Below are 144,179 nucleotides of genomic sequence, written 5' to 3' on the forward strand. Positions count from 1 at the left end.
AATGAACTATTGGATCCAAGAATTTCTAATGTTGGGTTACCGCAAGGAAGCATCCTTAGTCCTTTACTATATCTCATTTATACCTCAGACTTACACAAAAAAATGAATACAAGAGAAAATGTTCTACAGTTTGCTGATGATGTGTGTATATATGTACCTAAAGTTGAAATCGATCAAGGTATCAATATAATGAGTAAAATGTTTTCGACGATAGAAGAGTATTATTTTAATATAGGACTCAGTATCTCTACAAAGAAAACCCAAGCATGTATATTCTCCAAAAAACATAGATTACCACAATCTATAGTATTCAATAACGTTAATTTTGAGGTTCAATCATCCATTAACTATTTGGGTATGGTAATAGATAGAAAGTTATTATGGAACGAACACATAGACCGCTCAACAAACAAAAACAGAAAAAGGATTAAATGCAATAAGATCAGTGTGTCATACAAGTTGGGGAGCTGATCCAAATGTTACGCTTACCTTTTATAAAGCTTATATTCGTTCAATAATAGATTATGGGTCAATTTTTTATAGTCAAGCAGCGAAGACTCACCTGAAGAAATTAGATAGGCTAGTAAATAAAGTCTTAAGAATAAGTATAGGTGCACTTAAGAGTACACCCATTTCAAATTTAAATGTAGAATGCAATGAACCTCCACTAAACTTCAGAAGAGATTACTTAACGGAGAAGTTTTTATTAAAAATGTATGCAAAGAAAAGTCCGGTAGTCCAAAAATGCTTTGAGCTCAGTATTTACGATCTAGTCAAGGAATATTGGCAAAAAAAGCCTACAATTCCTATTATTGAATCGTACAAATACGTAAGGACATTTCGACTTCAAGAGAATTACCATGTTTTAAAATAGAATTAGAAGACTTGGACAGCATAAAAGTAGGATATCTTAGAGACTACTCAGAATTTCCACAATATATCCGGAATAGCATGTTCCAAGCTGACATAAAGTCTATGTTCCCTAATTATTCATATATTTTTTTTCGGATGCATCTAAATCAGATTTAAAGGTTACATCTGCCTTTTACGATCCAGATCGAAAATTTAGTACAGTAGTAGATCTAAATATTAAAACCTCGATATATACCGCTGAATTAATAGCAATATTAGAAGCACTTAAATATATTAGTAATTTCTCAAGAACAAAATATAATTACGTTATATTCTCTGATAGTAAAAGTTCAATACAAAAAATTGAAAATATTTCTAAATATAACAATATTGGATTTAACTATGTGTTATCTGAAATTATAAACCTGGTGGGTACAATAAAATTAAGAGGATCTAATGTAATATTTTGTTGGATAAAAGCTCATTGTGGAATATTAAATAATGAAATAGTAGATAAAATTGCTAAATGTAATGAACCATCTAAAGAATTAGAATATAAATGTGTAATTGAAGATCTAAATTCTCATCTAAGGAAAAAAATGTTAAATTCATGGCAAACAATGTACAATTTGTCCAACAAAGGATTATATTATAAAGATATAAAACCAAAAATACAGTCCTCAACGTGGTTCAAAAACTCAAATTTTAATAAAGATATGATTAGAATACTATGTAGAATAAGATTTAACCATGCTCTATCTCCGTTACATAAATTTAGAATTAATTTAGCCGAAACTCCATTTTGCGAATGTGGTGAAGAAGGCTCAATTGAGCATTTAGTTTTAAATTGTTCATTAAATACACGATGCATAAACCAATTTTTAATAAAAATATACGAGTATATCAATAAGGAAAAAATTAGTATTAAAAGACCTTTTAATTTATCAGATTTAATAAAAACCAATAACTTGAGTAGATATACAAAGTCTTTATCACTACAGAGATAGGGAAATCAATGTGTTAGAGAGAGAAGGATCTTTTAGTGAGTAAGAGTGAGAAAGATATATGACGAAGGAATCTCCTCTACCGTAATTCAACTATTGTCCGCTAGGTGGCGCTATTTTTAAATTAAAATATTAAATAAATTATTATAAAAATAAAATAACTAAAACAAATAAAGATTGTAGATATGTAGTGCCTAAGAACGCTCTTCTTCTTTTTGTCAACTGTCTATTCTTCCTCTCATTCTTTCCGCAACTGCCAATTCTTCTTCTTTTTCCGTAGAGTCATGGACAATAAAGATTGTAGGTATGCAGTGCCTAAAACGGCTTAACGTAGAGAGATATGGGAGGTATCATGTGACAAGTCGGCATCAGTAATTCGCCATTTTTACTTCAAATTAAATTTATAAAATATTTTTGTAGTTTAACTATTATTCAAATTAATTTAATTATAAATTTTCGGTCATAATGTATGAGGGATCGTTGGAAAGGAGCAAAGCCAAGAGGTACAATCATGTATAAGAATTAAACAAAGCGATGAACCATAAAGACCTTAGATAGGTAGTGCCTAAACAACGTACCTGGATGTGCAAGGTATCATGTGATAGGGCTAAATAAATAGATTTAGATACTATAGAAAAATTAAACATAACATCATGTCATAAAGGCTTTAGATATGTATCTATACGCTTATTGGTCCGATCGCAATGTATGAGGGGTCGTTCGAAAGGAGAGAAAGAGAGAGGTATAATCGTATAACATAATTAAACATAGCAATGAACCATAAGATATGTAGTACCTATACGACTCAAAATAGAGGGATGTGCGACGTGTCATGTGATAGGGTCTAACGAATAGAATTGATTGATATAGAAAAATCTACCATAATATTATGCGATAAAGGCATTGAATACGTATATACCGAATATATCTAGATAGAAAAATAGATTAACTACATGACAAATCTTGAATTATTTACTTAAATTTGGAATCTGGCTCAGTACCAAATAAACAACTGATCGAATCCTAACACGCAACATAGCAAATGAATGGGGAGGATGTAACAGGATAAATAACAAATAAGGCGACTATCAAAATGACACTACATCCGTGTTTCAACTACCATTCCAAAGGTCACAAGCTAACGTACGTACACAAGCGTTAATATTGTAAATCGAAATTCATATTTAGGAAAGGAGTGAAAAAACCAAAGATTCTGGTTTAAAGAATATATTTTTAATTACTATTTAAATGGGAATAAGCCACAATTAAAGGTTAAAATACGTTTATTGACGTTTCAATTTCCACTTCGGAAATCGTTCTCAAAATACAAACATTAGTAAATTAATTACATTTTGTATTTTATATTTTTAATATAAATAAGTACATACTTAAACATAAATCATTATTTTTTAATATGAATGCCACAGTTCTAAATATAACATACAGCTCGTTTCTTATTTGTACTCGGCGTTTTGCTGAGTTTGTCTAGTTTTATCTTATTATATATATATATATATATAATATATATATATATATATATATATATATATATATATATATATATCTTCTTGCCTATTGGCCCAGTCGTAACGTATGAGGGGTAATTGGAAAGAAAAGAAGGCGATAGGTACAATTAGAAAAAATTAAACAGAACATGTCATAAAAATCATTAGATATATTTTTTTGATTGTACACATACATATGTCTTTATCTATTTTCTATCGTTGAAGGAATTCTTGGTGTAGGGAATGGCAGCTGTCTCCGGATATTATGAACTTCTGGACCATCCAAAAGGTAATTCCCAGTAATATGCTGCTCAATGAATTCCGTTTCATCGCCGGCTAGGGTTTCATATAAAGGCAATGGATATCTCCGAGCGAAAGATACATATTCCAGCCCCGCAAAGTACCGGCATGCTGAAATAAGCTGTTCTTTGGTATGTACTAGCACAGGATTGATGATTCCCATTCTGAAATTTTTTTAGAACAAGTCTGTAAATAAAGTAAATTCAAAATCACATCATATTTGTACTTTTATTTGCAGTCACATATTTATTAATTTATATTATCTACAAAACAGTAATTTTTCCTAAGATTGAAAATAATCACAAGAAAACTAAAATTTAACAATCCATGCTAAGAGACTCATAATAAAATAAAAACAAAAATTTTAAATCAAAATTCTTTTAGTTTAGAGTAATTCGACTGAAAAAATTACATAATATGCAAGTTACAAATATAATAAAAAACGAGATATTAGAAAAGAACTAATATGTATGAATAAAACTAAAACAAAATGTGTCTCTAGTGCGGGACTCTAACCTGATGCAATGAGATTTGGGGTAAAACAGAAACAAAAAATGTGTATAAAACAGAAGGTCTGTAAGAGAGACAAGATCGTAAAATTTCAAAGCAAAAATATAGTTTAGAATAATTCGACAGAAAAAATTACATATAAACGTATAAACAAGTTACAAATATAAGCGAAAATAGACTGAGATATTAGAAAAGAACTAGTATGTATGAACTAAACTAAAAATGTGTCTCTGTTGCGAGACTCTAACCTAATGCAACGGATGAAACAGAAACAAAAAATATCTAAAAAGGTCTGCACGAAAAAAACAATCACAAAATTTCAAAGCAATAGTCTTTTAATGTAGAGTAAATCGACAGGGAAAATTTATACAAGTTACGAATATACATAAGCAACAATATAACAATATAATAGAAAAGAACTAATATGTATGAATAAAACGACAACAAATCTACTAAAACTAAAAAATGTGTCTCTGGTGCGGGGCTTGAACCTAATGCAACGAGATTCGGAATAATACAGAAACAGAAAAATGTGTCTAAAAAGAAGGTCTATAAAAACAAGAAAATGACATATATACGTATATACAAGTTACGAATGTAATCAAAAATACAACGAGATATTAGAAAAGATGTATAAATAAACCAAAAAAAATGTGTCTCTGGTGCGGGATTCTAATCTGTTGCAACGAGAAGCGAGATAAAACAGAGACAGAAAAATGTACATAAAAAGAAGGTCTGAAAGAGAAGAAATAACGCAAAATTTCACAGCAAAAGTCTTTTAGTTTGGAGTAATTCGACAGAGAAAATGTATACAAATTACAAATATAATCGAAGAAAGAGCGAGATGTTATAAAAGAACTACTATGTATGAATAAAACTAAAAAAAATGTGTCTCTTGTGCGAGACTCTAACCTGATGCAACGCTATGATACTGTGGAACGAAAAAATCGAGACATACAGTCGAAAATACATCAAGAGCCAACTTAGAACTTTAATTTGTAACGTAAGTTTAAACATAAAAATAAAAAATAATTTATAAAGGAATCATTTACCTATATGTTAACTGTAATAAATGTAACAGACTAGGAACTGGTTTTCTTGCTTTGAAACTAGAATACTAATATTTAAGTAATTCCCGAATTTCAAAATTTATATCAATGTCTAGTAGTAATAGTTTCTTAACATTCTACTAATATATCGTTAAATATTAATTTTCTTGTGATTATTCACAATATTGACAGGTAAAAACATTTAAAACGTATGCAGATAAACATTATTTGATTAATTCATATTTCAATAAAACAGTTACAGACTTAAATAATAAAGAATTTGTGTCAGCTTAGTTGCTTCCATCCTCATTTTTGACACGTCTTTTTTATACGTGAATACACCTATTACGAGCTTTTAGGTATATATTATGAGTAATTACAACCTGTTTATTTCTATGAAAAATCATGGAATACAATAAGTTATTTAGAACTAATTATATTTGAAGAAAAAATTATCATTTCTCGAAATCACTTACAGAAAAATGGTTCAAAAAATATTTCACGTACACATCCATCTATTTATAAAACTAACTTAAAACTTATAATTTAAATAATACTAGATAGCTTGAAAGAAAGCTAAGTCTTCGCTCATTGGATATAATAGATTCCAAAAGGGGACTACTAAATATTATAAGCTCCGCTTTCAAAACATTATTCAGAACACTGGATAATAATAATGCTAAATTTTATGACAAAGCAATCATAAAGGTAAATAATGAAGAAAAACATTTGATTGATCCTTTTTAAATAATAAATTCAAGTTGTTCAGTCAATAATCACTAATTTCAATAAAACAGTTACAGACTTAAATATTAACAGGGCAATATTTGACGAAAACTTTTCCAAATTGCAATAATATGTGGAACAATTCAAAATTAATCATTTTAAACTAGAATAAATAAACCATCGACGAACAATTTTCCGTTTTAATTTTAATACTAACTGAACTTGAAAATGAATATTCCAATATCATCGATTTAATTTTATTCTCTAAATCAAATTCGATTTCAATCAACATCGAATTTAAAGTCGATCAAATAATACAAATTTTAATGCCTATATTTGTCTTAATTTTAAAAATTCTTAAAAAATGTATAGAAAACTGTTGACTTTTAATTAAAACTCCTTATTTTTATTAACTTTTATAGTACATATAGATCAGACTTTATCTCCAATTTTTTCAAAAATGTAGCAAAACTCTTTTTAATATTCTAATATAATCGATTTAATAAATCGAATTAGATTCCAATCACCATTGATATTAAAGTCGATTAAATAACACATCACAGATGTTATTCTAATCAACATCTATCTGCGACGTATGTAGGAAGATATATTAAATAAATATATTGGTAAAGGCATCTGTATACATGCAAATATCTCTGTTACTAGGACGATTTTAACACTCTTAAACTTTTTTTTCATCTCTTTTTATGGCTTTTCTCTGCCTCGATATGTATATTATGAAATTTAATGCAAAAGATCCATCTTCTAAACTTTTTCGATGTACAAAATCTTACAAAAATCATTTGGGACAATTTTTAACACTTTTTAACGTTTTTCATTGCCTTTCATGGCTTTTCTCTCGAAGATCAATTTTCCGTTTTAACTTTAATGCTAAGTGGATTCGAAAATTAATATTCTAATATTATCGATTCAATCTTATTCTCTAAATCAAATTAGATTTCAATCAACATTAATTTTGTTAATAATACATCCCAGATGTTACTCTAATCAACATCCATCTACGACGTTTGTAGAAAGATATAATAAATAGGTTTATTGTTAAAGTCATATGCACGCAAATATCTCTGATACTAGGATGATTTTTAAAACTCTGAAACGTTTTTCATCGCTTTTCATGGCTTTTTTTTCTGCATATGATATTTAATGCAAAAGATCCATCTTCCAGACTCTTTCGATGGACAAAATCCTACAAGAAAATCATTCTAATCCTATTTCAGATCATTAAGAATATATAATCATACAAATAAGAGAATTAAAGAATACAAAAAATAAAGAATACTAATTAGTTGAGGAGATATGTTGTGAAATGAAATTTTTAGATTCCCCATGTCTCTAATAACATCTTTATCAACGTCTGTTTTGCCTTGCAATTCTTAGAATGCACAGATTAAAGCAAAGTTCTGAATTTGGTTTCGAAAATTAGTGTACGGATTTTAAAAAATACTAAATTGTAACTTATGTCCAAAGTATAAACCAGTACGAAACAAATAATAATAAACATCCGATGGAAATTATCACTACACGTTCATTCCCTTTTGAAAAAATATTTCTAAACATTTTAGGTCCCTTAGTCATTTTTGAAAAAGGTAATCTTTCATCCTAACTCTTCAAGACGATCTTACAAAATTTTCTTGTGCATTCCCTTTTCTGAACCACGAATCTGAGACTATAAGCCGAGGGTTCATAGAAAAATTCATTTGTACATTTAGTATTCCAGAATCTATCGTATCAGATCAAGAATCAGATGTTATGTCCAATCTTTTTAAAAATGTAGCAAAACTCTTTAAGATAACGAAACTTAACTGTAGCGTTTATCACCCACAGTCTAATGATGTACTGGAATGTTCTCATGCTACCTTAGTAGACTATCTAAAGCACTATACCAAAGACAGTCAGACCAGTTGGGACGATTGGATTAATTGCACAACGTTTTATTTTAATACGACAATATATTTGTCAACCAAATTCTCTCCATTTGAACTTCTCTTCGGTAACAAAGCTAATCTTTCAAGCTCTATGACCCAAAATCCTAAATTTCTCTACACCTATGACGATTATATCAATGCAGTTAATTCGAAATCACAAAAGTCACACCAATTAGAAGGAGGAAATTTAATCAACCTTAAAGATATATGAAACAAAGAATACTACGGTAGAAAAGTTAAAGAAACAGAATACAATGCTGGTGATAATGTTAATAAACAAACAACAGATAGGAAAATCTAGGAAAATTAAGTTTGCATCCCAAAGAACCGTATAAACTAATAGATAAAATAGGAAAAAAAGCCGCAAAGTAGTTCATTTTAATCTCTTAAAATCAGAATTTGTGTCAGCTTAGTTGCTTCCATCCTCATTTTGGACACGTCTTTTTTATACGTGAATACACCTATTACGAAACTTTTAGGTATACATTATGAGTAATTACAACCTGTTTATTTCTATGAAAAATCATGGGATACAATAAGTTATTTAGACCTAATTATATTTGAAGAAAAAATTATCATTTCTCGAAATCACTTACAGAAAAATGGTTCAAAAAATCTTTCACGTACACATCCATCTATTTATAAAACTAACTTAAAACTTATAATTTAAATAATACTAGATAGCTTGAAAGAAAGCTAAGTCTTCGCTCATTGGATATAATAGATTCCAAAAGAGGACTACTGAATATTATAAGCTCCGCTTTCAAAACATTGTTCGGAACACTGGATAATAATGATGCTAAATTTTATGACAAAGCAATCATAAAGGTAAATAATGAAGAAAAACATTTGATTGATCCTTTTTAAATTATAAATTCAAGTTGTTCAGTCAATAATCACTAATTTCAATAAAACAGTTACAGACTTAAATAATAATAGGGCAATATTTGACGAAAACTTTTCCAAATTGCAAAAATATGTGGAACAATTCAAAATTAACCATTTTAAACTAGAACAAACAAACCATCGACGAACAATTTTCCGTTTTAATTTTAATACTAACTGAACTTGAAAATGAATATTCCAATATCATCGATTTAATTTTATTCTCTAAATCAAATTAGATTTCAATCAACATCGAATTTAAAGTCGATCAAATAATACAAATTTTAATGTCCATATTTGTCTTAATTTTAAAAATTCTTAAAAAAATGTATAGAAAACTGTTGACTTTTAATTAAAACTCCTTATTTTCATTAACTTTTATAGTACATATAGATTACTTCCTTTAATTTCCAACAGAGTTTCATGTAGGTATCGCAAAAAATGCATCAAATCATTTAATAATAGTGACATTGTAGAATTTATCATAAATCAATCTTACGAAACCTTTAGGTATATATTATGAGTATTTACAACCTGTTTATTTCTATGAAAAATCATGGGATACAATAAATTATTTAGACCTAATTATATTTGAAGAAAAAATTATCATTTCTCGAAATCACTTACAGAAAAATGTTTCAAAAAATCTTTCACGTACACATCCATCTATTTATAAAACTTACTTAAAACTTATAATTTAAATGATACTAGATAGCTTGAAAGAAAGCTAAGTCTTCGCTCATTGGATATAATAGATTCCAAAACAGGACTACTTAATTTTATTCTCTAAATCAAATTCGATTTCAATCAACATCGAAATTAAAGTCGATCAAATAATACAAATTTTAATGCCTATATTTGTCTTAATTTTAAAAATTCTTAAAAAAATGTATAGAAAACTGTTGACTTTTAATTAAAACTCCTTATTTTCATTAACTTTTATAGTACATATAGATTTAAATTTCCTATTTACATTTTTTTAAGAATTTTTAAAATTAAGACAAATATAGGCATTAAAATTTGTATTATTTGATCGACTTTAAATTCGATGTTGATTGAAATCGAATTTGATTTAGAGAATAAAATTAAGTAGTCCTGTTTTGGAATCTATTATATCCAATGAGCGAAGACTTAGCTTTCTTTCAAGCTATCTAGTATTATTTAAATTATAAGTTTTAAGTTAGTTTTATAAATAGATGGATGTGTACGTGAAAGATTTTTTGAACCATTTTTCTGTAAGTGATTTCGAGAAATGATAATTTTTTCTTCAAATATAATTAGGTCTAAATAACTTATTGTATCCCATGATTTTTCATAGAAATAAACAGGTTGTAATTACTCATAATATATACCTAAAAGTTTCGCAATAGGTGTATTCACGTATAAAAAAGACGTGTCCAAAATGAGGATGGAAGCAACTAAGCTGACACAAATTCTGATTTTAAGAGATTAAAATGAACTACTTTGCGGCTTTTTTTCCTATTTTATCTATTAGTTTATACGGTTCTTTTGGATGCAAACTTAATTTTCCTAGATTTTCCTATCTGTTGTTTGTTTATTAACATTATCACCAGCATTGTATTCTGTTTCTTTAACTTTTCTACCGTAGTATTCTTTGTTTCATATATCTTTAAGGTTGATTAAATTTCCTCCTTCTAATTGGTGTGACTTTTGTGATTTCGAATTAACTGCATTGATATAATCGTCATAGGTGTAGAGAAATTTAGGATTTTGGGTCATAGAGCTTGAAAGATTAGCTTTGTTACCGAAGAGAAGTTCAAATGGAGAGAATTTGGTTGACAAATATATTGTCGTATTAAAATAAAACGTTGTGCAATTAATCCAATCGTCCCAACTGGTCTGACTGTCTTTGGTATAGTGCTTTAGATAGTCTACTAAGGTAGCATGAGAACATTCCAGTACATCATTAGACTGTGGGTGATAAACGCTACAGTTAAGTTTCGTTATCTTAAAGAGTTTTGCTACATTTTTAAAAAGATTGGACATAACATCTGATTCTTGATCTGATACGATAGATTCTGGAATACTAAATGTACAAATGAATTTTTCTATGAACCCTCGGCTTATAGTCTCAGATTCGTGGTTCAGAAAAGGGAATGCACAAGAAAATTTTGTAAGATCGTCTTGAAGAGTTAGGATGAAAGATTACCTTTTTCAAAAATGACTAAGGGACCTAAAATGTTTAGAAATATTTTTTCAAAAGGGAATGAACGTGTAGTGATAATTTCCATCGGATGTTTATTATTATTTGTTTCGTACTGGTTTATACTTTGGACATAAGTTACAATTTAGTATTTTTTAAAATCCGTACACTAATTTTCGAAACCAAATTCAGAACTTTGCTTTAATCTGTGCATTCTAAGAATTGCAAGGCAAAACAGACGTTGATAAAGATGTTATTAGAGACATGGGGAATCTAAAAATTTCATTTCACAACATAATCTCCTCAACTAATTAGTATTCTTTATTTCTTGTATTCTTTAATTCTCTTATTTGTATGATTATATATTCTTAATGATCTGAAATAGGATTAGAATGATTTTCTTGTAGGATTTTGTCCATCGAAAGAGTCTGGAAGATGGATCTTTTGCATTAAATATCATATGCAGAAAAAAAAGCCATGAAAAGCGATGAAAAACGTTTCAGAGTTTTAAAAATCATCCTAGTATCAGAGATATTTGCGTGCATATGACTTTAACAATAAACCTATTTATTATATCTTTCTACAAACGTCGTAGATGGATGTTGATTAGAGTAACATCTGGGATGTATTATTAACAAAATTAATGTTGATTGAAATCTAATTTGATTTAGAGAATAAGATTGAATCGATAATATTAGAATATTAATTTTCGAATCCACTTAGCATTAAAGTTAAAACGGAAAATTGATCTTCGAGAGAAAAGCCATGAAAGGCAATGAAAAACGTTAAAAAGTGTTAAAAATTGTCCCAAATGATTTTTGTAAGATTTTGTACATCGAAAAAGTTTAGAAGATGGATCTTTTGCATTAAATTTCATAATATACATATCGAGGCAGAGAAAAGCCATAAAAAGAGATGAAAAAAAAGTTTAAGAGTGTTAAAATCGTCCTAGTAACAGAGATATTTGCATGTATACAGATGCCTTTACCAATATATTTATTTAATATATCTTCCTACATACGTCGCAGATAGATGTTAATTAGAATAACATCTGTGATGTGTTATTTAATCGACTTTAATATCAATGGTGATTGGAATCTAATTCGATTTATTAAATCGATTATATTAGAATATTAAAAAGAGTTTTGCTACATTTTTGAAAAAATTGGAGATAAAGTCTGATCCTGAAATACTAAATGTACAAATGAATTTTTCCGTGAACCCTAGGCTTATAGTCTCATATGGTTCAAAATAAAAACTGCACAAGAAAGTTTTGTAAGATCGTCTTGAAGAGTTAGGATAAAACATTACCTTTTTCGGAAATGACTAAGGGACCTACAACGTTTAGAAATATTTTTTCGAAAGGAAATATGTACTCGTAGTGATAATTTCTATCGGATGTTTAATATTATTTTTTTTTCAGTACTAGTTTATTCTTTTGGCATTAGTTGTAATTTTGTATCTTTTTTTTAATTCTTTTATATGTACGATTAAATCATCAATCACCTGAAATAGGATTAGAATGATTTTCTTGTAGCATTTTATCCATCGAAAGAGTCAGGAAGATGAATCTTTTGCATTAAATATCATAATGCATATAGCGGCAGAGAAAAGCCATGAAAAGCGATGAAAAACCGTTTAAAAGTGTTAAAAATCGTCCTAGTATCAGAGATATTCACGTGTATACGGATGTCTTTAACAATAATCCTATTTAATATATCTTCCTATATACTTCGCAGATGGATTTTAATTAGAATAACATCTGTGATGTATTATTTGATCCACTTTTTACGATCGATGGTGATTGAAATCTAATTTGATATAGACAATAAGATTCAATCGGTGGTATTAAAAATTAATTTTCGAATTCATTTAGTATTAAAGTTATAACGGAAAATCGTTCGTCGATGGTTTGTTTAAGTTATAGAGTGAAATGATATTTTTTTTATTGCATTTGGAAAAGTTTTCGTCGAATATTAGCTTGTTATTATTTAAGTCTGTAACTGTTTTATTAAAATATGAATTAATCAAATAATGTTTATCTGCATACGTTTTAAATGTTTTTACCTGTCAATTATCGCGATATAAATTAATGTAAATACGAAAATAATGTTAGTGTTACGTAAAAATGTTATATTAAGACATGCAATTTGGTAAAATAAGTATACACAAATAAAATACAAATTAATTCATATTATCTACAAGCTTTCCCTCAATATTGTGAATAATCACAAGAAAATTAATATTTAACGATCTATTAGTAGAATGTTAAGAAACTATTACTACTAGACATTGATATAAATTTTGAAAATTCGGGAATTACCCGAACTGGAAAACCAGTTCCTAGTCTGTTACATTTATTACAGTTAACATATAGCTAAATGATTCCTTTATAAATTATTTTTTATTTTTATGTTTAAACTTACGTTACAAATTAAAGTTCTAAGTTGGCTCTTGATGTATTTTCGTCTGTATGTCTCGATTTTTTCGTTCCACAGTATCATAGCGTTGCATCAGGTTAGAGTCTCGCACAAGAGACACCTTTTTTTTTTTATTATTCATACATAGTAGTTCTTTTATAATATCTCGCTCTTTCTTCGATTATATTTGTAATTTGTATACATTTTCTCTGTCGAATTACTCCAAACTAAAAGACTTTTGCTGTGAAATTTTGCGTTATTTCTTCTCTTTCAGACCTTCTTTTTATGTACATTTTTCGGTCTCTGTTTTATCTCGCTTCTCGTTGCAACAGATTAGAATCCCGCACCAGAGACACATTTTTTAGGTTTATTTATACATCTTTTCTAATATCTCGTTGTATTTTTGATTACATTCTTAACTTGTATATACGTATATATGTCATTTTCTTGTTTTTATAGACCTTCTTTTCAGACACATTTTTCTGTTTCTGTATTATTCCGAATCTCGTTGCATTAGGTTCGAGCCCCGCACCAGAGACACATTTTTTAGTTTTAGTAGATTTGTTGTCGTTTTATTCATACATATTAGTTCTTTTCTATTATCTTGTTATATTGTTGCTTATGTATATTCGTAACTTGTATAAATTTTCTCTGTCGATAAAATTAAAAGACTATTGCTTTGAAATTTTGTGATTGTTTTTTTCGTGCAGACCTTTTTAGAAATTTTTTGTTTCTGTTTCATCCGTTGAATTAGGTTAGAGTCTCGCAACAGAGACCCATTTTTTAGTTTAGTTCATACATACTAGTTCTTTTCTAATATCTCAGTCTATTTTCGCTTATATTTGTAACTTGTTTATACGTTTATATGTAATTTTCTCTGTCGAATTATTCTAAACTATATTATTGCTTTGAAATTTTACGATCTTGTCTCTCTTACAGACCTTCTGTTTTAGACACATTTTTTGTTTCTGTTTTACCCCAAATCTCATTGCATCAGGTTAGAGTCCCGCACTAGAGACACATTTTGTTTTAGTTTTATTCATACATATTAGTTCTTTTCTAATATCTCGTTTTTTATTATATTTGTAACTTGCATATTATGTAATTTTTTCAGTCGAATTACTCTAAACTAAAAGAATTTTGATTTAAAATTTTTGTTTTTGTTTTATTATGAGTCTCTTAGCATGGATTGTTAAATTTTAGTTTTCTTGTGATTATTTTCAATCTTAGGAAAAATTACTGTTTTGTAGATAAGATAAATTAATAAATATGTGACTGCAAATATAAAGTACAAATATGATGTGTTTGAATTTACTTTATTTACAGACTTGTTCTAAAAAATTTTCAGAATGGGAATCATCAATCCTGTGCTAGTACATACCAAAGAACAGCTTATTTCAGCATGCCGGTACTTTGCTGGGCTGGAATATGTATCTTTCGCTCGGAGATATCCATTGCCTTTATATGAAACCCTAGCCGGCGATGAAACGGAATTCATTGAGCAGCATATTACTGGGAATTACCTTTTGGATGGTCAAGAAGTTCATAATATCCGGAGACAGCTGCCATTCCCTACACCAAGAATTCCTTCAACGATAGAAAATAGATAAAGATATATGTATGTGTACAAAAAAATATATTTAATGAGTTTTATGACATGTTCTGTTTAATTTTTTCTAATTGTACCTATCGCCTTCTTTCCTTTCCAATTACCCCTCATAAGTTACGACTGGGCCAATAGGCAAGAAGATATATATATATATATATATATATATATATATATATATATATATATATATAATAAGATAAAACTAGACAAACTCAGCACAACGCCGAGTACAAATAAGAAACGAGCTGTATTTTATATTTAGAACTGTAGCATTCATATTAAAAAATAATGATTTATATTTAAGTATGTACTTATTTATATTAAAAATATAAAAACAAAATTTGTTTAATTTACTAATGTTTGTATTTTGAGAACGATTTCCGAAGTGGAAATTGAAACGTCAATAAACGTATTTTAACCTTTAATTGTGGCTTATTCCTATTTAAATAGTAATTAAAAATATATTCTTTAAACCAGAATCTTTGATTTTTTCACTCCTTTCCTAAATATGAATTTCGATTTACAATATTAACGCTTGTGTACGTACGTTAGCTTGTGACCTTTGGAATGGTAGTTGAAACACGGATGTAGTGTCATTTTGATAGTCGCCTTATTTGTTATTTATCCTGTTAAATCCTCCCCATTCAATTGCTATGTTGCGTGTTAGGATTCGATCAGTTGTTTATTTGGTACTGAGCCAGATTCCAAATTTAAGTAAATAATTCAAGATTTGTCATATAGTTAATCTATTTTTCTATCTAGATATATTCGGTATATACGTATTCAATGCCTTTATCGCATAATATTATGGTAGATTTTTCTATATCAATCAATTCTATTCGTTAGACCCTATCACATGATACGTCGCACATCCCTCTATTTTGAGTCGTATAGGTACTACATACCTAAGGTCTTTATGGTTCATTACTATGTTTAATTGTTTTATACGATTATGCCTCTCTCTTTCTCTCCTTTCGAACGACCCATCATACATTACGATCGGACCAATAAGCGTGTAGGTACATATCTAAAGCCTTTATGGCATGATGTTATGTTTAATTTTTCTATAGTATCTAAATCTATTTATTTAGCTCTATCACATGATACCTTGCACATCCAGGTACGTTGTTTAGGCACTACCTATCTAAGGTCTTTATGGTTTATCGCTTTGTTTAATTCTTATACATGATTGTACCTCTTGGCTTTGCTCCTTTCCAACGATCCCTCAAACATTATGACCGAAAATTTATAATTAAATTAATTTGAATAATAGTTAAACTACAAAAATATTTTATAAATTTAATTTGAAGTAAAAATGGCGAATTACAGTAGCCGACTTGTCACATGATACCTCCCATATCTCTCTACGTTAAGCCGTTTAGGCACTACATACCTACAATCTTTATTGTCCATAACTCTACGGAAAAAGAAGAAGAATTGTCAGTTGCGGAAATAATGAGAAGAAGAATAGACAGTTGACAAAAAGAAGAAGAGCGTTCTTAGGCACTACATATCTACAATCTTTATTTGTTTTAGTTATTTTATTTTTATAATAATTTATTTAATATTTTAATTTAAAAATAGCGCCACCTAGCGGACAATAGTTGAATTACGGTAGAGGAGATTCCTTCGACGTCATATATCTTTCTCACTCTTACTCACTAAAAGATCCTTCTCTCTCTAACACATTGATTTCCCTATCTCTGTATTGATAAAGACTTTGTATATCTACTAACTTGCATATATATGAAATAATTTTTCGCCACATACGTGAAATGAAATTGAATTTCTAAATGTATTATGGTAACAGTGTATATATTTCAAACATAAAAAGTTAGTTATATAAGTCCTTTGTTTTAACCCAGTTGTTAACCTTTCTATCCGTGGTCTAATTTTGTGTTGTGCAAATCGCCTTGATAGACCCCTAGGCGTATGTAATAAATCAGCAAAACCATATGTTTTGCTTTCCCTTCCAGTAAAAAAAAAATAATAACAAAAAAAATAAAATAAAAAAAAAAATAAAAAAAAAATAAAAAAAAAAAATAAAAATAAAAAAAAGAAATAAAAAAAAATATAATGATAATAACAAAAAAAAAATTTAACGTAGGTACGTACTTATATGTAAGTTAATAGAAGATAAGATTTTATTGTTGTTACGGGTTCTCTCTATAACAATTGTTTAAAAAAAATTAATTAATAACTCAAAACATAATAGGCTAATAGATTATGTCTCTAGTCATAAAATGAAACTACACACACACACACAAGTTATATATAAATTGTAAGAAATTCAATACTTGTAATTTGTGTGTGTACCCACTGCTAATAACTCTTAGTAGTTGATGCAAGGTCATTTTTGTTTAAATAAAAAAAAAATATATATATATTTACGCTTTAAAAATATTGTTATGGTTTAGGTAGTGTACAGATTTGTAACAAGGAAAACAGCAATTTAAAAATTATTATTTGTTTCTGTCGTATTTGAACGGTTTTCTACGGGAACAACAAAATAAACTCGATCAAATATGCGAATTTTGAATGAAGGTGCCATAGAATATAACTCAAAGTTTCAATTTCTATCCATGCAATTTTTCCTGCCAAAGGACATAAACTAGCCGAACAATAGGTAAAGCGGGTAAAAACAAAAAAAAAATAGAATTATACCTTAAAGGTACTGTTATGGTTCGGTGATTGAACAGATTTGTGACAGTAATAAACACATCTATTAAATTTTAGGAACAACTTAAAAACTAACCTTAAAACTGCAATTATTATGTTTGAGCCTGACTGTAAAATCCTTCTACTAAACCAACAATATAAACTCAGTAAACACATTTATATTACCACTTCCAGCGCGAAATTGTTATTTCTATACATGAAATTTTCTTAGTCAAAGGAGCATTGGCCTTTTCTTACGTGTAAATAGTGCCCAAGGAAACGAATAAATTCTGAAAACTGACTCTGCAAGTTAACTGCTAAAAAATGTAGAAAGCTCTAGCTGGCCGACAAGTAGCTGAAATAGCTAATATTAAAAAAAAATTTAAATATTGTTATGGTTCAGTTATTGAGCAGATTTGTAACAACAATATAAAAAACAGAAGAGAAGAGTCAGAAGAGAACATATAGCAAAATAAAAAAACAGAAATTTAAAAATTATTATTTATTTCTGCCGAATTTATAACTGGCAATACCAAATACAAGAATAAAAATAACTTATCTAATATAAAAATATCTAGAACCTAACATTTATTTGTACCATTACAACAAGTCATTGACTTTGCGGTGTGTGAACTCTTTTCTACTGACCAAATACAAAACAAATAGATCAGTTAGATATTAAAGTTATATTCAATCATTATATTTGCCTTATTTAAACTGGTTACTATAAAACCAAATGAGCTCGACCAGATATGTGAGTTAGAAAATGGTTGGATCTCGAGAATTAAGTAGTTGAAAAAATTACCGTAAACCATAATCCAACTTGTTAAAAATGATACATAAATTTAGTTTAAAAGTACGTTTTGGGAGCGGTTACGGAATATGTTGCCGACTACTGAAAATAGCTTAAAATATAATACTTACAATTAAACGGCGGCTTCTATGATTAGAGTTAATTATTGAATCTTCGTACTGTGAACTGCTTTCTGCGTGATCCATAAAATATACTCGATCAAATATATGAGTATAAATCATGGATCATGTCGAACACAGTTCGGCATTGCTACGCTTCTACCCATAAGTCCATTGTCCTAGTGAAAGAGGAAAGTTCAATAATTTATCTCGCTCTCTCAAATATTTAAATACCTGCATAGAACAGCGTCATATCTAATTAACACCTTACAACTTCCCATTTCCATAGAACACAGCTCGAAATTGTCTCAATTAATATTCAGATAATTTTAATAAAAAACGAAAAAATCCAATAGCATTTTCTCTCTAGCAAATAATGCGTAAAGACACAATAAATGCTGCAAATTTATTTTGCAAATTAACTCATAAAAAGATGAAGCTGGCCGAAGAGTAACTAAAATTGGTATAAAAATGTGTAGTGTTTATGTTTATATCTTATAAATAATGTAATGGATCAGTTCTTGAACAGCTCAAAAACTTAGATATAAAAATTACAATCATCATTGCTGCAATATGAACTCGATTAGATATATGAGTTAGACACTGGTTCGATTTTGAGAATTAAGTGATAGAAAAACGGCAACTCACATTGGTAAAAAAAAATCATAAATTTGCTTTAAAAGTACAGTTTTGGATCTGTTGAATACATTTGTAAGAGATTGAAATACCCTCTTGAATAAAAATTATATTTACACTTTAACATATTTGGTAGGAATACTATTAATCATTGACTCCACGTTTTGTGAACTGCTTTCTGCAAATCAGACATGTTAAACTCGACCAAATAGACGAATTTAACTGGTGTGACCTTCATAAAACAGCCCGAAAATTATATCAATGCCACAATTGTCTTCGTCAGAGAAAAATACAAGAGCTTTCTCTTTTCTGTAGATGGAGTCTATAGGACTCAACAAGTGCTTAGAAATGCGTCGAAGAAATCGTGGCTAAGATAATATGTAAAAATAATGACTTTTTTTTAAATTATTGTTATGGATCGGTTATGATATAGGTAGTATATGTCATATACATATATATGCAGGAAAGTATACGAGGAGCTGATTTAATGGAGAGTGGGCATAATGCAGGTTTAATCACTGACTGTGGAAAGCCTGGAGAGGATAAAGAAGCGATGGAAGAAAGCAAAATTGGTCGCCAAGATGTCAACAGGATGCCATACTGGTGGAATGCGGACATCGAGACACTAAGAAATAAATGTATAGCAATGAGAAGAAGGTTAACAAGAGCAAGAAGCAGAGCAGGAATCAGCTCTGAGGTTATCGAGGAAATCGAAGAGGAGTACCGCGCAAGGAAGAGGGAACTATACAGGAAAATCCGTACAGAAAAAAGAAGGCACTAGAAAGAGCTGTGTGAAAAGCTGGATAAGGACATCTGGGGTCAGGGATACAAGATTGCTATGAAGAAGTTCCATTCGTATTCTTCTTACGAAATGCCTATGGATAAGAAGCTTAAGGTAACACGAGAGCTCTTTCCGAACAGCAGATGGCATGGTGTATGGAGGGATGATGGAGCTGAGCGGGCTGTACCCTTTACCATGGATGAACCTGTCGAGGCATTGAGTTTACTCAAGACGCTTAGGTCCCCCGGACTAGATCAGATACCACCTGAGGCGGTGAAGGGTCTAGAACGGGCGGACCCTGCGTGGCTTCTGGAACACATGAATGCACTGCTGGAAGCACAAACCTTTCCTGAGCCTTGGAGGACATCGAGGTTAATACTGCTCCCCAACGCTAGGGAAAAGTATCTCCCCATCTGTCTTGTTCCATGCACCAGTAATCTGTATGATAGGATATTGCGAGTACATGATTGAGAGGTCAGGTGGTTTATCTCGGAGACAATTTGGTTTTTGTAAAGGGAAAAGCACGATTGATGCAATCATGAGTGTACTCGAAGCATTGCGCAACAGAGAGGATGAACATCGCTAGGCGGCCCTGCTGTTGTTTGATGTTAAGAATGCATCCAACACGCTGCAATGGAACGAGGTAATAAAGGCAATGGAGGAGAAAGAATGTCCTGGTGGTATCAGTCCGAGAGAAAGATTATGTTGGAAAAGGGCACGATCGTGGACGTGATCACCGGGGTACCCCAGGAATCTGTCTTAGGTGCGACGCTGTGGAACCTGGCATATGACGGGGTTATGCACTGTGAATACGGAGAGGGTACAACCCCCTTCGCATTTGCGGATGACCTAGCTGTACTAGTAGTGGCCCGGGATGAGCCAGATCTCAAATATCGGGTTCGAACCGCAGGCCACATCGTATAGAAATGGATGACGCAGCACGGACTGAAACTTGCGGCAGAGAAAACCGAAGCCATCATTCCGAAGGGGACAAAGAACAGGCAAAGTGTTGAATTGTAATGTGCGGGAGCACATCTAACACCCAAGAAACAAGTAAAGTAACTAGGAGTGACATTGCACCAGAATGGAAAATGGGGGGAGCACGTGCGGAAGGTGATCCGGAAGGCTGCAAATAGTGCGGCTGCGTTGGGGAGGGTGATACCCAACATTGAGGGACCCAAATTCGAAAGGAGTAGGGTCTTACACGGTGTTGTACAGTCGATCGTCCTCTACGCGGCACCAGTCTGGAGCGAGGCGTTAAAGATAACGGCCTATAGGAGACTCATGACACAAATAGACAGAAGAAGTCTGTTGTGAGTGGCATGAGCCTACAGGACTGTGTCTGCGGCAGCCTTGTGGACTATTACTGGATGTATTCCGTTGCATGTTTTGGCGGTGGAAAGAAAAGAGCTCTATAAGAGAAGAGCCCAAACCTTACTGTGGCCGAGAGAAGACAGGAAAGGGAAAGGTTAATTTAAAAATGGCAAGAAGAATGGAACAACATGGAGGATATGACACAGTAGACGAAAATGCTGATCCAAAACATAAGAGGTTGGGTGGACTGTGACAACAGGCAACCGGATTATTTTCCTGATGCAGGTGCTCACAGGACACGGATGTTTTAGGGCCTACCTCTCTGAGTTCGGAAAGGCTGACACAGATGAATGCCTATACTGTGGATACTCGGACACTGTAGCCACTGCAGATGGATAGTGGAAGGGAACAGAATGGAGAGAGAGAGAGAGAGAGAGACAGGTGTGGATTTGTTACAGTGAGAGAAATGATTGAGAGAATGAATGAAAATAAATCAGGTTTGAATATCATACACAGCTATATCCTTTCAGTGATCAAGAAAAAGAAAAAGAAAGAAAGACAGCCGGACCAACGGCAAGGGTAAGAGTAAAAGATGCTGAAAGTCGAAGCTAGAGAAGTGGGTCACACTGTATGAGTTAGATAGACGTGAGTTAGACTGTGGAGAAGGAGGAAATGCTCGTCTGGGAATGATGCCGTACTAGGAGCGATAAGGATCTTTTACGCGCTATCTGGAACGAGACAAGGCCTCCTTGCTGATGAATGGAGTGTGGATGTGTATGAATGGGGAATGACTGAATAAAGGTAGTGCTCCGGAAGTGATGTCGGCCTTACAGCGGCCATTCCGCTTCCGAATCGCTGGATGACAGAGGAGGGTCTGGTTTAGCAGGAGTTTGGCGTAGACTCGGCAATGAGAGGGCAGTTTAAAGTTGAAACCTACGTCAAGCGGAAAAAACAATTTAAGTTGGTCTGTGTCGTTTTAACTGACAAGAACCACGTGTTAAAAACGAGCAGGGAGACATGTATCTCCTCAAGTATGAAATTTTATCCAAAGTCATCGACCTAGAGTCACCATATAATTTAATTTTGGAATGATGTAAACCCATATATGGATGTCATAGCCACAAATTCATTGTTAGCTTCATCTATATAAGGCACTGAGGATGATATGATTAGATCAAAAACGTTATGCTATATGTATAAATTTTGACGACACTTTTAAAAGTTTTAACTATATGTTTTTATATACCTAAATACAATTGTGAAGTGTTTTAACTTCTGAACTAACTTATATTTTACACTGAACTAACAGAACGACCAAGAAGCGAAATATTTATATGCTAAACAGCTATGCCTAATTATGATTCATATTCCAATAAGAGTATTTACATTTAGATATTATAATCACTAAATTCTTCTACGACTTGGTCACAAGTGTTTGAATTGTTTCATGTTGACAGTTTTTCAAAGCTTACTCAACGATTCTATCGTGGGTAGCAAAAATCAGTACAGTGATATCAAATATTAACCGAAGGTAACATAAAATAAAAGCTATGTAAAAGAGTGTTATGTAAAAATATTTATCTTAAGGCAAATAATATTCATTCTATATACAATTAATATAAAGCTATAAAATTCCCATATAATGTACTTCTTGTTCTATTATCAATATTTTGCCCTATCGGCTACATTCCTTCCCCACTGCTGGATGTTCCAGGCTTTATATACATGTTTTAGAGAAACTTCCTTTTGTTCTTTTTTCTTGGGATTTTCTTTTTTTAACTTTTACAGCTCAATTGTATTCACGAATCCCGCTTTTTGCTACAATCTTTAGCTCGTGATTTAATTTACTTCGCGACCTACCATAGCATCGGTACAACGAGTTGGTTTAAATACTTTTTTTAGTATATTGCGTTCAAATATTTTTAGTTAATTTTCATCAGTGCTTAAAAGAGTCCATATCTAGACTCAGTAATTTGCCTTTCAATTAATATTCGTACGTATTAAATCACTTATTGCTTCTAAGAATATCTGCTTCTGTTTTTTGACTAAAGTTGTTACTCTTATTTATTATTAAGGAGAGGTAGGAAAACCTACAGGCATATTTGTATGTATAATTATATACGTGTAGGTTCCCACGTCAACAAAATTGTGTGCACTTCATATAGTTTATTTTCCGTTCGTTTCGTCTCGTTTAGGTCCACATTTTTTCACTCCCTGTTTTTAATGGGGTTTATTATGGAATATCATTTGCCAATGCACATATTTAAGAATATCTCATTTTTATACAGCCGGTGATATCTAATTTTCAGTTTGGCTCTATAAAAGCCAATCGAACGAAACCAAGGGAGATATGGGATGGTGAGGGATGGTGAGATGACGTAAAATCAATATAAATATAACAATAAAACTTTGAAAAGATAAATACAAAATTAGGAAGGAACGAAGATAGATAACGAAATCATACCGGACACAAATAAACCATAACCAAAACAGAGAGCAAAAGCATCAATTCATCTCAGAATATGGTAGGTAATACTTTAAAGTGTAAGCTATATACGTGATTAAACGGTAACAGTTGTGATAAGGTAACCAAGTCAATAATTATATAGGGTACATATAAAGAAAAATAAAATGTCAACTTCTTCTAAGAATTTTGTTTTTTTTTTAAAAATTTATCAGAAATAAACCTAATACTAGGTACTATTGAAAATATGCTTAGCAAATCCACTAACCTTCGTTTTTTGTGCCAAGCAACTTGTTCCTTTATTACACTATTAAAGTAATATGTGGTCATTGATCCACAATTTCGACAATCATTCTTCGAGTTGTATAAATGCCATTCTTAGAGAAAAGCAATTAAGCTTCTCCTAATTCCTCCTCCTTGTTTTATTTGCAGTACAAATGTAACATTTGTATCTATGGCATCAGTGTTGGTTTTCTAAAGGCGAATCCATCTGTAATAAAGTCAGTTGTTGATCTAGCCTTTAATAGAAAATTATGAATAGTATTTACATCCGTTTTCTTGGTATTCCTGCTTCCGGTTTAATTAAAATTTAAAAATTAAAAAAAAATTAATTCTTAATTTAACCTAAAGAATTAATTCTAACAAAATTAATAATAATAAAAAAAAAACTAAATGTCCATTGATATATAAACTAATATTACAAGTCTTCTAAAAATTGTCTTTTAGTACAAAAATTAATCAGAAAAATCCTAGAACTATTTACATTCAAAATATGCTTAACAAATCCACTAACCTTAGTTTTTTAACTTGCCAAGCAGCGTCTGCCTCCGTTACTATGCCGATAAAGCCATTGTATAATCATTCGGACAATCTTTCTAGAGTTGTATAAATTATATTATTTTACGCCCTTTTTAAATAACAATAATTAGGCTCCTCCTAGTTTCTCCTTGTCTCATTTCCAATAGAAATTTACAATTTGGCTATTGCCCCATTATTGGTTTACTAAAGGCGAATCGATCTGTAAAAAAATCAGTTTTTAACATTTCGCTTATAACCGAAAATTATTACAAATTCTTACCTTATTCGCAACATCGATTTTCATCTTTTAGGATGATATCTTCTACTGATATGACTGTTGAATAAATGTTATTGACTACATTAACTCATCTAATCCTATTTATAGCAGCTCTAAATGAATCAGCTGACGTTAGACCAGTCCATTTTCTAAGACAGAGAATCTTCCCAAGATCGTTAAAAGAGCTTCTGCAATATAATATCTGTCATCCATTCTTTTTGATTTAGGATTTTCACGTAAAAGTATGGTAATAGATGTCTTTATTTCGTTTCATTATTCTATGCTGCTACTAGTGTTTTCAACTATTTTCGCAAAATCCTTATTAAGCTTTGTTTTTACTTTTTCCAGAAAGTTGTCTTCTTTCAGTAGATTTTGAGCCTCATTTTCTTGTGAATTATTTTGAATCGTATGATATTTACAACTAATAAACTATGATACGAGAAGACATCTTTTGTTTCTGTTGATAAAATCAACATTATTTCCTTCTAGAGTATCACTGTGTGCTTTTCGTGTATAAAGCCTTCCTGGATGTAATTATAAAAATAGATTCGTTACAACCATATCCGTGTATTGGCAGAATTGGATCACTCTTTCTCCTCTTCCGTTACCTGTGATAAGATCATATATCTGCACAACATTCTCGACTGCCTTGTCCTATTTTGGCGTTTAAATCGCCCAAGTTAATGGTTAGTTTTTTTCAGTTTTAGGGAACCTTCTGGAGTCAGAAAGAAAGTTTCTATTTCTTCCTCAGTAGATTGGATGTTAGTGCGTAAACTTGAATGATGTTTATATTAGAAAGGACTTATTTAATTTTTCATAACACATCTCTGTCTTATAAGGACGCCATTTCTATTTCTTGTTAAGGCATCTCCCGAATAAATGACATGGTCTTCATGTATAATTATTACTCCAGAATCTAGCCATCTAACTTGTATGCATTACAGAAAATGATTTGCTATCTTGTCTGCTTGGTACATGTTTCAAATGTTCCACTTTTCGATCCTTTTCACTTTAGGGACATTTATTGGGTGATCGAATGTCTCGAGGGAGTCTTATCGTCCTCTTCTAATTAAGGAGTACCCAGTACTTATCGCCATTTCTTTTGGATTTTTTTACTGGATCGCCAGGATTGTGGTGTCCTGGAGATATCTTTACGAATCTTTTATGTGGTAGTCATCTCGTGGCTTTTAATAACTCAATGCGGTTATAAAATGTAGCTCTTCTGTCTTTGGATCTAATTTTTCAGCTTAAGAGTAATAAAGTGCCCTTCCACTATCCGTTCTTCCACCCGTAGTTGTTTACGAACAAGTGGGTTTGAACTGCTGGGGAACAAGTTTAAACTGCTTAGGCTGATAATACAGGGAAAGATAAGAGGAGGAAGGAATATAGGAAAAAAGAGAGTCTTATGGTTGAAGAATTTAAGGGACTGGTATAAATGCAGTTCTATAGAACTCTTCAGAGCAGCAGTAGATAGAGTAAAGATAGTGATGATGATATCCAACTTCCGATCGGGAGACGGCACATAAAGAAGAAGAAGGAAGAATACTTATAACAATAATAGTTTGGTTACTAGAGGTTGTAGTAGAAGAAAATATAGTAACCCTTCTGCCCTCGGAATCCTAATAGCCATTCGGGGCCAGAAGAAACAAGAGTTATCCAAGAGAGATTGATAGGAAAGATTAAAGACATTTTACTCAAGACAAGTCGAAAAAGAGTAAAATGTAAAGGCACTTATGATCTGCAAGATGCGTTTTATAAGCGTATGAATATTGATACACTTTGTGTTCCCGCTTATACCTGGACCTGGATCATAGCATGGACGGTGCACGACATTTTACTATGTAGATACCCAAACTTTATAGCCTGGCCTGATATAATTACCCCTGATACCAATAACAAGGTCAGCAATGCCATTACAGCATGGTACTCCTATTTTTTGTAACGGCTTGGTGGTTGAATGATAATTATTATAAATTTGATTACTGGCTTATAACTGGTTCTACCGATAATACAGTAAGTAATAAAAAATAAGTAATATAAACACTAGCTATCGAATACATAGATCACAATCGAGGTTGGAGATTATATATATATATATATATATATATATATATATATATATATATATATATATATATATATATATATATATATATATATATATATTGTTATGTTTCTTCTTTCCCAACCAAAGAAAAATAAATAAAAATATCCATCGAAATAAAATTTCATGAAGTCATTATAAACAAAAATGTATATATTAATTTAAGATAAGATTTAGTGTAGATAAGAATAGAAATTTGTTTGGCAAACGACCTGTTTCCGTTGCAAACAAAATTATCAAAAAAACCTTTGTTTAGAATTAGAAGACATTTTACCTGTAAGTTAATCTCTTCATTGTTTGTAGAGTCGAGTATTAAATGACCATATTCTAATCTTTTGAAATATGTATAAATGATGTATTGAAAAAAACCAATTTTAAAGTAAGCTATTTAGTTTTCTCTGAAACCGAAATTAGGCTTTTCCAATATGATAGTAAACACAATTTAAGCTTTTTCATTGGACGGTCGTTTTTAAATGGGAATTTGGGAGTCGATGATGAGACAGGAGAAGTTAGTCATATTTTGGTCATCGAAAGGAAACAGTCGTGTGTCTCAAGATAGGGTGTGGTTCGTGAGTTTGGATACCGGCGTAACTAAAAGAAGTGAATAGTTTGAAGAAGGAGATAACAAGTAGATTAAAAGAGGTCCTTGTATCTACCGTGGGCATTTTTATAAAGTATATGTGAAAGTATTCTTACGGCATCAAGTTGACAAAAGGAGGTCCTGGTGTCATAAATAAGTAGCGGAGTTTGGAGAAGTGAATCAGGTGTTTTTTGTGTAGTCTGCAGGAGGTTTGCAGAGACGTAAAGAAGGAGCCGAGGTGCCAAAAAAGGGAGATCACATCTTTGAGGAGACTGGACTTTTCTGGGTATGTTCCAACATACAACTCAAGAAGAAAATAAACTGTAAGTGTTTGTACAATTGAATTTTATATCTGTGAAGGATCGTTTCGACATCATGGTCATTAGCATTCAAATTTAAGAATTGAGGTTTTGTTAGGCTAATCAAAAGTTTAAAGTTTTGTGGTTTCTTTTTTTTTTTCAAGTAAAGAAAATTTTAAGTTAAATTGGTTTTTCACGTAATATAAATGTATGTAGCTTTATAATCTTATTATCATAATAATTTGATTTATTTTCTTGTATGCTGATTGATAAGATAACAACAGAATTTAATAATTGTTTTATTCGTTCATATAAAATAAAGAAACGTAAATCTTTGTAATATAATATATTTGTATTATTATCCTTTTTTCTCTATCCCGATAAAAGACAACTAGAAAATCTTTTGAATCCATCGAACACAGGTAATATAAGGATTATTTTACTTTTGATAACAGATAAGTTATAATTTTTTTATTGGCTCAATAAACTAAGTTTGAACTCAAAATAAACAATCATAACAAATGGCCCCCAACGTGTAAGGCGTAGAAAGTATTTCTAGTTAAAATTTAAACGGATAGAGAAAGAAAGCAGATTGATTGAAAATTTATTTGCCGATGGTTAAAGTTTATAATATTTGCTTTTATGACATTACATTTCAAATTTCACTAGGTACAAATTTTTACATGATATAATTTATGATATTTGATTGGTTTTTACAACTGATAAAATTTTAAAATTTTATTGCATTTATTTGAATTTATTGCATTTGGGATAAGAGGAAAAGTTGTCGTCTTTGCAACATTACTCGAATTTCATATTTGGCGGGGATATTATTGCACAAATTTCAAAGCTCAATATTTGGCGGGGATAAATAATCTAACGAACATGTCGACCACAAGGAGTCAAAGCAAAATGCAGGAAAGGAAGGAGGATAACAGAGAAGATGAAACAATTTTGGAAGAAGGATCGGATAATGAAGGAAATGTTACAATAGTCAAGGAGAGAAAAGAACCATCAGGAATAGAGAAAATATTACAACTAATGCAACTCCAGTCACAAAAAATGGATATAAATCAACAAGAAACAAAACAAACAATGAGCAATATAGAGCAGCGTTTGGAAAACTATGAACAGGAAATTAAAGGATGTGTTGAGGGGATAAAGAAAGAACTGATACAACAAATAGAAGAGATTAATGAAATTAAAAATAAAATGGGAGAACAAGAAAAGAAAGTAGAAAATAAGATGAAGGAAATCAAGATTGGCCAGAAAAAGGAATTAGATCAGTTAGAAGAAAAATTTGAAATGGCGCTACAAGAAGACAGGAAAGAAGTAGAAAGGAGATTAAAGCAAAATGAAAAACATATTGCAGAAATTGAACTAAGAGGAACAGAGAGAAAAGAAGTTATCGTCCATGGAACAAGCGAGGTAAAAATACAGTTTGGCGGGGACGTAAAAAAATTACACCCAGTAATTTTCATCAACAATTTAAAAAAGAAAGTACGACATATCGGTAATTTCGAAACAGCAGAGGAAACGATAAGGAACCATCTTAAAGATGAGGCAAGTTTATGGTTTGATAGCAAAGAAGAAGAATTGCAAAATTGGCAAACATTTGAACAAAAATTTCTGAATTATTTCTGGGGGAAAATACAACAGATAGAGATAAACAAGGAATTACAAAATGGGAGATACCAGGATAGTATAGGTATATCAGAAAAAACATATGCCTTACAACTATACAACAATGTAAGACACTTACATTACAACTATTCGTCCGAACAGCTAGTGGAACTAATAGCCAGACATTTTGAAGATACCTTAGAAGATCACATAACTCTACAAAACTACAAAGATATTGACAGTTTATGTAAATTATAGACAACGAGAAAATCAAGACTATAGAGATAGAGAACAAAACTTTAGGAGAGAGTACACAAGAAGAGAATTTGTCCCGAGGAGGGAAAACGAAAGTAGAGACAACGGAAGAGTAAATTATGAACAAAGAAATCGGCAATGGAACGAAAACAGATATCGAGAGAACCAGAATAGAAACAACACTCGCACATATCAGGAAAACCGAAATAATAATAGAACGAATGAACCGGAAAATCGCGGAAACCGATACGGATCCGAGAGACCAAGAGAAAATAGAAGAGCGGTCAACAACACACACATAGAGGAATATGAGGATGAGAGACAAAGCGACAGAAATAGAAGCGAACAAGAACAGCAAGCGTCTTTTTCACGAAGGCGCTCACTAAAGACAAAGAAACAAACAGGAATTTTTTGTCACCCGAAGGAATTTATTAAATTGGCAGAAAATAAGGACAAAATAAGTGGAGCAAATCTGAAATTTGTAGATGGTTTTATCAACGAGACACCGATTAAAATTATGATTGATACTGGATCGGAAATGACACTGATCAATAGAAAACTAATAGAGGAAGTTAAGTTAACGAATTTGATCTACAAAATACCACGGGTAAATTTGGTGGGTGCAAATAAACGGACATTGGCAACGATAAATGAGGGAATACAAGTGAAAGTACGATTGGATAAGAAATTTTATGCACTACAATGTGTTGTGATGCCAAACATGTCGCATGATATGATCGTAGGAGTGGATGAATTGGCAGAAGAACACTGTCTAATCAGTACTAATCGAGTAACGACGAGAAGTAGATCCACCAGGCTTGAGAATGGCAAGTGAGACCTTGCCGAAACGTCGCCAAAACAATGGTTTCCAAGAAAACCAGCATTTTACAACGCGGAGTCAAACCCGGAAAAATAGTGACAGCACATATAGCTCCCGCGGAATCCTCAAAACAAACATATATATATATATATATATATATATATATATATATATATATATATTATATGTTATATAAGAAAATATTAACCTTGAACTAGCTTAAGTTCGCCGACTTCAGATTTCATCATCCCATTCCCATAGAAACCGCTGAGCACGCAGTAGAACTTTGTACGAACCGTTGGCCAATATTCATGGGAACACCGATTCAGCACTTCATATCACACCTATAAATTACCATTTTCAGATGCCAAAACCACTCTTAGCTGCAACTTCGACCAGTCCAGTTAATGTAGTCATTTTAAATTAATTTAATTTTGTACTATTTAATGTGTAATAAATAAAGTTTTTTTTTTAAAAGTCAAATACGTGATTAGTGATCTATCAATTGGCGCAAAGTCAGTAGGATCCGGTTAACGTTGCTAGAACACGTGTATACTCGCTGGCAGCGGCTGATTCTCAAATCTTAACGGAACAAAGAATCTACGGAAGTCCTCACTCCTGTGATCTACGGAAGGAACACCTAGTGAAGCCCCTGGTAGCTGAGCAGAGAGAACAAGGCGTCTCGATGTTCTTCTTTATGTAAGTGGATTTTAAATCATCTCGTTAATAATTTTGTTATAATAATTTATGAAATTGACTATACTGCAAGTCAATTAATCAAGATACATAAAAAAATACAAGTTGTTTATCTAATATTTTAAATTATTGATATTGACATATTTCTTTCATATCATTTTATACTGATATTTTATTGAGATATTTTTTTTACTTGCTATATTTTTGGTATATTTTTTTTTGATCTATTTTTATTTGATATATTTGATACATTTTTATTGATATAATATTTGATATTTTAAATTGATATATTTTTGCCCTTTATACACCACCACATTTTTTTCTGCCTTATATACTGATATATTTTATATTTATTCATACTTCTATTTTTCATTTTCGTTTAAAAATATCTCGACAAATGCCCGAGACACGTTCCCAAACTCAACAAATAATCGAACCATTTAAGCTTTCGGAAATATTTTCCCTTATCCCAGAATTTGAAGGCGATCCGATTTCTCTTTCTACATTTTTAGATGCGTGCGACTGTGTTTTTAAGATGGCCATAGGCGACCAGCGCGTTCTATTAACGATTCACGTAAAACATAAACTCAAAAGTAAAGCTGCACAGCTTATTAATTCTAGAAAACCACATTCTTATATAGAAATAAAACAATTACTTAATCTACATTTCGGAGACAGTAGAGACCTGACCTCCTTAATACAAGACTTACAAAGACTAAGACAACTATCCAACGAATCTACTCTAACTTTCTTTAACCACTTACAAGTTCTGAATGCAAAAATGCACGCATCGATCCAAATAGCAAATTTATCCCCAGATCAAAAAACCACTCAATGTGACTTAATCGATACCATGGCCCTAAACACACTTTTAACCGGCTTAGAACCTCGTCTAGGACAAATTATTAGGGCTAGTAATCCAAAAGATCTCATTGAAGCAAGCAATCGTATTCGACGCGAACTTCAATTTTCATATTTTGAAGAACAAAAATCTAATTCTAGATCAATTATTCCTAAACCCTCTCAACCAATGACAAGACCCTCATCTTAGTTTACAAAATGTACAAATTGGGGCCCGCTTGGTGATCTAAATACTGAATGCCGCTCTTCACCTTTCGTACAGCCAAACCAAACTTTTTCTAGGCCACAGGGTTACCAAAACCAATATAATAATGGACCTAACAACTATCCAATCAATCAGAACCCTAATAGGAATCAATATTCCTCCAACAATCTAAATTTCAACCAACAGAGACCTTCCTTTTGATATCAAAATCAAAATCGTCCATCTGTTATTCAAAGAAACCCAAACTTCCAACGGGCACATGTTTTAAACGAGTACCCTAATGAAATGACGACTAACTATTATACAGACGATTACTATACAGATAATTATTACAATACCGATAATTATGAAAACTATGAGACAGATTATTATACAGAAAATAATCCACAAACTGATAACTTTTATGCAACCAATAACACACAAAATTATCAGGATTTTCGTTCACTTCAGAATCAAAATCATCCTCCCAATTATACGAACCACTCAACGAATATTACGAATATCCAAGAACAAATTCAAGCACTTAACTTGGACAACTTTCATCCGAATCTCAATTTTGACGAACAGACATTCATGTAACCCCATTTCATACAATGAGTTCCAAAAATTTATATTACATTAACGATGCTACCAACACTTTTAAACTTTTAATCGACAAAGGTGCTGGACTCACTGTTTTCAAAGAAAACACAGCACGAAATTATCATAATAGATTTCCTGAAAACGTTACTATTCAAGGTATAACCGATCAAAAATTGTTAATAACAGAATCTGTCCTGATTCCCTTCACTAACAATAATCCTCACAAAGTCTTTATTTTCAATTTAAACATTGATTTCGATGGCATAATAGGCATAGACTTTCTAGATCATTATGAATGCGTAACAGATCTTAAATCCCGACAGTTGCATACAAATTTTAAAACTATTACCCTTCACAAAGTAGGACACGAGACAAACACACCTCCTAAAGACAAATCACCGACACACCCTACAGAAACAAGACAAAACGAACCTAAAATAAAAATTAAATCAGATTCTAAACAGCAACCAAATTTAAAATACCAAAACCCTAGAAATGAAAAATACACTATCGTAAAAAACCGAGATCAAGACAAAAATCTTGAAAGACCGGAGAGAAAACGAATAAAAGGAAAAAAACAGAATTACCATTGACAGCCGGACCGGACAAATATGCAGACTAAAATGCAACTTATCGAATACAGATGCCATATTATCAGCTCAAGAAATAGAAAAAGTAAGATTACCTCATGCATTAGTGCATGTAGATGAAAATGGAGAATTATTAACTTCCGTCCTAAATGCTAATGCTATGCCGAAGACAATCGAAATTTCAGACATTTCAATCGCACCTTTCAAAAATTCGGAGACAATCCTATCCTACAACGGAAATGATTTTGAAGAACCCGCAGTAGATACAACACGAATAATTAAAGAACAACTAAGAATTGATCATCTAAATTGCGAAGAACAAGAACTAATTCTAGATATATATGTACTGAATATGCAGATATATTTTATGTCGAAGGCGACAAACTGACCTTCACAAACGAAATCAAGCACAAAATCGAAACAAACAACGCTAAACCTATCTTCACCAAATCCTATAGATATCCTCAAATACACAAGGAAGAGGTAAAGACGCAAATTATTAAAATGTTAGAAGAAGGAATAATCCAGAAAAGCGTCTCGCCCTGGTCGAGTCCAGTCTGGGTCGTACTGCAGAAATTAGATGCATCACGAAAAACAAAAATGGCGAGTTGTTATTGATTATCGAAAACTCAACGACCTCACAGTATAAGACCGTTATACTCTACCACAAATATCAGAACTATTGGACTAACTAGGAAGATGCCAATACTTCACAACACTAGATTTAGCTTCTGGATTTCACCAGATTGAAATCGAGCCACACGACATCCAGAAAACGGCCTTTTCCGTCGAAAATGGACATAACGAAGTTGTGCGCATGCCATTCGGAATAATGAATGCTCCATCTACTTTCCAAAGAGTAATGGACAACATCCTCTTAGGAATACAAAACGAAAGATACTTAGTGAATATGGATGACATACTTATCTACTCATTCACTATTTATGATCACATGTCACGACTAACAGAAGTTTTTAAAAGGTTACGACAAACAAATTTAAAAATGCAGCCAGACAAGTGCGAATTTTTATGAAAAGAAGTAGCATATTTGGGCCAACTTGTAACAGAAAATGGTCTAAAACAAATCCAGCTAAAATATCTTGCATTAAAAACTTCCCGAAAACAAACAACACCAAAGAAATAAAGTCATTCTTAGGCTTAGCCGGTTACTACAGAAGATTTATTCCAAATTTTGCCAAAATTTCTAAACCACTTACGAAACTACTTCAGAAAGACGTTCCTTTTATTTTTAATTCTGATCGCAAAGAAGCCTTTAACGAACTCAAAAATATTTTAACATCAGATCCAATACTTATATATCCGAATTTTGAGGAACCATTTTTACTAACAACTGACGCTAGTGCATTCGCGATTGGAGCCGTTCTATCGCAAGGCCCTATTGGAAAAGATTTACCCATAGCTTATGCCTCCAGAACATTATGCGGTGCCGAAACAAAATATTCGACTATAGAGAGGGAACTATTAGCTATCGTATTGGCAGTCAAACATTTTAGACTATATCTTTTTGGCCGAAAATTCACCTTTATTACCGATCATTGACCCCTTACATGGCTTTTCTCGATAAAAGATCCCAGAAGCCGATTAAAGCGTTGGCGCCTAAAACTCGAAGAATGCAATTATAAAATAGAACATCGTGCAGGAAAAATAAACAGAAATGCAGATGCCCTCTCAAGGATAAAGATTAACCATGTCAAGGATTGTGCAAACTTTCAATCAAAAATCTCATTACATGCATCGAATGAAGATGACACGGAAACTCAAGAAAACGAAGACGACGATGAAGAAAATATAGAAAAAATGTCCGAAAAACTTGACAAGTTTATCGAACTGTATAGAACTAAGTCAATAATTGATTATTCTAAAATTTAAACATCGAATACGGACTTATCAGACAAATCCAACAAAAATATTGTTACATTTTTTTGGCAAAATAAACTTGAAGATCTCCACGAGAAAATAATGAATGGCATATTCGAAAAAAACATGGAATATAGTAACGAAGAATTAATATTGTACACAGCAAAACTGTAAAAGATCGAAACGAGAACGAGTAATATCACATTTGTTTCTTGTATTTTTTGCAAAGAAAGATCAATTCGATGAAACAAAAATATATTGTGTCGAAAATAATCTCGAACTACCTATCCTAGAAATATTTTCTTATATTTTTGCTGACAAAGAATTAAAATTAAGAATCTATCAAAATATAATTAAAACAGCCAGCGAAGACGAAATCCCTCAAATTTTAGATCATTACCATTGTGATAAAAATAATTTACATCGAGGAATAAACGAAACTGTCAGAAGAATATAGCAGAAATACAATTGAAAGAATTTAACAAAAGATGTAGATAAATTTGTAAAAACATGTGAAATTTGCCAAAAAGTTAAAATTTGCAGGAAAAACTCCAAATCACTATTCGAAAGAATAAATGTGGATATATTCGAATACCCTACTAGGAACTATGCTCTAACTATTCGTGATGAATTGGCAAAATTCACGCAAGCCTATCATTTGGAAGACAAAAAGGCAGTAACAGTAGTCAAGACACTCCTACTCTTCTTTTAACACTATGGAACACCACTAAGAATTCATTGTGACTGCGGTCGAGAATTCGAGAATGCTATAATCAAAGATCTATGCGAATTATACGACATCAAACTAACATTTTCTAGTGTTAACCATGCACAATCTAATGGATCTGTAGAAAGATTTCATGCCACACTCTCAGAAATGATTAGAGCAAATCAAGCCGAGAACCCAAACAATCATCCTTTCACTATACTTCCTTATACAATAAATGCTATAACAACACGAAAAATAAGACCCACGGTTTTACACCATATGAACTTATATTTGGGCACACTGCAGGCCGACCACCAGAAACTCTATATAATCAAAAAACACTAATGAACTCGATACCTGAATAATCGCATGGAATATTTTTACAAAGTAGCAGAGCAAAAACAGAAAGACAGGAAGAAAAGGCGAAAGTAAGATTCGACGAGAATATTTCAGAACGAAGACCTGATTTTAAAATTGGTGACAAAGTTTACGTAAAAGAATCCCAAATTAAATCAAAATCGGATAATCTTATTAATGGACCTTTCGAAATTCAAGAAGTTTTTACAAATTCCGCAATTATCCTTAACCAAAAAAATAAACCAAAACTCTAAAGTAAATTTTGACAGACTGAAACCTTATATTGAATAACTTTCCTTTACGATTCTATGGACTCCTTTCTATCGTCCAATCCCAAATTCTCCTCACTCCGATAAATAACACAATTGGAATATTTTTTCATGAAAAAGGAACTATACGAATATCTAACGACAAATGGACCTTACTTGTTTACAAAGAATGATTCCCTATCAAAACTACAATATCCAAGAATTTTGGAAAACCTATTAGAAAAATTTATTAACGTGGATACACCGAGAAAACTTGCCTTTCAAGCCGAAGTACAGACACATGTTAGTCTGCTAAAACAAATCTCAAACTCGATTAACTTAAAATATAAAGAAATAAACTCTGACACAGTATCTTATAATAAACGCCTAAAACGTGGTTTAGTAAATGGTATTGGAACAATCTGGAAATCTATTACTGGAAATTTAGACGCCTCTGACGGCGACTATTTTAATAAATGTATAAATAAGATAAGGTGGCTTGGTCACCTAGAAAGAATGCCAGATAATCGAGCTGCAAAAGTAGTCCAGAGATGGAAGCCCCAAGGAAACAGAACAAGAGGAAGGCCCCGTAAAAGATGGATAGACGACGTAGAGAGGGATCTTAAAACCATGAACATCAGGCAGTGGCGAAGGAAAGTATCCGACAGGGCAGAATGGAAGAACATTGTTAAGCAGGCCAAGACTCACAAAGGGTTGTAGCGCCATTAGAAGAAGAAGAAGAAGATAAATAAGATAAATTCTGATGAAACTCAAATTGAAAATCTCCTAAAAAATCAAATATGTGTTACCACTTCAGTTATAAGAACTTTTAACACTACAATTCAAAAATTGCAAATAGACGAAGAAACTTTTAACAAAGACTTAAAAACTATCAAGACTACACTTCTGGACATTAATAATTACATCTTCTTTTACCAAGCACAATTACAAATACTAGATTTATGTGAGTCCTTAAAGGAAAGCTACGTATTTTTAGAAAATTATTTAAATGATATTATACTAAATTCTATCACATTCTCTCGCCTGCAAATTCTACATAATTATATTATTTCACCCATAGACTTAATGGACGCATTAAAAGAAATCTCACAGTCATTACAAAATAACGTATTGCCTCTACCCACTTATATGTCAAATATAGCTCAGTATATTGACATAATAAAACTACAAGCTTATCAGCTTGATTCAAAAATTGTTTTCGTTCTTGAAAGTCCGTTAGTTGATCCCGAAATATTCACCTTGTATCAATTATATTAATACCAATATTAGATAATCAAACTGGTTTTCATCATATACTTTCAACTGTTCATAAGTACATAGCGCGAGATGATGATTCAATTTCATATGTCTTACCTATGGACACCGAAAATGCAAACAAATCAGTCAAAAGCAAAGAATGTTTACAGACATTCTTCCGTATCCCATAGACACAGATACTATATGTGAAGCCCAGCGAAACCTCTCAGCAACTTACCAAAAACTTCCCAGATGTCCATGCTCTTGGCACAAGGTTACAATGTACAAGAAATTGACCGAAATTTATGGTTACTAACCACTTCCGATCCATTACCAGTAACAATCACATGTGCAAGAAAAGACGTCACTACACAAATAATCAAAACAAATTCATCGGCAGTACCAGAATTCATGCTAGAGACCAAATTGAAAAATATACAAATATCATGTATAGAAATCACCCAGTTAACATAGCCTACAGATGCTGTGACCATTTTGAGACAAAGAGTCACCTATTAAAATTGAAACCACTAAAACTCAGAAAGATCAACGTAGATGACTTAAATATTGCACAACACAAATTGGACCAATATTCAGAAGAACTGGACCATATTATGATCCAATCATTCATTGAGGAACATCTACCCTTATTCACTATATTAACCTTATCCCTGATTATTATCGTAGTTATTTTATACCTTTTCTGCAATACCAAACCAAAATATTCCCAAAAATTGCAATATTCTTGTCCCAGAAATTCCATTAGACAGAAACTTCAAAGCTTAACCTCCTTCAGAAGAAGACCCAATGTCCAACAACAAAGCGAAGCAGAAACACCAATTACTCTGTAAAGGTCAAAGCAATGGCATTGACTTTTCACTAATAAGGGGAGCTGTTATATGAGAAAATATTAACCTTGAACTAGTTTAAGTTCGCCGACGTTAGATTGCATCATCCCATTCCCTTAGAAACCGCTGAGCACGCAGTAGAACTTTGTACAAACCGTTGGCCAATATTCATGGGAACAGCGATTCAGCACTTCATACCAAACCTATAAATTGCCATTTTCAGATGCCGGAACCACTCTTAGCTGCAACTTCGACGAGTCCAGTTATTGTAGTCATTTTAAATTAATTTAATTTTGTACTATTTAATGTATAGCAAATAAAGTTCTTTTTTTAAAAAGTTAAATACGTGATTAGTGATCTAACATATATTATATAAGTATAATTGGTAAAAACAAAATTAGAAATATACCTTAAAGTTACTGTTATGGTTCTGTTATTGAACAAATTTGGTACAGTAATAAACACATCTATTACATGTTGGTACAACGGTACAACCTAGACAGTTTAAACCATGAGTGTAAAGCTACTATATAAAAAACGATTAGACCAAAAATTAAAAATAGGTAGTTTTGAAAATTCCGAAGAACACTACGAACACATCAAAATGTCGATTCATTTAGCAGCAGAAGAAGCACAGGAGAAATGTGAGGAAAATCATAAAGGAATAAATCAGTACTGGTGAGATGAAGAAATAGAGAAGTAAATTAGAGATAAACGTCGGAAATACCAAACATTATTAACAAAAAAAACAGAAAACGATAAAACAATTTACAAAGAAGCACAAGCCAAAGTAAGAAAAAAGATAACTCAAAAAAAAAGCGAATCATGGAAACAGAACTGCCAAAAGATCAACACCTGCATAAAGGGTAGAAGCATGGAGAGTTGGAGGTTAATTAAAAGTATAAAAAATAATAAGAAGAAAGACGTTATACACCAATAACAACAGAAAAATGGGAAGAATACTTCAAAAAATTACTAACAGAACAAAGACCAGAATTTACTAACATAGAATACAACACGACAGATATTCATAAGGACATAAATTCATCATCCTTACAAAGAGTATATCAGAGATGGAAGAAATAACCAAATCCCTGAAAAATGAGAAATCCCCTGGTCCTGGTGACATCCCTGCAGAATTAGTGAAAACCGGCAGAGACAAACTCCAGGAACAGTTAAGAATACTCATTCAAGACTGCTTGAATGGGACCGAGTTACCAAAAAAATGGAAATTATCTATCATGTCAACTATCCACAAAAAGGGCAGCAAGGATCAGTCTGAAAATTACAGAGGAATTGCGGTAAATAGCACTATAAGTAGGATGAATGGGAAACTTATTAAGAACAAAATAGTAAATGACTATAGAGATTACGAAGCAGAGGAGCAAGCTGGTTTTAAAGCTGGGCGATCCACAGTAGACCACTTGTACTCTATTACACAAGATATTGAGAAAAAAACAGCCGTCAATAAAGAAGTTCACCTGGTGTACGTAGACTTACAAAAAGCATATGACAGTGTACCCCTCAGTGAACTATGGTCAACCCTACAGCAAACCAACATTAAGCATGGTTTTATCAAAGCAGTATAATGGAACGACTGCAAAAATTAAAACTGGATCAAAGATATCTGAGGCATTTAAGGTCACGAAAGGACTAAAGCAGGGTTGCTTTATTTTGCCTACCCTTTTCAAAATTTATCTGGAACAAGCACTCAAGTTGTGGAATAGAAAATGTAATGGCATGGGTATCCCTCTCAATGACGAGACTACACTGTACACCTTATGTTTCGCTAATCACCAAATACTGATTTCTTAGGATCATGACGACTTGAGTTACATGACTCGGAAGCTAATAGAAGAATATAACAAATGGGGTCTCGAAGTCAACATTAAGAAAACTGAAACCATGTGTATTGGAGGGGCAAAGCAGTCCCTCCGATGGAGTAGAAATTAGAAATGTGATGAATACAAGTACCTGGGTATGAAGATAACTCAAGATGGAACACTCGATGCTGCTATAAAAGACAGAAACATACAGGGTAGAAACGCCATATTCATGATGAACGGCATTCTGCGGGACCAAACAATATCTAAAGCAAACAAGCAACTCATATACAACACCATACTTAAAAGTGTAAGCACATATGGCAGTGAAATTTGGCCAATAAAACAAAGAACAGAAAATCCGTTACTAGCAACAGAAATGGACTTCTGGAGAAGAGCATCAGGCAAATCAAGAAGAGATCGGATACCAAATGAGAGAATACGAGAAATGATGGGAGTCAAGCATACAATAGTTGATGACATAAAAACAAAACAGTTAATATGGTACGGCCATGTACACAGAATGCCAGATGACAGGTTTCCGAAACAGATTTTGACGTGGACACCACAAGGAAGAAGAAAAAGAGGAAGGCCGAGAAGAAGCTGGAGAGAGGGAATTGAAAAAGAACTAGAGGATAGAGAAATCCCTCCAGGCCTATGGTTAAATAGAGGAGAATGGCGGTTGGGAGTCGGAAGGCGTCGGAGAATGCTGTAAATCGATAGTAGTAGTAGTAGTAGTAGTATTACATGTTGAAAACAAAGTAAAAACCTTAAAATTACGATTATTATTTTTGAGCCTCATTTGAGCTGCTTTCTACCAAAGCCACCACATGACCTCGATGATACAAGTTTATATTATTAGTTCCATACAACACAGCAGTAAATTGCTAATTTTTATCCATGAAATTTTCCTAGCTAAAAGAGCAAAATGCATTGGCTTTTTGCTACCTACAAATAGTGCCTAAGGAAACCAATAAATTCTGCAAAGACTCTGCAAATTAACTGGTAAAAAAGTACAGCTGACCGACAAGTAGCTGAAATTGCTAAAACCAAAAAAATATTTACCTACGCTTTAAAAATAATTTTACGATTCAGTTAGAGAACAGATTTATACAAGCAAAATAAAAACAGACAAAAAGAACAGCAAAATAAAAAAAAAAACAGAAATTTGAAACTATTAATTGTTTTTGCCGTATTGCACTGTTTTCTACGGTTCAAGCAAAATAAACTCGACCAAATATACAAGTTTAAATTACCAGAATCATACAACACAGCACGAAATTGCTAATTTTTATCCATAAAATATTTCTAGCCAAAGAAGCGAAATACACTGGCTTTCTCTTAAGTGCAAATAGTGCCAAGGAAATCATAATATTCTCCAAATCAACTCTGCAAATTAACTGCTAACAAATGTAGAAAACTCTAGCTGGCCGACAAATAGCTGAAATAGTTAAAAACAATTTTTTTTTAATATTGTTATGGTTCATTTATTTAACATATTTGTAACAACAATATAAAACACATAAGAGAAGAGTCAGAATGGAACAGATAGCAAAATAAAAAAAACAGAAATTTAAAAATTATTATTTATTCTTGCCGAATTTTGAACTGACAATACCAAATACAAGAATAAAAATAACTTATCTACTATAAGTTATATCTAGAACCTAACATTTGTTTGTACCCTTAAAATAAGTCATTGATTTTGCGGTGTGTGAACTCTTTTCTACTGACCAAATTTAAAACAAATAGATCAAATACATGAGTTTAAATATGGTAACTAATAGAAAACAGTTCGATTAAAAGTTGATTCGACGTCTGTTCTCCTAGTTAATATAGAAAAATTTAATGGTTTAACTCACCATTCTCATAAAACACAGCTCGAAATTATTTCGATTAATATCCAGAAAATTTTTCTAACCAAACGAAAAGAATCCAATGGCATTTCCTGTCTTGCAGATAACGCGTAAAGAAACCAACAAATACTGCAATTAGATTTCGCAAATTACCTGATAAAAAGATGTAGAAAGATGTAATTGACCAAAGAGTAGTTAAATAAAATTTGTAGAAAAATGGTATCTTAAAACCACCGTAATGGTATTTTTGATTCGACTTATCCTATATCATGTAAATGATATTACAGGATGAATAAATTATAATTAATATCCAGATTTAGCCATACGGCTCACACTCTCTCTAAGGGGAAAATTTACTTATCCCAGATACCTACGGCATCAAAAGGATTGGCCTCTGGTGGGACTCTTTCCATGTTATCGAGTCCTAGGTGACTTGGTACATCGGTGTATCTCTCAAAAATTTTCGCACGCATCTGGACGTCGAAAGTAACACAGCTTTCAGCATGATCTTATATAGATGTTCATTTAGACCAAGTTTTCTAGGAGGTTCTTCGGGACGACTCCAGTGGTCCAGAAAACTGGTCCAGCTCCACAAAAAATAATAGGTATCGTCTGGGTACTTTCCATTCTCCATTGTCTCCTTATTTGTATTTCCAGATCTCTGTACTTGGAGATCTTTTTGTTGTACTTAACATGCAGATTATTGTTGTTACTTATCGCAATCGATTAGTGTTGTTTGTCTTGTTAGGTTATTAACTAGCACGATATCTGGTCTATTATGTGTTACAGTTTGATCTAAGAGTACAGTGAGATCTCAGTATAGCTTGTAGGTGTCATTCTCAAGCTTACACTCAACAACGTATTGATAACATGGGCGATGAATTGTTTATCCCAGTCCCAGTTTAAATGCTATCTCTCGATGGAGGATCTTCCCTACTGAGTCACGCCATTCCTTATATTCAGTTGCAGGGAATGCCTGATAGCCCCCGATAAGATGTTGGATAGTTTCTTGGGCTTGACATTCATATCGGCATTTGTCGTTTTGGACCTGGGGGTCTTTGACGATATATTTCAGGTAATTTTTGGTTGGTATAACCTAATCCTGAATGCCGAGTAATGAACCTTCTGTTTCAGGGAACATGTTTCCTGATGTCAGCCAATAGTTACACGCTATATTGTCGACATACTCTTGACTGACTTCATTCGGATGTAGCCCGTGCAGAGGTTTACCCATCCAGATGCGCATTTTTTCGTTGTTAGTAAGATGGTTCGTGCGCATTTCTTGTTCCCTCAGTTTGATCGGTGTTGTGTCATCTACTGCACAAATCGCGCGATGAAGAGTAGATATCTCCGCCTGCACCTGAAGATAAGTTTGTAAATTAGTAATCTGTTTTTCTAATTGTTCGCTTATACCAATAAGTCCTCGTACTCCTAAATACCGCGGTAATGTCGTTCTTTTTACTGCACTTCGAGGATGGTGTTTTTGTGCCTATGTAAGGTGTGTTCGTACTTTCCGCTGAAGAGTTTCTATATCCGTAATAATCCCAAATGGGTAGCTAAGCCCCTTAATCAAATTTTTACTATCAAAATGTGAGCGAAGTAGCTGTTTTACTCTTCGTACGAACTCTGATGTTAATTCGATTTTAATTTGTTTATGGTCAATTTTCCGCGCTTGCTTTACTCCTAGATATTTTTATACATGCCAATTTCGCCTGGAATCCTTTGGGCTGAACCTTTTCCTTGACCATATTTAGTACACGACATTTGTCTAACCCAAAGTGCATACTGATATCATTTGAAAAAGTTTCTACAGCTTTTAGCATTTGATCTAAGTGATTTCGAGTGGAAGCCATTAATTTCAACTCATCCATATACAACAGATGATTAAGCTTCGCCACTACAGTATTGTTGTTTTTAATGCCAAAACCTGAGTCAGCGGAGTTCAGTAGCTGGGATAGTGGGTTCATCGCTAGACAGAACCACAATGGACTCAGTGAGTCAACTTGGAATGGGCCGCGGTTAATTGCTATATATTCCGTTTCGATATTGCTTTCACCAGGTATTTGGAGGTGGATTTTAGTCTTAGAATCTCTCATTATATGTCTTATATGTCTCTTATATGTCTTAAAAATGGCACCATATATTTATATTATCATCGACTATATATTTTTAAGATATTTGCCAGCCATTCATTCGGCACTGAGTCAAAGACTTTCTTATAGTCAATAAAGGCAGTGAAAAGGTTCCTTTTTTTGGTGTATGCCTGGTGCCTGTATTTTTAATATATCTACCAGCCATTCATGCGGCACTGAGTCAAAGACTTTCTGATAGTCAATAAAGGCAGTGAAGAGGTTCCTTTCTTTGGTGTATGCCTGGTTAGAAATGACTGAGTAGATACTAGGTTGTTCTTTGCGACCCGTGGAACCCTTAGCGCATCCTTTCTGTTGAGATTCTATGATATTGTTTAGAGCGTAGTGTTGGTAGATACGTTGGGCTAGACAGGATGTGACCAATTTACACAGAGTTGGAAGACACGTAAATGGCCGATACTTGGCTCTTTACTGATCATTTGGTATTAAATAAGTTGTTCCCTGAGTTAAAACTGATGGTATTTCCTGCGAATTAGAAATAACATGATTAATTAGTGTTGACAAGCACTAATGAGCACTCCAGAACTTCTTAAGCTAAAAGTTTTGAACTCCGTCTGGTCCATGAAATTAAGTTTAGGGTTAGGGGAAATTAGTTAAGGGTTCGTAGACAGTTGTACAGTAGTGTTGACAGCTGTGCATCGTATCTTCTATCCATCCAGCATTGGTTTTAAGAGCAGCTGGTGTGGAAAGTTGATTTCCCCAAAACTCCTGAATTTCTTCTTCGCTTGTTTATGATTTATTGGCACTTTCGACAGTGGAATTGAGTTTCATATAGATCGCCTTCTCGACATGCGCAAAAAGCGCATTCTTACATTTCCGGCTGTTACTAACTTTGTACCTCCTTAGTCGTCCTGAATAAAAGGAGAGTTTTTGTTTTTATATATCCAGGCACTGTTGGGCTGTGTTGTTTTCTGGATCATATTGCGAGTGTCTTGCAGTGCTAGCATTATTTGATCAGTTTTTTTTAATAACTTTTCTACTTGTTGTTCCTCGTGTATATTCTATCATTTGGCCAATGTCCCTACGCAATAATTCAATCTTGTTTAGAAGCTGTTTTAGCTATTTGTGTGGCAAGCTCAGGAATTTGCTCATGTATTTATTTCATTAGGAACTTGATTCATATTTACCTCTTGGTGATTAATCTCCCATTTGACTTCGCTTCTGATGGTATTGATCAGCAACTCGTTGTTTAGTTACTTTAATTTCTGGGTACTCCCTGCAAAATTCGGCATAAAGGTTTTGTCGATACCCGATCGTTTCTTGACCGAGGTTTGTCACCTGGTAATAGAAGTGCAAAATATTTTCATTTATGGACGCAGTTCATTTCATGCGCTACCTGGGTCGTCCCGCTTGGGTGAGCGTCGGCTGATGTTCCATCGAAGCACCTTCAGCGAGTCGAGGTCTTGGTGTTATTTGGCTCGCTTGTGGTTGTTCTCGTTGTTGTTGGGCTGTAGCTAATTGCATGACAGTGCAATTGTCGCATGCTGTCACGTCTTAACACAAACTATTTAACCCCATTTTTATGAGTGTGCATTTTATACCTACTGCCAGGTGTCAGTTTTTGTTCCACGACAGGTATCCCTGCTACCCGCTGGGTATCGGTTCGAAGAATACCCAGAGAGCATACCTTATTCGGACCGCGTCTGATAAAAGAACTGACAAAAAACTCCCACAGATTATTATTATTATTATTATCCCAGATTTAGCCATACGGCTCACACTCCCTCTAAGGGAAAAATTCACTCATCCCAGATACTTACGGTATTAAAAGGATTGAGCTCTGTTGGGACTCTTTTCGTGTTATCGAGACCTAGGTGACTTTATTTGCTGGAGTATCTCCCAAAAAACGTCCATTTGGACACGACGGTGGTCGCTGGTAGACGCGACGTCCATCTGGACGTCGCGAAGAGTACAGCTTTCTGCATGGCCATATAAAGATGTTCATTTAGACCCAGCTGTTTTATGTTAGCTAGGAGGCTTTTGGGAATACCACCAGTAGTAGATAGAATAATAGGTACTGTCTAGGTACTTTCCATTCTCCATTGTCTCCTGATTTGTATTTCTAGATCTCTATACTTGGCGATCTTTTTGTTGTTTTTAACACGCAAATTATTTGTGTTAGGTATCGCCACATCGATAAGTGTTGTTTGCCTGGTAAGTTTATTCACTATTATGAGATCCGGTCTATTATGTGCCACTGGTTGGTCTGTGAGCACAGTTCAATCATAGTATAGCTTGTAGTTGTCATTTTCAAGCATTCTGTCAAGGATATATTGATAATAAGGAAGATGGTCGGTTTGGAGAAGTCCCAGTTTTTCAGCTAGTTCTTGGTGGATAATTTTTCCTACTGAGTCATGGCGTTCTTTATAATTAGTTCCGATAAATGCCTGGCAGGCCCCGGTAAGATGTTGGATGGTTTCTTGGGCTTGGCATCGATATCGGCATTTGTCATTTTGGACATGATGATCTTTAACAATATACACTCATGGACAAAAATATCGAATATTTTGGAATTTTCAAATTTTTGTTTTTTCAAAATAAATTCTGGTCAAGCAAGTCGTTTATTGTAAAATAGAGTTTATTTTAACAATGTTAAATGAACAATTTTAAGTTTTTATGCTGAGAAAATTGTGAAAAAAATAAATGTTTAATATTAGGTAAATAAGGGTATGTTACTCTAAACTTAAATGATAATTTAAATTGCTTAAACAACTGGTTTAAACTGAAAGAAGTACATGATCAGTAACGAGTATTCCCCCCTCTAGCTCTTATTAATGCTTGCATCTTTCTCAGCATGCTTGCAAGTAAATTTTGGACATATTCTTAGGAAATTGCATTCCATTCATCCTGTGCAGCAAACCGAAGCTGCTCTATCGTATTTGGAACGGGATTTCTTTGTCTTATGCTGTATTTTAGGTGATCCCACATGTGCTCTATTGGATTTGAATAAAATGAATTGGACCGAAAAAACGGTCATCAATTGCAGTTGTGCACCTTGGGCGTACTTGACCAGGCCTTCGTACAAAATTTCCTGTTTCGCGGTACTTTTTTAGAGTATTTAAAACTATAGATTCAGTTCTGGTGAGACGTCGTGCGATACCTTTTTGTGCATATCCTTCCTCGTACAAAATTACAATATGTGGTACTTGGACTTCATCGCAGTGCCGAATTGGTGGGATACTTGTTTTAAACTTAGTTAAATCAAAACAATATTTAATAAAACTTAATAAATTAAACTAAAAATAACCGAATTAGTATGATTTTTCCTTTGCGTGAAGAAGGATTTTTACGATAAAATGTACGAATGACACTAACCACTGAATAAACGTCAAAATAAACATCAAAATATTTCAAACCAGTTGAGTACATCAGTCTACTATATGAGTATTATCAGTAATCTAAAATTATTTTGAAATAATAGTGACTACAAAAAAAAATTCCAAAATATTCGATATTTTTGTCCATGAGTGTATTTCAGGTAATTGTTAGTTGAATTAACCTGATCCTGAATGACAAGTAGAAAGCCCTCAGTCTCGAGAAACACCTTTTCTGATGTCAACCAATAGTTCGACGCTATATTGTTGACATATTCTTGGCTGATCTCATTGAGCTTTGGCATTGGCTCTTATTGGCTCTCATTGGCGCTTTTTTTCGTGCTTAGTCAGATGGTTTATGCGCATTTCTTGTTCCCTCAGTTTTAGTGGAGTTGTATCATCTACTGCGCAAATTGCTCGATGTAAGGTAGATGTCTCAGCCTGCACCTGAAAATAAGTTTTTAAATTAATAATTTGTTTATCCAATGGCTCACCTATATCCATAAGTCCTCTTCTGCCTTGATACCGGTAATGTTGTTCTCTCTACTGCACTGCGTGCATGATGTTTTTGTGCCTTTGTGAGAAGTGTTCTTACTTTTCGCTGAAGACCCTTTATATCCGTTTTTGACCACTTTATTATACCAAACGAGTAGCTCAGCACGGAACACGCGTACGTATTTAATGCCTTAAAAAAATTTTTACTATTAAAATATGACCGATTTAGTTGTCTTACTCTTCGCACGAACTCCGAAGTTAGTTCAGTTTTCATTTATTTATGGTCAATTTTGCGCGCTTGTTTTACTCCGAGATATTTGTACATATCATTTTTATCCATTGTCTCGATGTTTTGGATCTTGCATATCGAAGCCTCCGGGCTGAACCTTTCTTCTGACTATATTTAGTATACGGCACTTATCTAGTCCAAAATGCCTACTGATATTATTTGAGAAATTTTCTAGTTTCTAGCATCTGATCTAGGTGGTTTCGAGTGGAAGCCATTAATTTTAAATCATCCATATACAACAGATGATTTAACTTCGCCATAACAGTGTTGTTATTTTTGATGCTAAATCCTGAGTCAGTGGAGTTCAGCAGCTGAGATAGTGGGTTCATCTCTAGACAGAACCAAAGTGGACTCAACGAGTCTCTCTGGAAAAGGCCCCGGTTAATAGGGATATCTTCAGTTTTGATATTGGTTTTATCAGGTATTTGAAGGTAAATTTTAGTCTTCCACTCTGCCATTATATGCATCAAAAAGTTTACCAGATTATCATCGACTTATATATATATATATATATATATATATATATATATATATATATATATATATATATATATATATATATATATATTTATATATATATGTCGATCGGATAGCCAAGCGGGCTGGGCGGCTGGCTTCTCCTTCGCTTCACTGCGAGAGATGTCAGTTCAATCCCCAGCTCGGTGTACAGAAAACAAAAAGGCTAACGCAGCAGTTTAAAATTCTAAATGAATCTGCGGCTTAGTCTAGAATATGCTGGTATCTGATCGGCCTATGGTGGAGCAGTACGACAAGAGATAAGGGCTTGCGGCTTGGTTATACTCCTCCATAGATCCCTACCGGAAGGGCGTGTGCCGCCTAAATACCGGGTATATATATATATATATATATATATATATATATATATATATATATATATATAGAAAAGAAATTTAATCTTTGCAGATTAGTTAAATAGTAAACTCTTAAATATTGGGGAAATCTGCAAGAAAGACTATAATGTGTATCAATTGTTTCGCCGAACGTTTTCGCCAAAGAGAATTAATTTGGCTTCTTCAGGGCTGAAAGAGAATAAATTATAATTAGCTACCATATATTATCTATTAAAACATTATTGGTCTTACCGTAACTTAGAATTGTAGAGTTAGAATATTAAAAAACTTAGCTAGTAACATAGTGGTGTTTTTTGTTACTATGTGCAAAAAAAGTTTTTTTTAAGGTTTGAAATGTATGGTAGCTTTGAACTTGACACGTAAAGGCTTACCCAAGGTTAATCGAAAAACCCAATGTAACTACATTTAAAAGGAGGTAATTCTTTGAATTGTCGGCAATAACTAAATTTTTGATTTTTAGATAGTTTAAAAGTGAGGTTCTGTTTTAGCCAGAACGCAAGCGCTGACAACTTCATTGTTCTTATGAATCTTTATGTCGTTAAGGTTCATTGGTAAAAAACGAATGAATTTAAATCTCAGTATAGGGAAATATTATTTTGATTTACTTTATTTAATTATATTATATTGTTCATGTATTATTGCATCTTATTGAGATGTATCTAAGAAAAGCAAGGGAATGTTATATATTTTTTTGTGTTAATGAAAATTAATTATACAGGTATGTTAATTATTAATGGATATATCAGTCAAGTTAGTTATCTGTGATATAGTATTGTTCTTGGTATCTGATTTAAGTAACAACTGGTATATATCGCTTAGATTCTTGATGTCACTCTTCACATTAATGGAGAAATCGTTAAGGAAAATATAAGACATTTCAATGAACTCTCTTTTAGATTTATTGTTCTCACGGTGGAGAATTGTGGTGTTAGTATAGTCTATGAGATGACCAGTGGAATGGACATGTTTGGCTAATGCACAACGGTCAAGGTGAAGTCGAGAATCACCTTTGTGTAGTGTAATACGTGATTTCAATAATTGAGATGTTTGACCGATGTAGGAATTGTTGCAAGAGAGACATGGAATGTTGTAGACAATATTACTAAGCCTATCTATGGGAGTCTTATCTTTTATCTTAGAATAAAGATTATTAATTGTTAGGGCTGATCTACAAGCCACATTAAGTTTAATGTTGTTATTATTATTGCCAAAGCTATTTTCAACACTTTTCAGAATCCTTGTTAACCCCGGAGTGATATCTCTGAAATATGGTAATGAAAAATATTTGTTTATAGGAGTATCCGAGACTGGGTTCCCACTTAAGACATCAGGATCAGCATTGTTAGTCGCGAAGGAAGGTGTAATATCTTCATCATGGATAGTATTAAACAAAATCTTATTAACTAATGGTGTTGGATAAGCGTTTGAAATAAAAAGTTTCTGTAGGATTTGTAGGTTTTTTGTATGAAATGAAGGATCTGATAGTTTTGTTACTCTATTTTTCATCTGTTTGATTAAGTTGACTTTGGTAGAATTGTTATGGTATGAGTTGTAGTTAAGGTATCTACCAGAATGGGTCGGTTTTTGATACCAATCTATTTTGATGTTGTTGGTTTCCCTGATCATCCTTATGCCGAGAAAGGGGACGGACCAATTACCATCTTCCCTCTCTATAGTGAACTGGATGTAGGGTTCATAACCATTAAAAGTATTTAATAGTTCATCTACCTTGTCATTGGGTATGGCCAAAATGATATCATCAACATATTTTTTAATAAATGGAATATTAAAGGATAGTAAAGGAATGACTGAGTCTAATACATAATCCATAACGTAAGTTGCAATGATAGGAGAAATCTTAGCTCCCATAGGGGTGCCGAAAGTTTGTTGATAGAATTTATCATTAAATAAGTAGTAAGTGTTGTTAAAGAGAAATTCGACGATGCTGATGAATCTGTCGTAAGACATGGAACAACAACCTCTAATACGGTCCCAGTTGATCTCTATTGATGTCAAACATATTCCTAGATAAACATTGCTGAATAAGGATACAACGTCAAGGCTAACGAGGACATAATTTGATGGTAGTATGTAGCCATTATATTTATTTACCATCTCAAAGGAATCTTTAATGTAATATTGACTTTCATAATTATATGCATTAGTAAGTATGTCTGTAACAAAAGCTAAGATATTTTCAGTGGGTGTTCTAATGGAAGCTACTATGGGACGAACCGATAGTGTTGGTTTGTGGATTTTTGGCAAAGCATAAAACTTTGCCATGTTCCCATTATATGTTGTTAGTTTTTTCTTTGTGTTACGGTCAATCTCATTGAAAGAGGCTAAGGATGCGATTAATGTATTGCATTTCCTTTGCAGAGAAGAAGTGGGATTGTATGTAAGTGAAACATAAGATCTATCATTATCTATAAGAGAAGAACACAGTTGTAAGTAGTGAGTTCTTTCTAAGATGACTGTAACATTACCTTTGTCTGCTTTTGTCACTAAGAGCTCAGGATTATATTTAAGAAATTTTTTAGTTTTATTATATAAGTTATGAAAAAAAAGTATTAGATGATTTAGAAGTATTCAAAATGTGATTAGTGATAATGTTAGTGGTTCTTGATCGGATTAAGTTTTGTTCTAATTCAGATGGCAATGAAGAAATTATGTATTCTAAGTCTGCTAAAAGTGTTTTTACTTGAAAATCTTTTCCTAACTTTGGTTCGATGCTAAATTTATTTCCTAATGCCAAGAAACCTAGAATATCATCAGGAATAGTTGTGGTAGATAAATTTTTAATCCATTTTGGATCAGTTTTAAGAACAGATTTACAACAGGACTGATATAGTGAGTTAATTTTTTTGATATTATCTGATTTAATTGAATAAAATATTTTATTATATCTTATAGATTGAATATGTGAAAATTGCATCCAATCATATTCCGAGGTTGATCTAATGATTTCGGTTTTTTGTTCAGTGAGTGATTTTTCTAACTGTTTGAGAACTCTATGATTGGTTGCAATCTCAACATTTAAAAGTTTGCTATCTAACCTGATAATTTGTTGACATCCGTGCAATTGCCAGAAACCATTTCTGTGAATATAGTTTTGAACAGAGGAGGTGGCATGAACAATGTGTTTTGGTGTTATACCTTTAGAACGACATGACAATAAAAAAAGTCTCCGATTCCTTTCTTTTGCTAGTCTGACATTAGTTTTTTGGTAATGCCTGAGCAACCTCAACGCCTCAGCACCATAATTAACCCATAATATCAAAAAAATTAACTCACTATATCAGTCCTGTTGTAAATCTGTTCTTAAAACTGATCCAAAATGGATTAAAAATTTATCTACCACAACTATTTCTGATGATATTCTAGGTTTCTTGGCATTAGGAAATAAATTTAGCATCGAACCAAAGTTAGGAAAAGATTTTCAAGTAAAAACACTTTTAGCAGACTTGGAATACATAATTTCTTCATTGCCATCTGAATTAGAACAAAACTTAATCCGATCAAGAACCACTAACATTATCACTAATCACATTTTGAATACTTCTAAATCATCTAATACTTTTTTTTCATAACTTATATACTAAAACTAAAAAACTTCTTAAATATAATCCTGAGCTCTTAGTGACAAAAGCAGACAAAGGTAATGTTACAGTCATCTTAGAAAGAACTCACTACTTACAACTGTGTTCTTCTCTTATAGATAATGATAGATCTTATGTTTCACTTACATCCAATCCCACTTCTTCTCTGCAAAGGAAATGCAATACATTAATCGCATCCTTAGCCTCTTCCAATGAGATTGACCGTAACACAAAGAAAAAACTAACAACATATAATGGGAACATTGCAAAGTTTTATGCTTTGCCAAAAATCCACAAACCAACACTATCGGTTCGTCCCATAGTAGCTTCCATTAGAACACCCACTGAAAATATCTCAGCTTTTGTTACAGACATACTTACTAATGCATATAATTATGAAAGTCAATATTACATTAAAGATTCCTTTGAGATGGTAAATAAATATAATGGCTACATACTACCATCAAATTATGTCCTCGTTAGCCTTGACGTTGTATCCTTATTCAGCAATGTTCATCTAGGAATATGTTTGACATCAATAGAGATCAACTGGGACCGTATTAGAGGTTGTTGTTCCATGTCTTACGACAGATTCATCAGCATCGTCGAATTTCTCTTTAACAACACTTACTTCTCATTTAATGATAAATTCTATCAACAAACTTTCGGTACCCCTATGGGAGCTAAGATTTCTCCTATCATTGCAACTTACGTTATGGATTATGTATTAGACTCAGTCATTCCTTTACTATCCTTTAATATTCCATTTATTAAAAAATATGTTGATGATATCATTTTGGCTATACCCAATGACAAGGTAGATGAACTATTAAATACTTTTAATGGTTATGACCCCTACATCCAGTTCACTATAGAGAGGGAAGATGGTAATTGGTCCGTCCCCTTTCTCGACATAAGGATGATCAGGGAAACCAACAACATCAAAATAGATTGGTATCAAAAACCGACCCATTCTGGTAGATACCTTAACTACAACTCATACCATAACAATTCTACCAAAGTCAACTTAATCAAACAGATGAAAAATAGAGTAACAATACTATCAGATCCTTCATTTCATACAAAAAACCTACAAATCCTACAGAAACTTTTTATTTCAAACGCTTATCCAACACCATTAGTTAATAAGATTTTGTTTAATACTATCCATGATGACGATATTACACCTTCCTTCGCGACTAACAATGCTGATCCTGATGTCTTAAGTGGGAACCCAGTCTCGGATACTCCTATAAACAAATATTTTTCATTACCATATTTCAGAGATATCACTCCGGGGTTAACAAGGATTCTGAAAAGTGTTGAAAATAGCTTTGGCAATAATAATAACAACATTAAACTTAATGTGGCTTGTAGATCAGCCCTAACAATTAATAATCTTTATTCTAAGATAAAAGATAAGACTCCCATAGATAGGCTTAGTAATATTGTCTACAACATTCCATGTCTCTCTTGCAACAATTCCTACATCGGTCAAACATCTCAATTATTGAAATCACGTATTACACTACACAAAGGTGATTCTCGACTTCACCCTGACCGTTGTGCATTAGCCAAACATGTCCATTTCACTGGTCATCTCATGGACTATACTAACACCACAATTCTCCACCGTGAGAACAATAAATCTAAAAGAGAGTTCATTGAAATGTCTTATATTTTCCTTAACGATTTCTCCATTAATGTTAAGAGTGACATCAAGAATCTAAGCGATATATACCACTTGTTACTTAAATCAGATACCAAGAACAATACTATATCACAGATAACTAACTTGACTGATATATCCATTAATAACTAACATACCTTTATCATTAATTTTCATTAACACAAAAAAATATATAACATTCCCTTGATTTTCTTAGATACATCTCAATAAGATGCAATAATACATGAACAATATAATATAATTAAATAAAGTAAATCAAAATAATATTTCCCTATACTGGGATTTAAATTCATTCGTTTTTTACCAATGAACCTTAACGACATAAAGATTCATAAGAACAATGAAGTTGTCAGCGCTTGCGTTCTGGCTAAAACAGAACCTCACTTTTAAACTATCTAAAAATCAAAAATTTAGTTATTGCCGACAATTCAAAGAATTACCTCCTTTTAAATGTAGTTACATTGGGTTTTTCGATTAACCTTGGGTAAGCCTTTACGTGTCAAGTTCAAAGCTACCATACATTTCAAACCTTAAAATACTTTTTTTGCACATAGTAACAAAAAACACTACTATGTTACTAGCTAAGTTTTTTTAATATTCTAACTCTACAATTCTAAGTTACGGTAAGACCAATAATGTTTTAATAGATGATATATGATAGCTAATTATAATTTATTCTCTTTCAGCCCTGAAGAAGCCAAATTAATTCTCTTTGGCGAAAACGTTTGGCGAAACAATTGATACACATTAGAGTCTTTCTTGCAGATTTCCCCAATATTTAAGAGTTTACTATATATATATATATATATATATATATATATATATATATATTTAATATATCTATAAGATCTTCTTGTAGTCAATGAAGGCAGTAAAAAGGATACTTTTTTTGTATATGGCTGGTTAGAAATGACTGAGTTGATAATAAGTTGTTCTTTGCAGCCCATGGAGCCCTTAGCGCATCCTTTCTGTTGAGGCTCTATGATTATTATTATTATTATATGTTGCCGACTACTGAAAGTAGCTTGAAATATAATACTCATAATTAAACGCCTGCTTCTATGATTAGAGTTAATTATTAAATCTTCGTACTGTGAACTGCTTTCTGCGAGACCCATGAAATAAACTTGATCAAATATATAAGTTTAAATCATTGATCCTATAGAACACAGTTCGGCATTGCTACGCTTCTACCCATAAATCCATTGTCCTTGTCAACGAGGAAAGTTCAATGATTTATCTCACTCCCTCAATAATTTAAAATCCTGCAAAGAACTGCGTCATATCTAACCAACATCTTACATCTTCCCATTTCCATCGAACATAGTTTGAAATTGTCTCAATTAATATCCAGATAACTTTAATAAAGAAACGAAAAAATCCAATGGCATTTTCTTTCTAGCAAATAATGCTTAAAGACACAATAATTGCTGCAGATTGATTTTACAAATTAACTGATAAAAAGATGAAGCGGGTCGAAGAGTAGCTAAAATTGGTATAAAAATGTGTAGTGTTTATGTTTATATCTTAAAAATACTGGAAATGGATCAGTTCTTGAACATATTTTCTACAGTTATAAAGATATCTATTAAATGTTGAAAATAGCTCAAAAACTTAGATATAAAAGTTACAATCATTATTTTTGCCTTATTTCAACTGCTTTAACGCGCAATAGGAACTCAATTAGATATATGAATTAGACACTGGTTCGATTTCGAGAATTAAGTGATAGAAAAACAGTAACTCACATTGGTAAAAAAAAAGAATCATAAATTTGCTTTAAAAATACAGTTTTGGATCCGTTATTTGAATACATTTGTAAAATATTGAAATATCCTCTTGAATAAAAATTATATCTACAATTTAACATATTTGGTAGGAATACTATTAGTCATTGACTCCGCGTTTTGTAAACTGCTTTATTCAAGTCGCACATGTTAAACTCGATCAAATAGACGAATTCAACTGGTGTGATCTTCATAAAACAAGCCGAAAATTATATCAATGCCATAATTGAAGACATGAGTTGATAAAGGTGCTATGTCCATTTTTTTTCAAAAAATGACTTATTTGTATATTTGGTTACCTAAAGTCGTAATACAACCCCTGAATAACTCAAGATTCTAAAATTGTTAATAATAAGGATTATTTTAATTGATAAAGGTACTATGTCCTATGACTAAATACCCTTTTTTATTAGATAAAGGTGCTATGTCCATATTTAAGGATAAAAAAGTCTTTAAAGCTCAAAATGACTTAAAATCTGGCCAGGTAATGCCCTCACCACATAAGCAAGGGCATCACAAAAATCCAAAAAAATATCCGATGAAGTAATAAACTGCATTGAAAATCATATCAAGCAGTTTCCTTCAGAAGAATCACATTATTCTAGGACTAAAAACCCACATAAAAAATACCTTTCCCCTTTATTAAATATTAACCGACTTCATCAACTGTATATAGAGGATTGTCAAACAAAAAAGCTCGAAACTAAATATTTCGTAAAGGCCTCTTTTTACAGACATATATTTGAAACAAGGTTTAACTTATCTTTTGGTGTACCAAAAAGTGATACTTGCAGTTTATGCGATGCTGGAGAGAACTCTTTAGAGCACTCGAATAATTTTTAACTTGCTTTTGCGCAGCAGAAAGTTGACCGCGAAGCAGTAAAAATTTCCAAAGAAAAATGTTACATAACAATGGATCTTCAACAAACGATGCCTTTGCCAAAGCTATCAACGTCAAAATCTTTTTCCTTAAGACAAATGTGGCTATACAACTTTGGAGTCCACTGTTTAACCAGTTCTGGTCATAAGTCCTATTTTTTTACATGGACTGAGGATATTGCCAATAGGGGAAGTAATGAAATAGCAAGTTGTTTGCTACGATTTTGTCTGCTTCTTAAAGAAGAAAATCCCCAAATTGATCATTTAATAATTTGGTCAGATCAATGTGGGGGACAAAACAAAAACTTCTCCATTATTAACCTTTTTCAATACCTAATATTAAATAAAATATTTAAGATCATTGACCATAAATTTCCCGAAGTTGGTCACAGTTACCTTGACTCTGACAGAGACTTTGGAAGAATAGAAAAGGTTTTAGAAAACATCAGAATATTTATATACCAGACCAATATCGGGAAATTATTAGATCTGCGAGTACTAAACAAAGTGTATGCCTTAACATGGAACATTTTTTTTATTGCTTTGAAACTCTACCTGCAAAACTTCATTTAAACAAAAGACTCACTAATAGTCTTGACCAAAAAATAAATTTTCGAGATAAAGTGAAGTGGCTAAGAGTAAGTTGTTTTGGAAAATACTTTTACAAAACTAGTTTAGATCCGTTTACCCCATTTATGGAAGTTGACTTACAAAAAAAAGAGAACTGATAGTACAAAGTAATCAAGTTTTTTTACAAAAGTTACCTAAATGCGGTGGTTTGACTTCTGAAAAAATTTCAAATCTACAAGATCAACTTACGTTTATTCCAGCAGAGTATGAAAAACCCTAAGAAAAAACGTAATTCATGTTAAATTTTAATGTTTCTGTGTCTTTGTTTATAAATTTTTAATGTATCTTACTTTGCTTTTGTTAATCTGCAAATAAAATTTAATTTCCAGATTATTTAATAGTTTTTTTTATTATTTTTTTAAAATTTAAATACAACATAGGTGACATAACACCTTTCTCTACTCAAGTTTATACCAACATCTGCATAAAATGTTGGTTGATTAAGGTGCTATGTCCATTAAAATTAAAATTACTAAAAAAGTTTAAATTCTAGAAAAACAAAAAATATTATATAAAAAAGTACAAAACGATTCTAATCTAATAAGATATTGGTAATTTTTATAAAATTTATTAAAAAAAATATATAAGTGAAAACGCGTTTCCTTCAATTACTCAATATCTGAAAAAGTGGACATGGCACCTTTATCATCTCATGTCTTCAATTGTCTTCGTTAGAGAAAAATTTAAGAGCTTTCTCTTTTCTGTAGGTGGAGCTCAAAGGACTCAACAAGTGCTTCAAAATTAATTCTAAGATTTGAACGGAAGCGTTTGTTCGAAGAAATCGTGGCTAAGATATGTAAAAATAATGACTTTTCTTTAAAATTACTGTTATGGATCGGTTATGATGTAGGTAAAATATGTCAACTTTAAACATACTGTCGGATTCTATGTTTGACCAGCAAGCGAGAAATATGTGTTTTAGGCACTAATTTATCGTGCTCGTTAAATAGTAATTATTGAAGTAAATTTAAAAGTAATTAAGTATAAAAGTCAAAGTAATTTGTATACTGAATATTGGAATCGTGAGTAGATAAAATATACTTTTTTCATCTATTTGAATTTAGACGTTTAAGTAAATCACTGAACTTAGTTATAAGTATTATCCAATTTCTATGAACTGGTATCAGAACGAAAGTTGTAAAACAGCACCGGTTTTAGTCGAATTTTAAATCCATTCAAAAGATGTCATCTTCCAGTCAGCTACCACAAAATGCATCATACTTAAAAGCAGTTAGTCAACCACGTAGTATATTAATCCCAAACAGAGATCAAGCTATTCTATTTAACATTTTTGAGAATTGTACAATTAATGACTATCTTGAAGGATTGAGTCAGCCTATAGAACCAAAAAATATAATTTTCGCATCCCGTATATCAAACGGTAGAATATGCATATATCTATAATATAAAAACCTAGTAGATAAATTCATAGCAGAAACAAAGAAGATAATAGTAAATGGAAATATACTAGAAACGAGAAGATTAATAACGCCATGAGTCCGCTTAATTTTGTCCAATGCATGTCCAATCATACCTTCTATAATTGGTTTCAAATGAGTGTAGAGTAATAAATCATGAAGTGTCATAAAATTTGCCTGAATTTCGGTGTCGTCATGGGCGTAGGCAAATGGACGGATGTCAACTTCGTCGTCAAAAATTGATGTACCTCAAAATATCATATTTTGGATATTTTGTGATAACCAATTTTATTTAATTTTTCGATTAACTTATTCTTTAAACTCGTATTCCATTATATGGTCATTAAAGCTAATTACATTTTTATTTATAAAAACAAATTCACTTCCTTACTGAACGAATAAAAGCATTAGAAGAAACTGATAAGGGTATGACGCACCTCCTAATATTACTAAGAACTAAAATAAATCAACATGAAGACTAATAACGCGTAATGAGGTTTTACTTACACTTTCATTATAATCCCTCTTTTATTTTATTATTATCATTCGACATTCGACATTCGAGTTAGTAATTGTTACTACACCAATTAAACGTACAGTAATATTGTGATATAGAAATAGTGAAAAAGTTATAAAATGGCGACATTTACTCCAAAGAAAAGAGGTGTAAAAAATTCTCCGCTATCTGTTAGTGAAAAAGTTATAATTTTAAATGTATATGATTGCATAAAACACGATCACCCTAGTTTGTCTGTGCACGAAAGTGTTGAGCGATGTGCCCGAATGACTGGAATTGGACAGTCCACGATTTTTAAATTATTGCGAGAAAGAAAGATATCAGGCCAGTTAAGTCCATGCAAGAGAAAATCAGGAAGACCAATAAAAATCTTAGGTGAAGACACCAAACGTGACATTCGAAGAAAAGTTCATTCGTTTTATTTTAAAAAGGAAATACCCACCCTTGACAAAATACTAATGGAGATAAGCCAAGATAACGATATTCCTTTGATATCCAGAAAACTTTTATGGAAAACTTTAAAAAGTATGAATTTTTCCTGGGAAAAGCACAATCGAAAGGCACTATTACTGGAAAGTGATGAAATCATTTGCTGGAGACGAAAATATTTGAGAACTATAAAACAGTACCGCAGAGAGCACAAGAAAATTTTTTATCTTGATGAGACGTGGATAAACGAAGGTTATATAGTCCAAAAAATGTGGCAAGATAAAAATGTAACAAGTGCTCGCCAAGCTTTCATAGAAGGCCTTTCGACGGGTATTAAAGTGCCTTCGGGAAAAGGGAAGAGGCTTATAATTGCTCACATTGGAAGCGAAGAAGGATTTTTAAAAGAAGGTTTGTTAAGCTTTGAGTCGTGTCGGACGGGAGATTATCATGAGGACATGAATTCGGATGTCTTCGAAGACTACTTCGGGGAAATGTTAAAATTTCTTCCAGCTGATTCGGTCGTGGTTATGGATAATGCAAGCTACCATTCAAGGCGCATAGAGAAGGTACCAACTTCAGCTTGGAGAAAGCAAGAAATTATTAACTGGCTGTCAAATAAAGGTATTCAGTTTGAGACGAATTCAATAAAGAAGGAACTACTAGCCGTAGTAAAACAACATAAATCTCGCTTCATAAAATATGCCGTAGAAGATGTAGCAGAAAAGTATAAAGTAACTGTGCTACGCCTACCGCCATATCATTGCGAATTAAATCCCATAGAACTTATATGGGCACAAGTTAAAGGATATGTTGCAAGGCACAATACCACATTTAAAATGAAAGATGTCAAGGTATTGTTTGATCAAGCCATTATGGAAATCACATCAGAAAACTGGCAAAAAGCAATCCAGCATGTTTTAAAAGAGGAAGATAAAATGTGGGAACTGGACAACTTGGTCGATCAGGTGGTTGACCCTATAATTATAACACCAGGGGATGATGACAGTTCTTCGGATGAAGACTATAGTGATGTAGAATTGTAATAACGTATCCAGTAAAGTTTTTGTAGTTTTTGTGAATAAATTGATTTAAACTCCCCACAAGTGTTTCAATATGTAAAGTTCATTCGTGTGTGTTTGTGAGTATTTCCCGATTTCGGTTCGTATATATTTTATTGTTACATTTTATATTTTTTTAATAACACTGTTCTGCTGTATTACATTTTTATTTCCTTTAATATGATTTTTAAGAATGCATATTCTTTTGTCAATTAACCCACTAGCGCGCCTCTGGCTCAGTGTTTATCTGTCGATAACAATGCACTAATCCCTTAAAACAGGGTGATACCTACCTGCTCTTTATGAAACGACAGAATTTTGCAATGCGGACGGAATTTATTGACGGATTATTGACGGATTACCCTGTAGCGCTTTTGAATACTTCATGAGATTTTATTACTCTACACTCATTAGAAATAGATTATAACTTAATAATGGACGAAATAATAAAACTAGGTTTAAATCCTCTCTCAGACATATCATACCTACGGATAGGGGCAACCAATCCTGCCTTCAGTCACATTCTAAGCTTCCGAAGACAAATTTTCGTTCCACCTTTTCCAGTCAACTTTGTACTGCCTGAATCTTTTATTATCGAGTTGGAACAAACATCGTACCGCATATTTATAGCCCAAAACGAAACATGTTTTAACTGCAAATTAACTGGACACCAGGCAGCTAATTGTCCAAATATTTCACCTTCTAATCATCCTTACAATGATAGTGCAATGCAAACAGAAATGAGAAAAAATTCATCAATAAATCATACTCAACAAGATAATCTACAAAATACTCCCACAATCTCAAATACCACTTCCTCCACACTTACTACGTCTTCTCAAACCACATTACAAACAGTAGCAATCCCAAATTTATCAATAAACCAAACCGAACAGTGCTCACTACAAAATACATTTATACATTTGACCACTTCTTCAGTTAATACTACAATCGCAACACCTACATCGTCTGAGTCATCCCCTAATACCCAAAAACATAAATTAACCTTACCCAAAACAAGTCAACACTTACGTCCAAATAAAAATACACATATCAATTCTCACGAACCCCAGATAACTTCGAACAAAGCAAGCGGAAAAAGAACCTTAGAAGATGCAATAAAAAAACTAATAAATATTTTTGAAAAATGTAAACGTAGAATGAAAGAATACATTATTACTGAGAGCCGAAAGTCCCTGAAAACTTCTAAAATGTTTATTTTAATGAGTTACAGGGGTGAGAAAAAAAGAGAAAATTTAGTGTGATTTTTAATTTCAAATATCTCATTCAAAAATACTTCTTGTTTATTTTAATGGAATTTCGGCCCTCGGTAATAATGTAATCTTTCATTCTGTGTTTAAATTTTTCAAAAATATTTGTTAGTTTTCTTATGATTCGAAAAAAATGATTGCATTTAAAAAGCATTGGCCCGAAATTTTGCGCATACGCTCTTAAGAGATACCAAATCTCCAAACATTACTAGAACCAGTTAGAGAATATGTAGAAAGGGAAAAACAATTGTTAAACTTCGATCAAGTAGTGGATCTATTCGAAAAATTAATAGGGATCAAAAGACATAATCAGCGTAACAAAATTGTACTCAGAAGACTCTCATACACTTATAAAGTTTCTATCGGAATTACATCCATACTAGATCGACAAAAGAATGAAAACCAAAAGTACCTTTTGGTTTTCTAATTCTAGGTGAATTCCTTTACCTAGAATCATCGTTGGGGATCTTAACTGTCCAATACGATGTGGGGTTCCATAAAACTCAACCCGAAAGGAGGAATTATAGAAGATATTATAACATCCCAAAATCTGAATCTACTTAACGACGGAAGACCAACCAGATTCAACATACATAATGGCTCATCGGCAATTGATATTTCTCTGTGTGACCTAGTTCTGCCCACTACGTTAACATGGGACGTTCTACCCTACTTATATGGTAGTGACCACTACCCCATTATATTTTCTTTAACGCATCAGAAAACCACAAATATCGAATCGCCTATCTTAAAGTGGAATATTAAAAATGCTGATTGGACTAATTTTACCAAACAGATCAAACAGAACATTAACCAAACCAACTTTACATCATCAAACGACATTGACAAGTTTTTAAGTACATTTTTTTAAACCATCACAGCAGCCGCAGAGACGTATGTAAAAAAACAAAAATTTTAAAGAAACATAAACCTCTTCCGTAGTGGACACGGAAAAGCTATCAATAGAATAAAACATCATAAAACAAACGAAAATATAACGGACTACAAAAAACGAAGAGCTGAGGCAAGATACATTCTAAATAAGAATAGAAAAGAATCCTGGAGAAAATTCATCGCATCTCTAAATACCTCTTCAAGCATAAGTACAGTTTGGAGAAACTTAAGGAAAATCTCTGGAAAAAACCAACCATATAAGATTCCTTTTCTAGCAAAAAATAACAAAATAATTAGTGATAGAAAAGAAATCGTAGATATGTTAGCAGACCAATACGAATTAAATTCCAGTGATGAAAATTACACTGATAATTTTAAAATACATAAAAACAACGTAGAAAAAAACATTTTAGAACTCGACGGACATGAGATTCACAACCTTAACGTTTTTTTTTCCTTCATAGAACTTGCTGAAGCCTTAAACTCTTCCAAAAATTCAATCCCAGGACCAGACGGTATCCCCTTAGCATTTCTACTACATCTACCAGACAATGGGAAAAATTTATTACTAGACCTTTATAATTTTATCTGGAGTAACCAGGTTTTCCCATCAGCTTGGTCCGAAGCAACAATACTACCACTTCTTAAACCTGAGAAATCCCGGACATCGCCTGAGTCATATCGACCAATATCTTTAACCAATATTATATGTAAAGTGTTAGAGAAAATAGTAAATAAAAGGCTGAGATGGTATTTAGAACAACAAAAACTCCTTATTCTACAACAAAGCGGATTTAGGCAAAATAGATCCACTATAGATAACCTAATAGACTTAGAGTCAGGAATACATGAAGCATTTGCAAATAAGCAAGATTGTATCGCAGTTTTTTTTTGATATTAATAAAGCTTATGATACTGTCTGGCGATACAATATCATATCAAAATTGCATAATTGGAATATTAGAGGCAATTTGTTAAAATTTATTTCCAATTTTCTTCAATCTCGCAACATCATAGTTCAATCAGACAACGTTAACTCAGATAAAAAAGTTCAAGAGAACGGAGTACCACAAGGATCAGTTATAAGCTCAACTCTTTTTCTAATAGGCATAAACGACATACTCCAACAATGCTCACCGATTGTTAAAGGAAGAATTTACGGTGATGATTTAGTTTTATTTGCCAAAGAAAAAAACTCTACATCTATTCAAAAACATTTACAACAAACAATCAGTTAGAATAATGGTCTAGGACTATAGGATTACAATTTTCACCGTCAAAAACTAAATGTATTTTATTCACATGAAAACATAACACACTAACTCCACATCTGAAGCTATATAATCAAACCCTCAGTTTCACAAATAATATCAGATTTTTAGGTATGGTTTTCGACCAAAAACTTTCCTGGAAAAAACATACAGAAGAACTTAAAAAATCATGCCAAGCAGGATTAAATTTTATGAAAACTATTTCCAGCAAAAACTGGGGAGCAGATCAAAATACACTATTACAGGTATATAAATCTTTAGTTAGATCCAAACTCGACTATGGTGCGATAGTTTATTCATCAAGCAAAGTATCAGTATTAAAAACATTAGAAACTGTTCAAAACACAGCTATACGAATAGCTACAGGTGCGTTTCGACGTTTCGAACGACACCAGTTGAAAGTTTACAATGCTTAACAGGAGAACCACCCCTAAGTTTACGATGCAAACACCTTTCTCTCTCATATGCTTCTAAAGTAGCTAGTAATAAAGAACACCCTACTTATGCCACTACGTTCACAGATCGATTTCAAGACACTTTCTCTACAACAAGACTAGATCCACCATTTTACGAAAGGGTTAGAAGAAACCTTTATGATCTACATCTCGAATTTCCTGAAATTCTCCCAATAAATTTTCTAACTTCTCCACCTTGGTTAATACCAATTCCCAACCTAACTAACCTTAGAATATATAAAAAACGTGAGACTATAACAGACTTGATCAAACAATCATTCTTAACAGAAATGGAGACTTATAAAAATCACTATAAGATATATACTGGCGCATTCAAATCTTCAGACGGTGTTGGTGCAGCCATTCTCACACCCATTACATCCTTAAAATTTAAATTCAATCCCATTACTTCGTCATACAATGCGGAGTTGTTTGCAATATTACAAACACTTATCCACATAAAAGAGTCGAAACAGTCCCCGCCTCTCATAATAACCGATTCACTAAGCTCACTTCTCACTATCAAACGTTTGTGTGTGTATGTGTTGTGTGTGTGAACGAGAGATGGCATTAGACAAAAAATCTGTTTGCCACAGAAAATTGTTATAAGGATGTTTAAATTTTTTATTTTTTAATCGTTTATAAACTTAATTAGAATATTATATATAGATTTGTCAGAATAACATAACATATTGCTGATGTTAACTGGTAGGCTAATATTAAGATCAATTAAACCTAAATATAGGCTTGGAGTCTGTTCCCTATGATTAGGACAATCTAAAAATAAGTGGTTCAAATCTCCGACAGATTGACCATCACAGGGACAGAAAGGAGTTTCATAGATTCCAATCCTATGCAGATGCTCTGGAAAGAAGCCATGGTTAAGTTTTAGCCGGGTTATTAACGAAGAATGTACTTTATTGTAGTTAAAATAAAATTGGGAATATTTTTTGGTAAGCATGGATGAATAGAAAAGTAATGGTTTCTTGAAGTCTTCTGAAACTCTTTATATTTTGACATCCATCTTTCCTTGCCAATATTCCTGATAATAGAAAAAAGATCTTTAAAGTAGTAAAAATTTGTAATTTCGGATATCTCAGATGTATTTTTACCATACCATCGACTAATTCGTTTCCAATTAGTCCATTGTGTCCTTTAACCCAGAGTAAAGTAACTGTTTTTTCTGTGAATTTTAGATCATGTAATAATTTTTTGATATCAAGTATAATGGAGTTTTGAAAACTATTAAATGGATGGCTACGAATAGCTTGTAATACTTACTGAGAATCTGATACTATTACGATGTTCTCACAATAATTAGTGACACACCAAGTTAGTGCTTTCTGTATAGCAGCAGCCTCGGCTGTAAAAATAGAACAACATTCAGAAATTCGATATTTCTCAACATAATTGCTGTTTGAAACAAAAAAAGCGAAACCAGTACTTTCAACAGTTTTTGATCCATCTGTATAAATTATTGTTAAATCTTTCCCTAATTTGCTTAGTATGGATTTGAATATCAGATTAGTTAAAGTTGGCAAGTCTGAATAAGAGGGCATTATAATGGTTGGTTTGTCTATCAGAGCTTCAAAGTCTTGTACGTAAAAAGAAAATTTTGGTAGCTGTAATATATAAGATTGAAATGATTTCGTATCGATAAAAGATTCTGCAAGAGGAGGAGAATTTTTTATTCTCCAGTAGGAATTTGTTAAATTTTCTGTCAAAAGTAAACCTATTTTGTGAACCATAGTTGTATTAAACGATCTGTATGTTATTAGACGTTTGTTGTCTAACATTTGCCTACGTATGTGTAAAGGTGGTTCCTGGGCTTCTGCTGGAACTGCTTGGTTTGGTGAAGACATCATAGCTCCTAGACAAATTTTTATTGATTTAAACTGTATTCTCTCAAGAGTTAATAGATTTGTTTTGCATGCTGAACCGTAAAGAATACAACCGTAATCCAGAATGGATCGTATGTAGGATCTATAAAACATCAAAGAAATATTTTGATCTGCACCCCATCTTTTTTTAGAAACGAAACGCAGAAGGTTAATTCCACGCTCGCATTTTTGTTTTACGTACTTTATATGGCTGGACCACAAGAGTTTTTTATCTAGGATCAAGCCTAGATACTTATACTCTTCTGCTTAGGGGAAATTATAATCACCTATCTGGCATTTGCGTGTGACTTTTTGTCTACGTCTAGTGAAACATACAATCGAAGATTTTTCTTGTGATATACTAAAACCCATTTGTTTCACCCACTTATCTATGTTACTAAAGCTAAGTTTTAGATTCAACATACAAACTTCATAGAATTTATGGCTGGTATATAAACATATATCGTCTGCATATTGAATTATTTTGCATTTTTCATCCATCAAACCATGCAGATCTGCAGTATAAACATTAAATAATAAAGGACTTGGAATTGACCCCTGTGGGAGGCCGTTATATAATATTCTTGGACCGTGTAATACATTTCAATGGTCCCGTAAGTATATTTTTCTATTCACATACAAATTTATTATATTTACAGATAATATTTTATTAATACCACATTCCCCCATTTTGGAATATAATATATTCAAATCAACCACGTCATATGCACCCTTTAAATCTAGAAACAAACATAGCATAAATTCTTTTTTTGAGAAACAGAGTTGTATATCCCTAGCTAAATGTATGAGAGCATCAATGACACCTCGACCTCTACGAAAGTCATACTGTGAGTAGGGAAAAACTGAACTACTTTCAATAAAATGTTCTAATCTAAATTTTATAAGCCTTTCAAAGGATTTTGTCCCACATGATAAAAAAGAAATGGGTCTATAAGATGATGGAAGTTCTGGGTTTAAGTTAAATTTGAGTAAAGGGCATATGATAATATTTTTTAAAGTATCGCAATATTCTTGTTTCAACCACCAACTATTAAAGATTTGTAACAGAACATCTTTGGTATTTGACGGCAATTTGTCCAATATCTTATAAGTAAAACCGTCTAAACCGGGGGCTGTATTTCTGCTTTTTTTTTTTAGTGCGAAATCTAGTTCTGAAGGAGTAAAAGGTTTTGACATGGAATCTATACTAGTATTAAAACGAAAAATTTCTTTAATCCTACCAACATTACCAGAGGCAGATGAAGGTGCAAGTTGGTCTACCATCTGTTTAATGAGATTTTCAGAAAGTTGAGGTTTTTTGTTGTACTGATAGTTATTGGAAATTGATCTGACGGTTAACCATATTTTTGAGAGAGGTGTGCTTTTATTTAGACTATTTAAAAATGTATTCAACTACTTTTTTTCTTTGTTTTAAATAATCGTCTGGTTTAGGCTGCTATATTTTTATAGTTTATGTAATTATTATGGTTACTTTGGGTTCGATACGCTTTCAAGGCTTCTGATCGTTTTTTTATTATAAATGTACATTCCTCATCCCACCAATAAGGCCTTGGTATTGAAGGAGTAAAAGGTTTTTTTATGGGCATAGATTTGGAAGCAGCTAGAGAGATAGTCTGAAAGAGTAGGGCTGTTTTCTCATCGTTCAAAACATTATTAGATGATAAAAATATGGATAATTGTTTTTCTAAATCTGTCTGAAATAGCTTCCAGTCAGCGCGGCAATCGTTCCATTTTGTTGATGGATTAATTAGGAATGAAGAAGGATTAATTTTAAGCTCTATTTTAATAGGAAAATGATCGAATCCCAATGTGTCGGGTAAAACTGACCAGTTTATACGATTTTTTAATGAGGCTGAGGTGATAGTCAAATCAACGGCAGAATGAGTACCACTCGCGGCGATTCTAGTAGGTGTTCCGTTATTTAGAGAAACTAATTCGAGAAAATCCATGCTTTCGACTAATATTCTACCATTACATTCATCCGGGATCGGACCCCACATGTAATGTTGGGCATTAAAATCACCACAAAAAACTGTTTTATTATATTCGAATTGTTTAAATAAATGTATCCAATCAGCCTTTTCTACTCTGATGTCAGATGGTTTATATATAGATGCAAAAGATATATTAATTTTGTTAAGTAAGACTGCACACACTTCTATTCCGGTATTAAAATTATAGTTAATGTTAATTATTTGATAATCAATGCCCTTTCTTTTCGTGTATAAAGCCTTCCTGGATGTAACTATAAAAATGGATTCGTTACAACCATATCCGTGTCTTGGCAGAATTTGATCACTCTTTCTCCTCTTTCGTTTCCTGTGATAAGATCATATATCTTCACAACATTTTCGACTGCCTTGTCCTATTTTGGCGTTTAAATCGCCCAAGTTAATGGTTAATTTTTTTCAGTTTTATGGAAACTTCTGGAGTCAGAAAAAAAGTTTCTATTTATTCGTCACTAGATTTGGATGTCAGTGCGTAAACTTGAATGATGTTTATATTAGAAGGGAATTAATTTAATTTTTCAAGACACATCTCTGTCTGTATTTCTTGTTAAGGCATCTCTCGAATAAATGATATGGTCTTCGTGTATAATTATTACTCCAGAATCTAGCTATCTAACTTGTAAGCATTGCAGAAAATGATTTGCTATCTTGTCTGCTTGGTACATGTTTCGAATGTTCCACTTATCGATTCTTTTCACTTAAGGGACATTTATTGGCTCATCGGATGTCTCGGGAGAGTCTTATCGTCCTCTCCCAATTAAGGAGTGCTCGGTACTTATCGCCATTTCTTTTGGAATTTTTTCCTCTATCGCCAGGATTATGGTGTCCTGGAGATATCTTTACGGATCTTTTATGTGGTAGTCATCTCGTGGCTTTTAATAATTCAATGCGGTTATAAAATGTAGCTCTTCTGACTTTGGATCCAATTTGTCAACTTGAGAGTAATCGAATGCCCTTCCACTGTCCGTGCTTCCACCCGTAGCTGTTTACGAACAAGTGGGAGAATGCTTATAACAATAATTGTTTGGTTACTAGAGTTTGTAGTAAAAGTAAATGAAGTGACCCTTCTGCCCTCGGAATCCTAATAGCCATTCGGGGTCAAAAGAAACAAGAGTTAGCCAAGAGAGATCGATAGGAAAGATTAAAGACATTTTACTCAAGACAAGTTGAAAAAGAGTAAAATGTAAAGGTACTTATGATCTGCAAGGTGCGTTTTATAAGCGTATGAGTATTGATACACTTTGTGTTCCCGCTTATACCTCGGAGTGTGGACTACAGACTGTATGGCTCGTCCAGCATGTCATGGAGAGTGCACGACATTTCACTATGTATGTAGATACCCTAACGGCATAGCCTGACCTGATAGAATTACTCCTGATACCAACAACAAGACCAGCAATGCCATTACAGCATGGTACTACTATTTTATGTAACGGCTTGGTGGTTGAATGATAATTATTAAAAATATGATTACTGACTCATAACTGGTTCTACCGATAATACAGTAAGTAATCAAAAATAAGTAATATAAACACCAGCTATCGAATATATAGATCACAATCTAGGTTAGGTATATTTCAATTTTTTTGAGTTCTGAGTAGGTTTCAGATTTTTACATAAATCAATTGAAGCAGTTCATAAAATAAAAAATATTCAAAAATTAATTACAAAAAATTTGTTTTTTCGATCTGAAAATATGGTTTAGAAAAATTATGGTAGTTTTAAGGACTATTGTAAAGGCATCATATTACATAGTAAAAATGAGTGTAATTATGGTATATCTACTATAATTATAGTATAGTTGCTAAAACTGGCGCCACTGCTGTTTGATTTAAATTTTATAACGCGCCCAGGCATAGGGTTTGCAGTGACAAAATCGAATATATAAATTTGAAGGTAAAAATGTGGTAAAATTTTCGAGCACGATATTAGATCAAAAAATCATCTAAACGTCCATTTAAAACTAAGCAAATTGATATCTTTATCGATTCGAACAAAAATTATAAACCATACTGACTGAACCATGCTGTTACGTAATCTGAGAAAATACATCAAAATTATTTGAAGAACCTTTTCCTTAAAATTAAAAGCGTAACCTAGCAAGTTGAAAATTTGATTGCCATTATGCAAAAAAATTTAAAATAAACATAAAATAATTACTCTTGATAAAGGTTCGTTTTTATCCAAAGATATATAACAAATATCTTACAGTAATTACCGTCGATATCTTTCTAGTAGCACCAACTGAAATATGCCTATCAATATATACTGAGTGAGTTTTTTGTGCGACAGTGGTCTATAATTCCATTATGGTACAGACTATCCAAAAAAGATATTTAGAAAAAATTTAGGTTGATATAATAATTCATATATAAAATAATATAATATATGATTGATTTAAATAGATAGAAAAAATAAGATTCTCCAGGCTTGGAGAATATATATACTCCTATACGGTGATTAATAACTACGTGGTAAAGCAAACCTTTTTTGAGTGGGACACTCTATCTATTCTCTCATATTTCAATTCCTCTCTAATCACTGTTTCTACAATATGAAGTTTTACGCTACTATATAGGATATTTATCAAATTATGTCCATGTTTTATTTTAAACTCGCTATGAAATAAGCACCCTGTTAACAAAAAAAGCTCCTTACCAAGAAAGTTTTAATAAAACATTTTTAATTTTCGATTGTGACGAGCAATTATTAATAAGTCACTTGCAAAAATGACAGTTTTTATATTATTATCTTTTTAAGTGGTCTGTGTTACTTGTCTATTTTCTTCTACAGAATTTTATTCTCATTTTTGAAAGTAAGGACAAGATCTGGGTATTGAGAGAAAATTCAAGAAATTTTCTACTTGCTTCTAGAAACAGCGATTTTTTTAACGGAAGGGATAAAAAAAAGCTCCTGAAAAATGAATGAATCATGACGTTGGCACTGGGTCAGTTACCAACAAAGATGCAATAATTGTAACAATTAATGCGGTATAAAAGAAATAAATCTAAAGTAAATGTTCAAAATATCCACAGCCAACGTCTATGAAAATTTGTAACCGATTTTCAAATGACCGAGACGCAGTTCTTAATATTTGAAAGCAAATATTATTAAAAGCTTCTCTGATTATATTGTTTATACCATCTGGCGTTTTCGAAAGCCTCTGGTACACATGGTTTTTTATACAGCCCCATATGACAAAATAAATTTTTTCAATTCTGGTGATTGCCGTGGCCAAACAGTTGGTCCTCTATTGCCAATCCACCTGCCTAATAAGTGCAGTGTGATGAACTAGAGCACCGCCGTGTAAATACCACAATCGAATATTAAGTCGAACATTTTGCACTAGTAATGACAAATGATTATTCAGAAAATCCAGATATTAGTACCATTCACAAGGCCGTCAAAAAATATTGGCCAATGATTACTAGTTTGTCTGTGATTTTCTCCTTCATGCTACTCAAAAGTTCGTTAATTTTCACGATAAAGAACCTAAAAGGAAAAACTCATAACGGCAGATCGTGAAAACAAAAAATTTTACCTTGTAAAAGTTGTGGAAAATTCGATTTTTAGGAAAATGAACCCGGTTCAACCCGGTAATTTTCCTTTTCTTTTATCTTTCTCATATCTCCGTCTTATATGCTATTTTCAGTACACAAAAAGGCACGAGGAATTTTATTTGTTTTTTGAAATAAAATAAAAATCGTAATTTTTTTTGTAGTTCACCCTGTATACGGTTATTCGTCAATGACTTCTGTTAAACTTATTTAAAAACCGAAACATATAGTTTAGCTTATTATGTAAACTAATTATTTAAATACTTCTTCTATACGTTTATCTTATAACAATGTCGAAATAAAAATTGCCATAATTAGTGAAATACTCTGTATAGTACTGGGAAAACCCATAATTTAAGAAAAGGAATTTTGAATTTAAAGAGAAAGATGAGAAAATATACAAGGTAACTTATTTAAAAAATTGTGTTTGTTTTATCACGTACTTATTAACTATGCTGTCGAATTCGGCATATTATTATCCAAGCCTGGAGAATATCACAGTCTACATTTTTTCTACATTGCTTTTTGAATATTCTGTAAACCATATTATATTATACCATAATGGAATTATCGACCCAAGTCGTACTTAAAACTCACCCGTATATTCCTGCTATCACAATCTGCCGCTGAAAACATTATTAAAGTGCATAGATAATATTATTAATAAAAAGTTGACGATTTTGTAAAAGTTGTATAGTTTTTGTATTCACATTATAAGATCCAGTCTATTTTACTATTCGCATATAAAGTTAGGAAATAAACGAGAACTTTAAATTTAAATTAAACATAGTTTTGAATACAAAATATTCTAGTAAAATAGTCGACTTTCAGTAAAACGGGTTTTTATGGAAATAAATTTAGATTTCTAAACTAATTTATTTATGTATAAAATAAAACTTCAAATTGACAATGAATAATATACGGAACTCAATTAAATAAGATAATGTTCTAAAAATCCACTTACCTCCGCTGCATGTATTCTTTGTACACGAACACAAACTTCCTATACAGCGCCATCTGTCAGTTACGTTTTTAAGGATCCATTAAACCACATTATCTGAAACGGATGAACTGATATTTAATGAATCCATGGCTGTTTCCAATGCAGAAAAAAAGGTTCGTCGAATAGGTCTCTCCCTGAGTGTAGTTTCCATATACCCAATCAAGCTGCAAAAAGATAGAAAAATTATTAAAGATCATAAATATATATAAAAACATATATCGTCGGTTCAATGCCAAAGTCACGAATGTGCATATTTGATGTTTTAAGAAAAAGCCGTTTTAAACATTGGGGACATTGTTAAAAATAGAAATTTCAACTTATGAAACTAACGACTATTGAAAAATTACTTTTATACAGCATTAAATAATGACGGCTGAAAATTTTCTACATTTTTAATGTTTTTCCAAAAAATAATGCATATTCGTTGTTTTGGCCTTTCAAAATTTAAGACATATTGTGTTTCGTTAAAACAAATAAAACCATAATATTGATAAAATGAACTAGTTTTATTGAGAATATAAGTCAATATTATAAAAGTTTAGTTTTCGTTATCATCGGACTGAACAAAATAAAAAACAAACATCAAAGTTTTCTAAGAAAAACAAAAATCCTTTCTCTATAGAAGAAAATTAAAATAAATCATAGTCGTATACTCTTTTTAAAAATAATAAGACAATAACGTTTAATCTTGGTCAGTATCGGATTCTTCACCAATATCGGGTTCCGGTAGATTGTCCCTCACCGTTTGATTTTTTTAAGGAGCCGTAAAAATCATGGTAACCTCTTGGTATTGTCAAATCCTTGCACATTTTATCTAAGTCCTTCAATTTTGCCTCGCTGATTGGTAAGTCATTTTGATAGGCCTTTTGTAACTCTGCTTGTTTTGGGCAGCCTCGTGTTTTTTGTAGTCCACTTCAATAAAATCATCGGTAAAGTTTACTTTGTATAGAACTTTTATGACATTATTTTCTTTAATATATTGAAGACAGCAAAGCTTTCTCCAAGAAATTTCACTTAATTTGAAGGCATTTTTAAAAACCCTTTAAAATCTAAAAATGCATCAAACGTCAAAGACTTTACAACAAAGGGAGATGGTGTGATACGTGCATCTCTTATAAATTGTGCCCAACCCTCGGGGTATAAACGGGTACATATTTTGCTTTCTTCTCCTTTCTTTTCTATTTTTGAATGAATGGAATCATAGAAGAAGAATCATAGAAGAAGTAGGATACACAGTGTTGCAAATATTGCGTTTTTTTGCTGGCCTCCATAGCCGTCAGACATCATACGTATAGCTTCGATTTGAGAATGGCTCATAACGAAATCGAATACACAAGATGAAATTTCATTAGACCCTTGTTTTCCCTTAGTTTCGTCCCAAAGGTAGCACATAACATCTTGATTGCCTAAATTGTAAATGGTAAAATTTAACATGGCTAATTTTCTTAAATAAAATATTTGACCAGCGTAACCTATGGGCGTTGTTAATACTGCTTCTGTCGAAGTCGAAGTTGAAAGCCAAAACTTTAAGATTCGCTTTTGCAATTAACTTGTCCTCATCACGAGCTTGTCTCGCTTCATTTTTTCTTTTTAGATGTTGTTGATACGCTTCTTCTTCAATATTTTTCTGTTCTTCAGACATATTTTTGTAAGTCAAGCATTTCCTACATTGGTCTTTTTTTGTACTCGATTTATGACAATAATGCGATTCTACCGCTGGAAAGGATACAATGTGGTTTCGTATAAATTGTTCGACATCCTGGGGTAACTTGTTTGATGGTTGGTGTTTCCCGCGCTTATCTTTTTCTAAAACTCCATTGGATGGGCGCTTGTTTATTGCACTTCGCTTAAAGGCGTTTGTCACGTTTAATGTGGTCATGAAAAATTCCCTACATACGTTAAGTTTAATACCATCAACTATAAACGTAGGTGTAATTTTTCTTCAATTTTCGATTCCTCTTGTCGTGCGTTTCTTGTCTTTTTGTTCAATGTGATTAGACACAAATTGACGTTGATCGTTATTGCAGGTAAAATTACGAAAATCATTATAAATTTTTATTCGGTTTTGCTCGGAAATAAAGGTTGCACATTTATGTTTTTGCTTATTCAGACAAGGTGCTGGCAAAAGAGGCCATGAAGGTACCTCGATTCCTCTATAGCCAACGTAAGACTCTCCTTTAAGCCTTTTCACTTTCTTAACATTTTTCTTTCACAACTTCTCGTTTCTTTTTCTCTTCATAGATTCGTTTTATGCCAGATTTTTAGGTGTTATGTCTGTTAGTATAGTTCTCTTACGGTCAGCAATACCTTCAATATCACTTTCCATTGAACTGTGTATGTCAGACGCAGGTGAAGGTTCATAGATATCTGAAGATAAATCAGACACAGTCAAATCTTCTTGTAGTGTTTGTGGCGAAGCTGGGAGTAGATTGTTCGAATGGTTAACCAGAAGAGGTGTTGCCATGTGCTGGTCAGATATATCGAATGAAATAAACATGAACTTTTGAATGCGCGTTTCTTCAAATTCCCATTTTCATTTAAAAACGTTTTAATGTTCGTAAATTATGCAGATATAATTTTTAGACCAATTTGTTCAGAATCAACATCGAAAATTGCTGACAAGTGCATACAGCCAAACAAAAGCCAGCCATAGCATAGCTTTTAGGTTTTTTATTTTTTTGCCGGCAATGACTGAAAAAACTTGTATAGGAGTAATAAGATTTAAATGTTTTCTTACCTGTGTATGTTTGTACATTTTGCATTAAGTGGTACTGAGGTACATCTGGATGCTCGATGGTGAGTCTTAAAGGAACTTCGTTAAATAGATCATCTGAAAACAGAAAAAAGAAAAATCATAACACAGGTATTTATATAAAAAGTGTGTCTTCAAATAGCTACGTCAAATATTTCATTAAAATATATTTATTATTTTTAACAAAGTTATGAAAACTTTTATATATATATATATATATTCCAATGATCTTGAGGTCATGACCTTGTGACCTAATAGATACTATAATAATTATCTCAATAATTTGCTTCCAGATTTTTAGGTTTTCTTTAAGTCTTTTTTTGTCAATATTGATTACCCTGCTTGTGCTCTTGTTCTGTCTCTCTTGTTATGTTATTTGCCTAACCTTATTCTATATAGATTCTTTATTAAAGAATACCAAAAAAGCTTTAAGTGTAAGAGTGTAACTTGTGTTTGGGATAACATGAATAATAGAAACAGAACTCAAAAGGAGGAGAAAAAACTCATAGTTAATGTCAAAGATAAAAAAATATAAAAAAAACATGTGTAACAAAATAAAGTCATTCCAATGGTTTGAAAAAAGAATTTAAATTAGAATATCTAACTAAAATTAAAACAGTTTAGATGTTAGTTAAAAAAATACTCTAAAACTAAATTTGGAACTATGAAATGAGTAAATAAAAAAATATTGTGAATATGACACGCAAAATAATATTTACGAAAAAGACATTTAAAACACAAACGGTGGCTTTAAAAATTTAGATTATGTCTAAAGATACATCACAAAAGTCTGTTACTGTTTCCTGTTAAAATTATTAATTTCACTTACATGAGTATTTTGTAGCATGATCTCAGTAGTGGTTATTACAGGCTATAAAGAAAAAGTATATAAATAAATAAACATTTATCTGTTTTACCTTATTTTATATAAATTCTTTATTAAAAGATATCAAGCAAGGTTTGAGTGTAAGATTATTAAGACTATAACTTCTGTTTGGGATACCTAGGCTTTAACATAAATAATAGAAACATAATTCAAAAGAGAGCGACAGGAACTAAAAATTAGAGCCAAAGACAAAAAATATCGGGAGAAAATATGTGTAATAAAGTGAAGGCATTCTAATGGTTTGAAAAAAGAACTTGAATCAGAATGTCTAACTAAAATTAAAACAGATTGAATGTTAGTTAAAAAAAGTACTCTAAAACTAAATTTAAAACTGTAAATTGAATAAATAAAAAAATTTTGTGAATTTTATACGCAAATAATATTTACAAAGAAGACATTGAAAACACAAACGATTGCTTTAAAAATTTAGAGTATGTCGAAATATGCATGACAAAAGTCTGTTATTATTTAATCTTAAAATTAATGAATTTACTTACATGCGTATTTTCTGGCACGGCCTCAGTAGCGCTTATTAGAGGCTGTAAAGAAAAATTATATAAATAAATAAACATTTATCTATTTAACCCTATTCTATATATATTCTTTATTAAAAAATATCAAAAAAGCTTTGAGTGTAAGTGTAACATGTGTTTGGGTAACATGAATAATAGAAACAAAACACAAAAGAGAGAAAAAAAGAACTTAAAATTAGTGCCAGAGATAAAAAATATCGAGAAAAACATGTGTAATAAACTGAAGCCATTCCAATGGTAAGAAAGAAGAATTTAAATCAGAATATGTAACTAAAATTAAAAAATTTGGAAGTTATTTATAAAAAGACTCTAACACTAAGTTCAAAACCATAAAATAAAGAAATGTGTGAATATAATATTTTCAAAATAATATTTCCAAAAAAATATTTAAAAAACAAACAAAAAAAACGGGTAGTAGAAGTTATACTTCTATACACGCGTTCGCCATCACAAATTTTTGTGGCAGTCAATCTGCACAATCATTACATATGTAATGCTATTAATGCTATAGGTATGAGAGAACAGAATTAGGTATATAGGTATATGGTGCATCGTTTGCTGTATATAAACAACATTTGACTTGTAATAGGACGATTTCATCAAAATATAATAATATTTTGATGAAAATGTATATTTTTATTTCCATATATGTATGAAAGGAGTTGAATGCAACAAAAATTTTTTTACACATACTCTGCAGTGAAATTCATTGTTTATTTTGTTATTAATATAAAAATACAATACAATACACTGCAACATAATTCAATATAATATTACAATACAAATTAAAATGCAATAGTCATAAGGTCACAACGTGGAATCCGAACAACTAGTCCACTAAACTATCACGGCTAATTAGGCGATGTGTATTACGATTATAGTTCGAATATTTTAAAACTCTACCCTAAGATTCATATATATATATAATAACGGATTTATTACGGCTGTCGCCGCTTCTCCGCCCCCAATTTCCATCTTTTTCTGTCATATGCAGTTGCCTCTTCTAAGTCTCTTGCCGCCATTGCTTCATCAATATCGTTGCGCCAACTTCTCCGTGAGGGTCCTCTCTTTCTTCTTTCAGGAGGGATCCATTCCAGTACTCTCCTAGGCCATCTGTACTCTGGCATTCTTTTAACATGTCCGAACCAGATTAATTGTTTTCTTTCTATGTCATAATTGATATTTCTCTCCATTTTCATTTCGTTTCTTATTTGTTCGTTTCTAACTCTCTCCAGTTTCGATCTACCGCAGCTTCGTCTCAGATAATCCATTTCTGTCGTCAAAAGTTTGTTTCTATTAGCTTTGGTGACGTCCCATACTTCCGAACCGTAAAGTGTAATACTTTGGACTATACTACCGTAAATGTGTTTTTTGGTTTCTCGTCGAATTGTTTTTTGCCAGAGAAGAGAGTTTAAGGCACGGGTCGCTGCTCTGCCCTTGTTTATTCTTTCCCTGATTTCATCTGCGCTATTTCCCTTCTTGTTGAAAATGACCCCCAAATATTTGCAGGATTGCACGCCTTTGATTTTGTCGTCTTCCAAGACTAGGTCACATATTTCATCTGTTCCCACTGAGAGATATTCACATTTTGTCATATTCATGTTTAGACCTGCCACCTCATATTCTTCTTGCAGTTTTCTTACCATATAGCTAAGATCGTAGCTGTCTTCGGCAATTACTACCTGGTCATCTAAGATTCAATTAAAACAAATTTAGGTCAGTTGTTTACAAAAGAAACAATGTACTTAATAGTAATTTAATATACCATTTTATATAAATAAGTTTGCTAATAATTAGAAATAAAATCAGTGGAAATAATAACAAATAAATGTTTCCGATTCTAAAAATGCTAAGATATTAAATAAATATTATTCATCATATCATACATAACTTACTTACCCATATGTTAAATTTACCATGATAATAATATTAATACAAATTTAATAAGAATGAAATATTCATAAGTATTTAAAAATGACAATATATGTAACTTACTTAGGCATATGTTTAATTTACCATGATAACAATGTTAATAAAAAAATATTGTTTGGTGATACAACTGTCAATTTATCTGACATATTTAATTGTTGTTTGTTGTGTATATAAGTACACTTGAACTTTCTTGAGATATTTACAAGTTTTAATTTATAATTTAACATGCCTAACGAGGCTTATTACTCCCGTGCAAATTTCCGAAGTCAAACGCGCGTATAATAAAAGTATAACTTCAAAAACCAACAACTCGGATTATGTTGTAAATTTTCTTTTTATTTTAAAATTTAGCATTTTAGCGTATATTACATACATTTAATAAAATTAACGTGGGGTTTTTAAATAGTTCAAAAATAAAAAAGGAAATTATATTGGGATTAGAACTAACATAAACCAGCGTATGAACCAAACACGTAACATATTTGCCAATTAGACATGACACAACTGTATTTTAAAATTGACTGTTCTCTGTCATACAGTGATTTATTTAAATTATTATTTTGAAATACAAAAGACTAAAATAATTATGAACATTTAATAAAAAATACAAAAAATATCATAACAATATTTATTCTTTAGTATAAAAAGTGTTGTGCATTTTTAAAATAGAAAAATTTATGTTTGGGATATTGTCTTGATTTTAAAATAATTTGTTTCCCGTATGCTCCGTAAGTCATATAATTTCTCCGTAATTCTTTTATTATATATAATTTATGGACTTCTTCTTTCAGAAAATTATAACTAAAAAGATATTTCCAAATGCTGAAATTTGATTTCAGTTGGTTTGTCGAAAGATTTAGTTTTTGAAATCATAAATAACTTTGATAAAAAAAATCATTATTGAACATATTTCGGATAGTATAAAATATGTATTAAAAGTTCAAAATAGTTTAAACTTTAGGACCGAAATATGGATCTTATCATGTAGAACCTGTTGTAATTACAATTGGTCCACTAAAGTTCTTATTGTAAACTGCTTTCTAAGGACTCCGTACCAGCTTTTCCATTATATACAAAAGTTTGTTTTATGGCATCCTGAAAACACGTTCAAAATTAATTTGGTTCCTAGCCAGAAAATGACTTCACAGAAGAAAAATTTGTAGACTTCTTTTTCCTGAAAATTATAACTAAAGCAAAGATATTTCCAAATGTTGATATATTATTCTGATGATTGAGTGATACAATTTTTTTTTGGTCGGTAAATAGTTTAAAAACGATATCCACAATGTAACAACTGCTACTACAATTTATTAGAGTAAGTTCTATAATCTGCTTGTTGTGAAATACTTTCTAAGAAGACCTCAAAAAAAATCGATCATATACATGACTTCATGTTCATGGCCTCCTTAAAACACAGCTTAACATAGGTTAGGTTTCCAGCCATGAAAGTTTTTCCCTGTCGCAGAAAAAATTAAGGCATTTAAGGACTTCTTCTTTCTGAAAATTATAACAAAGCAGATATATCCAAATGAAATCCTGAAACCTGATTTCGGTGATTGGTTGGACGAAAAATTTAGTTTTTAAAATCATAAATAAAATTGATAAAAAAAATTATTATTGAACATATTTCGGATAGTATTAAATATCTATTAAAAGTTCCAAATAGTTCTAAATATGGGACAAAATATGATACTTATCGTGTAATACCTGTTATAATTAGAATTAGTCCTCTAATGTTCTTTTTATGAACTGCTTTCTACGGACACGGTACAAGATTTTCCATCATATACATAAGTTTACATATTTTATGGCATCCTTAAAACATGCCCGACATTAATTTGGTTCCTAGCCATAAAATAACTTTCCTAGTCCCAGAAGAAAAATTTGTGGACATTTTTTTCCTCAAGATTATGATAAAAACAAAGGTATTTTCAAATGCTGATACAATATTTCGATGATTGACTGACAAAAATAAATTTTAAAATTCTAACTAAAATTGATAAAAAAATATTGATATTTTTTTGATAAATATATTGATATTTTTAGTGATTGAAGAGATTTTTGATCGGTTTTAAAGGCTCTTTCCTAACTGGTGAAAATAGTTTAAAAAACAAAGATCACAATGTAACAACTGCTACTATAATTTGAATTATTTCAATAATCTGCTTGTTGTGAACTACTTTCTAAGAAAGCCATAAAATCAAATCGATCATATACATGACTTCATATTCATGGCCTCCTTAAAACACAGCTAAACATAGGTTAGGTTTCCAGCCATAAAATGTTTTTCGCAAGAGGAAAATTGAAGTACTTCTTCTTTCTAAAAATTTTAAAGAAATAGATATTTCTAAATGCTGAAATTTGATTTCGGTTATTGTTTGGTTAAAAGATTTAATTTTAAAAATCATAAATAAAATTGATAAAAAAAAATTATATTGAACAGATTTCGGATAGTATTAAATATGCAAAAAAGTTCAAAATAGTATAAAATATAAGACCAACTTACGATCCTTACCATGTAAGACCTGTAATAATTAGAATTATACCTCAAATATTCTTATTGCGAACTGCTTTCTAAGGATGCCGTACAAGGATTTATATTATATACATAAGTTTATTTTATGGCATCCTTAAAACACGCTCGAAATTGGTTTGATTCCTAGCCATACTATGATTTTTCAAGTCACAGAAGAAAAAATCGAGGACTTCTTTTTCCTAAAAATTAGTATAAAAACAAAAATATTTCCAAATGCTGATATAATATTACGATGATTGACTGATTAAAGTAAATTTTAAAATTAACATAAGAAAAATATTTGTAGTTATTAACTAGGTTTTTTTTTGGTTTTATAGGTATCTCTCCTAACTGGAGGAAATAGTTAAAAAACAAAACTCACAATGTAGCAGCTGCTACTATAATTAAAGTTAGTTCTTTAATCTCCTTGGTGTGAACTACTTTCTAAAAAGACCGTAAAAAGAAATCGACTATATACATGCCTGCATATTCATGGCCTCCTTAAAACACAGCTTAAAATAAGTTAGGTTTCCAGCAATGAAATGTTTTTCCCTGTGGCAGGAAAAATTAAGGCATTTAAGGACTTCTTCTTTCTGAAAATTATAACGAAACAGATAAATGCTGAAACCTGATTTCGGTGATTGGTTGGACGAGAGAGATATGATCCTTATCGTGTAATACCTGTTATAATTAGAATTAGTCCTTTAATGTTCTTTTTGGGAACTGCTTTCTAAGGACACCGTACAAGCTTTTCCATCATATACATAAGTTTACATATTTACATATTTTATGGCATTCTTAAAACACGCCCGACATTGGTTTGGTTCCTAGCCAGAAAGTGACTTTCCTAATCTAAAAAAAAATTTGTGGACTTTTTTTTCCTTAAGATTATAACAGAAACAAAGATATTTCAAAATACTGATATAATATTTCGATGATTGACTGACAAAAGTAACCTTTAAAATTCTTTACTAAAATTAATAAAAAAAATATTTGTAGTAAGTTATTGACGAGATTTTTAAACGGTTTTAAAGGTATCTATCCTAACTGTTCTTAGTTCGTTAGTTCTTTAATCTGCTTATTGTGAAGTACTTTCTAAGAAGACCATAAAAAGAAATCAATTATATACATGACTTCATATTCATGGCCTCCTTAAAACACAGCTCAACATAAGTTAGGTTTCCAGTAATAAAATATTTTTCCCAGTCGCAGGAAAAATTAATGCATTTAAGGACTTCTTCTTTCTAAAAATTATAACGAAACAGATATTTTTCAATGCTGAAATCTGATTTCGGTGATTGGTTGGTTGAAAGATTTCGTTTTTAAAATCATAAATAAAATTAATAAAAAAAGTTAATTAACAGATTTCGGAATTAACATATGATATATGTATTAAAAGTTCAAAATAGTTTATAATATAAGAACAAAATATGATCTTTATCATGTAAAACCAGTTATAATTAGAATTAGTCCTCTAATGTTATTATTGTAAACTGCTTTCTAAGGACGCCGTATAAGCATTTCCATTATATACATAAGTATATTTTATGAAATCCCTAGAACACGCTCGACATTGGTTTGCTCCCTAGCCATAAAATGACTTTCCTGGTTATAAAAGAAAAATTGTTGGACTCCTTTTTTCTGAAAATTATAATAACAACAAAGATATTCCGAAATGCAGATATAATATTCCGATGACTGACTGATAAAAGTAACCTTTAAAAATAAAATGGTGTACCTCAAGGTTCTACTTTGAGGTCTACTCTCTCTTTCTGCTAGCCGTCAGCGATATTTGCTCTCATATAAAATCTCCTGTTAAATTTGAACAATACGCAGACGACCTTATTTTATACAGGCAAGGAAAATCCACAGCTGCAACCTCATCCTTATTACAAAATTCTATCGAGTCCCTTACTATATGGTCCGAGAAAACTGGCTTCAAGTTCTCTTCCAATAAATCCAAAATAATTAAATTCACTAGGGGATACTTCTTCTTCTTCTTCTTCAGCCTTCAGTAATCCAACTTTGGACATAGGCCTCCCACAAATGAATCCAGTGTCTTCTATTTTGCGCCACTAGGAGATACAACAGCGCAGAACTAACCAAAATAACACTAAACGAAGTAAATTTAGAGTTAATAGATCATTACAAATTTTTAGGGCCAACTGTCAATAACAAACTCACCTGGCGACATCCTGTCAACGAAATAAAAGGCATCTATTTAAGCAGAATGAATTTGTTAACGGCATTGTCCCACCATCAATGGGGTGCCGATAAAAGTGTACTACTCAAAATATATCGAGCTATATTGCAATCCAAATTAGACTATGGTTGTATAGTTTACTTGCCCGCATCCAATAATTTATTACAATCTTTAAACTCTGTTCACAAAACTGCTCAATTTGCTCAGGAGCTTTTCGATCCAGTCCCGCTAAAAGTCTCTATTGTGAATCTCGTGAACTCCCCCTGTACCTCCAGAGGCAGCAACTACTCTTATCTTATGCTAGCAGAATGTCGTCGATTCCGACTAACCCTGTATTTAATCTTCTGAGCTCGCCAAGACCTAGACTAGTAATCTCGCCCAGATGTATACTTTCAATCCCACAGATCCTACAACCCTTGTACCAAGACACAAAATTATCTTAAACAATTGCATCTACAAAATCAGAATCCTCGACATGGTCTAGATCACCTCCTTTTATAAACACTTTTCTCTGTAAATTAGCCATAAACAAATAATATCATTTTTTGACAAGCTTTCAAGGATATTGTGAATACATTCCACTATGATAAGGTGTTATATACCGATGCATTCCGAAACGCAGATGGAGTTGATTGTTCTGTCACTACAGTTGATACAGTGCTGCGACAATACCAAATATCTAACGAATGTAGCGTATTTTCAGGAGAACTCTTTAGTATTTCAAAAGCTCTCGATTTCCCTTTTGACAATCATCAAAGTGTAGCTCTGTGTACTGATTCCTCATCCGCAATTTATTCGCTAAAAAATATTTACAATCATCATCCTTTATTGCAAAAAATATTAGAATCGATTCATGTCCACACGTTTCGAGGGACTTCAATAACAATAATATGGGTGCCATCTCCTATCGGCATCCAAGGAAATGAGATGACTGACAGCGCTGCAAAAGAAGCATCTACATCCAACTTACCCGTCTACAATATACAGCTCCAAGAAGATTTAAAATCAAAATTCAAAAGGAATATCCAAAACAAATTGCAGGAACTTTGGATCAGCAAAAACACACAGCTCAGAGAAATACAACCTAATGTTTAGAGCTATTTATCTCTAGCATCTCTGAACAGAAAAGAAAAGATAGCAGTATGAAGATTGAGAATAGGATACACACGTTTGACACACAGTCATCTGATGTCCTCTACAGACTAAAAGTTATCCTCTCACTGCAACTATATTCCTATTACCGTCAAGCACATCCTCACATAATGTCAACACTACTAGGCCACATGCATCGCCAACAATATAACCCATAGTCTAGAAGAACTACTGAACTGTTCAAGCCGACTCAAGCACCTAATAGACTTTTTAAACATTTCTCTATTGTTTAACAAAATATAATTTACATAATATTTTTATTCTTCACTATTGTAAACTCCGTATCATAACTTTGTAGGTGTAATTGTAAACCTTTGTTCCCGTGTCAATGACCAAAGATGTCGAGACACGTTAATTCGAAATAAAAAAAATGTGTTAAAAGTTCAAAATATTTCAAAATATAAGACCAACATACAATCCTTACCATGTAAGACCTGTAATAATTAGAATTATACCTCTAATATTCCTATTACGAACTTCTTTCTAAGGACGCGTTGTACAAAGATTTACGTTATATACATAAGTTTATTTCATGGCATTCTTAAAGCACGCTCGAAATTGGTTTGATTCCTAGCCATACAATGACTTTCCTAGTCACAGAAGAAAAAATCGAGGACTTCTTTTTCCTAAAAATTAGTATAAATAAAAAGATATTTCCAAATGCTGATATAATATTACGATGATTGACAGATTAAAGTAACTTTTAAAATTCTAACTAAAATTGATAAAAAAAATATTTGTAGTTATTGAAAAGATTTTTGGTCGGTTTTAATGGTATTTCTTCTGGTGGAAATAATTTAAAAAACAATACTCACAATTTAACAATTGCTACTATAATTGAAGTTAGTTATTTAATCTGCTTTTTGTGAATAACTCCCCAAAAAACTATAAGGAAATCGAGGATATACATGACTTTATATTCATAGCCTCCTTAAAACACAGCTTAACATAGGTTAGGTTTCCAGATATGAAATGTTTTTCCGTCGCTGGAGGAAAATTTAAGGTCTTCTTTTTCTGAAAATTATAACGAAAAAGATATTTTCGAATGCTGAAATCCGATTTTGGTGATTGGTTGGTAGAAAGATTTAGTTTTTAAAACCAGAAATAAAATTGATAAAAAAATTAATGTGGTACAGATTTCGGATAGTATCAAATATGTATTAAAAGTTTAAAATATTTTAAAATATAGGACAAAAATATGATCTTTATCATGTAAGACCTGTTATAATTAGAATTAGTCCTCTAATTTTTTTATTGTAAACTGCTTTTTAAGGACAACGTACAAGCATTTTAGTTATTTACATAAGATTATTTAATGGTATTCTGAAAACACGCTCGATATTGCTTTGGTCTCTAGTCATAAAATGACTTTCTTAGTCTCAAAACAAAAATATGAGGACTTACCATGTAAGACCTGTAAAAAGTAGAATTATACCTCTAATATTCTTATTGTGAACTGCTTTCTAAGGACGCCGTACAAGGATTTCGATTATATACATAAGTTTATTTTATGGCATTCTTAAAACATGCTCGAAATTGGTTTGTTTCCTAGCCATACAATGACTTTCCTACTTTCCTAGTTACAGAAGACAAATTTGTGGAATTTCCTAAAAATTATAAAAAAAACAAAGATATTTCCAAATGCTGATATAATATTTCGATAATTGACTAATAAAAGTAACTTTTAACTAAAATTGATAAAAAATATATTTGTAGTTATTGACAAGATTTTTGGTCGGTTTTGAAGGTCTCTCTCCTAACTGGCGGAAATAGTTTAAAAAATAGTTTTTTAATCTGCTTGCTGTGAACTACTTTCTAAAAAGACCATAAAGGGAAATTGATCATATACATGACTTTCTGTTCATGGCCTTCTTAAAACAGAGCTCAAAATAGGTTAGGTTTTCAGATAAGAAATGTTATTTCAGCATTTTTTCCTTACATGAGGCATCAACCACGCAGGGTTATTAGCGTGTATGGATTGTGATACAGAGTTACAACTAAACAATAGAATATTAACCATAGCAGTACATAAATAGAAATAAACCTAAATCTATACTAGGTAAAATATTAAATTTTTGATAACAGCTTGCAGTCTTTGAGAAAGGCGAAAATATTTTTAGTATCACTGTCTTTTCCAAGAGCACTATTATTTAATGTTGATGGTATGTTATACATTTTGCGTTGCACATCGTACTTGAGACACTGTAATAAACAATGTTTTACCGTTAAGACACTTTTACACATGTCACAGACAGGTTTATGAGCTCGTTTTAGTATGTAGTCGTGTGTTAACCGAGTATGACCAATCCCGAGGCGAGTGAAGGTTACTTGTCTCCTATTGTTAAATTTTGGGTTTTTTTATGATTAATATCAACTTCGTACAGCTTGGTTGGGGGGTTCTTCCATGTATCCTGTCATATTTAATTAATCTTTTCCTTAAAGGGTACTTTAAGGTCGGTGTGAAGAGATTTCGTATTATCTTCTGTGTTTGGGTTCGTAGGTGCATTTTTTTCTATTTTATCTACAACCTCGTTACCTTTGATTCCAGTATGTGACGGTACCCATATAAAATTAACTAGTAAATTGCTGCCCCAGTCTTGTGTTCGGTTTTGGAGGCATCGGTGTAAACTTTGAAAAAGCTACCATATTTGCTTAATATTTTAAGAAATTCTTGATTAATTTGACTTGCAGGCGTTTCTGATTTGTTTAGGCGCAATAATCTGGTGTCAGTAGAGGGAAGTCGAATTGTCCAAGGAGGAGGGTTTTAAATTGAGGTGTCGTAGGTGTCTGGAAAATGGATACCCACTGTTAAAAAGTAGGTATGTACGCGGTAATAGAAAGGGTGATCAGTTCGATTTGAAGTTTGAAAACAACTTTTGAAGCGGTCAGCGAATACGTTGTGTATAACTGGATTATCTTGATTTGACGATACTGCCTCGGCATGAGAAAGATTTAGATATTGTCTTCTAAACGAAAGTGGAATCTTTCTAGTTACCCAGTATAGGGTTTGTATTGGACTTGTGTGGTGTGCTTCTAAGGAAATTCGAAGACCTGTATTTTGAATAACATCTATTGTTTTTAAGTACGTTTGTTTGGAGGAGTTATAAACAATTGACCCATAGTCCAGTTTAGAATGTACTAGGGCCTTGTAGATAGGTAGTAATCTAAAAGAGTCGGCGCCCCATTATTTGTTTGCGAGTGATTGTAACAAATTTATTTCAGGCTGACATGTCTTTTTTAAATATTTTAAATGTATCTTCCAAGTTAGTTTTTCAGTTCGGTTGTAGCAGCGGAAGCGAATTAATAGTTCTCTGTGTGATCGAAGTGCTAATTAATAGAGTTGTTGTTGTTTTTACCAAAAAATGGAATTAAATTCAGATGGCAGAGGAAATCCAACTGACAGAGGAAGGATTGACGATGTTGCTAGTAATATGGATTATGAAGTTAATGAAAAACAAAAGCGTTGTGAGGAAATTATAAGTATTGATATTAATACACAATCAAAACAGGTACCGATAACAAATTCAAAAAACTTTATACCAGATTATCAGGTGAGCAATAAAACAAATATTAATATATGCAGTCACACTATTATCCTAATACGCTGATCAGCTTAAGTCACTAACTTCCTAATGTCCTAATCAGCTTAAGATGGAATACTGGTAGTTCTGTTATGACATTGTGAAGACACACTCAACTTCTAATACGGTGATTAGCTTGGGTGACTAATTACCTTATATGGTCACGAGTAGTTCGGTGATGACACATAAACACAGCGGAACGAGAGATAATAATTTAGTGTGATTTAATTATGACCATTGTGAACGAGTTTGATTTAATTTAATAAAATAGCTATATTTACGTAAATACGTGTTTTAACTATTTAAATAGACGATACTATTTTAATAGACGATATCAGAAGTGTGTTAAAGAACCTACGGTAGAATTTAGTGAACTGTTTTTAATGTTAAGTGATTAAAAGTGTCCAAAATGTCGAAAAGGAAAAAGTCCAAGCGAGATAGTAGTTCCAGTCATGGTACAATGAATACACAAGTGAAACCACAACAATTTTCGTCTACCGATTCTTCGCCGAGAAGGTAGTCAAGGTATACAAAAACGAAAAGAACACGTAGAATGAAGTAAGTGTACTTAAAGGTTTTTACTAGTCGATATGGAAGAGAAATTTTAATAAATCATACACGTAAAATGTATTAAAGACACTTATCACCTTTTTACTGAATATGGTTTGCAGTAGTAGAAATATATTGTTGTCCGGCATAATAATATATGTGGGCTTACTTTGTTTTACATGCAACAGAACTTTAATTTTATGGAAGTAAGTAGCGATATATTGTTTTATTTGAAAACGAAAAGTTGATTAGGTGTAACTTATTTGTTTATTACACAAATTATCTGCTGAATGGTAAGTCGTATCATTTATTTGGTTTTACCTGTATGTAGAGCGGAAAAAGCTGAGAATTTTGGTATACTTAACTCAATATTTTAAAATTTGTCATTTACCTGGTTTTCGCAGTATACCGACGATATTTCAAGCGATTTCTAAGCTTAGAGGTACCTCTAAAACATGGTACGCTAGTTTTATTGAAAATGAAGTTGCATGGTCTCAATTTTCTTGGGCACAATGGAGATCAGTGTTAGAAAATACTTTTCAAAGTACACGAAATACTTATGATCTTTTTATGGACGTAGCCCATCATAAACCAACAGAGGGTTCTTCATTATATGAATTTTATTTTGAACATTTAGCAAAAATTAATAAACTTAAAGTAAATTTTTCCAAGTCAGATAAGATTTCTTTAATAATTGGTGCTATTAGAGACGAACATATTAAATCTGCTATTGAAGTTGCTCAAATCAAAGATGTCAATTTATTGGCAGTTTATTTAAGAAATAAGCTTTATCACAAAAGTCCAGAAAAATTGCCTGATTTAACAAATCCAATTGTTTTTTCCAAATCAAAATTTGTACATAATAACAAATTTAACAAGAATAAACCTTGTATGTGCTGTGGAATTCAGGGTCATTTAAAAAAAGATTGTCACCACAGAAACCAAATATGCAGGTTTTGTAAAATTAAAGGTCATATTGAACAATACTGTTTTAAAAAGAACAAAGAATGTCAAGAGACAAAAGTAAATAAAACGAACAAAAATTTAGAAAAAAATAAATCTGTTAAACAAATACAGTTTGATTCTTCCGAAAATAAATTTAATAAAATTATTTTCTTAAATGAGCACAGCCATACTGCATTCATTGATTTTGGCAGCGATTGTTCGCTAATTTCAAAAGAATTGGCAGATAAGTTTAAATTAGAAATACAATCATTAACTAAAGATGTAAAACTTTCTGGATTTTTGGGAAATTCTTTATCAGTTGAATATTATGTATTTGCTAAAAGAAAAATCGATTTTGTAGAATTAAATATTATGTTGTATGTCATGGATAAAGATTGGGTTATAATGACCTTCTAATAGGAAGAAATTTTACAGAAGATGTAAATATTATGTATTATAGGATAGATAATAGTTTAACATTTAAATTCCTTAGATAAAGAAAGACTTAGATAAATAAATAAGTACAGGAAATATATCTAAATACGAGAACATGGTGTTGGAAAATATTTTGCTAAATCACGAGGACTGTTTTTATACAAATTTGAAAGCTCTAAAAAAATCGCATTCTGTTGTTATGAGAATCTATATTACAAGTTCAGATGTAGTTAAGCTTCGTCCCTACAGAATACCTGCAGCTGACAAAGAAATTTTACAAAAAACAGTACAAGAATTATTGGATGCAAATATTATTCGAAAGAGTAATTCATCGTTCGCAAGCCCTTCTTTTCTTATTGATAAAAAAAAGATGTAAATTGGACATGGACATAAGAAGAAACAAAAATTGTTAAAGAAATAAAGAAAGTTATAGTCTCAGAACCAATTTTAACAATATTTAATCCGTAACATGACATAATAGTTTACACGGATGCAAGTAGAGAAGGATTTGGAGGCATAATAACTCAAATTGTTGATGGTCGTGAAAAGTCAATTGCCTATTTTAGCAAGCAAACCAGAAAAGAAGAAAAGAAATATCCTTCTTTTGAACTAAAGCTTTTGGCTATTGTCAAAACCTTAGAAAGTTATAGATATTATTCAGCAGGAAGATCTTTTACTGTAATAACAGACTGCAATTCCGTTAAAAATGCATTAGTAAAACAAACAATAATCCCAAGAATAGCAAAATGGGTTTTGTGTTTACAAGATTTTTGCTTTGAAATAAAACATAAATCAGGAGTACAACTACAACATGTAGATGCCTTAAGTAGGAACTTTGAAAGAACTGAAGCAGAGGAAAGTCTTGAAATTAAAGTGATGCTCATCAAAGAAGACGACTATCTAAGAGAAGCACAGGATACAGATACGGAAATAAATAAAAAAAGATTATTCTTTTGTCAGGAGATCAGGAAAATCATAAAGATACTTTCAAGAAATATGATTTAAGAGGAAACAAAGTTTATAAAATAACAGAATATGGTAGAAGATGATATGTGCCTAAAAATTGTCGTTGGCAAATTGTCAAAATGAATCATGACGATATTGGACATTTTGCGTTGGATAAAACAATTGAAAGAATAAAAGAACGGTATTGGTTTCCACGAATGCGAAGATTTATTAAGAAATACATTTCGGCTTGTCTTGCCTGTTTATACCATAAATAACCGGGAGGAAAAAAGCCTGGCTATCTACATTCCATTCGAAAATATGCTAGACCGTTTCATACACTCCATGCCGATCATTTAGGGCCATTTGTGTTAACGAAATCTCAAAATAAATACGTCTTGGTTTTGATTGATGCCTTTTCTAAATTTGTGTTTGTTGAAGCTGTCCCAGATACATCAAGTAAACATGTTATTTGTGCTTTAGAAGAATTTTTTTAAAATATTTGGTAACACCAAACAAATGATATCAGATGCAGGATCAGCTTTTGTTTCAAAAGAATTTTTGAATTACATGGCAGAGAGAGGAATTAGAGTGTTTATAACTGCAGTAGGAATGGCTAGAGGCAACGGCCAAGTAGAAAGGGCAAATAAAACATTACTGGATACCATGGCCACAATGGGTGCAAAATTTGAGTCCGATATGTGGGATAAAAATTTAAAAAACATTCAACAAGGAATAAACGGGACAAAACACCGAATAACTAAATCTTCTCCCAGTGAAGTGTTTTTCGGGTACAAATTAAGAGTTGATGGAGACAAATACATAGATGATAATGATATGGACATTATTGATGTAACGTTATTGAGAAAGGATGTAGCTAAACGATTAGAAGAAAACAGAATCAAACAGAATAACGAATTTAATAAAAAAAGATGCTCTCCAGTGAAATATGCTGTTGGTGACCTGGTATTGACAAAAGTTACAAGTTTTCCAGCAAACAATGAAAGTAAGAAGCTTTTAGAAAAGGATAGAGGGCCATTCAGGATTGTTGAGGTTCTACCAAATGATAGATATCGTGTAAAAGAAGATGTACATTCATCATGAACAAGGCGTCCTTATGAAGGAGTTGTTGGTGGAGAAAACATCAAGAGATTTAAGATTCAAAGATCTTAAAATTATTCAGGTTAGTTACATGATAGTGTAGTCATTTTGTAGAATGACATAAAGATATTCTATTGTTTAAAAGGAATTTGTTTGAATAGCTGGAACTAAAAAAAAAAAGTATTTTAATTGTCATTCTGAAAAATGACAACAAAGTGTTTCAATGATCTGAATGGGTTTATTTGAGTAGTTCTGACTATTTGAAGCAAATTTATTTTATTCGTCATTCTGAAAAATGACAAATAAATGTTCTAATGTTCTGAATGGATTTTCAGTTCGTCATTCTGCAAAATGACAAATAAATGTTTTAATGTTCTGAATGGATGTTCAGTTCGTCATTCTGAAAAATGACAAATAAATGTTCTAATGTTCTGAATGGATTTTCAGTTCGTCATTCTGAGAAATGACAAATAAATGTTATAGTGTTCTGAATGGATTTTCAGTTCGTCATTCTGAAAAATGACAAATAAATGTTCTAATGTTCTGAATGGATTTTCAGTTCGTCATTCTGAGAAATGACAAATAAATGTTATAGTGTTCTGAATGGATTTTCAGTTCGTCATTCTGAAAAATGACAAATAAATGTTCTAATGTTCTGAATGGATTTTCAGTTCGTCATTCTGCAAAATGACAAATAAATGTTCTAATGTTCTGAATGGATTTTCAGTTCGTCATTCTGCAAAATGACAAATAAATGTTTTAATGTTCTGAATGGATTTTCAGTTCGTCATTCTGCAAAATGACAAATAAATGTTCTAATGTTCTGAATGGATTTTCAGTTCGTCATTCTGCAAAATGACAAATACTTAAATGTTTTAATGTTCTGAATGGATTTTCAGTTCGCCATTCTGCAAAATGACAAATAAATGTTCTAATGTTCTGAATGGATTTTCAGTTCGTCATTCTGCAAAATGACAAATAAATGTTTTAATGTTCTGAATGGATTTTCAGTTCGCCATTCTGCAAAATGACAAATAAATGTTTTAATGTTCTGAATGGATTTTCAGTTCGTCATTCTGCAAAATGACAAATAAATGTTTTAATGTTCTGAATGGATGTTCAGTTCGTCATTCTGAAAAATGACAAATAAATGTTCTAATGTTCTGAATGGATTTTCAGTTCGTCATTCTGAGAAATGACAAATAAATGTTATAGTGTTCTGAATGGATTTTCAGTTCGTCATTCTGAAAAATGACAAATAAATGTTTTAATGTTCTGAATGGATATTCAGTTCACCATTCTGCAAAATGACACCCAAATATTTTAATGTCTTGAATGAGTTTGTTTGAATAGCCGTAGCTATGTGAAACAAATTTATTCACATTGTCATTCTGAAAAATGACAGCCATATGTTTTAATGTTTAAAAATGAGCTTGTATGGATAGTTGTAGCTATCTGAAACGAATTGATTTAGACTATGTCATTCTGCAGAATGATGGAGCCTTTCTATAAATTGGCATTCTTAATAATAAAGAACATATTATTTTTTTTAATAGGTGTTGTACGATCGAGGACGATCGTGACGTCAGGATGGTCGAATGCAGTCACACTATTATCCTAATACGCTGATCAGCTTAAGTCACTAACTTCCTAATGTCCTAATCAGCTTAAGATGGAATACTGGTAGTTCTGTTATGACATTGTGAAGACACACTCAACTTCTAATACGGTGATTAGCTTGGGTGACTAATTACCTTATATGGTCACGAGTAGTTCGGTGATGACACATAAACACAGCGGAACGAGAGATAATAATTTAGTGTGATTTAATTATGACCATTGTGAACGAGTTTGATTTAATTTAATAAAATAGCTATATTTACGTAAATACGTGTTTTAACTATTTAAATAGACGATACTATTTTAATAGACGATATATAGGCCACTCCATAATGTCGGAGGTGAAAAATAAATACAGTCAAGGTGACCAAGGTCCTTATTTTGTTTTTATGCAGAATAAGGAAGGTAAAATTGGCCGATTGCATCGCATAGCGACAGCACGATTAATTTTAGGTGCAGTACCTGCAATTAAAGATAATATTGTTAATATTAATATTATAGGAAAAAATAAAATTAAAATTGAATGTAACACATATAAAAGCGCTAATATTTTAGTGGAATGTAAAAAGGTAATAGAAAGAAATTACGATTTATATATTCCAAATTTTTTTCTCAAAAGAGTGAAGTAATTAAAGGGGTAGACAAAAATATTTCAGAAAACGAATTAAAAGGTATTATTGTTCCAAGATACGGCAATTTTAAAGTAATAAACGGTAAAAAAATAAAGCGAAAAGAAAATGATCAACTGGTGGAGACGAGTACGATAGTGGTATCTTTCAGAGGCCAAATGATTCCAAAACAAGTAATCATTGAACGAATGATATACCAAGTGGACCCTTACGTTCCGAGAGTAATACAATGCCTTAATTGCATTAGATATGGACACGTTACGTCACAATGTCGAGGTAAGAAAAGATGCAGCAAGTGCGGACAGGAACATGATTCAGATGTATGCGATTTAACAGATCCCACTTGTATATTATGTTTCGGAAACCATTCAGCATTAGATCGAAACAAGTGCGCTGAGTTTGAAAAACAAAAGGGCATTAAATATATAATGGCAAATGAAAATTTACCTTTTGAAGAAGCAAAATTAAAATACAGCAGTAGCTATAGGACAGCCCTGAATTGAACAAACACAGGAAATAGGTACACAGTGACAACCACAAGAAAATGAAGCGAAGGAGCTCAAAATAAATCAGTTTATCCTAATTCAAAAGAACACGAAAATAAACTGGACACTGCAAGCGCTTCTGCTTACCCGTCGCTACCAATTATAAACAATCCATTATACCAAAATCAAACAAAAATAGTCCAACAAAACTCACTAACTAGTAAACAAATTACTGATAATATAGTAACAATATTTCAAAATTTTTTAGACATAAACTTAATTCCAATAGCAAACAAACAAATTTTAGACGACATTAAAAGTAATATAGAAAAAGTTTTAAATGGCCCTAGTAAATAATAAGATTTTACAATGGAATTCACGATCAATAGTGAACAATAAAGGCCATTTTAAAAAGTACATTTTCGAAAATAATTTCTTAGCTCTTCTTTTAAGTGAAACTTGGTTAAAACCGAATTCAAAGATAAGCTTTTCCAATATAACATCTTCCGTGAAGATAGATCAGATCGTTATGCAGGAGTGGTGATATTATTAAGAAAAAATGTCAATTTTCAGAACAATTTAAATTTTTATAAAATAAATAATGTCATGTGCGTTGCAGTACAGATTAAAATAAATAATAAAAACTTAAATTTATATTCCATTTATGCAAAACCCAAATTATGTGTGTCAAAACACGAATAGGTTAAATTTTTTAATAGTTTACAAAAACCTTTTTTAATAGGGGGAGATTTCAACTGCCATAATAAAATGTGGGGCTGTGATGTCACCGATCAAGAAGGTATTTATCTTTTTGAGGCTATGGAGGAATGTGGACTTAATTTCCTAAATAATGGGTCAGAAACATTAATTCGTAGACCTATGAATTTAAATAGATCTGCTATAGACTTAACAATTTGCTCTAGGGATATCTATTACAAATTTAATTGGCAAACAGAAACTTTGAGTCTGGGTTCTGATCACTACCCAATAGTAATAAAATTTAACCATAATCCTGATAATAACGTTACTAATAGTAATGGTGTCATTGAAACTAATGATATATCTAGATCTAGAATTACATGGGATATTAAAAAGGCAGACTGGGCTTTCTTTAAATATCTCTTAAACAATGAAAAGAATATCTGATGGTTCAGAGCAAGAATATTCCACATTTTGTGACTTAATCAATTTAGCTATTAAATGCTCTATTCCAGAGAGGAAAGGAAGGCCCAATGCAAAATTTAATAAACCATGATGGAATGATGATTGTAGGGACGCTATAAAACAACAAAAAGAAGCTTTTTTGCAGTTTAAAAGACTATCTAATTACGATAATTATTTAAAATACCAACAAGCAGAAGCTTAAAAAAAAAGAATTATTTTAGGCAGCAAAAGAGCTTCTTGGAAAAACTTTTGTAATAGTTTACATAAAAATACACCCATTAGCAAAATATGGAATGAAATAAGAAAATTAAAAAACGTTTATAATCCTCCCAATAATCCGATAGTTGTAAATGAGTGGACAGATATATTTTTTAATAAAATTGCTAGACCTTGGGTTATAGAAGGAGAAATTAATCACAGGAACCCTACGGATAATAGACATGACAATGACGAAGCAAACAAAGACAACATATTTCTCACACAAGCATTTAGTCTGGAAGAATTAAAGAACTGCCTAAAAGGACATAATAATTCAGCCCCAGGATTAGATGGTATACAATATAGTATGTTGTATAATTTACCCATACATAAGAAAGTTCAACTACTAAATGTAATAAACAATATCTGGATGAGTATGGATATACCACGTGCATGGAAAGAGTACATCATAGTTCCAATTTTTAAGGCACACAAATCACGAAACTGTCCGGATTCGTATAGAGGCATTTCACTATCATCATGTGTGTTAAAAACAATGAAAAGAATGATTAAATGTAGACTAGAATTCTGGTTAGAAAAAAAATCTAGAATACCTGCAACACAATTCGGCTTTAGAAAATCATGTTCTACGATGGAAAATTTAACGCACTTAATACTGCATATATATAACTCATTTTCCGTCAACAAGTCGGTATTTACTACATTCATCGACATAAAAAATGCATATGAAAATGTGAACCTACAACTCCTATACCACAAAATGAAAGAAATCGGACTGCCAGATATACTCTGCTGGAAACTTCATCAACTTTACATCAATAGAACTCTTTATCTTCAAATTAATAACAAACTAATAGGACCGAGAGTTTCAAACATCGGGTTACCTCAAGGGAGCATCTTAAGTCCAATATTATACCTTATTTACACAGCTCATATAGGTCAAAGCATAATTACTAGCAACCAAGATAAAATATTACAATTCACAGATGATATATGCATATATGTAGATCAATTGGAAATAGAACAAGGCAGTAGAAAAATAAATACAGTATTTAAACATCTACAAGAAGACCTAGATCAAATAGCATTAAACATATCAACCAAAAAAATACAAGCTTGCATATTCTCCCGAAAACGAAACATCCCAGAAGTAGTGGAGTTGCAAAATGTCTCGTTTAAAGTTCAACCTAAAGTTAAATATTTGGGTATTATACTGGATAGGAAAATGATTTGGAAACCTGGGGATCAGATCCCAACATAGCATTACTAATATATAGATCATACATAAGATCAATATTAGATTACGGATGTTACTTTTACAATCAAGCCGCCAAAACCCATCTTCAAAAAATAGACATCCTTTCAAATAAATTTAGATTATGTAAAGGAGCTTTGATAAGTACTCCAATATCAAACCTAAGTGTAGAATGTAATGAACTACCACTATAGTTAAGAAGGAAAACTATGTGTTAAAAATTTATAACTAAAATGATAACTAAAGAGAGCATAATATGTAACGACTGCCACAAACTTTATGTAAATGACCTAACCACTGAATACTGGAGGAAAAAGCCAACATCACTACGTGCCGAAAGTTACAATAGAATAAGACAATTTAAAAATAAACTATACACACCAACTCTGCCATCCATGTTTCAGATAAATCTAAACAATATACCAAACATACAAACCAACCTACATGAGAGATTACTCGAAATTTCCAGTTTACTTAAGGAATGCCATATTTAATGTGGATATAGAAACTTTATTTCCGGAACATTACCAAATTTATACCGATGCCTCAAAAATGAATTCGAGAGTGGCCGCTGCCGTGTGGGACCCTAGGACAAAGTATAAAGAGGGTATACGACTTAATGAAAATTTTACAACATTTTCAGCGGAACTTATTGCAATACTGAGAGCAATGCAGTATATAAGCAGTATAAACAATAACGAAGAGAAACTACTTGTACACCATCTATACGGCCGACACGCCAAAAGAACCAGGATCCCTGTTAAGTCTTTACGCTGACGATACGGCAATAGCTGTTAGCTGGAGAAATCCAAACCATGCAGCTAATCATCTGCAGAGAGCACTCAACAGATTCATAAGATGGTGCATCAAATGGAAAATAGCCATAAACCCAGATAAAACACAGGCTGTAATGTTTAGTCACAGAAAAAGTGTACCGAATCAAGAACTAACAATTGGAAACACCCCAGTACAATGGACAAATGAGGCCAAATACCTAGGAGTGTTACTCGATAAAAAGCTTACATTTACGCAGCACATAAATCAGCAAACGTATAGAGCCAAAGCGCTGAAAAGTCAGCTCTCATCGCTAATTGGCAGAAGAAGCAAGTTAAGGTTCAAAACCAAAATTAGGATGGCGAATAGCATTATCCTACCAGTCCTCTCGTATGCCTCCGCTGCGTGGGGACACACCTGTAAAACTAACAGGAAGAAAATACAAACAGCGCAAAATCAAATAATAAGAGACGCACTAAATCTGCCAAGATATGTACCTCTGAGAAATTTATACAGAGACTCAGGACAAACGAGGATCCTACACACAATGGACAAAAAGGCATACGAACTTTTCAATGGACTAAATAACCACCCAAGTAGCATGTTGAGAGAGCTGACAAACTACAACGCAAACACCAGGACGGTACACAGAAGACCTAAACAGCAAATAGCCGGATATAGGGTCCCAAACTAATAAATGAAGAATGAGATGGTCGCAAGGACGTCTAAACAAAAGAATGCAGTCATCAGAAAACAACCACCAAAAAAAAATCCTTCTCTTTTAGGACTCTGGCGAGAGGATACAGGTGCCAAGGCACTTAGATAAGGACACTATACACCGGGGTGTGTGGAGGCCGTATACACCCTGCAATGCACACCCCAACCCACCCACACAATTAGCATGTAAGAAATAAAAGGGTAAGAATTGTGCCGGCATTTTAAAGTCCCAACGCCAAGGAAGACCCCACATAAAAAAAATAAAAAAAAAAAAAAAAATAAAAAAAAAAAAAAAATCGGTTGTTTTCTTTTAAATACAGATAGTTTATAATCAATTTTAATCATTAAACGTTTTAACGTAAAGTCACTTAATTTCTCCATATAGAAGACCCTTCAGGCCTTCTATATACCGCTGATGCGGAATAGGCCCTTAAGGCGGATCGAGTGATACTGATCCTCTCGCGACACCCGAGCACTGAGGTCATGTGCGGCAAACATGGGCTCAGTGGCCGGACCCACATCGGACACCCAGCCGGCGAGGAGAACAAAATTTATTTTGCCAAATCGGCGGCTGAGTGATCGAGCACACACTCTTTCCGAACATGAAGTCGACAGCTCAGGCTGTCGACTCCATGGACGGAACACACACGCTACTTTTTCTTTTTGTTTTAGGGACTCAAGTCCCGAAGTGCAGTTAGAGTAAAATCTATAGAATCAGTAAAGTAATTAGGGAGAAAAGCCTAGATGTGGCTACCCCTACAGTTAGGTGGCATAACCACAATAATTAAAAACGGGAGTTGTCTCATTACCCAAGGCAACTTTAGTAACTTTCAAGATCATAAGCCTCCTCACGTATGTCACACGATGAGGAGGGGTGGTGGAAAAACCTGGGGGTCAGATAGGTACCACTTCGACTAGCGAAGTGTGACCGGTTTGATCTTCGGACATGTGGATCCCATGCTTAGTATGGTATACACATGTTCCTAGAGGTTGGGTTGATCGCTTAGCGTGATTGTGTGTGTGTGTGTGTGCGAAGAGAAACTTCTAATCCTTACAGACAGCAAAAGTGCTTTACTTAAACTGAAAAGTTTGAAGGACATATCAAACTACATATATATTGACATTATTAAAGCATATATCGCACTTAAGGCTAAGGGCAAACAAATATCATTTTGTTTTACTTTAGCTAAGAAGGCCACCGAACAAGAAAATGAAAGTGAATATAAATTAACATTAAATGATGTTTACGGTTATATTACCAGCAATAAAACCAAAACCTGGCAACAATGGTATAACAACTCAACTAAAGGGCTATTCTACAAAAACATACAATTAAATATTCCATCTAAATCATGGTTTAATCATTACCACGGCGAAAAAATCGTTGTTTCATACATATGCAGACTTAGATTTGGACACTGCCTAGTTCCAGAACACAAATTTAAAATAGGTCTTAGTGATAGTAATCTTTGTGAATGTGGTGAGTTAGGATCTGCAGAAGATATGATACTAAACTGTAGACTAAAGATAATAGAAATAAATCAATTTATGAATCAAGTATATAGAGAAACCAATATTACAAGATCTTTTAATTTAAAAACAATATTATCTAGTTTAGACGAACGTGTATATGAGATTCTAATTACACACATACTTAATATAAAATTAAAATTGTGAACTATTAATACCTGTGTTTATCCCATTTGTCTACCTATCTTTCCGTGGTCTAGTCTTGTGTGTGTGCATAGCTCTGAAAGACCCCTGAGCAGAAGTACTCCTTGTTGACATTCCTTATAATGTAATTCAAAAACAAAAAAAAAGAATATATAACTAGAATATATTTTATGATATAGATATATTTATATACAGTCCATCTAATTTACAAACCGGTCGAAGTTGACATAGTTGCCAAAGTATAAAAAAAATCCTGAATCCATTTTAAATCAAATAGGTCACATAATTATTATTATACTCTTTACAACGACTATTTAAATTCTTACGTGACATTTTTGAAATAAAACACACTAATTTTGTTCTAAAAAGAACAGACTTTATTAAATTGGTAAATAAATAAATAAACAAAAAATATAAAACAAGAGGTATTCACTTTAAAATTTAAAATAATAAAGTACAAAAAGTGTCAACACCGCAACTGTCAAATAAGTGTTACCAATTTATGCCAAAATTTCATCTTCGTTCGATTACAGTTACAGTGTGTTCCGAACAAATGTTCTTCATAAAAACGCTTTATAATGCATTTATACAAATTAAATGAAACATATTGTTGTCTATTTCTTTAAGTTTAGTGTTAATAGAAATCTTTAAATATTAGTTCTACGCGTATATAATAAAAAATGTCTAGTGGCTGTAATGCCAGTGTACTCGGCAAAGTGATTCTAAAAAAGAACACTCCTACCGCCTAAATATTTCGTGTTGGTATCATGTGACGTCACGGGCTATGACGCCGATGACGTGCAACGGTTTGTAAATTAGATGGACTGTAAATGTGTAATATTGTATGATTGTAGCTGAAGATTAAATTATCCATTTATTGTTATAGAATCTAGGTATATCTTTAAAATACAAAATCTTATTTTAATGTATAGTAGAAACCCTCAATTCAGAAGAGTGATATCATAGTTTAAACGCCGAATATCCTCAAATTTAAATGTACACAGCGGCCCTCAAAAACTGCCTGTTTTCTCGATTGCAATGTGCGTTTCCTCATAAGAAATTACAGAATATATAAAGTAGTATATTTATTTGTGCTTCTCTATAGAAAAACTGACCAGGAGTTGTCGTACAGTGTAGCCAAATCTTGTTCACAAGTAGTAATTATGGTCATACAAAACCTGTATTCTTCCACGCAGCGATTATTACCGTCATAAAAATACCAAAAAACATGATTTTTTCAATAGTAAAAATTAAGCACAAACTTGTAATAAAATAAATTTTATTTATATGTTCCGTTTCGTTACGTATTTAAATTTATAAAATAAAAATCGATATTTTAAAACATTATTTTTCAATCGTTTGGCAATGTTGGAATTAGCGAGGGAACTCGGTTTTACAATTCGGATCCAGACATGCAGTAAAACTAGTTTTTATTATTTTTTGCCGAAGAAATGAACGAAGGAAACATTGATGTTTCTATGGGTAAATAGTGCATGTGTTTTTGTGAGTATATTTTATGTGATAAGTTTGTAAACTTATTGTTGTCAATATTGTTTTATCAATACTGTATTGTAGTATTGATAAAACGTGTTATTGATAATAAGAGGGTTATAGTTTGTCGTTTTATAGTAAATGTTTAGTTATATTCTTTGAAATTATTGTATATATAGTATATATCCAGATTATTGAAATACAATGGACGAAAAACCGAGTTGTTCCAAGAGAAGACAGCAAAATTCTGATGTTGATTCCAAGAATGAAAAGCCGCAAAAGAGACGGAAAATGTTAACGTCCGAAGAGAAGGTAATGATACGAAACGTTTATGAAGGAATTGTCGGCAGAAAAATGGCATTAAACGTTAGCCAAGCGGTCGACATTTGTAGCAGTTTAACAAAAGTATCCGTTAGCTGTATTTATCGTGTACTTAAAAATACATCGGAAAATAAAAAGCAAGAAAAAGGTAAAACTAGAGGTAGGAAAAGCATTGTTTTGGATGACGAGACAAGGAATATTATAAGTCGAAAAATTCATTCATTTTATTTTCGGAGTGAAATTCTAACACTGAAAAAAATTTCTCAAGAGCTCGAAAATGATGACTCTTTACCCAAGATATCTCGTAGGGTCTTAATCAGGACCATGCACGAAATGAACTTTCGATACGTAAAACGCAACAGAAAAAGTATGCTATTAGAAAAAAATGAAATTACTCTGTGGAGAAGAAAATATTTAGAAGAAATACGAAAAATTCGCAGCACTGGATGCAAAATATATTATTTGGATGAAACCTGGATTAACGAAGGTCATACAGTTGGAAAAGTTTGGCAAGATTTAAATGTAAAAAGTAAACGCGAAGCATTTATAGAAGGCTGGTCTACAGGATTAAAGGCTCCATCAGGAAAGGGACGGCGTTTAATCATCACCCATATAGGAAGTGATACAGGGTTCCTTGATGATGGTTTGCTTCAATTTGAGTCGAAAAAAACAGGTGATTATCATGAAGAAATGACTTCTGAAGTATTTGAGCGCTGGTTTAAGAGAATCTTACCAAAATTGGAATCTGGGTCTGTGGTTGTTATGGACAATGCGCCATATCATAGCCGCAGACTAGAACAATTACCGACGACGGCATGGCGGAAAGGGAGAATTCAAGAATAGCTTACAGAAAAGGGGATTGCATACGAAGAATCAATGCTCAAAATTCAACTACTTGACATTGCATGGTTAAGGAAAAGTGAATATCTTAAATATGTTGTGGATGAAACTGCAAAAGATTATGGTGTTAAAGTTCTGCGTCTACCACCTTATCATTGCGAACTTAATCCCATTGAACTTATCTGGGCGCAAGTGAAAGGAGAAGTAGCACGCAATAACAAAACGTTCAAATTAAACGAAGTTAAGGAATTTTTGATTCAACAATCCATGTAACTCCAGAGAAATGGGCTAAATGTATAGGCCACATAATTAAAGAAGAATATCGTATGTGAGAACTTGACACTCATGTCGAAGTTTTACTAGAGCCAATTATAATTACACCAGGTGAAGATAATGACAGCGATAGCAGCACTACATCTTCAGATTTAGACAGCGAATAATATTTTCTAATAGTTTAGTAGGAACATCAGCATAAAAAAACCAAAAACAAAAAAAAAACGAGAAGAACATAGTAAGTGTGTATAGTGTTTGTGTTAGAATAGAACAATGTTTTGTTAGTAGAGACAGTAGGGAATAAGCCACAAAATATTTATTCATAGGTTTAATTTACTGACGTTTCGATCTCTATATAAAGAGATCGTTTTCAAATATACAAATGATAGCAATATTTATTTTTTTTGTGGCTTTTTGCTTGTGGCATTCCGTATTTTTAGGGAGAATGTTGGAAATAAGCCACAATACATCTATTTACATGTTTATTTTACTGACGTTTCGATCTCTATTACAGAGACCGTTTTTAAAGTTAAGAAAAAAAAAGAAAGTAATATAAGAATATATAAATATATAATAATAAACAAATAAAATAAATATAACTATAATTTATATCTTTGAAAACGGTCTTTGGATATAGAGATTGAAACTTCAGTAAAAACCAGATAAATATATTGTGGCCTATTTTGAACAATAATATTTAAACAATATAATATAATTAACGTTGAAATAAAAGTGAGTGAACGTCACTGGATTTTCATACGTCTTTCCCCACTTCTACGCCTTTAAACGATGACTCACTCTTCCAAATAGTGAAAATAGAGTTTAGAGCAAAAATAAGTTCGGGTAATGGATTAAGTCCACAGTCAGGAAATTCGATGACATACACACACAAGTTAGTTTTTGGTCAAATATCATATCAAGAAATCTTACTTCATCTACATCTACATCCTCCATTTAAATATAAGTTTTTCGGTTGTATTTGGTGACTTTTCGTAAAACATACTGCTTTGGTTTTGAGAGTATTGAACTGGAGACCACTTGTGAATGACCATTCTTTAATATGATTTATCGCTTTTTGGACATGATTATGGATGGTTGTTATGTTCTTTTCTCTACAAAGTATAACTAAATCCTCTGCATATAGCTTAGCGTCTACAGGACGTTTTATTTTTGCGGTAATAGAATTAATAGCTACCAGAAACAGAGTAGTGCTAAGGTTCGAGCCCTGTGGTATACCATTTTCTTGATTTTTTAGTTGAGGAATAGACGCCGTCTACTACTGAATTGAAATTGTCTATTTTTTAACAAGTTTGATATGTATTTGAGTATATTACCTCTTATTTTCCATTCGCTGAGCGTTTTTAAAATTGAATATTTCAAAACTGAATCGTAGGCTTTACTAATGTCGAAAAATATTCCAATACAATGTTGTTTGATTGCAAAAGCCTCATGTATTTCCGATTCTACATCAATAAGGTTATCTAAAGTAGAACGACGCTTTCGAAAGCCACTTTGTTCTGGTATAATTAGTTTCTTTGATTCCAGATATCACATGAGTCTGTTATTTATTATTTTCTCTAGCATTTTGCACATACTACAAGTACGAGATATTGGCCTATATGTTTCGGGATGTGATTTTGATTTAGTTTGTTTAGGATTAGGAATTATTATTGAATTTCTCCAGAATTCTGTAAATACATTTTTTGAGAAAATTAGGTGGTACATGCTGAGTAAGTATTCTTTAGATGGGTAGGTGAAGATTTTTAGAAAAATATTGGGTATATTATCTGGCCCAGAGCACGAGGTTGCAGAGGATTCTTACAGTTTTCATTGCCGTTTCTAATTCATCCATCGATATCGGAAAGTTTATTTCGCTGTTATTTTGATCTTCATAGTCTGTGGTATATTTTTCTTCATTTATTTTGTTCTTTAAGAAAGGCTATAGCGGTATAAAATGGTCAAAATTGCATCATGCTCGATTTAGTTTTGGGTCTGACCATCCGAAAGGACATAATTAAAAACTCACTCAGTTAAAGTTTTAAGTCCCTAGGTGCCTCTGCTGGTTCGCTATTGTAAAAAACGTATAAAAAAAAAAATTTTTAGACGCTGTATTGCTGCAAAAATCTGAAAAATTTCATGAAAGCGTATTTTAATAACATAAAACTGCCTAATATTTTTCAGATTTTTAGCTTGAAAATTAAGCCTAGGAAAAATATTTGAAATTTTCAGTGATATTTTAGGTTATGTCGCAAATTTTTGGCCAACTTTAAAACAATGTTTTTTTTGTGGGTTTTTTCCGGTTTTTCGAATGGCATAGGTATTATTATCATTTTCAACTTGAAAATGCTTAAAAATCAAAAAAACTGCTTTTTTGGCATTTTTCTGAAGTTTTTGACTCATAACTTCAACAATATACACCTAAATTAATGATAATTCATATTTTTATATGTATTCTCACCTTTACAATCGAAATATAAGCTATTAAAACTATAACTGTTTTCCTACAGCATGCTTGCTCCAAAAAACGAAAAACTCCGTTTTTAAGGCGTTGTTTTTAAGCTTTCGCTATATAACCTCTAAATTCAGTGTCTAAATGAATGGTAATTTACATTTTGACATGTATCTTTCCCTTTACAATTAAAATTAGCTTTATAATCAAAAACCGAAAAACCCCATTTTCTCCATGTTTTTACTACATAACCTCAAAAGTCTCTGAAAAATAAATCCTATTTTCGATATCTTTTACTTAAGTTTTACAGCTGATCGTACGCAGGAAAACACAATATTTTTTTTAGAGGTAAAGAAAATTCATATATTTACTAATTAACAATCTATATTTACAATATTCTATTTAATCTAGTTACATTGAATGGCAGAATAATTACATTTTACTAATCTTCCTCACTATCCTCGTCGATTACCGGATCAATCTCCGCTTCACCAAATATTTCTGAAAGAAATTTAGCTGGTCTAATAATGTCCGATTTGTACCTAGCATTGCTTAAATAATATATAATAGCAGCAACATGTGAACAGAGTCCAACAGTTCTCAATACATTAGCACAATCGCACGAGTGACGAAAAATTGCATTGTAGCCAATAGATTCTGGTTTATACTCAATGTAACACTTTTTAAATAATAATATAAAATAATATATTATATATAATAAATTTTAAATAAATTTTTTTGTTGATATGTCTGAATTGTTTCAAAACCTTGATAATATTCGGTTTCATTCGGATGTATTCTAAATTAATTTCGTTTCTATCGTTCAATAACTTAGCTAGGTAACATACAGTACGTACCTAACTGGTATGTACCCGAAAAGAATATTTTGAGATCTCTCTCTGTCATCTCTGGAAAATCGAGAATTGCTCGCGATGTTATCTTGGTTGTCGTCGTACCTCGTCTAGACTACCTCGCTGTTTCAGCCTCTTTAGCCAATGTGTTATTCAATTTACTGGAATTCAAAATTTCTTGTATTATTAATTTTTTTTAATTCTTCATCTTCTTCTTCATCGCTATATAATCTTTTGCCATAACGGTTATTAAGAAAACATGCAATTCTGCAATATGCTCCAGCTTTTGGTAACAATTTATTATCCAATTGTTGATGGAGAAGCTTATATTTTTTTCCAAGAATGCCGTGGACAGCTTCTACTACCCATCTTAGTTTGGTAAAGTAACGAGATTCATTAGCTTCATCTGTGGATAAACTTGGTCTTTTTCCTTTTAATGCAGGCATCAGAACCTTAAAGCCAAGATCTTCTTAATATGATACGTCTCTAAAGCCCCTATCTACAATACAAACATCACTTTTTTTCATAAGTGACCTTATTCCATTTGGATCTTCCATAACCTTCTTCATGATCCTTGCATCATTTTCTGTAGCTAAGAATGGACAGGGTAGATCTACAACAAATCCGTCTGTTGTGCAGATGGTAAACGGCTTGCACAATGGTTTTTTTTGTCCCGAATATGATTATCTTTGATACCAATTATTTCTGCTTTTTTGGTGAACTAAATAAGTACCGTCGAAAATTAATGTGAGCTGATCGTCCGTCAAATTAAATAACTTTATGGCATAAACAGAAGTATGGTTACGGATTAAGTCTTCTCTCACAAGACTTTTTACTGCAAAATATTGTGGCAATACATCTCTCTCGAATAAATTTATTACAAACTCGCAAAAATCATATACTTTGATCTCATTATCTATCCCGAAAACTGATGAAATAGAATTATTTAATGATCCAGTTCTTCATTTAAATAAGCATACAACCAAAGCTTGTATAACATCTCTTGAAGTTGAATTTCTCATCGAAAGTAATAATTGCTGTAGATCTTCTAATTGATTTTTAATAAAACTTGTAAAAGCGAATAACTGATTTTCACTAAGGTCATTTAATTGAACTTTATCTAAAAATGTTGAAGATGCTGAATTCGATAGTTGTGTGAGAATACATATCTCATCCGTTGTTAAGAAACTGGAGTTACTGTGTATTTGTATCATGTAAGTCGTCATCAAAAAAATGTTTATTTAAGTGACGAGTAAAAACTCGATTTCCACTAGGAATAAAAATATTTAATTTTTGGAAGCATTGCAGCCTGGCATCAATTGGTACTGAGGTTAAATTATCTTTCATTTTACATACACAATAAAGTATATGTGAAATAAATGTTCTATTTAATGGTAGTTCAACCGTAGGCTTTTTTTTTCTTGAGGTGGATTAACTACAATCTCAAAAACACTACCAGAACTTTGGGATGAAATGGGTGTGTCCGAACTTAACTGGCTCTAACTCGATTGACTGGGTGATGGTTGTGGTTTAGATATATTGTGCTCTGATAAAAAAAAACATGCCTTCTGCATGAATCGCAAAGCTTGAACCCGACTTCAACATTAATAATATTTAATTGCTCTCGAACAGCCTCGCATTCAGATCGATTATTAATAATTTTTATGCGAGCAGCGGATTTGTTGGTTCTCCGAAAACATTTGCAGCATTGAGCATTTGCATTAAAAGCAGCAATGAAATCCATATTTAAGTTACTACAAAAAAAATGACATTGTTTATAACGAATACAAAAGTAAATAGCTATTGGCTTCACGTATTTGTTCATTTATTATTTAAATATTTGTTCTAACATTTTTAGTTATAATTTTAACAATTATTTAATAATTATGATTAATATTTAAATTTTCGAATTGGGAAAAAATAATTATGTACATTGAAATTATAATTATAACCTTTTTTAATTAATTCAAATATGTCATACGCCTGCCAAAATGCCTAAACATTATTTTTATGCTGTTTTGACAGGTAACAACAGGAATATTTATACAGAATTGACAGTTACTTTACAACCAGAACTTATTTTTCCCACAAAGAAGATTTATTTCCTCATTAAATATGTTTGTAAAGCTGACAGTGGCACATGCTAAATAAAACATGGTATTATAGTGCGTATTGTAGAGTAGCGAATAAAAAATAAAAGAGCAATGGTAAGGCTCAGAAGGAGAAGGGACCATACCGATAAAAAAAATAATAAAATATTCTATACAAAAAGCTCAAACAGTTTTGAAATACAATTTATACAGCTATTCATAAAATCTTAGAATAATTATGCTATCATTAGGTTTATCAAGAAATACTCACTAAGATATTTTTGTTGATTGCTAATAATTTGAATCAATAGAAAAAAATTAATCAATGTTATTACAAAAATAAAGTACTATTGAATAAATAACCAATCTAACCAAAAGTAACCAAAACAATATGTGTAGAAGAGTTAATTTAAATTCAACTCCGAGTTTAACATAAAGACTTCAGTGAAAGAAAGTGATAAATAAAGACCCAGATTAAGTTCACAATCTAATAAAGCGTATTCATAAAAAAATTCATTTGTTAGTTGCCTAGTAGGTTATAATAAACTTGAAAAATTGGGACAAATAAAATAAACTGGCAACCTTAGTCAACAAGACCTTTTTTAACCATAGGACCTAACTGAAAACTCGCTTTACCGTAGGTATCTACTACCACAGTAAATATTTTTACACAACATTTTTAACACAAAAGAAAAAATTGCATAATCTCACCAACTTTATCACAGTTAAACCTGATCAAGCCAAAATTATTAACACGAAAAATTCAATATAAATCAAATTCTGAACCGAGCACTTAAACGGATACAAGATCTAGATACTTATCACTTCTCAAGTAATACACAGTGAAACTATACATATATAAGTTCTATGTACAACAAAGTATATTATAAAAAAGAATTTGTTGCTTCACAATTATAAAAAAATAATATTGGTTATTGTTGCCTGTTATTTTAGACACGACACAATTCTGCTGTCACATTCAAAAGCAATTCAAAATAAACACAAAAACAGAGAGCCATTGAACATTTGAGGAAAAGCCCCGCCGAAAAGATAAAGGTCCTAACACGCAAACTGACTAAGAGCGATATAGAGGATATGGCCCTACACACGCAAACGCACTAAAAGCGATATAGAATGCGAGCCCGATTATAATAGATATACATGGCGTTGGTGGTTGCGCCGCGTAATATCAACTACAGTGTGGCGCAACTATCAACGCCAGGTTTTCTGTTACAATCAGGCTCCCTGGATATGTGGGATGTAGGGCTAAGACATGAAGGCCAAAACAGTTAAGTAAATATAAAATATGAAATAAAAGAATAATGATATAGGCATGGGTATAACGCTCTTCTATCTAAGCGGTAGAATATGGCATGGACAAGCGTGATACGAGCTTATGAATGTATATAACAAGGATCTCAAAAGTCATGGAACTATATAGACATGAGTCTGTGTATAAATGCATGTACATTGTGGTATAATATCAGGTATATAGATATATTCGCTAAGTGCGTTCTAATTCACGATTCATTTTTCAGAGTCTTTTGAGGTTATGTAGTAAAAACATGAAGAAAACGGGGTTTTTCGGATTTTGATTATAAAGCTGATTTTAATTGTAACGGGAAAGATACATGTCAAAATGTAAATTACCATTCATTTAGACATTGAATTTAGGGGTTATATAGCGAATGCTTAAAAACAACGCCGAAAAAACGGGGTTTTTTGGTTTTTGGAACATGCTGTAGGAAAAAATTATTAGTTTTAATAGCTTATTTCGATTGTAAAAATAAGAATACATTTAAAAATATGAATTATCATTAATTTAGGTGAATGTTGTTGATGTTATGAGTCAAAAACTTCAGAAAAATGCCAAAAAGAGCAGTTTTTTTTGAATTTTAGGCATTTTCCACGTTAAAAATGATAATAATACCTATGCCATTTGAAATAACGAGAAAAAACCTATAAAAAAATATTGTTTTAAAGTTGGTCAAAAATTTCCGACATAACCTAAAATATCACTGAAAATTTCAAATGTTTTTCCTGGCCTCAATTTTCAAGCTACAAATCTGAAAAAAATCAGGCAGTTTTGTATTATTAAAATAGCTTTCATGAATTTTTTTAGATTTTTTGCAACAATACAGCGTCTAAAAAAATTTTTTTAATACGTTTTTTTCCATTGCAAACCCCCAGCGGCACCTAGGGACTTGAAAATTTAACTGACAGTTTTTAGTTATGTCCTTTCAAATGGCCTGATCCAAAACTGAATCGAGTATCGAGTATCGAGTTTTTTTCATAACCTAATGCCAGTATATTTGATATTTCGTTTTGAGATTTACATATTACATTATTTTGCTCTAGCAGGTTTATCGACTTAAGTGATTTTGCACCAGATATTCTTTTTACTTTTTTCCATACAGTTGTTCCATTGTTTAGCAAAAAAGGAGTGTGTATGTGTAATATAACAAAAGTATTTGGAGTAGCAAAAAACAATTAAATTAAAGCTCGCTAGCAGAATGTGCCGGATAATGACTACTTGACACTCAAAAGGGGGTTCGGCCAATTTGCATGCCCTACAGAGAGCGTAAAATGAGAAAATGAATGATAGAGTAATAAAAAATATATGAATAAAGTAAATGACAGTGATAAACTACGGCAGTTGCTCTAAGATGTGATTGGACACCAGGAAAGTAATAACCTATACCTTCCCAGGTATTTTGTAAAGCTGTTTGCTGAAATAAAAGGAAAAACAGGTATTAATTGAAATATTTATTCTTCACCATAAATTTAATATCTATCCAAATAATATACAGTCTAATCCTTTATAGCTACCCACCACCAATTATGTACAGTCAACCTAGTTACTTATATGCTAAAAAAGATTTTCTGGGTATACACAATTAATTCTTGATCTGAATTTACAAATAATAAAATATAAGAAAATTTTAAGGATTCGACCTAAGAAGGTAATTTACTTGCCTACTAGAGATGTAACTCTGAACTTCGGCTTTCAATTTAATGTCCTAACAAAAAAAGTAATAGGGACACTATCCTGATGGGATAGATGTCCAAGGTTTAAATATATAATAATAAAATATTAATAAAGAACTCTCTGATTAAATGTGTACACATAAAACCGTACAACGGAGTTGAAAGGGGGGATTTAAACCTCAACCGGTAGTTGACAATTAGTCCTTAAATATTATTTATTATTTTAGAAAAAGTGAATGACTGGTCTTTATTATTATGCAAAATAGTACGAATTAAAGTAAAAAAAATATAAAAAATTATTAAAATTGATAAACCAAACCTAATACAAATTGGCAGTGTTCCACACTCTAAATGAGGGCGGTCTTTCCGGCTGGTTCCCTGAAGTTGTCCGGGAAGTCTTATGAGATCTGGAACTCTGATGGAACAGCTAAGGGTGACGATAAAGGTGCAAACCCAGTAGGGAACAACTCAATTCCTCCTCTATTACAAACCCCAACAAAAATAAAAATTAAGAATTCTTGATTCTGGACTTAACTTCTTAAGTAGGCGGCTAAGAGTGGCTATAAATCAAATGGTAGACACTAAAAATAAACTAAAAATTTTTCATCTTCTTCCCCAAAAAAATACTTATCTTCAAACAAATTTAGCACAGCCGCTACTTTTTCTAGTTAACCAAACTTCCTTTGACCAAAGTTGAAACCAGAATGCGCGCTAATTGTTAATTGTTAGTCGGATAAGCATGCCTGCCTAAAACGGCCGCTGGAGTCGCTGTTTAATACCAACTTAGAAATTTAAAATTAAGAAGTATTAATGGGAAATAGATTTAAAAATTTTATTTAATAGTGAATAAAGATATATTAAAGTGACACTCATTACAGTCCCCTCTTACTTGGAGAAAAAAAAATTTTAAACGAAATTTTTTTTTCTTTTTGCATACCTATCGAAAATCACAGAATAGGTATGAACCGTGAGTTGTGACAATAGCTCGAACAGACGCTTAAATGTTGGTTAGTCAAAGTTTCCGTCATTGCAGTACAAGCAAAGCATACAAATAAATCTAAAACTAAAATTTTTAGCCATGTCCCTAGTTTGCCAAATGTGGCTAAAATACACTAATTTAATAAACTAACTTCCGAACAATCTACATCGATTCGCAAGATTACAATTAACCACAGAATATGAATGACGTATAAAGAAATAGACATCTAGAGATATCCAAATATTTACTAAGAGACTTACAAGTCATGTACTATCTAAAGTACATAAACTACAATAAGACTTTCGTGTAGCCTAAAATAGTCGTAATAACAAATACTTAATTTAAACGTATCAAAACAATGTAAAGTCAGACACTGATTCCAAAATTGACTATTAGGTGGACAACAGATTTATAGTAGCATATCCAAGGATAATCAATCAGGCAGAGATGTGGAACGATTCACAAATTACAAGTAACAATAAAAAATTCCAAACATATGTATAAACCAATTTAAGTATTGAATTGGGCACTAAATCCAAAATTGATCCACCAGTGGACAACATATTTATAGAACAGCATATCCAAAGATATAATCAACCAGGCAAACGAGTCACCAATTTCTTACTCTAATCAACTAATCCAAAAAGTAACAATAGGAAAAATTCTAAATATATATAAACCAATTTAAGTGTTGAATTGGGCACTAAATCCAAAATTATTCAACCAGTCGACAACAAATTTATAGATTAGCATATCCAAAGGTATAATTAATCAGGTAAATGGGTAACCGATTCACACTCTAATCAAATAATCCAAATAAATTAGGTCAACATATACCCACATCCGGTAATATGTGCCTAAACCACAATATTCACAGACTAAATCATTGAATCTAAATCAACATCAAACAAATTAACTTATGCTGATATTCACTAACTATAGCAGGTAGCTATAATAGATTGATAAGAATACCAGATATAAGGGAGCTACATGGCATTTGGTAAGCCAATAATAACTACTCAAAATATCCAAAAAGTATAAGTTAAAGAAGTAAGTAATGAATAAGTAAGTAATCAGCAAAAAGGCATCAAGAACGAACAGGTCAATTTCTGTAGAAACTGCAAATTAATGATTCGTTCTGACGTTACTAAGAAAGAACAAGATATGTTCTAGTTCTAAATCTAAAATCAACAAGGGAATGCCTAAGAAAAGAAGTGAATGTAACTGTAAATGGTCATTTCTTGACTAAAATATAAATTACTAATTTCAGAAAGCAATCTAACTATGCTAGCCATAGAGGTAGTAATGACAAGAATAACTTAAAATAAGTAAGACTCAGAAGTCAGCTAAAGGAAATCTTCTGTAATTATAATTGAACATAGTCTACAAAGACTCAAGATTAGAATTGTAAATTCAAGTAGAATTCAAATTGAAGATACTAGTTAATCACTAACAAATATTTTACTGCCCCGTCATCTGCATAACCTATCATGAAAATGGTGAATTCCAAAACTCATCGAACAACTGAGGCCTCTGATTAAATAACAACTTCAAACCCACGTATTCGATCAACTATGCATACGCAGAATAGTCCATATGATATAAGAGTATACAAAAACAAATACCAACAAATTATATAAATGAATTCCTAATAACTAATTTCAGAATAATCCCATATAGTACATCAGGGTATTACTTAAAATAACATATGACCATGACCAATAAAGTGACACTAAAACTAAAAATTAAAATATAATTTTTAAATAAATTTGTTGGAAGTGCAATCTAATGATCTTTCTAGTTCTTTACACTTTAAAATAAACCTTAATGTTTTTTACTAAGTTTTTATAAAATTTTTTTTTATATATACATGTATTTTTATCACATGTTCTTTTGCTGTGCTAATTTTGTCAAATTGCAAACTTTACCTAGTTTCAATAATTGTTATATACAACGTTAACTCTGAATGTCCAGCTTTGTAAGCTTTTTCATATTTTTAACATCACTGACTGCTACATGTCTTTGTAAGGTAACACACTTTGGTTATAACTTCTCTATGGATGTTTGGTTTCATATTGTTCTTTTTAGATGAACTGATGATGCTTTCTGAGCAGAAAGCGAAACGTCTTCAATAAATAGATGAAGTAGCCATCGTCTTTGTCTTTTATTTCTCCACTTTGACCGAAAAACCCACCACTCTTCGAGTGTACCTTAGTTTATATATATATATATATATATATATATATATATATATATATATTTATATATATTTATATATATATATATATATATATATATATATATATATATATATATATATATATATATATATATATATAGTTAGAAAACACGCGGTCAGACTAGCTGGACGTATGTAGTGTCGCTCCGAAATTAAATTCCAATTTTGGGTGGTTTCGAGTGTAATCTGCATGCAAATTAGTGTAAAGTGTATTTAAAAAGGACCTTTATGTAAGTAAATAATCAGTTATCTGATTTTGAACTGTATTAAATTAATAGTTAGTTTTAATTGCCCTACGGATAAAAGTGAAACTTCTGAGTGGTCGAAACAAGTTGAGCTTTTTGCGCTGGACGGTTGATTAAGAACGATAAACAATAATAAGTATCAACCAAAACAATAGGTCTGTTATTCAGGTTTCGGTAAAACTATACAGAATTATAAAGGCTGAATTTATTTGCTGTTTTGATATTGATTGTATTTTGTAGTTACAAGTGGTAGAAGTCGAAACTGGTTAGGATCGAGAATAATTGCTAAGATTTAACTGTAGAGGTAGGCGCGGCGCTTGTCGAGATCCGTAACCGTTACTTATAATATTTATATTTATAAATACTTTAATTATTTGAATAAGAAGAAAGATGGCGGATGGTAAGGTTGATAACGATGGTAAAAGAAAAAGCAAAGAGGAGATAGACATATTTAGCAGGAGCAGAAAATTGAGCCGAACGCCAGACAGGTCGAAACCAACAACGAATGAAACCAGCAGCCAGAACGAAATGATGGAACTAATGAGACAAATAGCAAGCGATAATAAAAAGAAAAACAGGGACCTGGAAGAGATAAAAAATACAATGGGTAATATGATTGAGGAACTAAAAGAAATTAGGAAGAAAAATAGTCAATACAAATTGCAAATGAAAGAAATAATAAGAGAAAATGAAAATCTAAAGAAAGAAATGACAACGATGAAACAAAAAATAGATAAAATAGAGACAAAAATGGGAGTAAAATCAAAAATAAATAGAGTACAAAAGATAAATGAAACAATGTGTGTTATCGAATGTAAAAAATTCGAAGACAAAATGAAAATACTAAAAGCCAAGGGTAAACTAATAAACTATAAGCAACATAGAGTATATATAGAATGTGACCTAACATTAAAAGAGATAGAGATACAAAGAAATCTTAGGAAGATAGCAGCAGATGAAAAGACTAATGGGAAAAGGACAAAAATTGGATATGGTTTCATAGTTATTGAAGGCATTAAGTGGAAATGGAATCAAAAAACAAGCCAGATAGAAAAGATAACATCCAATACAGAACCAACTGGTTCAAAAAACTAGCTGGACCGAGAAACAAAACAGGCACAGAACAGGGACATGAGCAGATCTAAAGATAATAACACAAACGGAAGTAAAAACAAATTGAAGTACAACTTAAACACAGAAAAGAACAAAACAATTTGGAAAATGGCATCATGGAATATGAGAGGTATAAATGGGAAGGAAATAGAACTGGGGGAAGAAATTAGAGATAAGAACATTGAAATAGTAGCTATAACAGAGACAAAGAAAAAAGGAAAAGGATCAATAATATTAGAAAACGGAATGTTACTAATATACAGTGAAGTGGAAGAAACGAAGAGAGCTCAGGCAGGAGTAGCGTGCATGATAGAGAAGGAGAGTATCAATAAAATAAAAAATTGGATATATTACAACGAACGTATACTAAGAGTAGACATAGATATGGATACAGAGGAAACCAATACAAACCTAATCATATGTTATGGACCAGATGAAGACGAAACAAAAAAACGAAAAGAATGAATTCTGGGACAAATTACAAGAAGTAATAAATGATTGTACAGAGAAAATTGTGATCACAGGAGACATGAACAGTAGAGTGGGGAAAGAAACAGAAAAATGGAACAATGTCATCGGACCTTATGGGGAGGACAAACTAAACAAAAATGAAAAATTACTACTCGAATTCTGTCTAGACAATAACCTGGTGATTATGAACACACACTTCTAACATAAAAGGATACACAAGATCACAAGAGAAGTCAAATCAAGAGACGAACAATCAATTATAGACTATACTATAGTGCAAAAAACAGAGAAGAACTGGATAAGAGACGTAAGGGTAAAAAGGAGTTATGAAATTGGTAGTGACCACTATCTACTAGAAACCACATTCAAAAGCAGAAGAAAAGAAATAAAAAGAAATGAGAACATAAACAGAAAACACAAAGAAATAATAAAAATTTATAAACTAAGGAAAGAAACAACGAGAATAAGATTCTCAGAAGGACTAGAGAAAGAGATGGACAATGAACATGAAATAACAGAAACAATAGAAGAAGAATGGGAAAAATTTAAAAATGCGATGATAAAAACAGCTAAATCAATATGTGGAACCAGAAGAAATAACAACAGAGGGAAACGAACATCTTGGTGGAACAATGAAGTGAAAAGAGAAATAAAAGAAAAGAAGAAACTATGGAAAGAATACATCCAAGACAAAACACAACAAAAATATGAAAATTATAAGAGACAAAGAACAAAAGTTAAAGAGATAGTTAAGAAAGAGAGAAAGAAAAGTTGGGAAAAATTCGGGGAAAAATGGAAGAAAACAGCACAGAAAACGTAAAATTATTTTACAGAACACTGAAAAACCTAAGAAGCAACAAAGAAACGAAACTGAAACAAATAATGAACAAGGAAGGAACAATAATAAACGACGATAAGACAATAATGAAAAGATGGAGGGAACATTTTCAGCTGATACTGAATGGAAATAAAGCGAATACAATGGAGAAGGAAAGCCACAACAGGAGAGTATCCATGAGAAACACGGAAAATCCAGAAACTATACAAAAAGAAGAACTGGAAGAAGCAATAAGAAAGATAAAGATTGGAAAAGCACCAGGAAGCGATGAAGTAGCACCAGAAATGATGAAATATATAGGAGTAAAAGCAAAAGAAAAATTGTTATACATATATAACCTAATATGGAAGAGAAAAGTAATACCCAGAGAATGGACAAATGCAGTAATTATACCTATATACAAGAAAGAAAACACAAGAGACTGTAGGAACTATAGAGGTATATCACTACTATGTGTAGCAGCAAAAGTATACGAAACCATAATATAAAGGAAAATTAGAAAAGAAATAGAACATAAATTAGAGGATGTACAAAGTGGATTCAGGAAAGGACACAACACACAAGACCATATATTCACCATGCAACAAGTAATAGAAAAAGCCTTAAAGAAAAATAAAGAAATACATCTGAGCTTTATAGACATGGAAAAAGCATTCGACTCAGTCAAAAGAAAAGATATATGGGAAAGCCTAAAGAAGAAACAAGTAAGTGAAGAATTGATAGAGCAACAAAAAGTATATACATGAAAACAACAAATACAGTAAGAATGTTAAATATACAGTCAGAACCATTTGAAACAACCCAAGGAGTTAGACAAGGGGGAAGTCTCAGCCCAGTACTATTCATAAATGTAATAGATGAGATAGTGAAAGAATGTAAGAAAACATTCAAGAAATACTGCATCGGTTGGAACAGAATGCAAATGATAAATGCTGAGATGTGTATATTTGCAGACGACATAGTATTAATTGCGGAAACTGCAGAAAAACTGAAATACAACTTAGAGAAATGGAACCTAGAAGCAAGCAAATACAACTTAAACGTAAACAAACAGAAGACTCAAATAATGAAAATATCAAGGAAACAAGGGACGGAAGATCAAATAGAAGTAATGATAGACCAACAAAAAATAATACAGACAAATTCATACAAATACTTAGGAACAGTAATCAACAACAAAGGAGACATCGAGGATGATCTTAACAACAGAATGGAAAACACAGGAAAACTATTCCAAGCACTAAATAGAGGATTCCTCAATAACAAAGAAATATCAACAAAGACCAAGATGACAATATACAAAACAATATATAGACCTACAGTGACATATGGAGCAGAAAATTGGATATTAAACAAAAGACATCAGAGCAGAATTCAGGCAGCAGAGATGAAATACCTCAGAAGAACGATAGGAGTAAAAAGAACTGATAGAATCAGAAATGAAGAAATAAGAGAAAGACTCAAAATCAAACCGATACTCGAGTCAATCAAAGAGAAAAAATTGGCATGGTTCGGACATCTAACCCGGATGGACAATAATAGACAAGTAAAAAGAGTGTGGGCCGCCAAACCAATAGGGAAGAACAGAAGAGGAAGACCCATTAAAGAATGGAACAGTGACATCTCGCAGATACTGCAGAGTAAGGGTAAGACTTGGCAGGAAGCAACACAGATGGCATCCAATAGGAAGGAATGAAGAAAGTTCGTTAAGAGCTAGGACACCTCAGAAGACTGTCAAATATTATAATTTAATGAATTGTCACAGAATGACGGTATTAGATTTTTGTCAAAATGTTTTGACAAAAATCTAATACCGTCATTCTGTTTTGTTATTTACTTCGTTGGAAGTACGAGAAACTGAATTCACTACGAATTTTGACTAGGATGAACGGCTTGTGGAATGCAATTTTAGATTCCCTTGCCGAGTAATTCATCCAGCTGTTTGTTTCGCAAATTTTAGGAAACACAGTGGTTAAGATTTGAATTCGGTTTCGCTAAGTAGAAATCGTTTGATTTCTCTTTTTGTTTAATGAATTGTATTTTAAACGGCCCAACACCGAAAGGTACAAATGGGTCTACTGATTAAGTAAAGTAAAGTATATATATATATATATATATATATATATATATATATATATATATATATATATATATATATATATATATATATATATATATATATATATATATTGTTATGCTATTTAAATTGTATTATATTGCTTATTTAGAAAAAAATCCTGTCTATATTTATTAAATGATCTAATCTCCAATTAATCACAATAAATCAGCATTAATTAATAACAATCTCAGGCTATTTAACTTGTACTATTTACCTTTGATCGTGGATTCAAAATATTTTCCAATTGGCTTCCTAATTGGGATAGGTATAACAATCAATCCTGTAATATTTGCAATATACTAACTTTAAATATATGAGAAGTTGTTTTCTATCATGGACCCAAATGTTATTTTACATTCATTTTTAATATGTGTTATAACTAAGCTCTTTTTATAATTTTTTTTTTAAATGATCGCAACATTAACTGTCTCTATTATTTATTCAATTTATTTAATTAATAAATGAAAACCACACTCCTGCTCTACTGAAAATTTGACTGACCTTTCTTTCTCTGCCGTTGCAATTCTATGGCCACGCCACAAAAAAAAATCCTTTCTCTGCTTCTGCTCCTATTGTGGTCCAGATGAAGTACACCTTTCTCCTATCGGTCCTTGTATCTGCAACCCAACAACTCGTGTTAGTCTATGCAGCCTCCTTTTGTGCCAATCTCCGCGCCTGTTTATAACTCCAAATGTTTCCGGCTTCGTCTGATATTAATATTCTTATACCCTTGGGTTTTTCTATCTCTCTGTACCCCGTTCCTCACACTGGTCAGCTTTTACACAGCAAATAAACACACCCGGTAAATTACGTCTTCGGGACTTCAAACAAACACAAATCACAAAGCTCCTTCCTTCTTGGACGACGAAAACTGACTAACCAACCTTTTTCCTCTCTCCTATATCATAGCCAAAACCACCACCCCCTTGCATTCAAAACTTGACCAATAAAAATCATCCACCTCTGTGACGTATATCGTTACCAACCAACTCTCTCTATAAAACGTCATTCGGGTAATTCCAGAAAACAACATTCTTTAATTATTCTAACTAAATCTCTCTGCTTTACAAATATTTCTTACTAATAGCTACAAACGATACCTGTTTCTCAATTCAATGTCTTTTGTTAATAAACTTTTACCGATATAATCTTTCGGGGAGAAAAACCACCGCAAATCCCGGTCTATTGTTTAAACACTTTCTATATACACTTTTATTCCGGTTAAATCCATTCCACAATAACCGACTTATTTAAATTTCTTATCGATAATATTTGAAAGTCTTGTCTCTGAGGCCTAATGAACAATTCTTCGAACAACTTAAAATACATATTTTGTCTTATACAGGATGTTTGAAAATTTATATGCCCGTGTCTTTATGAAATATCAATGATTTTAATTTTTATTTAAGTAACAAAATTTGTATATCGGTTTTTTTTGCTTATGGACATTCAAAAGTACAACAATATATATATATATATATATATATATATATATATATATATATATATATATATATATATATATATATATATATATATATATATATATAATAGTAGTATTTAACATAGTTCCCTACCAGTACCATTGTTTAAATAGGACTAGTTAGACAATCCTTATGGAACAAACGTTTGACTTTTATTCTGCCGTCATATGGCGGCCTCTAGTCATAAATTTAAAAAGCTATTAACAGAAACTTAATTCACTGCAGGATTCTATTCGAGTATATTTTTACCTGTCTCATAATTAATGCAAACCTGTACACGGATGCCAGATTGTGAAGAAAATATAAGACTTTAATAAAATGCTTATTGTTATTATCGTTGTATGCGTCTAGTGAAAGATAACTTGACTATTTCGAGCGAATATTTCAAATTGTTTTTGTACTTTGAGACTTCTTTTATTCCTTCTTCAAGACACTGTAATTAGAAGAAAGTGTAAATATTTACAACATATCTCAAATTGTCATTACAACTTACTAGTCGTTGAGATTATTTTTGTAAAGCTACGACACTCAACATTAAAAACACACATATAAAATATAACATTTAAAATAATGGACAATATACATTTTAAAATTTAGTTGGAAAGTTAAAATTTTGTTCACATCTTTCCATGGTGTGTTTTGACTGATCCATAGAGAACAGAAAAAAAAACAAAAATAGAGTGATTAAAAAGTAATTAGGAGTTCTTGCTATTATATTAATGGAAGTAATAGTAGTAGCAAGAACTCCTAATTACTTTTTAATCACACTATTTTTGTTTTTTTTTTCTGTTCTCTATGGATCAGTCAAAACACACCATGAAAAGATGTTACTAACAAAATTTTAACTTTCCAACTAAATTTTAAAATGTATATTGTCCATTATTTTAAATGTTATATTTTATATGTGTGTTTTTAATGTTGAGTGTCGTAGCTTTACAAAAATAATCTCAACGACTAGTAAGTGGTAATGACAATTTGAGATATGTTGTAAATATTTACACTTTCTTCTAATTACAGTGTCTTGAAGAAGGAATAAAAGAATTCCGAAAGCTTGACCAAAAGTCAAAAGAGTGTTTCTATAACATCCCGGCCAAACCTACTAACTGCAGCCCTAATAAAATGTGTTGTTTGTTTATATCGACAGTCAATAATATCCAGTATTTCTTATATATATATATATATATATATATATATATATATATATATATATATATATATACATATTGTTGGAACTTTGATTGATCTCCAACAATTGTTCGGGAGAAAGCTTATTAAATTCCTTTCCCCGTGCGTGTACAGTACCAAATATTTTAGGACCATGGACTGTACAAGAGTTTCCTTCGATATAGATAAGCAGACTTCACGGCGATGGTTCAGTATGTGTTTGGTTTTATAGGGGTTTGTACTTAGAGAAAAATAAGCGTAATTAATCGATACTACACATTTAATAACGAGAAAATATTTACAAAGGCACTATTACTAAATAAAGAGTTCGCTTTAATAAATTGTTCATTTTTATACCGGCGTTTTAGGGGCGCGCGACTATAGAGAAAACTAAATGCACTTTTTCACCGCACTTTTGACAGTCTGTCAAATACAGTCTGTCAAATAAGATAAAATTCAACATTTGTGGAAACGAAAAATAAACTGAAATTAATATAAAATGTTGTTTTTACAACATACTCGCCCCCGTTGAAGCGCTGGCTTTAACACAAATAAACAGATTATATTATGCCAAGAGAGCATGCGGAAGAAAAAATACATTACAATTATCATCTTATACTAACTTAAATTAAATCGTCATTGGGTAGAGGACACAATTTTGTAATAGAGCGCTTGAAGACTCCATCTTTAGTTTTCATCGAGGCAATTCTTACTCTCCCATCTTTTCCGGGAAAGACCTCAATAACTCTTGCTAGTACCCAATGAAGAGAAGGAGTGTTGTCTTCAATCAGCAACACGAGATCGTTAGGTTCTAGGTTTTTATGAGGGAGAAACCATTTAGGGCGATTTTGAAGCCTATTCAAATAGTCGATAGACCATTTTTTCCAAAACACTTGTTGGAGTTTGGACAAACGTTGCCATAAATTCAATCTGTTTTCAGGAATGTGGATCACATCTTTTTCAGGAAAGGACGTAAGAGATTGTCCAATCAAGAAGTGTCCAGGAGTAAGATACGTAAAATCGGAGGGGTCATTTGAAAGGGAACAAAGAGGCCGGGAGTTGAGCACAGCTTCAATTTGACCGAGAACTGTAGCGAATTCTTCGAACGTAAGCTTAACATTGCCAAGGAGCCTACGCATATGATGCTTTGCGCTCTTTATAGCACTTTCCCAAATACCACCATGGTGAGGGGCTCGAGGAACTATAGTTTTCCAGCGAATATGAGATGAGGCCAAAAATTCCTTAATAGAACGAGAGCTTTCCTTTTCCTTGAAAAACTTATAGAGTTCAAACAGCTGGTTGCGAGCACCAAGAAAGTTCGTGGCGTTGTCACTGAATATTGTTTGAGGGAGGCCTCTACGGCTAATAAAGCGTTTTAGAGCGAGAAGAAACGTCTCCGTAGAGAGGCCGGAAACGACTTCAATATGAACAGCTCGAGTCGACAAGCAAACGAAAAGAGCAATATACGATTTTAATAAAGGAGCCTTACGAAGGTTGGAAGACTTTATCTGAAAGGGGCCGCCAAAATCTAATCCGACGTGAGCGAACACTCGAGAGGAGTTTAAACGTTCTTTTGGTAAATCTGCCATGATCTGGGTAGCGGGTTTGGCACGAAACTTAAAACAAACCATACATTGGTGAGTGACCTTCTTGACTTCTCGTAGTCCATTTAAAGGCCAATATTTGAGACGAATTTGTGACAAAGTATTTTGAGGACCTGAGTGACAGAGTCTGATATGTTCTCTGTGGAGGATGAGACGAACTACACGATTTTTTGAGGGGAGGAGAAGAGGGTATCTTTGATCAAAGGTAACGTCTGAGTTTCTGAGGCGACCTCCCACTTGGAGCATTTCATTCTCATCCAAAAAGGGATTTAGGGGTAAAAGACACTTATTAGATAGAGTTTTACCTTTCTTAAGCTCAGAAATCTCACTCGAGAAGTTGGAATACTGAAGCATCTTAATAATCTTAAGTTCAGCGTTTTGAAGTTCGCTGACTTCAAGGGTATTAGTTAACTTGCGAGAAAGCGGTTTAGCATTATTAGCAAATCTAAACATATAGGCTAAAGTTCTTACAAACTTTGAAAAATTGGAGAACCTATCATAAAGTGAGGTGAAGAAATCTATTTGATCATTTCGAGCGTGGAGAATGATTTTCCTTTCTTCAGGCAACTTGAAAGTATACCCCTTTGGGTTATATTTCAATAAATCCAACCAAAGTTGATTTAAAAATGGAGGACCATGAAACCATAAGGACGAATTTATTAATTCAGAGGGTAGCATTCCTCGGGAGAGTATGTCGGCAGGATTCTCTTTGGATCGTACGTGCCTCCAGTGAGCATTAGGAGAATTATCTAAAATTTGTGCAACCCTATTTGCTACAAATTGGGTCCAACGAGAAGGATGTGAACGAAGCCAAGCGAGAACAATTTCTGAATCCGACCACATATTTATAGAGTCTAATTGAGATAACTTTTCTTTAACAATATTAGCAATCTTTGCTGTGAGTTTACTACACAATAGAGCACCCATGAGTTCCAATCTTGGAAGGGTCAAGGGTTTTAACGGAGCAACGCGACTCTTAGATGCTAGAAGGGAACAAGACACCTGTTCTGATTTATAGGTCACACGTAAGTAGATACAAGCTCCATAAGCCTTTAAACTTGCATCTGAGAATGAGTGAATCTCAACACCAGTGATTACTTGACTTAAAAAGAGACATCTAGGTATACTTAAGTCCTTAAAATGAGAGAGACTGCTAATAAAACTTAGCCATTGATGTAACGTATCTGCGTCAATGGTATCGTTCCAACTGATTTTGGAAATCCAAATCTTTTGCATTATGAGCTTAGCGACAACTGTAACGGGATTAATAAGACCTTGAGAATCAAATATTTGGGCAATCATTGACAGTACTTCTCTCTTAGTGTATGAGTTCTTTAGGGTGAAATCTGGAAGAGAGATCAGGATTCCAGCATAAACCTAAAACCTTATTAGAGCAATTATCTGGAGCTATGACATAAGAAGAGTTTGAAGAGAGAGAAGAAATGTTTTTTAGAAACGAGTCCGAGTTAGAACACCATTTATGTAGAGAAATACATGCTGTTCCAAGTAAACTAGTTAATTCCTTGTGAGCTTTGAGGAGAGTTTGCTCATCATTAGCACCGTAGAGAATGTCATCAATATAACAATTATTTTGAAGAGCGTCACTGGCTAGGGGATATTCAGTTTGATGAGTATTTGCCAGTTCCATTAAACAGCGAGTACTCTGAAAACTGGCGCTTTTAGTTCCATATGTAACTGTTTGCAATTCCAGGCACTCAATATCTTTTTCCGGGGAGTCACGCCAAAGTATGTTTAACAGAAAGGTTTGATCAGGATTGATTTTAACCTGTCTGTACATCTTTTGTATATCAGTTGTGAAAACAAAGGAATATAATCGAAAGCGTAGCAAAATATCAAAAAGTTCCGGTTGAAGAGTGGGACCTTTGAGTAGGATATCATTTAACGAGTAACTACTAGAGCTTTTCATCGAACCATCGAAAACAACCCTAAGTTTTGTTGTTAAGGATTCTTCCTTTACTACACAGTGATGCGGGAGAAAATATTTATTTTCTAAATTTTCATTAGTAAGAGAGAGAGGGACTATTCTAGCATGTTCGAGAAAAAGATATTCACTAATGAACGACTTATATTGAGCGTATGTATTTTCATTTTTTAAGAGCCTATTTTCTAAATTAATAAATCTCTTTAAAGCTACTTTAAAAGATTCACCTAATTTTTTATGCGCATTTTCGCAGACAAGTGGTAGGTTTACTTGAAAACGACCCGAAGGTAAAATACGAGTGGTTTTATTAAATATTTGTTCAGCCAATTCCTCATCGGGGGTTAATTTACTAACGTGGGGAACTTCTTCAATTTCGAAAAATTGTTGTATCAATTTATCTAAATTATTCTCTTCGGATTCGGACTGAACAAAGAGAGAAACATTTGACTGAGAAATAGCCAAGTTTGAACTCCGATGAAAGACATGAGGGGGAATAGTACCAAAAATAACATAACCTAAGTGGGTATTCTGAAGAATGGGAAGATTCTTTCCTAAACGAATGAATCCATCAGTCAATAATTCGCTATAGATGTCGCCAGCTAGAAGCAAATCAATTTTACCGGGAACAGAGTACGAGGGATCTGCGAGAGTGAGATTAGGTGGAACATTTATTTTGCTTCTATCTAGGGTAGCTTTAGGAAGCCTACAGGTTATACTATCGAGTACAGCAAAAGAAGTTTTGAAACTTCTATCCTTCACATTATAGGGAAAAAATTCTATGTTAATCATTTGATTTGACATTGAGGTGTTTTCGGATATGGTTGATATCTGTAACTGTTTAAAATAAGGGGTGAGGTTTAACTTCTCAACCAAATCACGAGAAATGAACGAATGTTGACTCCCATTATCTAGGAGCGCCCTGGCATGCATAGGTCTGCCATCTTTAGAATACACTGTCACTAAAGCGGTAGCCAACAATACATCAGCTTTAACTGATAAAGCAGAGAGAGAAGTGGCTGTATGAGAATCTGCAGTATTTTGTACTTCTAAAGGAGGTTTGAACGAACTGGTAGAAGCTTCGTTTTGGGCATGAGCATTATAAGAGGGCGGAGTAGATGTGTAAGCAACACGACTGGAAGAGCCTTGAGAATGTTTGGGAGCTTGAGCGTTGCGATCAATAGAGAAATATTGCCTATTCGTGTTCCTAGAGGAAGAGACATTTTCAGAGGTACTATGCAAGAGCGAGTGATGTCTTTTCTTACATATACTACATGAGCGTGAAGAGTTGCAATCTTGAGAAAAATGTTTATTACCCAAACAATTCCAACAAAGTTTCTTACCTTTTACAAAATTAAATCTTTCCTGTAAAGAGAGACATTTAAAATCATTACACTGATAAATTTTATGAGAATTACTTTTACAACATATACAATTAGTATCCGAAAACGAGTTTGTTTGTAAATTAACTGATGAAAACAAAGATGTTTTTAATTGAGGTTTATTAAATTTTTTATCATTATCAGAAACGTTTAATTTTTCTTGTATATCACATTTTTTCTCGAGAAAACTAAAAAACTGTGAGAGAGTAGGTAAAGCCTTTGAATCTATTTCATACTCAAATGACCTATGCGTCGCGAAATCTAATTTTTGTAAAAATACTTCGATCAATAGTAAATCCCAGTGTTCGATAGGTACAGACATATTTTTAAGAGCAAGTAAAGTTTATTTACAAAGAGTTAAAAATTCTCGTAATGATTTTGCGTTACTTTTAGCTAAAGATGGAGCCTTTAACAATTTTTGGATGTGTAAACTAATCACACGCGATTTATTTTCGTATCTATTCTTAAGCGTGTCCAAAGCGATCCGGAAATTTTCTTCTACAACTTCTATATTTTCTATCAAATGTAAAGGTTCATTTTTTAAGAAAGATTTCAGATATATAAATTTTTGCACATTGTTTAGCTCTACATTATTGATTATTAGCGTTTCAAATAGCTGATAAAACGCGTTCCAATCGGCGAAGTTTCCTGAGAATACCTGCATCGTAATTTCCGGCAACCTAACCTTAGCAGTGGCTACAGTTGGTGGAGTATCGTTTGAGATGAGCGAGTGGGAGGGTAACTTTAAAGCTTCCATCTTATGCTGCAGTCCAGCTAGTGTAGAAAAGTATTTTTCCTCCATCAGTACCCTGTCTTCTGTTTCAGAATCGGTTTCATCGATTTCTTCAATCTGATCCATCACGTCTTCATATTTCAGATAACACGTTTTCAATTCGGTGTGTCTGAGTTGAAACTGGAGACCGTCAGTTTCTGCATCTGCGTTTTCTAGTAACCAGTTCGCTATTCTGGTAATCTTGGCCTTCAGTTGTTTTCTCTTCTTCTTGAGATCTTCCATTTTGACTTTAACAAAAGGTACTACTCCAAAAACAAATGCCTAAGGCCGTGCAAACACCGAATTCTTTAGAGAAATTAATGTTTATATTATATACTAATATCTGTATCACACGGCGAAAATAGAGTCAATAATGTTTTTATTATAATAACCTGTAGAGCACACAACGAGAATAGAGTCAATAATGTTTATATCATATAATAACATGTGTAGCACACGGCGAGAGAGTTTATAGTTTATTAAAACGCGATAAATGTCTTAAATTACACTGAAAGTTTACTTTTCAATTAAATTTTTCGCACACGCGGTAAATGTCTACAAATGTCTACTAATAAATTTTTTAAAGAGATAGTCTTTTTGAAAAGCGGTTCACTTTGTGCATAAGCGAAATTATAATATGGAAAAATCTCACCCAATTTGTCCAGTAGTTTACAGCAACAGGCACAAACACCAGATAAAATTCACTTCTGTCCTTTTGTTTTAGAGTTTATCGCGACACATTAGTCTTTTCGAGGGTCTTTTAATCACATTTATATAAATATGCAAACCTAAGAGTAAAGTACAAACAACGCGATCACCAAACACAAAATCCGTCGAGTTAGGACCAAAAATAATGTTGGAACTTTGATTGATCTCCAACAATTGTTCGGGAGAAAGCTTATTAAATTCCTTTCCCCGTGCGTGTACAGTACCAAATATTTTAGGACCATGGACTGTACAAGAGTTTCCTTCGATATAGATAAGCAGACTTCACGGCGATGGTTCAGTATGTGTTTGGTTTTATAGGGGTTTGTACTTAGGGGAGAAAAATAAACGTAATTAATCGATACTACACATTTAATAACGAGAAAATATTTACAAAGGCACTATTACTAAATAAAGAGTTAGCTTTAATAAATTGTTCATTTTTATACCGGCGTTTTAGGGGCGCGCGACTATAGAGAAAACTAAATGCACTTTTTCACCGCACTTTTGACAGTCTGTCAAATACAGTCTGTCAAATAAGATAAAATTCAACATTTGTGGAAACGAAAAATAAACTGAAATTAATATAAAATGTTGTTTTTACAACATATATATATATATATATATATATATATATATATATATATATATATATATATATATATCTACGGCATAAAGTGGACTCCGCCCATGTTAAAATTCAGGTTCAATTGAGCTCCGTGGTCAAGTGGATACCGATATACGGAGCTCACTTGACCATTCCATAATATTGGTTCTGTCGATTCATCAATATGTAGAGTTTAATAATTTATAAAAATTTTTTGGAGCCCGTAAATACCCCTGTATCATAAATGTATATCGTTTAGTTCACGTGTATATATTATAGGGGTCGTACAGATCTTCTTCAATGTATATTTGAACCATACGTTTATCGGTTTAAGTAAGCTCTGAGAGTTTGGCAACTGTGCGATTATACCGTATATTTTCAGCATATACCCTGAACGGTTCATATGGGCTCCTTATTTTTATCTACTGTTCGTAGACAGTGTAATCTAATACGCATTACACTGAGTAACAGAGGATATCTTATTACCTGGTATAACTACGTACTAAAAGGTAACTGGTTCTTTAAAAACAGGTATATAGATACAAAAGAATTTGGGCTTATTATTTAATGGAATATTCGCTTGCATAGGAAATTTTATTTTTTCTGCATTTTTAAAAATGTTGTTCTTTTATTTAATATAATTTTATTAGTTCAATGCCGAACTCGATGTTTTTTTTAATTACAGAAATTTCGTAATATATTTTGTTTACGTGAGTATGTCTTTGTACGTCTTATGTAAGCATCCGATTAATAAAAACTAATTTTATTTCATCCAATCTTCTGCGATATCTTTTATAAAGCTTTTTTATTATTTTAGTTCTGGTCTTATTTGTGTACTACATATGATATCTCGATGAACGGTTATCTCAAAATAAATATGGTTAAGAGCTACAATAGATATTTTTGTGTTAAAATTGGTAGTAGTGTGCACAAAAACAAAGAATGGTTAATTTGTCTAACAAGGTATATTCGGCGGCAGATGCATATAGTGCAAGCGTCTATGTTTTAAGGGTGGAAGGATGTGCACCTCATTTTTAGCTGACAAGCTTGCGAACAATATTATTTCTGGTCCTCAATTTACCTTTTAGTTTTAAACAATAATCTGTGACTGACCCCGTGCGATACAAACTATTTTCAAGGAATTTATAGGGAGTCTACGTTCAACAATCATGACATTATTGGATGTTCAGTTTTGTGAAAGCGTCTATGTTAGGGAAATTGAAGGAGCACACACGAGCTTTTCAGGGGTTTTGGCTGAAAATTGATTCATAGTTTATTTTTATTGTGCAATAATAGGTGTATCGTCTATATAATAGAAGTCCTAGTATCTACCGGTATGGATCGTTCGTTTGTGTAAATGTTATACAGTGTAGGTGCCTTTATGCTACCCCAAGCGAGACCGTTCTTCATCTGCTATTCTTACCATTGAGTGAAATAAAAATATTCTCTTGTGTAGGCATAAGCAGACAATATAAGTGAGTTTGTTATCCAAGGGGATATCATATAGTTTTTGAAAAAATATTCTGTAAATTAAGGTGTCGTAAGCGGCATTTAGATTGAAAAATACCACCACTGATACCCGATATTTTTCGTACCCATCTTTGATTTAGTATTTGTGATGTACATTACTTTGAATAGCTGACAAACTAAAAATTTCGGCTGATAGTTTTTGTGGTCGTTGGAGTTTTTGCCAAGTTTAAGCAAGGTAACAACTTTAACTTGTCTCTAGACTTTGGGTATCTCCTAATTTGAATACAGTTGTTCATCATCTGGATAAGCCATTGTAGTGTTTTTGGTCCAGATTTCGTAATAAGCTTTGTGCTCAGATCCTCAATGTCGGTATTTGTATTATTTTTCATTAAATATGTAGATGGTGGATCCAAGCTCAAAATCATTAAAAGGTTCTCTTAGCTGACTGGTTTTGTTCTTTCTTACTTTGAGTTATTCTTTGCTTTTTTTCCGATAGAAATAGTATGTCTATATCATTCTATAATGTGGTTTTCAGCGATCAGCTATATACCAAATACCCTAGGTTAGGCCCTATATGTGTTTCCTGTACTAGAAATTAGTCAGATTCGTGTTTAGCTCATATGTCTGATAAGTTTAAATAAAGTAAAGTTTCTTGATTTTTAGATATACCCTTAACAGTTATAGACATATGTTATTAGAATAGTTGGTCCTAAAAAGGACCAATTTGACAAAATCATATTAAAGGGGTGACTGAAGAATTAGCCGATTAATTAATTAATCATTACCCGGGGTATGCCCGATTGCGGTGGTCTTATTAGTACTTCAATCTTCCTAAAGGCTCGTTTTTTAAACCCCATAAGTAATGCGTAATCTTTTACTTTTTATTAAAAATTTAAATTTTACATGCCGTGTATTACTTTTTGAAGATTATGTCTAATCAGATTTGTATAGTAATAATTTTAGGTTCTAAAGAACCTCTTTGTGGAAAATAAATAAGTTTGTGATATCTGTCATAACTCATATATAGATAATAAAAAAATAAACAGGTAAAATAAGTGTAAACAATCTTAACTACATACATCGGCGCCACTGTTCAGGTGATGGGTTTATCACAAATATCAAAGGTTACATTTTAATTCAATGTACTATTTACGTATCTTCAATATTAAAAAAGTAGAAAAAGTTGTTGCATGTTTATGCTTTTATTTTTTTAAATCTATGCTAATTTCTTTCTAGAGTTACGTCTTTTTTGAACGACCTGTGTTCTTTTTTCAATTGGGTACTTGTCCAAAGCTATGACAAATACTCTGTCCTCTGCTATTCTACATTAATATGACTGATTTATTTTATCTTTCTTGCAACTATTTTAATGGTCATCCTGTGTATCTTCTTCTTCTTCTACTTTTTCTTTTCATATAGACATAACTGTCTGTTTTTCAATGTGCCTCCAGTAAGTTGCCTTTCCATCGTTTTCGTGGTCGTCCTACTGATCGTCTTCCTATGGGTTAACCGTCTCTTGCCGTCTTTATTGTTTTATTTGTTGTCATTCGGCTTATATGATCGTTTCATTCTACTCTTCTATTTCTTAACCAGTTTTTGATGTTCTTCACCTTGCATCTACGTCGTATATCTGTACTTCTAGCTCTGTCCCATAGTGTCTTACCATCAATTTTTCTAAGTGTTTTCATCTTTGCTGTTTCATATCCTTTTTGTCCTCTCTGTGTCAGATCTTGTTTCTGCCGCGTATGTCATTATTGGTCTGATGACTGTTTTGTAAATTCTGCCTTTCGTTTCTGTTTCGATATTTTTATTTCTTCATAATGTTTCATTTATGCAGCCTGTGGCTCTGTTTGCTCTATTCACTGGGTCTTTCACTTTAGTTTCGAGCTTTCCGTAGCTAGATAATGTGATGCCTAGATATTTAAGCTCTAACACTTGTTCTATTATATGACCTTCCAGCTCCAATTAACATCTTAGTAAATTTGCAGTTGTAACCATGCATTTTGTCTCTTTTGGGCAAATTAACATATTAAATTTTCTGGCGGTTATATGAAATTGGTACAGCATACGTTGTAAATCATTTTCACTTTAAAAGAGTAGTATTGCGTCGTCTGCACAGCAGATTATTTTAATTTGTTTTTCTTCCATTTGGTATCCTTTTTTAGTTCTTATTTTTTATTATTTCATCCATAATCAGGTTGAATAATAGAGGACTCAGGTAATATTCCTGTCTTATTCCATTGTCACCTTCAATAGGGTCGGTTAGTTCTTCTTCTACTTTTACTTTTATTGTGTTGTTTTGGTATATATTTTCGATCGTTTTGATTTTTCCTAGAGGTATCTCTCTTGCGTACAATAAGGGGATAACGTTTTTTTAATTTGTGTATCTTCTGTATATCATTATTTTGTGTATTAAAAATTAAATTTTGGTTATTATTTCTTAAGATTCTCTTAACGTGTTTATTAATTGTCTTGTTTTATGTGTATCAAGATATGTGTGTCATGATAGATTGTAATGCATATTTCATTTAATGTAATTAAAGTGCTCTTTGCGTTTGCCTATTACTTTCTCACTTCCTTAGCGATAGGTCTTTTTTTCCTCATCAATAACCTTATCCTCGCTCGATACAGCTATTTTAACCCTCTATAGCCCCGTGTGTACTCAAGGTAACAAAGGAGTTTTTGATGCAGAAAACTTTTTTAAAACAATTTCCGACTCTAGTATGCCCTCTGTTAATTTCAGGCAATATTTGGTTATACATTTTAATACACTCTATGAACCTATGACGAAACCTATATGGAAATGTTTAACAGTATGTCAAATGGACATGACTGCCTTATTAGTTTGTATTTTCGGTCGTGATTTATTGTTATAAATTGTGTACAATTTATATAAAAATACATACAGAGGCATTATATCAGCATTTAGATATTGATTACCGTTGACATTTGTTTATTTTATTGTGTTGTTTCAGTACTGTGATAAAAAACAGGTATGTTGCTTTGAATCCACACTTTACCATATTATTTTAAATTATTTCTTTAAGATGGATACAAAAACGTTCTACGGGAAAAGCAGTAAATATCCGAGGAATCCAAAGACTCTGACTTTGATAGTGATAATAAGAAAGTAATAATAAATTTTCCAGGTACCCAGATATTAATCGATCCAGAATCAAATAAAATGGAAAATGAAGACGATTTGTACGAAGCAAATTTAGACCAGGATACCAATTTAGATTTAGACTAAGATGAAGATGAGGGCGATACCGATAAAACTGAAAAACACACTGAACAAAATGTGCTCAAAAGGTCAATAATGATCGTAAAAAACATTCAGTGGAAGAGTGGTTCCCGAACAGTATTTCCAATTCCAGAATGGAAAGGTAATTTACCAACATGCAAATTATTAGAACCGGAATCCCCTCTACATTATTTTAAAAAGATGATATCTACCAATATGCTGGAAAACATAGTAGAACAAAGTAATTTGTATGCACTGCAAAAGAATATAAATAAACCATTGAATATGACACTAGCAGAATTAAACCAATTTATTGGATCTATTCTACTGATGTCAATATATGGCTTGCCAAGGACAAGATCATTTTGGCAGAAGGAAACACGTATTGCTCAAATAGTCGATACTATACTAGGAATCGCTGGGAAGAAATAAAAACTAAAACGCATTTCAATAATAACGAAAATATGGTCAACAATAATGATAAGTTATACAAAATTAGACCATTCATCAACGGTCTATTTTAAAATTTTCAAGAACAAACCCAAAAAATGGGGATACAAGGCATTTGTTTTGTGTGATAGCAATGGTATTGTTTATAACTGGGAATTATATACAGGAACTGTTAAAGATCCCCTTCATTTACCTAATGTAGACACCAGCGGTAATGTAGTAATAAGATTGTGTGAGATAATCAAACCAAACAAATACTATAAAGTATATTTTGACAACTGGTTCAATGGCATTCAGTTGCAGATTGAAACGGAAAAACGTGGACTGCAATGTTTGGGAACTGTTCTTCCGAACAGATTGCCTTATTGCCATTTTTCTGATGACAAGAATATGAAGAAACAGGGCAGAGGTACTGTAGAAGAAAAGCACGCTACAGTAGATGGCATAAGACAAACAGCGTTAAAGTGGTACGATAATAAACCGGTTCATTTGCTTAGTACATTTGTTGGTTCTAAGCCTACTTCGTTAGTCAAGAGGTGGGATAAGAAACAAAAATCAAGAATTATTGTATGCTGTCCAAATTCAGTACAATTTTATAATAAATTTATTGGAGGTGTCGATCTTATGGATTCACTAATTGCTCTTTACCGAACAGACATAAGATCTAAAAAGTAGTATCTAAAAATATTTTTTCACCTTCTGGATTTAGCTGTTGTTAACAGCTAGTTGTTGCATCGTCGTGATTGCGATTACTTTGAAATTAAAAAGAAAAACCAGTACGCTACATAAGTCCCACTTATGTAGCGTACTGTTAGCAAGCAATGATCAGATCAAAACCAAAGGACGTCCCAGGCTCAGTGAAATTGAGAACGAAATTTGTAAAAAAACAGAGGAGAGGATCTACTGCTATTGTACTACCAAAGGAAGTTAGGCTTGACCAAACCTTCCACTGGCCAGTAATTTCTGAAAAAAAGGAAAGATGCAAAAAGCCAGGATGCTGTAATACTTCTAAAGTAATGTGCGATAAATGTAAAGTTGCTTTATGTTTTACAACTAACTACAAATATTTGTTTTTTTGAATGACATAATAAATAAGTATATAACTTAATTCGTTAGTTTTTGCTAAACACTCCCAAAACTCTCCCCAAACGAAATTTAAAAAATATCTAAAAAAATTACTAGTTGTTGTAAATGGATATTTGAGCACATATACAAATTAAAACATTTTATAAACAAACAAGTTTACAAAAAAGTCGGGCAATAGAGGGCTAAGATATTTATATTTCACTATATGCTCTATCATTTGGTTTTCATTTATAATTTGCACCTATGACGAAATTTATAATATCTAAGATCTGGTGCTTTCATATGAAACAGGAATAAAACACTTGTTAGATAATATTTATTCGTTTTGAGTACACTTTTCTTAGAACCTAGTATATAAAAAAATAAATATTTGTCTGTCAACAAATTTCTTTATAAAAGTACGAGGCACTATTCTCATGCTGTGAGCTTTGCTGCTCTGTTACTTTTATAACGCTTAAGCTATTTTTAATTTATTGTCAATATTTTTGAGGTGTGTTATCTTAAATGATCATTTTTAAGGTTAGTACGTTTGATTAAATGAAATTGACATTAATTTGATAGTTTCCATTTTATTAGTGCTGATGGTATATGACTAGCATCTGTTGGTACTATATATCAATTTCAACATGTGGAAGTGAGAGCACTCTCTTGTTAGTAATTTCAGCGTAAATTTTGACGAAACCAGAAATAACCCATATTATTCTCCCCGTGTGATCTTAGTATTTCCGTTGATTAAATAGTATAGGGTATCCAATATCAATATCTAATGTTGATTTTTAAATGCACACTTTAGATACTCTGTTTTTGTTTACCTTATTTTTAGACCTTTTTGCTCAAGCGCTCATCTCCATTGTCTCAATCATTAATTCAATTATCTCTCCTTATCTCTTACTAACACCACATCGTTAGCATACATAAGGCACCAAGGGATATCTCCTTAACATGTTTTCGTTAATTTTTCCAACACTAATTAGAAGAGATAAGGGATTAGCACTGACCCCTGATGCAATACTATTCTCAAATGAAATTTATCAGTCTTACCCTCACTTGTTCTAACATTAGTTTTCCATTACTTGCCTTATGATAAAAATTGCATCCGTTGTTGATATGCCTTGCATGAATTTAAACTGATTTCCTAATATTTCTGTTTCTTCCTCTATCCTACTATCAATTATTCTCTCCCACAGTTTCATGGTGTGACAGAGTAGTTTTAGGGCTCTATAGTTTGTACAGAGTTTAACATCTACTTTGTTTTTGTATACAGGTACTAAAATGCTACTTCTCCATTCATCCGGTATTCGCCTTACTTTCAAAATTCTATTAAATAGTCCTGTTAGCCAACTTGTTCCTGATTTTCCTAATGCTGATCATATATATCCAGGGATGCCATCAGGACCTATGCCTTTTCTTTTTTCATCTTATGTAGCTCTTGAATTACTTCCGCGGTCGTCATTTTCGGCATCATTGCTATTACTGTCTCTGTTGCCTCTATAGATGCTTTCTCAAACTCTTAGTTTAATTGGTCGTTAAAGAACTCCTTGTAGCTATTTTTTAGATCCTTTCCTTGCATAAATAGTTTAATGTATTTATCTCGTATACATTTAATCTGATTAAAATCTTTGGTTTTCTTTGCTCCACTTTTAACAATTTTGTATGTTTTTTCTTAGTACTCAGTTCATTGTACAGCTTTTCATGCGCTGCTACCTTAGATTGTGCTACCGCACATTTGCTTCCTCTTTATCTATTTGATACTTTTGATAATCTTATTCTGATATTTTTTCTTGTCCCTCCTTATATAATCTTCTATTGTCTTTTGTATTGTCTTAAACATCGTCTGACTATCTATATTTACCAATTTTTAAGTCAATTTTCTGAGATTTTTTCAAGTATTTTAGTTACACCCTCTTTAATAATTTTTGACACATTTCTCCAAATTTCATTATGACCTTTTTCCATATTGCAACACATTCTTTTTTATTTCTGTTCTAAATTGAACTACTTTGTCGCTTGTTAACGTCAATTAATTGTTTTTGTGACTCTCCTCGATATTTTGGTTTTATTTCATATTTTACTTGTATATCTAGTACCAGCACTTTATGCTGTTGGCTTACAGTTTCACTAATTATTACTTTAGAGTCTTTACATAAGGGATTGGCTTACGATCCATATTTGGAATTGATTTTGTCTGCTTTTAAATTGGATAAGTTGGCTTTCTCTTTTCTAAAAGCATGTACTAACAGTGGACTAGGTATGGCCACTGTTAGTACATGCTACTGTTAATTCCAGCGTATTATCTGCCATATTATTTGCTGCTAATAGCATTCTAATATTTCATCTATAGATTAAATCCGTATAACAAATAGATATTTTTCACTTTCTCGGAGTAATAATATTCTAACATACAAAATCCTATTAAATTGCCAAAACCTTCCTTGCATATTTTATTCACTTATAAGGGACAGCAGCAATATTAGTACCATAATAAGGGTATAGTCCTGGACTGGCTAATCGTTGGATAATAGGAAGCATGAGTGTAGCAGTTTTAATGTTTTCGGGACTGCTACCTGGTATGGGGGAGCAGAGATATCAGTACCAAGTTATTGCATATAACAGCACTATATAAACAGCACTATATTCTATAACACAAGAAACACTGTTATAAAACAGTCGAATAATATACAGATTCTCAATTCAAATATTCAAAAAATTAAAGAACAGCTTACTAAAATAGAAATCGCCTATTTAAAATGCAATCCATTAATGGCCCAAAGTACCAAGCACTTCTAGCATATGGTAATGATATTGATCTCATAAGAAACTCTCTCCCGTCTGCGACATCTTCAACAAAGTGAAGAGAACACGAAAAATGTTTTACTTAAAATCAACAAAATGAAAAACAAATACAAGCGAATCAACAGAAGAGAGCAATTCAATCTAGATTGTGAATAAAACAAGTGATGTTTTTATCTAAGGGGACGTCATAGAATTTTTGGAGAAATTTTCTCTAATTTAATATGTCGTAAGCGGCATTTCGATTGACAAATACTACCCCTAATACCTGATATCTTTCGTACCCGTTGTTGATTTTTGCAACAACGGGTACGTTATTACATACTTTATAAGTATTACGAATAAAAATAAATAAGCAAGAAGAATGTAAGTGTACTATATTTAAACCAAGTGACAGAAAAAAGAATATTATACATACATGTACTTCTAAATTAAAAATTATATGCCTGACAACGCAAGATACAAAAAAACAATGATTTAACATTGAAAACAATGATAGCTTGCACAAGCGACAAAGTATTTAAAACGATAAGGCCGAACATATTATATGTAATTGTAATAGATATGTTGGCTAAAATTATACCATAAGACACCGAAATATTATATCTATGTGTTTATGTGTATCTAAAGTATAGTAGTATATTGAATTCCCTACATTAAAAAATCGAAATATTTAAATTAGACAGTAAAAAATTATAATTTTAAGATTGATTTATAAATTATTATAATTTAAATTTTACTGCTTGATGAAACAAATATTGTAAGTCAAAGTCAATATTGTGTCAAAATAGTGACAAACAGCTCTGAAATATTAATAGTAAAAACCGATAATTAACAAGTTAAAATTATTACTAAAGTAATTATAGTGATTGTTTAAGTGCAGGAAATCATACGTGAGTAAAGAAAACTTTGATTTTGTTTGATTGCATGATAATAAACTGAATAAATTATTGTCCTAAATAACCTAATAATTAGGTTAAAATAAAAAGAGCAATTATCAAAATCTGGTTGCTAGTCAACTTTCAAATAAAACAGATCCGTACTCAGCCGAATTGATGAAACCGAAAAATCGAAAACGACCAAAATGAATAGTAATAACGGCAATGTTATTATTGAGACTGAGAACTCACCAAACACTAAAAAATACTCCACAGCATTGATTCACTCACCAACAACTTTTCCTAGCAAAGATCAGGCAATTATCTTTTCTGCAATAGAGGGCCTCAAATTACAAGATTATTTATTAGAACTGGGACCACTTGTAGATCCAAAAAACATAATTTTTTCATCCAGAATTTCAAACAACCGTGTTTGTGTATACTTATCAAGTAAATCAGCTGTAGACAAATTTTTAAAAGAACATAATTCTATTAAGATTAATAACACAGTAATACCAGTACGAAAGCTAGTTACCCCGTCACAAAGACTTGTTCTATCCAACGTAAGTCCCACAATTCCACATAATTTATTGGAAACCGAGTTAAAAATCATTGGATTACAGCTAATGTCACCCCTTACATTCTTACGAATTGGAGCAACCGATCCAGCGTATAGTCACATACTTAGTTTTCGAAGACAGGTGTACATATCTCCTCCAGAAGATAGTTTCCAAATTCCCGATACACTAGAAATTAATCATGATGACTTAAAATATCGCATATTTCTCACAACAGATTCATTATGCTATAAGTGCAAGCAACCAGGACATTTTGCATCTCAATGTGCCGGCCTTCAACTCCAAACTTCAACTTCTTCATATACTAGATCACAACAAGAAAGTTCCTCTCTAAACCATTCCTTAGACAGCAATAATGTAGGTGAGTTTATATCAAATACTACTAACCCTGAAATGATATGTGAACCAACACCAATTACTCCTACATTTAATGAGCCCAATCCTGACATACCCGCTTCTAATGAATTTCAAACAACTCCGATAACTAAACCTAAGACCTCCAAACGAAATTTATCTGAAATTGCAACATCTAGCCCAGAAGATACACCAGATATTACTAATTCCTCAGAACCAAAATCTTACTTTCCAACACCTGTTCCAAAAGTTCCAAAGAAAAAGTTGAAGTCGAAAGATAAACCCTCATTAGAATTTCCAGAATTGCCCCAAAAGATAACCAATTTTATTGACAATCACAATCCCAAGTTCCCACTCGATAGTCAACAATTCACTAATCTGTTAGAGAACACTCACGGTAGTAATGATGCATTAAGCATTGCTAAAGACTATACCCTACATATTTCATCTCTTATAGAAATGATAAATGAAATACATACCCAGGCTGAAGATCGAAATATGAAAATTAAATGTACTAGACTAAGTAAAAAATTAACCAAACAACTGCTCGAACATGTTGGCTCATCTGACGACAGCGATATATCTCAAAACTAATTATTTAAATAAAAATAAATTCATGTATAATAATATTTTACAGTGGAACTTAAACAGTTTTTACACCCGCCTACCCTTATTTCAGGTCCTTATTAAGAAATATTCACCTGATATTATATGTCTTCAAGAAACTAATTTTAAAGGCAACAATGCGTATAACTTGAGGTCATATAATGTTTACTACCAAAATAGACAAACAAATCACGCTAGTGGCGGTGTTGCGATATATGCTAAAACCGATTTACAAGTAAACAGAATAACAATTAAAACAAACTTAGAAGCAATAGCAGTAACAGTAACAATAGGTACTAATCAAAAAATGAACATATGTAACGTTTATATTCCCCCGAGCCAAAATATCCAAGGAAATGAACTTTCCGACATAATTATGCAAATTCCATCACCAAAATTAATTCTCGGGGACTTTAACAGCCATAATCTTCTATGGGGTTCCGGAAAAACAACTAAAAATGGAAAGGTATTAGCAAACGTAATTGATAGCATGAATTTAACAATAATGAACGACGGAGCTAAAACTCGTTTCGACGCAGCTACTGGAAATTTTTCAGCTATTGACTTGTCTATTTCTGACCCATCGACGTTACTAAATCACACATGGCAAACCGTAGACGATTTATATGGAAGTGATCATTATCCAATAATAGTAACAAAAATTTCCAACCCCACAACAAAAACCAATCCTTTGCAAAAGTGGAAAATTAAGCAAGCCAACTGGAACATTTTTAAAACAAAAATTACTGAAGAAATACCGAATATCCCTATAATTGAAGAAGACATAAACTTAACTTTAAAATTGTTTAATAACTTAATCACTGAAGCGGCCACAATTGCAATGGGAAAAACAAAGTATATAACAAAAAACAAAGTTGTTCCCTGGTGGAATGAAGAGTGTAAATTGGCAATAAAACAAAGTAAAAAAGCTTTAAATACTTTCAAAAGACATAAAACCAATGAGAACTTAATAGAGCTAAAGAAAAAAAGGGCATATGCAAAATTAATTACTACCAGATCTAAAAAAGAGTCCTGGAAAAAATACGTTCAAAGTATTAACAGGAATACAAACATGTCATCAGCATGGAAAAAAGTTAAGAAGATTTCTGGCGTCAGTACACAAAATGGAATAAAATACCTACAACGAAATGGAAACATAATTAATGAAAACAAGAAAATTGTAGAAGAATTAGCTGAAACATACAGACAAGAATCTACAAATGAAAATTACAGCAATACTTTTTTACGATATCGGGAAGAAGAAGAAGCAAATCCAATAGAAATTATAGCCAATAACGATGATATAAATACTACAATTAATAAAACAGAACTATTAGAAACAATCCAAATGTTAAAAGACACATCACCAGGTCCAGATGACATACCCGCAATATTCTTAAAACAGTTACCTAACGAAGCTTTAGACTTTCTATTGAATCTTTTTAATACAATCTGGTGTAAACATAAATTTCCTGACTTATGGAAACAAGCTATTGTCATCCCTATACTAAAACCTAACAAACCGGCTACAGCGGCAGAATCATATAGGCCAATATCACTTACATGTTCTACTTGCAAACTGCTAGAGAAAATAATAAATAATAGACTTATGTGGCATTTGGAACATCACAATTTACTTATACCGGAACAAGCTGGATTTCGTCCTTTGAGATCTACTATAGATAATGTTTTACATTTAGAAAGTCAAATTAATGAAGCCTTCTGTAACAATCAGAAATGCATAGCTGTTTACTTTGACATCCACAAAGCATTTGACTTAGCATGGCGACACAGAATATTAACA

At 32.2% G+C, this 144,179-nt stretch overlaps 1 protein-coding gene across 1 annotated transcript; it reads right to left on the bottom strand.

Annotated features, from left to right (window-relative positions):
- Positions 1-124,533: 124,533 nt before the first annotated feature.
- On the bottom strand, positions 124,534-126,816 carry LOC140452745 (uncharacterized). Its single transcript, XM_072547071.1, has one exon. It carries the CDS (start codon positions 126,814-126,816, stop codon positions 124,534-124,536), a length of 2,283 nt encoding a protein of 760 aa, XP_072403172.1.
- Positions 126,817-144,179: the final 17,363 nt, after the last annotated feature.

Source organism: Diabrotica undecimpunctata, chromosome 11 (assembly GCF_040954645.1).
Source record: "Diabrotica undecimpunctata isolate CICGRU chromosome 11, icDiaUnde3, whole genome shotgun sequence".
NCBI classification, from domain to species: Eukaryota; Metazoa; Arthropoda; class Insecta; order Coleoptera; family Chrysomelidae; genus Diabrotica; species Diabrotica undecimpunctata.

Excerpts from the sequence above, each read along its gene's own strand:
- LOC140452745 (XM_072547071.1), bottom strand. The coding sequence starts at position 126,816 with ATGATTGCCCAAATATTTGATTCTCAAGGTCTTATTAATCCCGTTACA.